This window comes from Triturus cristatus, chromosome 12, assembly GCF_964204655.1.
Source record: "Triturus cristatus chromosome 12, aTriCri1.1, whole genome shotgun sequence".
NCBI lineage: Eukaryota > Metazoa > Chordata > Amphibia > Caudata > Salamandridae > Triturus > Triturus cristatus.
This window is the reverse complement of record NC_140595.1, coordinates 736,265,284-736,399,297: the sequence shown is the minus strand read 5'-3', so window position 1 is coordinate 736,399,297 and position 134,014 is coordinate 736,265,284. Positions and strand designations below refer to the sequence as shown.

General features: G+C 46.4%; 1 protein-coding gene across 1 annotated transcript; it reads right to left on the bottom strand.

The window, feature by feature from the left end:
* Positions 1–19,732: 19,732 nt before the first annotated feature.
* Positions 19,733–100,889, bottom strand: TRAPPC14 (trafficking protein particle complex subunit 14). Its single transcript, XM_085637536.1, has 11 exons — positions 100,427–100,889; positions 88,383–88,478; positions 72,467–72,596; positions 58,753–58,839; positions 58,509–58,629; positions 36,304–36,451; positions 36,002–36,084; positions 32,662–32,825; positions 27,553–27,707; positions 27,229–27,422; positions 19,733–22,863 (listed from the first exon to the last, which is right to left on the bottom strand). Exons 1-11 carry the CDS (start codon positions 100,769–100,771, stop codon positions 22,710–22,712), a joined length of 1,677 nt encoding a protein of 558 aa, XP_085493662.1. The 5' UTR covers positions 100,772–100,889; the 3' UTR covers positions 19,733–22,709.
* Positions 100,890–134,014: the final 33,125 nt, after the last annotated feature.

Sequence of the window (134,014 nt, the reverse complement as noted above, 5' to 3'; positions counted from 1 at the left end):
CGAAGAAGCAAGGATAGGCAACTTCTAAGAATGCTGGTTAGCACAAGTCACAACACAACAAATTGAAACTGTAGAAACTTTTAACCAGTTGATTTTAGAAAAGTTTTTTTTTTTTAATGTGTTATTCTTGTGACCACAAATAAGTATTAGAAGTGCTTTTTCATAGCTGTTTAAATGGCAGGAATTTTTAAAATGGTTGATTACCTTAGCAAAGAAAAGGTTTTTAGTTTTTTTTGCCTCTCTACATTTTAAATGAACGCATCAGAAATGGTCTCTTTTTAGCACTATATGCAATGTCTTTTTTGATTTGTAGCAGTCGCACTTTAACTGTTCCTGATGTGGGATGTGTGTCCCTTGTTTAATCAGCTGTTCTTTTTTGGTAACCATGATGAGATTGGGTCTCTGTTTTGCACTTTAAGTGCTTCGGATGTAGGATGTTAACACCTCATATTCTCCAGCTGCAATGTTAAATGAGTTTCATACGGTTGAGTACCCTTCATTGTTTTTCTTGCTACTATTTTTATTTGTATCAGTTGCTCGTTTTTTAGGTCTCGCCTGAGCCAGCACTTTAGCGCTGCTCTCGCGAGAGCTTTTGTAAAAGGGGGATTTGGAAGTGCAAACCAGTGCTTTCAGGCCGCCAACTACAGTGCATGTGCGCCGGGCGCGCGCACCATTTGGCAGCCTGCGTGATCATTTTGCGGCCGCTTTGATGTTCTGCTCTCACGAGAGCTTTTGTAAAAGGGGGATTTGGAAGTGCAAACCAGTGCTTTCAGGCCGCCAACTATAGTGCATGTGCGCCGGGCACGCGCACCATTTGGCAGCCTGCGTGATCATTTCGCGGCCGCTTTGATGTTCTCAGTGAGCCGCGCGGCCACTGAGAACATCAAAGCGGCCGCGAAAGTGCACACCATTTGCCACCCCCTCCCTTATCCCACTTCCTGCTTGTTATCACATCCTCTCAAACACAGCACCCTTCCTCCCTTGTGCACGCTATTAGTCCTATGCCGCAGACATCGCCAATGAGCCATGCTCTTTCTTTTCTTCTGTCATGTATGCAACAGCACAGGGGTTATTCACTATTTCCTCCCTTGTGCACGCTATTCGCCCTATGCCGCAGACCTCGCCAATGAGTCGTGCTCTTTCTTTTCTTCTGTCATGTATGCAACAGCACAGGGGTTATTCACTATTATTTTTTATGAGCACTGTAAGCAAACCAAAGTATTGTGCCAATTTACTTACCACTAAAAAGGGCTGAGGGCACAGTGTAATATTATGCAGTATCACATGAGCTCCGGCACAATCCTAATGCTTTTCGGCCATAATTCCTTGGTGCTTTGGCCAAAAGGATTCAATGGTGCAGCAGGGGACTACAAAGACCAGAATGCATTAGGTTGTGAAATGAAAACAGAGGACTGGAGACATGATATTCTGTCCAAGAGAGGGCTGAAGGGAAGTTCGCAGGGCAACTGGTGTTTGCTATTTTTACACATCTAGTAATATCCTGATGGCATTTCTACTCTCAATCGGGGTAATCGGCCATGATGTGTTTATTAGCTCACCACCTGATTGGGCAGTTCTGTAGGTCCGTGCAAGTGCAGTCTCCGAAGTTCCCTTCAGTGTCCGTACCCCCTTGTGTCTTGTCCCCTTTAGCACTACCCATATATTCTTGGGTGTATGTGAAGTGGTGGTCTGCTTTCTTGCCCACACCTCAGTACCTTCTGCCACCCTAACGCTGTTCAGGTATTTCATTTTTAGGGAAGCATAAGCAGTGAAAAGCAGCAGTTTTTCTGTGAAATCCCACTTTTCCCCCTAAAATCAAAATGTATCCTTTCTAAAGGAGCGCTATCTTTGAGCAACAGAGACACGCGCAAGAGACAGGGGTGGCAAATGAAGGGTGTGTCCATCCTTAAACTCCTCTTCATCCGACGAACAAGTCGAGTTCCTCCCACATTCTTCGGCAGAATCACCAACAATTTAAAACCTTTGTCATCCTTTAAAACAAGCATTTGCAATGCTATTGACATTGCAAATAACAATGCCTTTTACTTTTGTTTTCGTTTCTAAAACAAATAAAAGGCATTGTCATTTACAATGCCAATAGCTTAAACTCGCGTAAATGCGAGACCTATTGCATTGCAAATGCTTGTAGTGAATTGTGATGATTGGGTCTATGCTAGCATCATTTACCTGCTTCCCTCTGTGCTTTTTGACATGTAGAGTATCTGCTTTGACTGTATTTGTATAGTTTTTTAATCTATTATTTGCAATGATTTTGATTAATCGTGCAAAATAACTAATAAAGGAAATATTATGAACCAACTCAAACATCAATTCAACAGTCTTGGCTTACCTCCAGTATCTGGCCATTTCCAATGTGCAGGCCTGAGCCAGTTGCAGTGTGCTAAAAACTCCTCTATCAAAGGCATGAGTTTTTAAATTAAACACTTTTCCAACTGCAATACAAAAAATGTAATCTATTGCATTAAATGTCCAAGTAATCTTCCTTATATCGGGAAAATAACAAACAGGAGATCTGCAAAAGGATTCTTCAGCATTAATCACACATCAGAGGCGACCTCGAGCATGCTCTTTAGTGGATCGTTATTAGAAAAGGAACATGGACCAGGAGACATGAAATGGTGGGTGATTGCTATTATCAGAACCATAGCTAGGAATAATAATGTTGGTCAAACTTTCACGGTACGAAAATAAATGTATATGTAAAGTACACTGCATCACCAATGGTCTAAGTGTTCCAGTTGAACGGATATCCTTCGCTATGTTATGATACAACTCACTTATCGGACCATTCATCACGTCTACGGCTGTTGTTACTGGATTCCACCATGAGTCAGTTGTCTGAAACTAACAGGAATAACTTTAATCAGCATAGTTTTAGTATTGGATACTATGATGATCAACTGATTGTCTGTAGTCTTACTATTCTTTTTAATACTGCAAAATATGTTTTTAAATGATTTAGTTGCAATTCCTTCGATTTGGATGTAATTTAGTGATATGATTTTTATATGGTTCATTTGGTCCCTTGCATCATGCATACTGCACACTTGCCCTTAAAGACCTTATACCCTTTACTTTTGTCTCCTAACACCAAGGTACTTCAAAATCAACCATCAACTCCAAGAAATCTACCTAAATTTTCTTGCAATGCAAGGGATCCTCATAGTGCTCAAAGAAACCAGCACTGGGAAAGTTAATAGATCTTACTTTTGAGAAAATTGATTCTGCCATTGTCTTTTGTTCATGTTGTACAGCATGGCCGTTGCCTACTTTGGCAGTGATTTGTAGCCATGCTTTATATCAGCTTGGCTGCTGTGCAGCATGGCTTAAAATAATAACAAGCATTTGCAATGCAATAGGTCTCGCATTTGCGAGATTTTGAGCTATTGGCATTGTAAATGACAATGCTTTTTATTTACGTGTTGGTTTTTAAAACAGATAAATAAAAGGCATTTTCCTTGACAATGCCAATAGCTAAAAATCTCGCAAATGCGAGACCTATTGCATTGCAAATGCTTGTTTTTAATGCAATGATCACTTTGTTACTTCCAGTTCATACGTAGCAAGCCTTCTAATATAGCAGTGATCTATTTACCGGCTTCAAGGAGCTGCACGCAAACTGTATATCATGAGGTTAGATCCTTATAGTGATTTTTCTCTCAATTGTTATTCTAAGATTGCAAAGAAGGGTTCTTTGGGAAGTAATAAAGTCTTGTTCGTACCGGCAACCACAATCACTGCGTTAGGTTTTATATCCGGAGTTCTGTTTCTCCAAACATTCGCTCTTAAGAAATAAGGTCTACAAGTATGGATGTTGTGTGATTCTTACAACATGTACCCTTCATTCTTGTATGTAACGTTTCCTGTACATTGATTTACACACTTGTATGATTTGTTTGGTCTCTGTGTGATATAAAGCGCTCTGACACCATGCACTGGGGTCAGTAGTGCTATAAAAGTTTTAAATATAAATAAATGTGCCATTTAAATCAATAGCTGTGTATCTACTCATACAGACACATACATGTTGCATCCTCGCAGTGCGTGCACATCTCTTACACAGGGAGTTGAACACAGTTAAGAACCTGCCTTCTTAGCTTCTCTTAAGCACACGTGAAGTGCATGTGTGATCACATGCTGTGCGCCTTGGTTTCCTTCCATTGTATTGGCATTCAAGTGTTGGGCTCCAGATGGCTCCCAGTCAGGATGACACTTAAAGAGGAGGGCTGATGGCCCTTAAATTCAGGACTTCTTTGGGACCCAGTTGGAATTCAACTCAGAGAGCCCCCCTCGCCGCCAGCACCGACCGGAATAAATTGAGGGGAGGGCAGAGTTTGCCCTATGAGTGAGAGAAGAGACACGGCTGCCCCTACAAACGCAATGAAATATTTCCCCGAAAATGTGGATTACGCAACCGGTCTGTTCTCCGAGCCGCTTACTGGAACTGCCTAGCCGGCCCTTAAGGGGCTGAAACGCAACATCTTACAGCGACCAGCTGTGGCGGATCAGATAAGGGCAGACTCCGCGCGTCGTTTCTAGTGCCGGAAAGATCAATCACAGCTGGATTTCGATAAAAAAAAAACAAGCTCAGATTAGGAACATTCTGTTAGCAGAACAGAAAAAGAAATTTAAACAGATTCTCTCCCCTTTCACAAAGCAGCCATTTATGCCGGAGAAATCGTGCTGCAGGCAGCACGAGCACTTCACAGAAGAAGGTAGAACAGCAGGCTAATGTGCCTGCTGCGTTGGTATGTGTGTAACTGGAAGTTTGTGGCGGTGGGGGGGAGGAGGGGTCACTGCTTAATAAGCGGTATATCGAAGAAAGGCTCTATTGATATGTAATTCTTGTGCATCTGAACAGTAGAGAATTGCTCATGGGCCTCGGTACCACTCTACGTGCTGCACCATTGATAGCGACACCCCTATGGATTGGCAGCAAACAATCAGATTATTGGTGTATTGTTTTCACTCTGCTGTGAAGCCTTTAAACGGGAAGCGACTCGAATATTTTTGTATATATATTTTGGTCTCAGAATGAAGAATTTCGGGCTTCGTTTGTTGAATGTTCTTTCCGCGGTTAAATATATATGTTTCATAGTTTGAAATAATGCAAATAAAGTAATAAATGTAAAGCATACATGTTGTCTGATATTTAAGATGCTCTCGGAATAAAAAAAAAAGACAAGACAAGCCCGGCGGAGCGTGGCGCGCGCGCTTGGCGGGGGCAGGGGGAGCGCATTCCAGGCGGGGGAGCGTACCCTTTGAAGTGCGATGCCAAACGGATTGCATGGCGGCACGATGCGCGCGATTGTGTGCGTGCTCGCCATGCAATCCGCTTTTCGGAGCACTTTTGGGAGCCCCTTACAATAGTCTCGCTTTGCGATCGCAAGGCAAGACCTAAAAATGGACTATGATGCATCCAGCGCTAATGCACTTTTATTTATAAAAAAAAAAATGCATTAGCTCTGGCTGTGCTCTAGCACTTTAAATATTAGTTTTAGCTACACTGCAAAGCATCCGCGCTACGTATAGCATACCTACAAAACATTGCCATAGCCAATAGCTCTACTAGGTGAGTCCTATTGGCTTTGCCAATGCTTGTTTCTGAAAGAAGGTGGAGGGGGAAGCAACATGGGTGTAATCCACACAGGGATGTGGGTAAAGGCCGGAAGCATCACAGGGTTCGATGGACGTAAGCAACAAGGGGGAACAGGTGGGTTTTTAAAGCAGGGTACGGAAAGTAAGACGAGCTGATGGGGATGGAAGCCACACAGGTAAGGGAGTGGAAGTTACACGGAGGTGCAGGTGGGGACTAAACAGGCTATAGACCGCAATGTGGGGGAGGCAGGTAGAAAGCACATAGGTGAGAAGGCAATACAGGGAGTAGAAGGGAAGCACACAGCTGAGACGCAGGAACAAGGTGTGTGGTGGGGGAGAGGAGCAAACAAGGGAGACAGCGAGAAAACATCTGCACTCTCGTAGAGAGCTTATAAGCAAAAGGAAAAAAGTTGAACCTGTAAAAGAAGCAGTTGAAGGATCCAGTAATGCATCTACAAACACAGAGGAGGAAGAAAAGCCCACACAGCCAATGAATAAGAAGCAAAGAAATGAGAGTGACAATGAAACCAACCATTGGTAAATAATAGACTGTCTCTAAGCCAATCATTGGTAAATATTAGGCGGGCTCCAAGCCATCCATTGGTAAATATTAGGCGGGCTCCAAGCCATCCATTGGTAAATATTAGGCGGGCTCCAAGCCATCCATTGGTAAATAATAGGCGGGCTCCAAGCCATCCATTGGTAAATAATAGGCGGGCTCCAAGCCATCCATTGGTAAATAATAGGCGGGCTCTAAGCCATTCATTGGTAAATAATAGGCGGACTCCAAGCCATCCATTGGTAAATAATAGGCGGGCTCTAAGCCATTCATTGGTAAATAATAGGCGGGCTAAAAGCCATTCATTGGTAAATAATAGGCGGGCTCCAAGCCATCCATTGGTAAATAATAGGCGGGCTCTAAGCCGACTGTAAGATGACAACATGTCGCGCAACAGACAGCACATGCACTGCCTTAGGTGGGATCTAAAAAGGGCAAGCTTTGCCAGCAAGGGTAAAGGACAGCATTTCCATGTTAGCGTCTGTAAAGCATTGAATGGGTATCACCTTCAGGGGGCAGCAGTAACGCTTCACAAAGGGTACTCTGCCAAAGCTTATCAGTTTCCACTCTGAATGTGCAGGCTGCAGACATTGGGATTGGCCTACACATATAGGGTTACATTCACACGGTCTCCCAGGGAGACTTTGAAAGGCAAGGCGAGCTAGAAACCCCCCCACCAAATGGGAGTTCAGTTTATGTGTGGAGGATCTGGCGAGCCAAAGCCCATCAGGGGTGTTGCAATCACTCTGGGACATGGACATCATCGGAGGACTTTGTTGAAGTCTTTGTGGAGGGGACAGGGCTTTGAGCAGGGCGAGTCCCTCTGGGTGGCAGCTATGAACAGTAACCCCTCCGCCAAACTCTAAATCGGGCCCTTACTCTGAAATGGGTCCCTACTGGGCCCTATCTTCAGGAAAAACACAGATCCATTTCTCAATAATCTTAACAAAGAATATAAAATGATAAAGGTAATCCATGTCGGTGAGGTAGTTCCCGTTTACATTTCACATCTTTTGCTAAATTTATCGCCCTAAGATTTGCTTTTTTTCCAGGCTACTGTTTTTCTGTTTTTTTCGTGCATCACATTAATCTTGTATTATGCCTACTGTGAACTGGGTCATCTGTAGGCAACTGAGCGAACTCAGGTTGGGAGTGAGCGTTTTTAATGGGATACGATTGAGAACTCTGGAGTTGAGGCTGAAGGCAGTGCAAGGTTCTCAGTGTCTGCCAGCAGGTCAAAAAGGTGTGCTGAATACATACTCATCCAAGTCTTGGCCCCGCTGCAGAACACACAGAGCAATGGTTAGATGCCATATGGAAATGGGATTTTATGAGAAAAGTGTAAAAGAGGCACTGAGCTATTGATATATTGACAGGGCAAAAGTAAAAATAATTAACTGCTTAAAGGTGAATGTGTGTAGGGGATGCATGGAAGCACACGTAGAAGGTAAGAGTTAACAGAGGGTGCAAAATATACAGATGGAGCATTTTAAATAGACAAGGGGAGAAAAAAGATGTAAGTGCCTCCCAGAAAGGCGGTAGAGGAAAGTGATGTGAAGGAGAGAACAGGAGTGATTATCACACTAAACCACTACACTTTCGACAGACCTCCTTAATGTTTAATTCTGTGTTATATTTTCAGAATTGAAACATTTTCAATTCAAATTTTTAAAGCCAATGGGCCTGGCTCATTTTAAGTGCAGTTCTGTTATCGTGCGATGGCTGGATGCAATATAAACAAGCATCTACAATGCAATAGGTCTCGCATTTATGCAAGTTTGAGCTATTGGCATTGTAAATGACAATGGCCTTTTATTTATGTTTTGATTTTTAAAACAAATTAAAGGCATTGTCATTTACAATGCCAATAGCTTCAACTCTCGCAAATGCGAGACTTCGCTGAGTTGCCCCCTTCTGTCTCTCCTGGCCCCTGAAGAGTTTCCTGTTTGCTACGAGTTAAATAAACAAGTCGGTGGTCACAAATGCGCATGAGAGATCCTCCTGCAGTAAGAGAAACTCATTAAAGAAAATAGTGCTTACAGACTAAAGAAGACGTACCGTGTACCAACGAAGTAAAAGGGCCAGTCCTCATAGGAGGTTACAAATGAAGACAAGGCGGTACTGAGGAGGGACTAACAAGCCTAATCACGAATCAGAAGCCAGCATTTACGAAGGACAATGACAAATATGGGTGGAGCGTGGGCGGGGCTTCAAATATATACTCCAATACAGCATGGCTTGCAGCGCATGCGCTGCCCAGTCTCGGCCTAAAAAGCTGAGAGGTGTAGTAGGGTGATACACTGTGTGAAGCACAGGGGATTGTAGTTTACATGTTTTAAGTCACAGCCTTCATTACAAAGGCCACATCTCTTGGAAAGTAGTCTTAGTTATGCTTTTTTGCCATGACCCTTTTAGAGAACTCCCCTCCACATTTGTCATCCTACTAAAAGCCCTGGGGGGTGAACAGTGTCTGTTTAGGTAGTGCCAGGCTCTAAGCACGGCCCCCCTCACTGGTCCCTTTCCCTCAAATGCCCCATTTCCCAAGACAGGTGAGGCAGTAATAGGCTCAAAGTTCTGAACCTCTCCTGACCTCACCTCATCCAAGACCCCTCCTTCTCCTCTTACCCAGCGAAAACTTTTGATAGGTTGGCAGGTCGCCACCGCATGTACCTCGGGATGTCACATTCACAATGCACTGCGGCATTGTGATCACTATCCATATAAGGGACAGGTTCGCAATGCATGTTGCCAATGTTAAGATGGAGGTTTGCTATCAAATGCAGGCCATCCAAGCATTTTCTAAGGTGTCACAATCCAGTACCTGTCACAATAATATTCATGTAGCAGGCCGCTTGCAAATTCTTGTAAAAAACTGTTTATTGTGTAAAAGGTTTGCACTTCCCTGGCACTGCAAAGGGCATTGCTGTTTGCAGTGTAATGTGAAAATTACACTGCAACAAGTCACTTTTGTGCATCAGGCTGTTAGACTTGGGGATCTCTGGTTGGCGCAAGGTTGCCCTTGTGTCAAGCAGGAACCCTCTCCTCTACGTCAGGGCGCAGGATAACCCCCTGTGAATGACCCTTGCTCACCCTCTAGGTGCGTGGCGTGAGCAGCCAAGGCGATTCCTCAGGCGTTGTTGGTTAAGCACTTACAATCACACACACAGTAAATACATCAATCCCCCCAGAAACGGACACCAGACTTGGATATGTAGAAAAATACGCTTCTTTATGTAAAAATAGGTATATATATCTCAGCAGACTTATCACAAGACCAATAACGTTTTCGCTATGCCACCAGGTTGTAAAGCAGGCATATGTTCTTTGTTCGTAGTTTCAAATGGATACTTTGTAGTCTCTCGCAAATGTTACTTGTGGTTCCAGTACTTACAGAGATCGGCTCCTGCGAACAGGGAAATAAGGCGTTGCGGGCCCCGAGCCCGATACTGGAATTCTTAAGAACGTGTAGTTGCTTTTGGGAGTCGGCACGGGAGGGTGCGACTCAGCAGCGATGGGGCACCTTTGGATCCTCTTGAGCAGGTGCGTGTCGTCAGGCAGGCGCGGCCCACGACCCTCAGCACGGCGGTGCGGGGGTCTCCTCAGCGGGGGCGGCGCGGCCTGATCTCAGGGCGAGATCGCGAAGCGGGGTCACAGGGCACGGTCCGTGCAGCTGGGGACCCGGCGGGGATCACGATCGTCGGACAAGAATTCCGGCGGGAGGGGTGATAGCGCTTCAGCGCGCTCCAATAGCAGGCGGTGGCAGAGGTGCCGGCGGCCTAGCCCGGGTTAGAGAGCGACTCCGGTCGGAGCGAGGCTCTCAAGGGGGGGCAAAGGCAGGCAGGCTCCCGAGTGTCACAGCCCTAGGAGGGGCGATGAGGGGCGCAGTCTTCCTCTAGCGGGATACACACACGGCTCGAGTTTCAGGACGAGCAAAGGCACAAAGAACCCACTGGTCCTGGGGTTCTGTTCAGGGGGCATGCTCAGATCAAGCCCTTGGAGAATGTTTAAAGCACAAAGCAGCAAAGTCTTTTCAGTAAGTCTCTTCCTCTCCTTTCTCAGCAAGGCAAGCAGCAGGCCAGCTCCTCCAGCGTCTTCTTCTCCTTCTAGTCGGGCAGAGGTTCTTTGTGGTAAAACAGGATTCTGATTTCTTAGGAACCAGGCTCCTACTTTTATACAGTGATTCTTTTGTTCTTTAGCGCCAGGGGGCCTGGGCCTGGCTCAGTCCAGTTCTGGAGCACTTTGTTATGGTGACTCTGCTCTTTCCTTTCAGCAGCAGGGCAGAGACATCAGCCGCTCCGCAGGGGGCGGCGCCGGCTTTGTGGTGGCAGAGCACAGGTCTATTCAAGAGTCAAGGTGTACTCCTCCCACCCATCCTGGTGTCATCTCTTTACCCACCACCTGGCAGCCAACCTGTCTCTGGGGATTCCCCAACCCGGCTCCTTACTGTTGCTAGGCAGAACACACACACACAGCAGAGGCGGACTGAAATGGCCAGGTCAGTAAATACTAACTTTCTAAAAGTAGCATTTACAAACCCAGGATATTAAAATAAACTTGACTACAAGAAGTATTTTATTATTCTGAGTTCAGGCATACTAAACTCGACATTCTACCATGCTCTCTGAGTCCACTGGGGTCACAGCGTGTAGTGACTCCAGCAGCCCATTCTGGCCTATGGAGAGCAGGTAGCCTTCAATAGTGAAAAACGAAAAGGGCTGTAATTCACTACTAGGACATGCCACACACATCAGGGCATATCCTACCTTATGCCTACAATGCACCCTGCCCTTGGGCCTACCAGAGGGGTGGCTAATATGTAGGTAAGGGAAGGTTTAGGGACTGGCAAGTGGGGGCACTTGCGCAGTCAGCGCGACAGTCCCAGACTGCACGCAGGGTCGGCGGTGGCAGACCCTAGACACATTTTTCAAGGCCGCTTTCTGTGGGTGGTGCAACCAGCGCTGCAAGCCCACCAGCAGCATTGGCATTCACAAGCCCTGGCACCCCTGGTGCACTTTACTGGGGACTGACAGTAAATCCAATAAACCAATCATGAACATCAATTACAGGTACACTTTACCTAGGGAGCACTTGCACTGCGGCACGGATTAGCCGTGGCGCAGTGCCCTGAGCGGACAACACCAGCAAAACAATCGAGGCACACCATTAAAAAAGTGGAAGGGAAACTCACGCCAAGGTGCCAGGTCTAACACAGGCTATATGTTCAGGACTTGCTGGTTCATGAGCCCTTACAAAGGGGCATACGCCATAAAAACTAGACTAAGCCCCAAATAGATTAGAAGGAACTATTTAAAACAAGTACTGGCAAAGCCAGTAGGTTTCGCCTATGCGAGATGTATTGGCTTGGGCAATTTTTTTTTAAAATGTTGCACAGCGGTGCAAGCTGCTGTGCTACATAAATTAAAGTATAAAAAAAGAGATATGGCATAACCAGACTGTCGTACAGCTTATTTTGTCTTATTTTACTTTAAGCTGTGCACGTACAAGTTAAACTTGATATTTTCCTTATACTTAATATGCAGTTAATATTCTTGAACAAATGTCCATTGCAATTACCAGTGTGTCAAAGTGTAGCTTCCTGGACCACTGAGCATGGAGAGGCTGTGGCTTGTATCTCCCTGTACCTGTGAAAATTAAGGTGGCCCTGTGTAATGTAACTGGCACCCAAGAAAAGTCCTTCCAGGTCGACTTTCCCATATAAAACAAGCTATACAGGGTGGGGAAGGGGCATGAAGTGAATGGAGTGAGGTGGTGGTAAGGACGGGCACACAACAAACTGAATGCAGACACTGGGAAGTCAAAAAAAAAAAAAACTGCACTTTCAAACAGGTTAAAATTTTTATTTTCACTAGACTGAATATGCAATTTACATTTTTTAACAAATGCCCGTTGCAGTTACCAGCTTGTCAAAGTGTAGCTAGCTGGAACACTGAGCATGGAGAGGCAGTGGCTTTATGGCCAGAGCTGCTAACTTTGGAGCTGGGGAACCAGGTTCCTGTCTTGGCGCAGGCTCAACATCTTGTGATTCTGGGCAAATCCCTTAATCTCCCTGTGCCTGTAAAAATGTGTGTTTTTGTGTAATGTAACTCGCACTCCTGTAAAGCGATCCAAGTCCCACCAGTCTACTTCGCTCTGTGGGGAAGAAGCATGCAGTAATGGGAGCGAGGGTGGTAGGGGCAGGCCAGTAACATGCGGGGAAGGGGCATGAAGCGACGCAAGTGAGGTGGTGGTAGTGACAGGCAAGCAATGAACAGGATGCTGGAAAGTAACAAAAATTAAATATGTTACTAGTGTGTGACCAGTGGAAGGGTATTGGTCGCCGGAAGCAGTACTTAGTCCAAGCTCCACAGCAAGCACAAAGACATGAAGCCGAGGAGGAAGCTGAAGGTAGTAGGAGGTGCTGACCAACTGGTAGAAAGGAAAGAGGATGACGTGGGAGTCAACCAATGGTAAGTAAAAGTAAGTAATGGGTGGGCTCCAAGCCCCTCGTTGGTTGTTAGGTCGAGCTTAGGCAGTGTGCATGCGCTGTCATGGACACATGCTGTATTTGCTATGTGGGCTTTCAATCCGCCCCTCGCTGCAGATTGGTTAATGTGCAAGTCGTTCTGAATAGCTTGCTTCTATGTGGTTTGTTTTAAGGTATGACCCTCTTTCTCGTGGCTAGTTCCCTACCCTGGAGTATTGGCCAATTACTAGTCTCCTTTCTCTGTAGTCTTTTTCCCTTTGGGTTTGCTCACTTTAATGTTTTCATTAAACTTGTGCATGTTTTTGTGAAGCTTGTGCACGATGCGTTCTACGGTTTTATTTCTATAATGTGCTAACTTGTTTGGATTGTCCACGTGACACGTGCCATAAAGGCTCCACGTAAACACTACTTTGTTCCTGACCGCCGCACTTGATCATTGTAGCCGCAGCTCCCGCTTGGTTTTTTGTTTCTGTTGGCATATATTACGTTTTTGCTCTTATGGATTGTCTTTACAGCATGCCATCTAACATACAGCCAGCTACACCCATACGTTAGCAATCAGGCACAATATTGCAGTTTATTTTTACAGTAAGTTTCCCATTTACTGCAGCGTCCACCGCCATATCGCTCGTTACTGTTTTTCCTTTCTCCTCCATCCCCAAACACTGATGCCCCATAAATTTAGCTTTTAACAATCTGACTTCAGCCACCTCATGCCCCAGCTCACCCCCAACAAAAACTGATCTTACATCAATGTGAAGCTGCAGGCACTCCTTCAGTTTCTCACCCTTTTTACCTGACTTATGATCGGACCCTCACTGAAGCCGGGTGACCTGACGCCAACCATCCTCCAACACGGATGCCTCTTCATTGTGCCCGATGGTTCCACTGCCTCCTGTAACACCCCAAGCTCCTTCACCAAATCAGTGTCCACAGGCATTTCAGTGTTTTGAAGGTTTCGGTGCTCGGCACCAGCACTTAATTGTCAACACCGGCGCTTGTGACAGTCTGCCGCAAAGTGCTGCTGTCTGGCTAATTTACAGATGACCACAACAACAGTTGTTTATTAATTCAATATACATTAGACATGACTATTGGCTGCGTTCAAACCATTCTTATAGCTTTGAGAGCCTGGAATAAGCTGATTTGTCACAATTGTAGGAGTGTGATGGGTAGTTGTGTTAGTACTGCCAATGGCAGCACTGGAAGGGGCAATGTGTGGTGCAAGCAGCAGTGGCCTCCTGACGAGGGCCCTGGCACTTATTTATTTACAAATTAAGCACTGCCTTAACCAGCCACTAAAGTCCACCGACGCCATTAGTCATCCCCCTAACCCTGCCGTTCGGTTAATGTGCTTTTCCTTCCACCCTTCTGCTTCAACCCCAGTACTACCTGTCTGGCCACCTGCCCAGGCAACTTCTTTACCTGCCAACCCACTTTGAGGCTGCATCTCTCCACCCTTTCCCCATTTCTGCCCCCTTCTCTACCCGACCACACTATTACTGCTCTCTATTGGCACTCAGGTCCACTTCCATGTATTCATTCACCTGCCAAAGACTCCCCATTGAGACCCAAGATTGTCTTGCGCTCATCTGAGGCTGCATTGTCTTTAATTAGTTCCATGGGAGGAAAAAGGGACAGTTTACAGATAATGCACTGCAGAACACTTGTGAAAGGCATTAGTGAAAGGTGGAACAGCGCTTGTAGCAGCCGCTCCGTCTCTCACAGTGGAGGCAAAACCTAGCCTTCTTTAGATAGGGGGACAAAGATTCCCCCTGCAGGTAGTGCAGTGAGTGACCACAGAACTCCCTTTAAGAGGACGCTCTCTGGGGGCTTTAACACTGTGCGCTGGGCACAAACAGGGAGGCAGCACATTAGTGAAAGGCAGAGTGGTTCTTTGAAGCTCTGCCTTTCACAACACAGGTGGCTCTCAATTTGCACTTCTGAAGAGACAACGGTCCCACTGTAAGGGGGATGCTTGGGTATTGGTCCACTCTTTTTTCCCATTTTTGGAGGGCACGCTAGTGGGGTGACCTTACTGCGCACCACCGTTTTCTAATGCACTGCCTGGAGGCCTCTTAATCTCTGTGCCCGTGTCCTTAACATGGAGTGGGCACATAGGCAAAGTGTTTCTCACAATTTACATGTAGACATGTCTCTATGCAAATAGAGTGCCCATTTGAGATAGTGCTGGCGCTATAAGTATGATGGCACTGACTGCATTACTGAGAGAGCTGCACAAGTGTCTGCAGCCCCTTCTGTAATACTACAGTGCACCGGGGGTGCAGAAATGGGCGCGCACACGCTCCTCGCGTCCCCAGGGCACTGTATGTTATACAGCCTCAGGTGTTTCCCAGCTACCCTCTATGACGAGTGCGTCCCCCCTGTGACCTGCCTCACTTTGTCAAAGTGATTTTATTTATTTATTTATTTCGCGATTTGTATAGCGCCTGGTGACCCAAGGGCATCCCCGCGCTGTAAGAAGGTTGTTATCCATTGAGGGAAGGGAAGGGAGGAGGGACATTTATTTCGGGAATAGGTGCGTTTTCAGTTTTTTGCGAAAAACCAGGTAACTGGATTCCAGTCTGAGGGTGCGTGGGAGGGAGTTCCATCTCGTGGCCGCTTAAACCGAGAATCGTCGTCCTCCTGTGCGTGTCCTTTTGAATTTGGGGATGTTGGCTAAGTGCTCATTCTCCGAACGGAGGGATCTGGATGCTTTGTAGGGGGTGACCAAGCTGCTGAGGATCAAAGGGCCAGATCCGTTGATCAGTTTGTGTGTCGTTTTTCCACGCCTTTCTGGCTCCTCGGTCAGTGGTGCCCTTCTAAAGACACCCATGCTCTTCCACTGTACCCAGTGGTTTCAGTGTCTCACCACTCCTCCCCTCTGCCAAGTACTGCTCTCTCCTGCCCCCCCGGGGTTCCTCTGGTGTCACAAGCGACCCAGTGCAGCTTCTCTCCCAGTGCTCCGCCTGTGCCTACGGCTGCTTCTACCACATCTTGGGCCCACTGTCCCTTCGTGTCACCACTGCACTCTTGTGCCAGGTGCAGTTATTCTCCTCTCCCATCCTTTCTTCTTTTTTAATCATACATATATTAACAGAATATCTATGACACCTCTGCATGTTATCCAACCTTACTGAGCATATGGTTTTCTTTTGAACAAGCGTAAAATTAATTTGATTTTAGAAATCTTGGGATACTAGTGTACAGTTGAAGGTACCCAGCCAAAACGTGACTATTTGTCACTTATGGAATCATTAGTATCCTCTACCATTCCTGTGGTTGATGGAACCACTCTAGATAGTGCTCAACACTCCTGAACACCAACAAGTAGTTGCCGACTGTGCCAACAGTATGAGCAAACCATGGCTCACTTGGTTTGCATATGCCACTGTTTAGCACAGGCACGCCGCACTTTACTAAAACCATTGTTTCTAAAATATGGAACATGTACATGCCAAGATGCGATGGAACTTCTCTTTAACTTGGACATTCCAACGGAACTGGCAAGATTTGCGAAATTTGCACACAAGGTGAAAGAACTTTTAGCTAATGCCTCGCACATTGCACTTTAATTGAATTCCTCACGGCTAAAGCACCGAATACGTACCTGCACAGTCATCATGGAAACTTTTCTAGGTCCCACAAAGATGAGCGAAAGTCTGCACTTCAATGAAAAAACCCTAAATCATCGCCTAATCAGGGATTGTAACTAATTCAAGGCATTGACATCTGACTATTTACACGGTTTTACTTATTTTAGCGTCAAATGTAATATTTTAAATCTATTTTATTCATGTGGTATTTATTATTGGTTGAATAGATACCGACCATAACTGAATTAATTAAGTGCTGGAATATCTCCGCTGGTTCGCCATTGTAACAATTTTAATTAATTGAAACAATAACATTTATCAATTTATCAACTAACCAGACAACCACCCTTGCTTAGAAAGATCTCTGAGAAAGCGATCACCACTTGATTGCCAAAATGAATCAAAGACAACTCCTTTCTGACTACCAGTCAGGCTTCAAAAGAGACTGCAGCACTGAGACACCACCTTTCCAAGGTATCCATGACCCCATTATCATGACAGAAAACAACAAACTGCACTTTCTGGATATGTTTGGTCGCTCAGCGAGCTTCAACACTCTCAACCTCAAACATCAGACCCTATTCAACCCCTTGAAGACAGTCATGAGAACCATCACTCTATTAGCCTCCTCATTCCTCTCCAAATTTCAACTCGTACAGAGGAGGCTGGCAAATCCAAGCAATGATCAGTGAGATGCAGGGTATCACATGGTTCCATCTTTTCACCTTAGGTGGTTACTCTCTTTATGGAACCTGTAGGATCCTCCTGCCAGCCATTTAATGAAGATTTTAACTGAAGGAGGGCATTTTTCCAGCCTCCTGGAAGCAACCCTTCTCAGTGCTGCTATTGAAGAAGCTGAACGCTGATCCAGCAGTACTAAGTAATTTTTGTCCAATCTCACTTCTCCCAGCACCAGCTGAGATGCTGGAGAAGCTAGCCCAGCGACAGCTAGCAGATTTCATCGAGACAAACGGCCTCCTACATGCCACTCAATCAGGCTTTTGTTCTGGATATAGTACGGAAACAGCATTGATTGAAGTGGCCGAGTCAGTGAGGATGTCTGTTGATAGTGGCACCTCTGCTATGCTACTGTTGTTAGACCGGTCGGCAGCATTCGACACAGTCTCACACTCAATTTTGCAGGATAGACTTCATCAGGCCAGTATTCAAGGAACGGCTCTTGCCTGGATCCAATCGTATCTTGAGGATCGTGCACAACAGGTGTTCTTGCTCCCTGTTCATTCTACACAAAATCTGTTCGTATGGGGAGTGCCTCAAGGCTCGGCTCCGAGTCCGCTGTTTTTTTAATTTATACTTGGCACCTTTGTCAGCGCTCATCGTAGAAAGTGGGGTGGAAATGGTTTCCTACCCTGACGATACCCAACTGGTGTTCTTTTTCAAAGAACACTCCGCTGACGCCTTTCGTAACCTTAAGGAATGCCTGGCAAATCTCTCCAGCTGGATGAATAATAACTGCCTGAAATTAAATGCAAATAAGAAGGAGGTGCTGCTGTTTGGTGAACTACCCCCTCCTGCAGCTTGCCTCTGGTGGCCCACTGAGATGCGTCCTCCGCCGATTCCAACAGAGTCAGCCAAAAACCTTAGTATTAAGTGGGATACGGATTATCATTTTGTGCCCAAATACGTCCGATATCGTCAACATGCGTGGGAAGCTACGTTACATTAGACAATTTCTCCACCTGCTCCATGAGGAGAGCCGCAGCAGAATAGTCCATGCGTTAGTGACTTCCCAGTTGGACTATGCCAACAGCTTGTATTTGGGGCTACCTGCCTATCTAATACATAGATTAGATGGTTCAAAACGCCGCAGCTAGCTTAATTCGCCAAGTCCCTTTTTGGCAGCAAATATTCCCCCATCTGAAACACTTAAATTCAATTCTCCTGGCTACTGGGAGCCAATGTAAGACATTGATCTTGGCCTTTCGAGCAAGGGATGACAGAGGTCCTGACTACCTTAAGCACCAGCTCAGGCCACATCAACAGGAATGGTTGCTGAGATCTAACCACCAGCAGCTGCTTTGCGTCTCTCAATACGCTAAAGAATGCCAGGTGGTAGATCCTTCTTGGTGAGGACCACAAGACTGTGGAACGCTCTACCAGCATACTTGCACCAACTTGACTCGGAACTCGAGTTCAGGAAGGCCTTAAAAACGTTGCTTTTCAAGCAGGGATTATGCATATATCAGCTGTATGCTCGCTGCTGTAGTCTGTGCAGAGCCGGGAAACCTCTGTTTGAGGTTGCTGTGCGCTTTAGAAATGCTTTATTTTTATTATTCGCTATCAACATACCAACAAACCTCAACTATTTAAATGTCTCCTCAAATGTTGACAAACTTAACACAAGAGTCAATGAATATCCACAGCATACTTCCACATTTAAAATCACCAGCAACAACTCCAAAAAGCGAACAAATCCAGAACTAGTCTCCAACAACAAACTGGAGGAAAATACTCTCCAATTCACCCAACACAAAAAGAAATGGACAGGCTTGTGTCAACTTTCTTGTGAAAAACGAAACCTTTTCCCCTCAACAAAGCTGGCTTCCTTGCCACTGACCAAGTCCTGTTCCTTTTGCATCCAGTAACACTAGACACACACATGGCCCCAATGAAGTTTGTTCTGTAAGCTGCTGCCCACCTCATTAAACTTCACTTTAACCAGGCAAGAAAATGCAGTGGCCATTCAGCTTCCAAACCTGCGTCAAAGTAGTAACCACATTCTTCACAGCCTCATTTTAAGAGGCCAACACAACTCAAGAAACCATGACATCGACAAATTGGAAATCAATAAAAATAAAAAAAAGACTGCCCAGGAAAAAGCCTTTCTGAAAGTATGCACCAAGAATTAAGAGCGACTTAGGCTCACTTGTCCTCTTCTGAAGATAGCTGAAACATCTCTTCAGAAGGCATCTTCATTACCAGTGCAGGACCTCAAGCTCCTCCATGCCTGAAACCAAAAATCCTCTCCCCAAGTCTACGTGGCCCTGAATCACCCACCACTGCTCCCACCTATAGCTCTCTGCTGCTTGCCTTACTTGTTTGTGCGTAACACTTTCCATCACATACACTAGGTACATTTTGCCAATGTTTTCACAGACGCAGCTACGGTAAAATATCCTTAATATAAAAATGTTAATAGCAATGGTCTGCATCTTTCGACTGTAGGTGTATCATGAGTATGCAAACATATAATCTTGGTTTCCGTATGGTTTTCGCCTTCTAGGATTTAGATTCACCACTGAACTTGCAAATGACTAAGTTATTTGAAAATGTTTGTTTTAAAGAATACTTTTGTATGATATTTTTGCAACTTGTGATGAGCTTATCTGAGGATTTGGACCAATAAAGAATAAAGCGTTAAAAACCTCTGTGATTAAGCACACAGGAGTGAATATGAAGTACAGTGAACAAACAAATACAAAGTTCAAGAAACAAGTAGAGTCGCAGACAGAGTGCCTCCAGTGCATTTTAATCATGAAACATGATCGCCTTTGGGCCAGAATTTCTTTTCCCAGCCCGCAGGAACAAGTTATAAATAAATTAACAATTAAACTTAAATAAAGTGCGTTAACTCAACTGAGCAATCTAAAACGGGAACTCTAAGACAATGATGTAAGACTTAAGCGCCCAGCACACATCCTCAAAAGGGTTCAGGTCTCCAGTGTAGGAAAAATAAATAACTCTGGGTGGTGACTAGGAATGTTCCCTTCTCCATAGGCATGCTACCCATAAAGCTTCAGCAGGAATCGAAAGGCTTTCCAGAGTTACAGACACCGCACCATGCATGGGCTAGTGCAGGTTGTTCAGGACTTAGTGCTTTAACATGCAATTTAGGCACTTCTTTTAATTAAGTGGCTTTGTTGTGAAATGCCTATTGGATACCAGGAAGTGGGGCAGTGAACATTGTACAGCTTCCCTGCAATTACACAATCAGGAATGTATTAAGAAAGGTTGGACTAACGTGGCACGAGACATACCACAAAACCGCTTGCTTTTCAAGGAGGATCTGGCATTCAAGTGACATACAGGTTTTCCATTGGCAGCATGCCCAACACACAAACTACACCCAATGGCATTTCAAGATAAGTCAACTGTGGGTGCAGACTGTAAACATAGGGCACTGGGCCAAACTATCCCAAACTTCTGCACAGACCTACTTCAACAGTGGTAGGTGCCTGGCTATAAATGATTTATAATAATCAGAACAATTTAAACACACAGTGGCTCTCTCAATTCAACCCAGAACATTAGGATGCAATCCTGTGGGTGTCTGGATAAATAAATGTTATCATTACCCCATCATTGCACAGCTACATGTAACTGTCCAATGGTAGCCTGACCTTCTGAGAACATCCCTAATGCAGCCCTGTGTGAAGGCCAGAAGTAATGGAGCAATGGGAAGAATGAATGAGCAGCTGTATGGGGGGCTCATTGCCTGTTCAGCTGTTTAGCTTACCACTGAAACGCAGTTTCCCACCACAGCCGCAAAAAACACTACTAACATATGTGAGAAAATATATTAAAGTACCACAGAATATAGTCGATTTGTAAACTTCCGGAAAAATAAAATCACAGAACTTCTAAAAGATTAGGCAGACATACAGGGCGCAACCAAGGCTACCTGTGGTCCATGACGGAGTCATTCACAATGGGTAGGGTGGCCATGCTACTGATATGTCAAAGCCTAATGTGTGCTTCTACACCAAGACCTCAACTTCATGTACTTCAACCCTAATGCACAAGGTGGGAAGAGAACATATCGGCATTTAAAAAAACAAAAGAACATTTAACATTAAAAAGAAAAACTCATTAGAAACACTTCTGTAAACTCTTGTAAAATTATGAGAGAGAGAAACACACTCAAGAATGTGGATGAGGAACAACAGTAAAGATGCTAGTTTATCTCAGGGTAGAATTGACTGTCAACCCAAAAACCTTGCTAGTGCTTAGAGATTCCACACAGCCGACTGGCGGAGTTCTTCCAGTGTCTGTGGCAAGGCAGGTTTTCAGTCCACTCACAGGGGGCTTCCTGAAGCGGGAACTTTTCTTCGAGCTAAACCTAAATATGACTATACCAAGCGCTCTCCACACCCTAACATAGCATGTGCCTCAGAGGTATAGTTATCGATGGCTCAGGCGAAGATTTCCCCAAAACCAAGCACAACATAGGGACTGTTAAACCAGTTCCGAACATAACATTTTATGATGTGGCAGTAAAGACTCTTGTTTCATCCTGTCCTACAATACCCAATGAGGGTAGCATGAAATCAGAATTGGATTGGCAAAATAGCATGCAAGTCGCCTTCGTGGCAGAAACCCTCTGAAGCTCGCTAGTGGTGCGAGCGGCTTGTAACCAGTATGAATGGGCATTTGTTCCCTGAACACACAAACTGCGGCAGAGAAAGGTAGGGATTAAAAGCGGACAACCCTAAATGGAAGGTTCCACAGTTTGCGCCTCTGTCCTCCGCTCAATCCACCACTCTCAAAACACAATGTTGGGTGCTGGAAATCATTAGTGCAACATTAAAACATAAGAGAAGAGTGTCCAGAAATCTTGAATGCTGCCCAGACATCAGCAGAATCGAGGAGGCCTGGAGTGGAGACTGCACAAGCAAAGGGAGCTGGCAGGAGCACCACCATCAGGCCCTGCCTTAGTGGAGGGCATGAAGCAGCCCCTGTATGACACAGGCCCATGAGGTCTGCGTGCAAAAAACATCCCCTGGGAAGGGATTTGATGAGTGCTGCCCTGCTTCATGCCAAGGGGGAAAGGGCAGAAACACTCTTCATGACCCTACTCCAAGTCTCTACTCATGGCTGATAATAGCCCACATTTCTGAACAGCATCATACCCAGGAATCAAGGGACCATGTGATCACACACCCTTTTCGATTTCATTGTGCTCTGGTCAATCAAAAACGAAGACTTCAGCAACAAATGTGACAAATCTGCAAAAATACAGCCCTACCTGCCTGCTCCACACTGTCGTGCCTTTGCAAGCACTGAGAGTATTTAGAAGAACATTCATCACATACGTTTGGTCCTTATTGTAAACACGTGTTCTAGATCCATGCACCCACACCCACTGGCAGAACCTTCTGCAGCCATGTCTAAATATTATGGCATTAGTTGTGGGGCTTTGTACCAGCAAGAGCAAGGAGAGGAAACTTAAAATTGCTTTGAAAAATAAAAGCAAAATGTTAAAACATGAAGAGGAATGATGGTTTGTCCCATCGCGCTTCAGTGTGTACCTTAGGGAGCTACATCAATGCCTAAAACAAATCTGTACAGCAGCTGGCGGCAGGCGCAGTCCAGTCTTGCAATCACTACAACTATACAGGATAGTGGACAAGGAGGGCTTGTCCTTGGCATCTTCTGGACGTCCCATGTATCGAGACCACCGCAGAAAGAGGAAACATCTGGACGTAAGATGCTACTTCACTGGCTCCACTACCAGCACCTTGCACTCCCTCTTGGCGATCTTATCCAGTGACAACACAGCCCTTTCCGGGGGCAGGTAGAGGGGGCGTCCAACAGGTGACCCCACGGGAGGCGTGATGGCTCGCCGCTCCATCACACTGCCAGTCCTACGAAGAGAGAGAAAAAAGTTGAGCAAGATAGAGAAGTGCAGTAATGCGTGCCCTTGTTTTGATGTAGGCCTTTAATATTTAGAATGGTCTTACATCTTAGTTCTGATACAATCTTTGTACAGCATAGATTCTTACTTTGTCAGTTAACCTGCGCCTGGCGAGTGGAGCATCACATTTCATCTGGCTTAAAGGTTTCTCTATCTCTCTATTATTAAAACCATAGTACCGAATTGAAGGGGCAGAGTTTGGACCGATCTTCAAAGCCATTCAGGGCTAGAAGGAAATGGCTCCAATAATCTCTGTGATGATCCTCCCAGGCTACCCGGCCCTAGAGGTGACAGGCTCGGTTCTCACTGCCAGTACCTAAAACCACACAGAGCTATAGGAGATAAGCTCTGCATCTCTGTCAATTCCCCCAAAGAATACAGTCCCAAATGCAACACCCTCTTTATCCTTCTGTTAGTCACTCACGTCACTCTCAGTATTTGAGGGGGGGGGGGGGGGGGGGGGGGGAGGGAGCTGTACCCAAGTCCCAACTTGCCAACCACACTCTACAGGTAACCGGCTCAGCATCTGTGTCAGTCTCGGACAAATTCGGTCCTAGAAGTGACTGACTATGTACCCTGTGCCAATTTCTAGCCCTCGAGGGGAAAGTCTCCACTCTCTCCAGAAATATTCTGTGGCACAATCAGCCCCGAGGAAAGAGACTATGTAACCTGTGCCAATGTCCAAGACGGTCTATAATTATTCTCTCACTGCGTGTAAGAGACATCTCACTCATAGTATTGCATTTTATATAGCATTTTCCTGACTAGCGAGGACTAAACAGTTTTTGCTGTAGTCCAATTGCATTATTTATATAGTGCTTGAGACTCCTCATGAGGTCATAAAGCGTTTGGATTTGCACCTGGTTATGGATTCCATGGTGAAAAGGGTGTTCCATGTGGCCTGTCTAGGACATCTTAAGTGTGATGCATGAGAATTGACAGCGTGGTGGAGTCCAGATGCTTTGAATGTCGCTTTGCATATTTTGGTGTGTTGAGGTGTGTGTTAAGAATAGACGCAGTCTCACACGCAGGTACTTACCATCTTTAGGGATGAAAAGTATTATATGCTGATATCTCCGTAGATTCCAACATCTGGGAATCTATGCAAAATTGGCTTCGGGAGAGATGCCTCGAGTGGAACATAATAAAAGCGTATTCCATGCAGATGCAGACCATTGGAGGGCACTGCCCTTAATGACCTTGGGAATGGCGGCTATGTTTAAGATGGTCACCCTCCCAAAGTTTCTATACGCCCTATAAAATACTTACTATAAGATCCCTGATGAGTTATTCATTAAAATAGACAACAAATTCAGGGATTTGCTATGGAATAAGAGCATCACAGAGTGACCCTCAAGACACTGCAGCAAAATCAGTACAATGGAGATACTGCTCTTCCTGATATCAGACCCTTTTTTAGGGCGTCCCATCTGATTGCCTTAAATGATTGGGGCTACATGTCTGGAGATCCTCCCCACCTATGCACTAGAAAAGGCCAAATTTCAAAGCGTCCCTTCCAGCATTATCTTTATGGGGGAGAGGGACGGGACAATTCTTACCAATGACTCGGGTGGCGTTTGAGACATGGTTCAAAATGAACAAGTATATAGGATGGGCACGTAGAGTTACTCGGGAGACCCTGTTATGATTTGAACGCGCTTCAAGGAACTGGGAAAACTTTGGGGTTTGAAGTAGGAGATCTCATTGAGGAAGGGGGGTCTTGTATCCTTCCAATTGCTTCAGAAGGACTATCAACTCCATGGTACACAACGATTCAAATATCTACCGCTTAGACATGCATGGGCGTCGACACAGACCTCCCTGAACATGCATATCTAAAAGTGCAGGCTCTTAATGGGAGAGAGAATGGAAAACACGGTCTCCTCTTAATAATAATGTACCAGACACCTTGAAGAAGTTGAGGGCTAAATGGGAAACTAAGGTGGGTGAGTTAGACGATTTGGATTGGAAGGCAGCCTTGATGCACCCGAAAGAAGAGGCGATTAAATCTAGACTGAAGCACATCCAATTCAAAATCCTCCATTGGGTATATTTTGACCGATCATGCTTACACAGAATTGGGAGAGTGGTGTCCCTGGAATGTCTGAGGTGTAGAGGGCCAAGGGGGGATTTCTGTCAAACCCTGCGGACACGCCCAGCCATACAAACATATTGGATAAAGATAGTACCTGAGCTGGGTAAAGTGGTAGAAGCAACACTACCTGCTGAACTCAAATATGTCCTTCTTGCTATACCCACTGATGTGGATGTCCCACAGGCGAAGTTACTCCCTGTAACTTGGGATTTGTGTTGGCAAGATGTGAGTGTGCGGTGTGTCATGTTGGGTGTTGTGTTTGCGGTGTAGTGTTCATATGTGGTGGGGATGTTGCAAGTGGGAAGCGGAATGATGAGTGCTTAGTTTTACCGACATTTCAACCAGAGGATTTGGACATCAGGAGAACTGGGACAGCTTCCTCCAAGAGAAATTTCATAACCAGTTTAATATGCCTGGAAACACTCCACATAGTGAATCACAAGCTTAGATTTCCTGTAACGCTGAAACATTGCACCATTTCTTGTACATTTTTAGGTCTGGTACTAGCCAAGACATTTTGTTTTTAATAAAACTACAAATCCTTCTTATATAAAAAAAGACTTTCTATTGCTGCTCTTCTTTCATTGGTCTGCGGTAGTGTCATTCAGATTTTGCTTCCACCTATCAAAGTATACAGCACGGGGCGAAGGTTCAGCCCACATCAGCCACTGGTTTACCGGACTATTAGTGACAGCATTCTGTTATTACACAATGTGCACATCCCCACAATAAGTAATCCCATTCAGTATCAGGTACTACTGGAGCAATGCGTGGTTTATGTTGAAAAACAAAACTGGCTTTTAGACATTGCTTCCTTTACTTAGGTGGGGACTAGCAACTTCCCCAACTCTGCTACCGGGCCCACTTGTGTGTCACTTGTCTTCAGGCAAAAATATTCACAAATAAAATAAGGAATGGCAAAGCAAATAGGTGAGCAGCCAACATAAGACCTATTGGGTATGCCAACATTTGTTACTTTGTGTGCCAACTGTCAGAACTTATCGTCATATTGTGTAAAAAGCATTTTAGCATAAGGGACATGTTTGGTAATTTTCTTCAATAATGTAATTACTTCACCATTGTTTCTTTCTGTGGGAAGCCTGGGCAAACTACCCCGTTGTAAGGGAACTGATAAAATAATGGTCTTAAAAATCTCTGCAAGTGCTACGTATGTCGGCACAATAGGCCAGTAACACTAGAACCACGAGAGCAGTATTTCAATTACTTTATTAGTGGAGGGTTAAAATAAATCGACTGTCAGAAGCTACCTCTTACAATTGACATTAGAAAATAACTCCTGCACACTAAATCAGCAGCAAGTAAGTCCATACGCCCAGCTGTAGCATGCAAAACAGTACCTGCAATCAATTTTGTGAAGGCAGGACTAACAAAGTTCTGGTTTTGCTCTTGGGGAGGCAGCTTGCCTCTTCTCCCCCAACGCCCATCTAGACCACTGTCACAGCAGGAGTCTCCAAGCTTTTTAGAAATAAGATCTACTTATGTTTACAAACAAAATCATCCCAACCTAATAATATTATTTGTGTTTCTCACATCAGACAAGCCTGCGTTAGTGGTTACTGTATGCAAGATTACCAGCCATGATCACTTCAGTGTGGGATTGCCAGCAGTCGTGTAAAAATAGGCTTTGCCAACTTGAAATACTTCTACAAGGATAATACAAAACAGCGATACCTGCAATGCTCCTGGTACCCAGGCAATAATGTTAATAACAACTCTCCCAATGCTGCACGATTTAACATTCAAATATCAGCTTTAAATATATTTCAGATGTTACGGATTTTGGAAATACACACATTTTCATCTCGAATACACACTTTTTTATTTTGGTATGCATATACTAATTCAACCAAGCAAAAGCTTCTAATTTAGTAGGCTGGGCTGTACACAGAAGAGCTACTCACGGGTAGCTGTAGTGCTACCAGTAGCACACGAGCTACTCCTTGAAGAAGCCTGTGCTAAACAGACTTCTCAGTACTTACAGCTCTGGTGACGTCATGCTAGGTCACCCCTTTGAAAAATAACTGACTCTCTGCTTCAGGGGGCTCGACAGTACGAGAACAGATATGCTCTGTTCCTCTCAATGTGACTGTGGGTACCAGGGGGGATATGCTGCTTGTCAGAGGGGGCTGTATAAGAGGCAGGTCATACCCCTTATGTTATAGTTTGACTGGGGATTCCAAGAGAAGTCACAGCCCCTACCTCATGAGGTGACTGCGCGACGGCTGTTGGTGCGAAAAGGACTGTGAGCGCCCCAGGTTGGCTTGGTTCCTCTCCACTAGATCACGCATGGCTGGGCTGCTTGGACTGCTTTTGCGTGACACGGGCCGAGCATCTGGTGGCGGATTGGAGACGCTGGCTGTAAACTGGAGTTTAAGCTTCATGTGCTGACTGAGCTAGTTGACCAAGAAAGAATAGAATGCAGATAAACGGGCCAGTGAACCAAAGCAAAACAATTGAAGGCAGTCTTTAAAAAAAACAAGGAAAAAACCCAGAAAAAACAGAAAACCATCAATCAACCCTTACCTCAAACAGCCCGGTTCGCAGGATCTGAAAGCCTACACTGAAGGTGCGCGAGCTCCCTTTTCTGCAGTAGCCGAGGTTGTTTAGTGGAGTGTGGCACACAACGGAATCCAGAGCAGCCTGCATGGCCCGTTTCTCCTCCTCCGACAGCTTTTTGCCTAACAAAAGATGGAAACGGGGAAATTAAAATTACGTGAAAAAAACAAAGTTATTAACCTGTGACAGTACTTTTGAAGCTTAGCTATTTCCTAGATTCACACGCGGTGTACAGAGCCGGTAAAAGTAAGCTTTTATTAATGATGCAAATTAAATATTTAGATCTGCATTTTAAATTCTATGGTACTACAGTGGCCCAGCAAGTGCTGAACTGAAAAATGGAATTAACTCAATTTTTTGCAAATTATCTAACTGTAGTTTTAAACTCTAGTTTATGCAGAGCACGAGCACATCCGGAGAGCTTTCCTAAGATTTGTATATCTCAATGGCTCGACCAAGATTCATAAATAGCAATTCGCAAACTTCGTTCATTGCACCTAATGGGACTAAGTGCTTTGCCGCCTAGAAAGTGTGACGCACTTTTAATTTCATGAAACGTGTTTGACGGAAGACCCTGGTATGTGTGGAACAGGCGATCCAAGGAACGGGATAGATGACATCAGCTGAGCGACTAAAGGTATTTAATGCACTTAAACTTCATTATATGTACAGTCTGACTATATGTTAAATACAAACAGGCCTCCTATGAAGCCTGCATTAGGATCAATGCATACCTTTTACAACTGAATGAACACGGATTCATTTATTTGGAAAACACCCCCAGCAGAGGTTTACCAAGGGTTAAATCATTTCATCACTGCAGCCACCGCAAGCAGATTACCAAGGGAATTGATTTTACACTGTTTTACTTACTTTCTCTGCAACTTAGTTCTCAAACTACACCGCGTTGGAGACAGGACACCCATTTCTGGGTAGCTTTTGTGTTCTACAAATACCAGTATTACAACAAACTTTGTATGCAAAGGACAATCATAGATTTGTAACTTAGTTCATACAAGTAGGACTGGGTCACTTAACCTCATACCGGATTTACAGCAGAGAAAGTGAGAGCCCCTCCTGTATTACACCACAGCACCAAACTACATAGAAAGGGGACTGTCCTAGCTGCTGTTGGGAAGCAGTTTGCTGTAGTCGGTAAAGGTTCCCCAAAGAACCACACTGGTGCTAGATGTGCACTGTTCTGCCATTTAATGGGTGGAGTCGGAAAAGTAATTAGAACAGAGTTTTTTGGCATGAACTGTAGGCAGAGTATGAATTTAACGATGGTGGCGTCTACCTCCAGCTTAAACTATCCTACAATATATACATCATCTCCACATTTCTGATCCCCTGTTGGCTTGTTGTGAGGAGTAGAATTTAAAAGTGATTCATTACAGCATTTTGCAACATTGTTCTTGACTGGAGAGGCCCAAGGATGTCCTGTGAATGTCAAAATGTTGCAAGGAGCAAAACTGGAGTTACAGAGAAGAACTTTCCTTTTGCAGCGTGAAATGATTATAGATTTACATTCTGTGAATGATTAGAGTGCGGTGTTCCATCTAGGGTCGGGGAACTGAAGCAGAAGAAGTAGCAAACTGGTGTTTAATATGGTCTGTAATATTACGGTTTACTTGTCTTGCTCGAAAATCCACACTGTAATGATTGTGTGAACAAATGACTAGGTAGCACACATTGTTTTCTCCTGGAAAGTACTTAGGATTTGACAGTACCCAGTCCTGAATCCCATATTGCCAAATGGTTTGAGCAAGCCATGATCATAGAACAAACTTCACCCCCTACCAACTGTGGTACAACAGTGTTCTGGTGTTGTGTCTGTGAATCCTGGAACAACCCGAATCTACAAGCGAGCACTAGAACACCATCATAGAAAGCCCCACTATCTGCTGCTCTAGGACATGGACAGGTTCTGTCCGAGACCACAGATCTTGGACTGTGCTTAGAATGATAATAATAGGAACACATTTTGTGGTGTCCACCATTGCAGACTCTTTGCCATCTTCTGCTACACTCGATTACTCCAGAACGTGAGACCATGCACTCATGAGCCTCTCCTGAAGCGCATTCATGCACAGAGGTGAGTGCAATATTAGGTGAGTGCAGGCTGCCGTTATTTCTAGACTGTTGTCTCTTTTAGAGCCTGTGACATTTGGGAAAAGGGGAATTGTGTTTATTTTGTATTTAATTGCTCTTTATTGAAATTGTTACATGTTAAAAACACAAAACTCACAGATACCATCGCAGGTGCAACACAAACAGGGCAAGCCTGGCTTCGTACCATAGCTCGACGAAGGGGAATTGTGTTTATTAATGGCAGTAGTATCTCGCTTTTGAGGAACCACCAGTTCCAGTCTTGATATCCTTCCCGCAGATATTATTCTATCACCTGGAGATCAGAGATGATTTCTGCATGCGGGCTGAGAAGTCCAGCAGGTACAAAACTTAAATGATGTGGTTAGTGCTTCTGATGCATTGCTCTGACCTGCACCAACAAATCGTCCATGTGAAGGCACACATGCATCGTCTGATGTTGAAGATGTGCTGCAACAACCAACCAACATTTTGTGATCACCCCTGGTGCTGAGGTTATTTTGAATGGAAGTAAAAGGAATGGATGTTTGCCACCTACCTCAAGATTGTGATGCGTCTGGTACATTGGGATGTGGACGTACAAACTTTACATAAGTACGTGGAGAGAATTTCCCAAAATGCTAGGACATGTTGCAAAAGTGCCATCTTTCATTTTTTGTCAATATGTAGCTATTCAGTGGATCTTCTAGTGCACTCCCTAACTTTGCTCATGTATTGGTACTTCCTCTGTGGCAACGTTCGCAGAAGTATCACTTCTAAGTCTAGCAAGGAAGGCATGTGATCTGGTCAAAATGTCTCTTCTCCATATTGTGGCTGCTAGGTTTAGTGGAAAACTGAATCTATTATCCATTGTGAACAACCTGCAGACTATATTGATCCAATGTTATCTCTTTCCAGAGCTCTGTGAAGAGCCTCAGATGTTTTCCACAAGGGTGCGATTGTCACAGGGAATTAAGGAGTTTAACAACTGGAGCTTTTGGCTTCTTCCATAAATTTAAAATGACTACCAGAGTCATGTAGTTCATGCGTTTCCTATCTATTGCTGGCTGTTCTATGTGGCGAAAATGGATGTAGTGGATACCTCTGGTTGATGAAGCGTGGCCTGCCCTGCAGTCTGTATTGTGATATCTGTCCCCTGAAAAAAGTGTCTCTTTACAGGAAGGAACCCACAGCTTTAGCGGTTTCAATGTAATTTGTACTCGGTTTCAGTAGTTCAACAATTCTGCAGCTAGAAGAATCCATCAGAAATGCCTTCACCCTCAGGGTTCAACCTTGAAATGTGCAACCATGAGCAATGTTGCAGGACTACACACACGGATAGCGGTCTGCTATCAGTATCCACTGCATCTAATGTTCTTTAATATGAATCAAGTGCCAGCTTCCACACGTGGATAACTGACGCCTTCTGTTTTCACATTCATCAGGCAAGTGCTGTATCAGTGCCTCAAAGGCATCCCATTGCCGAGGAGCAAAGTGCTTAAGCAATGCTTTGGAATGGAACACATCTGTCACAATCTGTGACTCACTTGGCAGCAGTGGCAAATACGGGCCTTTGCGCTATAATTCACAATGTTTCTAAAAGGAAGACTAGATTCCCCTGCACCAATACAGTGAAAAAGTGATGCAAGAGAAGTTTTAGAAGAAAGGAATACTTGTAAAACAGCTGTTCAAGTGCCCATCTCTGCGTCACCCAGATGTTGCTCTCCACGATCCCAAGTTCAAAAGTCTCTTCCTGATGTCACAGGAGGGCACACAACATTGTGATATTGATACTATGGGTCCTTCCACCGATCACCACCACAAGCATTTTTCAAAAGTAATAAAATGGTAGCAATTAAAAAAATCTAAGTGAAACTGTTTAGAAATAACACAGATGAGAGGCTAATTAAGTAGCCCATAGTTACAATCTCAAAAAAATGCTTGAATAATTCCTTTACTTCTAGAATAACATTGCTCTGAGAATAGTTGCTAGTTTTCAATCCCTGAAGAAGTTTCTGCTGAGTCCAAAAATGATCTACTCAGACACAAAAGCCTGGCTATACTAGGCCCTCCTGATAGGGAAAAGGAAAAAAAAAAAAAAAAAAAAGAACTTCACAATTGGTCCTTCTCATTATTTCTTCATACATTACCAAGAGTCGGTTGTGATAATCCAAATTTGTTTCCTTAGCAGAGGGACTTCGTTTTCCATCCAGGATAGAAGAAAATCAAATGTATTTTTGCCAACACTAAGCAACAAACAGGTTTACTTTGTTTCTTTTTGTGTGTAGAACGAAAGGGAACTGTGTCAACTTTGACTGCTGTCTGCATACATAGATAATAGATATATACATAGATTAGATTATATATATTAGTCTAGCTTCTTTACATAGATATTAATATTTAGATTCAGTTCATCCAAAAAACGATGACAGAGAATTGTGTTGTTACGAGCGCTGTAATGTGTAGGTTGTGATTTTAGCTGCATGTTGCTTGTACTCCTGGGCATATTTTGTTTGTAATACAGTGAGCAACAAATTGCCTGGAGAGGTTTTGCATTTAGTCACAGATTGAAATCTATATGGTATAGGCACATTTTTGAAATATTTCTAAATTACAGCAGAATTCCGATTGCATAGGAAGAAACGGTCCTTTTTGTAGTGTTAGGATACCATGTACCTCAAGGTTTGAGGAGATGTAATTGTTAGTTGTTAATGATAGCAATACCTGCACCTCTTCTGTGTCAGATGTCTTCCTAGTAAAACATCCAGGAGGCATGTGCAGTATAAATCCCCCTACATTTTTTGTAAAATCATTCGGCTCAACATACAGTATCAGGACTGTTATCTCCTTCCCACCTGAGATTCTCCTTTGTCATTCCCTCTGGTCAATGTACTCCTTACGTTAGCTTGATGTACATGTTCTAGGGTTCTCTGACCAGATCTCTTCTTTAACACGGGAAACCCCCCACCCATGCTCCATCGTGCTCACCTGCTCCTGCATTCTCCGGAGTCCACACGAGCCGCACAGCCAGGAAGTCCTGCAGGTCATTCAGCAATGTATAGGTCACGTTGAAGCGTTTATGCACTTCCACAGGAGACTCGCACGAGGCAGTCATGACGAAGCGAGGGCGGTCCAAGCGAATGTTTGGCAACCTATGGAAGAGCAAACGAAAATGAGCATTGTACATGAATAGCTTCGCATAGCCGTACAGACACATGCACACAGTGAGATCAAATGTTATTGCACTAGTGAGAGTTCAGCCCCTTATTAACACGCCAAAAGCGGTCCAGGAAGTTTCTAACTGCTAAAAAAACTTCAGAGGCACCTTGGTAACCATACACCTGCTATACAGACCCCAGAGGCACCTTAGTAACCATACACCTGCTATACAGACCCAAGAGGCACCTTAGTAACCATACACCTGCTATACAGACCCAAGAGGCACCTTAGTAACCATACACCTGCTATACAGACCCAAGAGGCACCTTGGTAACCATACACCTGCTATACAGACCCAAGAGGCTGTGCAGACAGAATTTAACTACCTGAACTCGAAAGCTGCTCAGTGAGAAGCCATCTCCTCAAACACAGAAGCTATTACAAATTGAGAAGCTGTGAAGTAAGGATCCTGCTTGGATATCTTTCAGTAATTGGCAGCTCCCATTTAAACAACCCAAAGCAATGCTGCGGTGGTAGGTACTACTGCTTAAACAGGCTAGGCAATGCCAGCCCTAACTCAATAGCTGTAGCTCCCTGGTCCTGCTCAACAAACATGCAGAAGAAGCTATCACAGGAGGACACAGGCCTTAGGAGCTGCCACTAAAGGACCATTCACATTTTCAGATACTCAGTGGCAATCCCACCCTTCACAGTGAACCCAAACCCTGCATGGTGGTCTCCTGAACCCCTGCACAGACCAATAGAGCTACTCATCAATGATACTAGTAACTGTATAGCGCCCACACATTTCTTAGTAATAGATCAAGCACATGTACAGGCTACTAGGAGCTCAATCTTAAAGGTTAGAAATTAAGAAGAATAAAAACAGGGTTGAATTTTAATTAGATGGTCACGTTAGTGTTTTATGTGTTTCCGACGAAATGCATACTTGGTTAAAACGAATTTGTTTGATCAAACCCCTTTTGACTGGTTTTTCTTTAACAATGGTTTTACCCAATAAGACAAAAAACGGAGGGTTAAGGGTGGAGACAAAGTTAAGTCAATGCTAGAGTCAGTGTTAGGATCAAAACAGAGTACAGTTTGGCATTCACTAGTTTTGCGGTTAAGGTCAGAGCACGTTTAGGTCAGATTTAGTATCTGGGTTAATGTTAGGCTTAGGACCAGGTATGAAGTCAATGGCAGGGTTCTAGGCGGAAGTCAGTATCACGGAGCTATGTATCGAATGAGTTAGGAGTCAGGGTTATAATTTATGGTGAAAAAGTAGTATTTTCAAATTTACATTTTCTAGCCAATAGGAATATACATTTTTATAGCATGTTTGAGATTATGCTTCCAAACTACAATTGTTTTAAACTGTAATCTACGATCTTGTTTTGATCTTTCGTATTTTTAAATATGAAGCTACTTCTTCGTTGTGGCCACAGAAGCTGCTAAGTGATGGCTCCGAATGGTCTTACAAACACAACAAGCATCGGCTACGCCTATAGGTCTCAGCTTTGGGACAACTTGGCTTTGTCAATCATAGGGTGAGACCTATCGCACAAGAAATTGCAAGGCGTCCACTACTGTGTTGGCGACGTCTGTGGGCAACAAACGAGCTGGCGGAGTACAGAGCAGAATTACAAGAGGTACTCAGCCTATCTGGGGCAGGGAAGCTTCCTTTGCTTATGCATATGAAGAAAAGCTTAAATGAGATCGGCTGTCCCGAGCTATGGGCAAGTCCTCTAATTGCCCACACCAGGGTCACGCGGACATATTTATCCACCATGTACTGGAAGGCGAAAATTGATAAGATCTCAGAGGACCCCAAGATTGGGTCTGTAACTCGCCAGTTCCTGGATATAAAAGCCATTTACCAACTAGAGCCGTGCTTGGACTTTATACGTCCAACCATTGCCAGGAAACTATTTGCAGTTTCGTCATGGTTGTCTCCCCCTTCATTCATTTGTTAACCCCTTCCCCGCTCATGACGGAACCGTTCCGTCATGAGCCACGGTTGCCGTGTGCTCATGACGGAACGGTTCCGTCATGACACTCCCGTTGGCGGCCGCTCCGCCTGCGCGGCGCTGTTTCCCCGCCTGTGCGAGGCGACAACGCAAATGGGCGGAGTCATGACGGAACCGTTCCGTCATGAGCACAGCTCAACTGTGGCTCATGACGGAACCGTTCCGTCATGAGCACAGGCCCACCGCGCTGCCCCCCTGCCCCCCCCAGCGCTGCAGCGGAATGTCCGCAGCAGCGAAGGGGTTAATAAATGGTCTAAGGATGTTCCCATGGCCTGCCCTGCCTGTGGTCTAGCTGAGGAAACAGAACTGCATGTTTTTTTTGTTTGCCCAGGCTACTCTAAGATCAGAAGAAGAGAATTACAGCAATTATGTAAGAATCTAGGTGCTATCTATTGCATAGATGTGTTTAGGCTTTTAAAACATGACACCAGCATGCATATAGTATTTGCTACCTCACAATTTCTTGCTGCAATGTGGTGGGCTCGTCTGCAATTTTTTAAACCTTAATGAAATGTATTTTTTTATCTGTGGTCATTGACAAACTGCGAAAGATTTTTCTTTTATCAATGTATTTTACTCTTTTAAATATTCCTGCCAAAATCTTTTTTTAATCGTTGACATGAAATGCTGTCTTTTATGGTTTCATAACCGAAATAAAGATTTTCTACTACAATCATTTTTAGCCATGCTGCACAGCATCAAGCAGCATGACTAAAGAATATGAAGAGAAAAAAAAGCTTTTGACTGAGGTGAAAATAGAAAACAAAAAGTGGTTGTGTCATTTTGAATGCATGCACACCAGGCATGTACAGGCCTACAAGCAATTTATGGGCTCAAAGCCCAATGCAAGCAAAAAAAACGTCCTGCAACAGACCACGAATATCCTTTCTAGTAGGAGAGATATAAAAAGCGGATTGGTGATGAGATAACCACCTCTATGAATCCAAGAATATGTACATTGATCATCCAACAGCTTGCAGGGACTAATGTCTATCCCCTCATACATATTCTTAAACTGTTAACGACTTAGAACGCTGGGCAGCAATTGACCTGCCAGTTGCACATCCTCAGTACGAAGTCAGTGCCAATGTGACTTCTGATAATGTTACCATCCACTGCTGCGACCAGACAGCAGATCTCACCTGTAGTGAGTGTAGATGCTGGAAGTGAACGGTAGCTTTGGCGTTGACCACTGGACTATGGCAACTAAGGGTACTTCCAGACCCTAAGAAGAGAAGCAAAGAGATCAGCTCAAATTAGAAAATCAATAGCAACATCTCTAAAAGCAGAGAATATTTGTATACAAGTATCACTAGGGACCAATCAGGCAGGCCAGTGTCCATCAAGTGAAAGGTTTCTTTGTCATATTTAGGAATTACCAAAAACACAATGCTCCATAGATTCAAGAGAAGACTCACCCAAGTGGACTCTGTTTACTTCTCACCTCTTTTGTGTCCTCCTGCGGTCGCTCAACCACCTGCAACTGGAACAGGTAGTTCTGTTCTTCAAGGGCACTCAGCATGCTGGGAAGGCAGGAGGAGACACTATCCACGCGGTAGAAGGATGCCATGGACACATCGCCAGACTGGTGACTGCAAAATGAAAACAGAGATGAATAGTGAACTAAAAGATTAGGCCCCAAAAATGGCCAAGGTCTCAACTTAGCCTCTATGACATAGGCACACTTTGGAGACCATCTTAAATGTTAAGTCATTTAATTGTGGGTATCTATCTTTCTTCTTTCTCCGATTAGCAGGGACCCAGTACTCTACGGTCAAAGTTGCATTAAAAGCCAGGCAAAAAGTGTGGGGGTGGGGAGGGTACTAGAACAAAAACCTACTTTCTTACATTCTGGGTACGTGTGACCAGTGTGAAGAGTAGAATGAGCATATGTTTATTCAGTCTGGTTTGGAAAAAGTGGATGCAGGAGCCATTGTGAACCTTCATCTTTAGAAGGATCATGCATCTCTTTGAAACCTGCCTAGTTAACCTCCTTAAAGTTGATAAAGATCTGCTCACTCTCGGTGGCAGGCGGGAATGTCTGCCCATGAAACCAGCCTCTGATATTGGAGGCAACGATCAAGGACTGCATTTGCCTCTCTGTAATGTATATTTGGGCCCAAAGAGCTACCTTGCAGACAGGGAACCAGACTAAGCGAGAGCTTGGCTAACACAGGTGGGCGGAATTTGCGTAGGCTCGCTCCGCAAAGCTCCGCAAAACGCTCAGTGAAAACATGCATATTAAGAGCTGGAGATAGCCTACATTCAGGTAACATTGAGCCTTGATTTTGAAATCCTTAGTTAGATGTTGAGAAAGCTAAAACAACTTTTTCTGTTCCGATTGGGGAGAGACTGGAACCAATACAGCCTCACCCACCCAAACATCCTGCCGTTACACAACATAGAAGTAAGGGATGCAGTAACTAAATGAATGTCCTATCCAGCAACACCAGGTTTGCTTGGATTAATTAAATGAATACTGAATGTAAATTTGACGATGGAACCGCGATAAAAAAAAGGCTTTGCAACAGGCAGGTTTGGGTGGGTTATTGAGGTTATAAAGGCAGACCTGCCAAATCCCCCCCACACCCCCAACATAATTCCTAGCTCAGCATGTTAATATAAATTAAAAAAATGTAAAAAAAAAAAAAAACTTACATCCCAACTCCAACGGTCCTAGTTCAAAGGAGGGGGGAGAGAGGGAGCCAAAATTAGCGCTAGAGAGTGTTTAATGCCAGAGCTATATTTCACTAATTAAGAAGGCACGTTGAGCAAAATCTTCTCTGGGGGGGTCTGCTGGGGGCATGGTGGGATTCTCCCATAAGACAAAGGCTACCAATAGCCACTGATATTAACAAGAGCTAAGCCAACCAGCTCTCTACAGCAGGAAATCATAAAGGTGCTCATTATATGCTGCTACCTCAGGCTGCTTTGAGGGTTGGATAGGTACATTTGCCTTCAGATCTCAGGTGTGCAGAGCTGGCCCCCCCAGAGACCTGGGGGCCCCAGAGCCATACCCCGGGCCCCCAGAACTGGGCACCAGAGACCATGGGCCCAAGACCTTGGGTCCCAGACACCTCAGGCCCCCAGATACCATGGGGCCACAGAGAGCTCCGACCCCCAGAAACCATGGGTCCCCAGAGAGTTCGGGCTCCAGAGTTCATGGGACCCAGAGAGCTCAGACCCCCAGAGATCATGGGGCCCCTATGCGCTTGGCCCCAAAGACCTTGGGCCCCCCCAGAGACATGCCGGGCCCCAGAGACACCAGGCACCCAGAGACCTCAGGCTCTAGATACCTCAGGCCCACCACCTAGAGACTAGGGGGCTCTCAGAGCTGGGACCCAGACCTCTGGCACCCAGAGCTGGGACCCAGACCTCTGGGACCCAGAGCCGGGACGCCAGAGATCTCTGGGGCCCCAAGGTCTCTGGGTGACCGGCTCTGGGTGCCAGAGATCTCGGGGGCCCAAAGACCTCAGACCCACGACCCAGAGACCTCGGGCCCCCAGAGATGTGCCCCAGAGAACTCTGGCCCCTTGAGCCGGGATTCAGATCTCTGGAACCCAGAGACCTTGGGCCCCAGAGACCTCAGACCCCCCAATGAGACAATGGAGCTGCAGAGACCTTGGACCCCCAGAGCCGGGACTCAGACCTCTGGCACCCAGAGTCGGGCCCCCTGAGACCTTGGGCCCTGGATCTCCTGGCCCCAATACCTCAGGCCCAGGAGCTGCCAGGTCCCCAGAGACCTTGGTGCCCCAGAACTGCCACGCACCCAAAGACCTCGGGCCCAAAGAGCCAGCACCCAGAGACCTTGGGCTCCCAGAATTGGGACCCAGGCCTCAGGCACACAGAGCCGGACCCTCAGAGACCTTGAAGACCCAGAGAACTTGGGGACCCAGAGACCTGGGGCCCCAGAGCTGGGACCCAGAGACTTTGGGGACCCAGAGCAGGGAGTCAGACTTCGGGTACCCAGACTATTGGGCCCCAGAGACGCAGGGCCCCCGAGACCTAAGGCGCTCAGAGACCTCGGGAGCCAGTGCTGCCAGGCTCTCCTGAGACCTCGGGGCTCCAGAGCTGTCAGGCCCCAGGAGACCTTGGACCTCCAGAGCTGCCGGGCCCCGAGAAACCTCAGGGACTCAGAAACCCCAGGAACCCAGACCTCTGGCACCCAGATCCGGTACTCAGACCTATGGCACCGAGAGCCAGAACTCAGACCTCTGGCACCAGAGCCGGGACCACAGAGACGTCGGACCCAGAGACCTCAGGGGCCCCCAGAACCATGGGGGCCCCAAATACCAGAGAGATCTTGGGACCCCAGAGCTGCTGGGCCCCCACAGACCTCGGGCCCCAGAACTGCCCCCAGAGCCAACCCAAAGAGACGTCGCGCCCCCAGAGACCTGGGGCCCCCAGAGACCCGGGGACACCAGAGCTGCCGGGCCCTCAGGGACCTCGGGCCGCTGAGCTACCGGGCCCCAGAGATCTGGGGATCCAGAGCTGCCGGGCCCCAAGACACCTTAGGCCCCAGAGCCGGGGACCAGACCTCTGGCCCCCAAAGCCAGGACCCAGACCTCTGACCCCCAGAGCAGAGACCCAGACCTCTGGCCCCCAGAGCAGAGACCCAGACCTCGGGCCCTCAGAGCAGAGACCCAGACCTCGGGCCCCCAGAGCAGAGACCCAGACGTCGGGCCCCTAGAGAACTTGGGGGGGGCCCCAGAGACCTGGGGCCCCAATGATACCAGGCCCCCAGAGACCTCGGGGGCCCAGAGCTGCCTAGACCCTTGGCACTCAGAGCTGCTGGGCCCCAGAGCTGCCGGGCCCCCCAGACACCTCAGTGCCCCTTAGCTGCCTGGAACCAGACCTCTGGCACCCATAGCTGGGCCACCAGTGACCTTGGGCCCCAGAGACCACAAGGGCCCCCAGAGCCACCCCAAAGAGACCTGGGGATCCCAGAGCTGCCGGGCCCCAGACCTCTGGCCCCCAGAGCAGAGATCCAGACCTCTGGCCCCCAGAGCAGAGATCCAGACCTCTGGCCCCCAGAGCAGAGATCCGGACCTCTGGCCCCCAGAGCAGAGACCCGGACCTCTGGCCCCCAGAGCCGAGACCCGGACCTCTGGCCCCCAGAGCCGAGACCCGGACCTCTGGCCCCCAGAGCCGAGACCCGGACCTCTGGCCCCCAGAGCCGAGACCCGGACCTCTGGCCCCCAGAGCCGAGACCCGGACCTCTGGCCCCCAGAGCCGAGACCCGGACCTCTGGCCCCCAGAGCCGAGACCCGGACCTCTGGCCCCCAGAGCCGAGACCCGGACCTCTGGCCCCCAGAGCCGAGACCCGGACCTCTGGCCCCCAGAGCCGAGACCCGGACCTCTGGCCCCCAGAGTCGAGACCCGGACCTCTGGCCCCCAGAGTCGAGACCCGGACCTCTGGCCCCCAGAGTCGAGACCCGGACCTCTGGCCCCCAGAGCCGAGACCCGGACCTCTGGCCCCCAGAACCGAGACCCGGACCTCTGGCCCCCAGAGCCGAGACCCGGACCTCTGGCCCCCAGAGCCGAGACCCGGACCTCTGGCCCCCAGAGCCGAGACCCGGACCTCTGGCCCCCAGAGCCGAGACCCAGACGTCTGGCCCCCAGAGCCGAGACCCGGACCTCTGGCCCCCAGAGCCGAGACCCAGACGTCTGGCCCCCAGAGCCGAGACCCAGACGTCTGGCCCCCAGAGCAGAGACCCAGACCTCTGGCCCCTAGAGAACTCTGGGGGCCCCTAGAGAACTCTGGGGGCCCCTAGAGAACTCGGGGGGGCCCCCGGAGACCTGGGGCCCCAATGATACCAGGCCCCCAGAGACCTCGGGGGTCCAGAGCTTTCTAGACCCTTGGCACCCAGAGCTGCTGGGCCCCAGAGCTGCCGGGCCCCCCAGAGACCACAGGGTCCCAGAGCTGCCTGGAACCAGACCTCTGGCACCCAGAGCTGGGCCACCAGTGACCTCGGGCCCCAGAGAACACATGGGCCCCCAGAGCTGCCGGGCCCCCAGAAACTTCAGGGGCCCCCCAGAGACTTCAGGGCCCCCCTAGAGACTTCAGGGGCCCACAGCCAGAACTCAAGACATCTGGTGCCCAGAGCCGGGACCACAGAGACCTCCAGATACCTCAAGGGACCAGAGCTACCGGGCCCAGAAAGATCTTGGCACCCCAGAGCTGCTGGGCCCTCATAAACCTCGGGCCCCCAGAAATCTGGGGACCCTGGAGCTGTCAGCCCCCCAGAGGCCATTGGGCCCCCAGAGACCTAGGGAACCCAGAGACCTAGGGGCCCTGGAGCTGCCAGGATACCTTGGGGCCCCGTAGTCCTCAGAGACTTCAAGACCCCAGAGCTGCCAGGCCCCCAGACACCTCCGGTCACCCAGATACCTGCCGGGCCCCTGGAATCGGCACCCAGTGACCTCAGGCCCCCAGAGCTGGCCCCCAGCCCTCTGGCCCCCAAAGCCGGGACCCAGACCTCTGGCCCCCAGAGCAGAGACCCAGACCTCTGGCCCCCAGAGCAGAGACCCAGACCTCTGGCCCCCAGAGCAGAGACCCAGACCTCTGGCCCCTAGAGAACTCGGGGGGGCCCACAGAGACCTGGGGTCCCAATGATACCACACCCCCAGAGACCTCGGGGGCCCAGAGCTGCCTAGACCCTTGGCACCCAGAGCTGCTGGGCCCCAGAGCTGTCGGGCCCCCCAGAGACCTCAGAGCCCGGAGCTGCCGGGCCCCCCAGAGACCTCAGGGCCCAGAGCTGCCTGGAACCAGACCTCTGGCACCCAGAGCTGGGCCACCAGTGACCTTGGGCCCCAGAGACCACATGGGCCCCCAGAGCCACCCCAAAGAGACCTGGGGCCCCCACAGACCTGGGGACCCCAGAGCTGCCGGGCCCTCAGGCCGCTGAGCTGCCTGGCCCCAGATATCTGGGGGTCCAGAGCTGCCAGGCCCCAAGACACCTTAGGTCCCAGAGCCGGGCCCCAGACCTCTGGCCCCCAGAGCAGAGGCCCCAGACCTCTGGCCCCCAGAGCAGAGGCCCCAGACCTCTGGCCCCCAGAGCAGAGGCCCATAACCTCAGGCCCCCAGAGCAGAGGCCCCAGACCTCAGGCCCCCAGAGCAGAGGCCCCAGACCTCAGGCCCCCAGAGCAGAGGCCCCAGACCTCTGGCCCCTAGAGCAGAGACCCATACCTCTGGCCCCCAGAGCAGAGACCCAGACCTCTGGCCCCCAGAGCAGAGACCCAGACCTCTGGCCCCCAGAGCAGAGACCCAGACCTCTGGCCCCCAGAGCCGAGACCCAGACCTCTGGCCCCCAGAGCCGAGACCCAGACCTCTGGCCCCCAGAGCCGAGACTCAGACCTTTGGCCCCCAGAGCCGAGACCCAGACCTCTGGCCCCCAGAGCCGAGACCCAGACCTCTGGCCCCCAGAGCAGAGACCCAGACCTCTGGCACCAGAGCAGAGACCCAGACCTCTGGCCCCCAGAGCAGAGACCCAGACCTCTGGCCCCCAGAGCAGAGACCCAGACCTCTGGCCCCCAGAGCAGAGACCCAGACCTCTGGCCCCCAGAGCAGAGACCCAGACCTCTGGCCCCCAGAGCAGAGACCCAGACCTCTGGCCCCTAGAGAACTCGGGGGGAGCCCCAGAGACCTGGGGCCCCAATGATACCAGGCCCCCAGAGACCTCGGGGCCCAGAGCTGCCTAGACCCTTGGCACTCAGAGCTGCCGGTCCCCCAAGAGACCTCCAGGCCCCAGAGCTGCCTGGAACGAGACCTCTGGCACCCCGAGCTGGGCCACCAGTGACCTTGGGCCCCATAAACCACATGGGCCCCCAGAAACTTCAGGGGCCCCACAGAGACTTGAGGGGCACCCCCAGAGACTTCAGGGGCCCCCCAGAGACTTCAGGGACCCAGAGCCGGAACTCAAGACATCTGGTGCCCAGAGCTGGGACCCCAGAGACCTTGCGGGCCCAGAGCTGCCAAGCTCCCAGAGACCTCGGGTCCCAGGGACCTCAGGGTTCCAGAGCTACCTAGACCCTTGGCACCCAGAACTGCCGGGCTCCCAGAGACCTCATGGGCCCCCAGAGCTGCAGGGCCCCCAGGGCTGCCAGGCACCCAGAGACCTCAGGGACCCCCAGGGCCTTCCGGGCCCTCAGAGACCTAAGAGGCTGGAGCTGCCAGGATACTTTGAAGCCCTGGAGTCCTCAGAGACATCAAGGCCCCAGAACTGCCAGGTCCCCAGGTCTCCCAGAGACTGGGACCCAGACCTCTTGGCACCCAGAGCCAGGACCCAAGAGACCTCAGGCCTCCAAAAGCCAGGCCCCCAGAGACCTTGGGCCTTCAAAAGCCAGGCCCCAGAGACCTAAGGGACCCAGAGAAATTGGGCATCCAGAGCCGTGGCCCCAGAGACCTCATGGGCCCCCAGAGCTGCAGGGCCCCCAGGGCTGCCAGGCACCCAGAGACCTCAGGGACCCCCAGGGCCTTCCGGGCCCTCAGAGACCTAAGAGGCTGGAGCTGCCAGGATACTTTGAAGCCCCGGAGTCCTCAGAGACATCAAGGCCCCAGAACTGCCAGGTCCCCAGGTCTCCCAGAGACTGGGACCCAGACCTCTTGGCACCCAGAGCCAGGACCCAAGAGACCTCAGGCCTCCAAAAGCCAGGCCCCCAGAGACCTTGGGCCTTCAAAAGCCGGGCCCCAGAGACCTAAGGGACCCAGAGAAATTGGGCATCCAGAGCCGTGGCCCCAGAGAGCTCAGGGGGCCCTAGAGACTTCAGGGGGGCCCAGAGACTTCAGGGGGGCCCAGAGACTTCAGGGGGGCCCAGAGACTTCAGGGGGGCCCAGAGACTTCAGGGGGGCCCAGAGACTTCAGGGGGGCCCAGAGACTTCAGGGGGGCCCAGAGACTTCAGGGGGGCCCAGAGACTTCAGGGGGGCCCAGAGACTTCAGGGGGGGCCCAGAGACTTCAGGGGGGGCCCAGAGACTTCAGGGGGGGCCCAGAGACTTCAGGGGGGGCCCAGAGACTTCAGGGGGGCCCAGAGACTTCAGGGGGGCCCAGAGACTTCAGGGGGGCCCAGAGACTTCAGGGGGGCCCAGAGACTTCAGGGGGGGCCAGTGACTTCAGGGGGGGCCAGTGACTTCAGGGGGGGCCAGTGACTTCAGGGGGGGCCAGTGACTTCAGGGGGGGCCAGTGACTTCAGGGGGGGCCAGTGACTTCAGGGGGGGCCAGTGACTTCAGGGGGGGCCAGTGACTTCAGGGGGGGCCAGTGACTTCAGGGGGGCCCAGTGACCATGGGGCCCCAGAGAGCTGGGCCCCAGAGACCTCAGGCCCTCAGAGCCAGGACCCAGAGACCTCGGGCCCCAGAGACCTTGGGCCGGAATTCAGACCTCTGGAACCTGGAGACCTTGGGCCCCCGAGGTGGGACTCAGTCCTCTGGCACCCAGAGCCGGGCCCCCAGAGACCTCGGGCCACTGAGCCAGAACCCAGAGACCTCGGACCCCCCAGAGACCTGGGGACCAGACACCTGGGGACCAGAGAGCTATTGGGCCCCAGAGACCTTGTGCCCTGGAGTTGCAGGGCCCCGTGAGCTGCCAGGCCCCCCAGAGTCGGCACCCAGAGACCTCAGGCACCCAGAGCTGGGCCCCCATATACCTTGGAGCCCCAGAGAACTTGGGAACCGAGAGACCTCGGGGACGCAGACCTCTGGCACACAGAGCAGGTTCTCCGACTTCGGGCACCCAGACCATGGGGCCCCCAGAAACCTCAGGCCCCAGGAGCTGCCAGCCCCCCCCCCCTCCCCCCAAGACCATGGACCCTAGAACTGCTGGGCCCCCAGAGACCCAAGGCCCTGGAGCTGCTGGGCCCCAATGACCTCGGGCCCCAGAGACCTCAGGGCGCCAGAGCTGCCAGGCCCCCCTGAGACCTTGGGGCGCCAGAGCTGATGGGCCCCCAGAGACCTTGGGCCTCCAGAGCTGATGGGCCCCCAGAAACCTCAGGGACCCAGAGCCGGAATTAGACTCAGACCTATGGCACCCAGAGCCGGAATTAGACCTCTGGCGTCCAGAGCCAGGATCCCAAAGACTTGGGGCCCTAGAGACCTCTGTGGGCCTCCAGATACCTTGGTGTCCCCAAAATACCAGCAAGATCTTGGGGCCCCAGAATTCTATGGGGGCCCCGAAATACTAGAGAGATCTTGTGGCCCAAGAGACCTCAGGGGCCCCAGAGCCCTCAGGCTCCAGAGCAGCTGGGCCCCCTGATACCTTGGGGGAACAGAGCTGCCAGGCCCCAGAGACACTGGGGTCCTAGAACCGAGACCCAACCTTCTGGCCCCCAGACCTCAGGCCCCAGAGACGCTGGGGCCTCAGATCAGAGACCAAGACTTCTGGTCTCCAGAGCCAAGACCCAGACCTCTGGCCCGAAGATTCCAGGCCAACAGAGCTGCCAGGCCCCCAGAGACCTCAGGGCCCCAGAGCTGCCGGGCCCCCAGAGACCTCAGGGCCACAGAGCTACCGGGCCCCCAGAGACCTCAGAGCCCCAGAGCAGCCGGGCCCACAGAGACCTCAGGGCCCCAGAGACCTCAAAGCCCCAGAGCTGCCAGGCCCCCAGAGACCTCGGGCCCCAGAGCTGCCAGGCTCCCAGACCTCTGGCACCCATGTGAGAAGTTGGCCTGGTATATGCGGTCTACTAGTTAGAGTGGGCACCTTGTACCGGTCCAAACAACCCTTATTGATGATAGGTTTAAAGACAACCGTTATTGAAAGCTATCCTAGTGGTAGCTATGGAGAGCAGCCTTCAGGCCAAGTCTTGAAGGAGTGTAAAGCAGCTTGGTTTAACAGATTATAACCTCTTGAATTACTAAATGAAAGGAGATCCACCCAAGGTATATATAAAATATATCTATTTATTTCTAAACACTCACTACTAATCTCTTTATGAGATTAGAGTCCAAGATACACAATAATACAGTTCTAAAACGACAGTAAATAGCACAATATACAATGGGCCCTAGGGGCGGACCAAACCATATATAAAGAAAGTGGTATAAGAACCACAAATTGACTAGACACAGTGCCTAGAGCACGTAGAATCGCTGGGACCCCGAGGAACCACCCAAGGTAGTGACACAGGAGACCCACGGGGGACGCGTGCAGTGTGAGAACACAGGCGCGAGCCCCGTACTAATCTATGGGAAAGTTGCTGTTGGAATTTTAGAACTTAAGGACACTTAGGAGAGGACTTTGAGCAAACCCCTTTAGACTTAGGGGGGTTCTAGGGCCAGAACCCACGGCAGCACTGAAGTACTCAAGTTACCTCACCCAGGGAAGCCGGGTGCATAGGTGTCGGGGATAGTCGTTGATTTCTATGGCGATCTGCTGCAAAGTGCTGCTGCCGGGAAGAAGAAAAGTGTCCGGTGTGATCCAAGCCTGGATCGAAGATCAGAAGAACCTGAAAGCAGAGGGGACTGAGTCTGGGTCACTTGCCAGTGACCAGGGGCACGATAGACAAATGCCCACCGATGTCGGGTGTTTCAGGTACGAAGAGGTCAAGCTTGACTCTGCAGCCACAAGGACCAGGAGGCGTCGACGACGACCAGGACCTGGATTCGAGCTGTCCCTCGAAGGATGTCGAGTGCTGCGGTGTCGGTGCCCTGATTGGACCCAACAAGCCTTGGCAACAGCAACCCACGCAGGAAGAAAAAAGATGCTTTGGTGCGGACCAGCAAGGTCCTGGGGACTCCCCAAGCGATGGAGAGTCAGGGCACGTCTGGAGCAACCAGGTAAGCCCAATTAGAAGTAAAGTTGCCTTCACAGGGACCCACAAGTCGACGGACTAGGGATCGCGAAGGGACCTCGAGAGAAAACCCAAAGGGCCAGCTCACGGAACGCTCGTGGAGTGGAGGCGAGCAATCTTCGGTGCAAATGCTGTTCAGGGTCAGGGCTACAAGTAACCCAAAGCTCAGCTGTAGGAGTTGTTGGAAAGCTGATGCTTCTGCAAAGTGACGCGGTGTCCAGGGGTTTGGGTTGCACGGTCGCCAAGAGGGATATGGGCCTCAGACTTGCTGTGGGCACTGATCGACCTCTAGGACCACGGAAACCCACCTCCTGTGTTGCAAAATTCTTCAGAGTCCGGCGGGATCTTCGGAGATGCAAACCGGTCAGATGCGTCTTTGGTGCCTGCCTTGCAGAGGAGTAACTCCTTTCCTCCAAGGGAGTTTCTTCAGTCATCTAGCGCCTTGTAGATCATCGAAGTTCCAGGATTATGAATCAGAGTTTCGTCAGGTAAATCTAAAATCCTGTAGTCAGGGGTTCCTACATTATACCCAAGGAAGGGGTGGGACAAACTCTAGGGACACACCTATGGGAGGGTCAGGAAAGAGGGGTGGCTACACCCATTTCCTTTGTCCAGTTTCGCACCAGAGCAGGGGCTGGTAGCCCCTGCAACCAGTTTGAGCTGGACTATGCACAGGGACCCCAAATGTGCCCCCAGTGCTGAACTTCAAAGCACTCTTGGAGTGCACCCACCCAGCCCCAATACACTAAAGCCTGTCTGGGAGGCGGTGACACCTCCCTGTGACAGGAAACCTATTGTCCAGGCCTCCCCTGCCGGAGTTTCGTCCAGCAGCAGGAGGGCAGACTCGTGTCTGTGGCTGGCAGCATCCATTTTGTGATGCCATGCCAGGGTCTGTTAAGCTGGTACCGGGTGTACCGGTGCTGTCATGTTTCTCCCTCTAGCAGGGTGGGATCATACTCCCACACCAGTTACTGGTGTGGGGGTATGATTCCAAGGTGTTTGACACCAAACACGACATGTTTCCATGCAGCCATTCCAAAGTTAGCATTTACTGCAAGGTTATAATGCACTTAAGAGTATATCGTTTGGCTGCATCACAAACAACCCCGGAATAAAGGTTCCGAAAGCTGCAGGGGGGCTCTGCTCATGTATGGCCTCCCTCGCACATGAAACCCAGCACCCTGCCTTCAGGATTGTTAAGGCCTGCCATAGGGTGACGGATAGGTTTACATGTGCAGTGATATGGAGAGATATAGTGAACCTATATCTCAGTAAGGGGTTGTTAGACCCGTCAGCCCTAGGGTGGTCTTACCCCGCATTTGTTTCCCTTTTGCGCCTCATTTTTGCCACCATCTTTTTGTTGGACCTAGGCCTCTGGGCGCCTTACCACTGCCAAACAGTGCTGAGGTGCAGGTGCTCTCTCCTAATAACACGGCTGCCACAGGCCCCTGCTACTGAGGAGTGGCCATGGAATACACGCACTAGTAGTTAGGAGCAGGCTGGGACATCCTGATACTGTATCTTTGCCGTCCTGCCTTTTTGTCCCATAGACAGACATGTAGAAGCTCCTGGAACCTTCCAGCCCAGGGAGGAGTTATGCTTTGCCGCCTTTACAGGAGGGTCACCTGACCTAGAGGTATAAGAGGAAAGGAGGGAAACCTGACTAGTTAGTTGGGGCACCACTGGACCTGGGGGAACCTCTGCCGGAGTATAGGTGGTTGGGCCTGGGGGAGGAACCTACACTACTGGGACTGACTGAGCTTAGGCCCTGCTGCACCCAAGTTAGATGAGGGACTCTGCCAGCCTGCTGATCTTGCCCAGTGATGGGGAAACCCAGGGGACCAACTCCAGTGTGCTGCAGGGAACCATCCTGCCCTTTCATGCGCATGCCAACTCAACCCCTACTCTCCCCCCAAGAACCTGCAACTGAGACCTGCCATCCACTCCCCCCAAGATAAGCGCTGTGCCAACCAGGCGCTGTAAGGAAGTGGACTGCCTGCTGTGAGCGCTGCTGACAGGGATCACGAGGTAACGAGCGCTGTGCCTGCTGAATGATAAGCTACCAGGTTCCTGCAACTGTCCCCAAGAGCTGTGTAGCCTCTGAGCGCTATTTTGGCAAAAAATCACCGCTGCAGCCAGGACCGGGCCCAACTGCTGCTGTGCCCCCCTGCCTGTTATAACTTTCAAGCGCTAGTGCCGAGAAGCGCTGTGGGCCCAGGACCAGAACGTGCCACCTGGCGCTGCAACAGCCCGCACCCTGTGCCCCAGATCACCGGGTTTCCCCCCCCCTGCGCCACAGAGAGGAGAAGCGCGGGCGTGGGAGACTCACCGCCCCTGGCCGGGCATCCGCCTGCAAGTGCTGTGACAAGGAGAAGCGCTGTGCCCAAGTTCACCGCCGCGGCCCAGGCGCCGCAAGACAGACGCGCTGCGTGTCCCAAGCACCGCTACAGCCCGGGTGCCGAGGGGAAGGAGGTGCCGCTGAAGATCTCCGCTGCGGCCCCCGAAGCCTGGAAGGGCCGCCGCGGTAGTAGGGAAGGCCGCGCTAGGCCCCGGAGCGTTCCCTCGGGGGTGACGTCACCGGCCGTGTCTAGTGGCAGCCGCGACCCCACTGGCTCCTGTGCCGAGGAGAGACCCGGAAGGCCCGGAGCCGAATCTGAACACCGACAAGGGGGCTCCAAGGAGAGCGGGAGCCCCCGACCTCCCCCCAGGCCAGGGCAGAGCAGAGCGGGCCTACTGAGGCCGGAAACACCAAGGTAACCCCCCTCGGGGAGGGCAGAGATAGCAGAGGATAGCGGGGGTGCCGAGGAGCCTCGCAAAATCAGAGTGGCAGCCCCGTGACCGCCCCTCCCCTCAGGGGACTGCAACCGGGGCCTGAAGGCCCCATCTAATCCTTTATTGAGGAGCTGTTGAGCCGGACTGGGCATAGGACTGCTCTGGTTATGAACGTTCTGTATCCTGAATTAGCCCTTGTTCTATGTTCTGTTTAGAGTGCCCCTACATAGGAAGTGGTGCCTGATGCTTATATGACACTCTAGTCTAGGAAGTGTCACCTAAATGATTCCCATGCATAGGAATTGTACCCGAGTTTACCCTACATAGGGACTGTCCTACTTAGAGAGTGAACCTGCAGAGGAAATGTTACTGAGATGTGGTGATGTCTTATGCATTCTCTTGAAGTGTGACCTTGATGACCATGTTTGCAGGAAATGTTGCCTAGAATGTCCCTGAATAACTAAGAGCTATTCTTATTGAATTGATCACAGAAATGTTGTTGCCTATGATGCCCCTAATTACTGAGAGCATTACTGTTATGTGCATGAAGGTTTGAGAGATGTTTACTCTAGCTGCATAAGTATATAAGAAGAGTTACCTACCTGCACTAAAGAGTCTTGAATTGAACAGCACCCTGGTGTGGTGTCAATTTATTGCGTGTGCATTCTTGAGTCAGTGTGAGTGTGTGCTGCACCACTGCTGTGCACATTGCCTTCGGGTGCCTTCCTACATCGTGGAAAGCTACAGTGTCGGAATTGGTGACCCCAGTTCTAACAGGGGTGCATACAGCACCTTGCCCAGGCTGCAGTAGGAGACCAGTGGAGTCATTTTGGAAGGCTTCCCAGGGGTGGCATGCTGCAGCCCCTGGTAGGCCTCTGGGGTACCTATGCCCTGGGTACATAGTACACCATATACTAGGGACTTATAAGGGTACCCCAGAATCCAATCTGGAGTGTACCTAAGGTACATAGCATCACTTTTAGGGAGAAAGCAGATAGTCTGGCTGGGAGCCTGCTATTCTGGACCCCAGCCTAAGTCGAAAACCAGCAAAACACCAGGAAAAAAGTGGGGGCAACCATGCAGTCAGATTCCACCTTCCTACACCCACAGCTGGGACCCAGGGACCTCGGGCCCCCACAGCCGGGACCCGGAGACCTCGGGCACCCACAGCCGGGATCCGGAGACCTCGGGCCCCCACAGCCGGGACCCGGAGACCACGGGGACCCCAGAAACCTCAGGCCTTCAGGGCCAGCCCCCAGAAACGTTGGGCTCCTTGAGCCACACTTTGCATTATTAACATCTGTTCTACTTCCAAACACCAACTTGGCCTAAGTGACGTTACAGAGCATTTAAATAAATCAAAAAGCATGAATTTATTTAAATCATAGTTTGCACTACACAGAGTATCAACTAAGTTTAACCTTGCAGCTGCTTCTCCTGTGATATGGAGGTCACAGGCTCAAATCTTGGCAAAGCTAACTTCACTTTCCGAGGTAGTGACTTGAGTAACAATAATTTGTGCACTACTGATATCCACTTTTACAGCACTTAGAAAGAGCAGATGACATTAGTAATGCTTGCTGCCCATAGAAGCTCTCTCACTGTCAGGTGTGGAATAGAAAAGGATGCTGCGCGGTATGAGATGCATTGGCAGAGCTCCAGGTGACGGTCCGTTGTGGAACAGGAAAGGATGCTGCGTGGTGTGAGAGATGCATTGGCAGAGCATGTTAGAAAAGCAAGGGTACAGCAGGCCACGACTGGCGGGTATGGGCACAGCTGGGAAAGGTGTTAGTACAAGAATAGGAGGAGCTGTGAGAGGACCCCACTACTGTACTACCAGGGGTGTTAGGGAGTGCATCAAGAGCTGTGTATGTGGGGCGTGTATTGGAAAAGCAGCGGGAAGTACATGGGAACAGTTAGAAGGATTAGTTACTTACCTGTAATCCTAGTTCTCTTCCAGGGGTATCCTCATCAAAGTCATAAGCATTAGAATATTCCCGCCCATGTGCGGGATCCCGGAAACAGTATATTATATGTGCCCCACATATATATATCCATACATATATACCTATATGTATACACAAGCAATTGCAGCCCCTAACACCCTAGAGCTGAACCATGCTGTAAGGAATTTCCACTACATATAAGAAAATAGCATTATAAACATGAGAAACAACATTATAACTTGTTTGGAAACTGTTTTAATGCTTAGAAAACAGCAGAAATTCTTAGAAAACACTGAAAGCATAGGAAGCTCCCAGGCTGCATTGCAAATACCCAGTCTAAAAAGACTGAAAAGCTAACTCATAGCTACATAGCAAAAACTGACACCGTGCCTTTAAGGCACACCTGACCCCCACCTTCCCATCATGCCTCAGGGGTGGCAGTTAGGTCAGTTGTTCTTTGCGGAGACTGAAAAGTCATGGCACAAAGAAAAATAACAACCTCTGAAAATTATTACACCTTTGCCCGGGGAGGCGGGAGGGTTGCTTATGACTTTGATGAGGATACCCCTGGAAGAGAACTAGGATTACAGGTAAGTAACTAATCCTTCTCTTCCAGGGGATCCTCATCAATAGTCATAAGCATTAGAATAGAATAGCGAGCCTCACCTCATCCCCCTGCGGGCAAAGGAAAGAAAATAAACAGAGAAGGAACAGTATGCTCAGATAGCTCAGCTACCCAAACAGGTTCCTCAAGGAGGCTTGGCCTACTTGGGCATCCGCCCTGGAATCGGATTCGAGGCAGTAGTGCCTGGTAAAGGTATGGACCGATTTCCAAGTGGCCGCCTTGCAGATCTCTGCCATTGGAACGTCATGCAAGAAAGCTACTGTGGCCGCTTTCCCCCTAGTAGAATGAGCCTTAGGGGCCAAAGGTAAGGGCCTTTTCGCCAGCTGGTAGGCTAGGGTAATGCAGGAAACAATCCATCTGGAAATGGATCGTTTAGCCGCTGGGAAGCCTGTTCTCATGGCGCCATAGTTGACAAACAGCTGGTCCGTCTTCCTAATGCCTCTGGTACTTGCCAGGTAGAATTTAAGTACCCTCTTGAGGTCTAAGGAGTGGAGCGACCGCTCAGCCGGGGTCGCTGGATTCGGGAAGAAGGATGGCAGAGAAATGGACTGATTAATATGAAAATCAGACACTACCTTAGGGAGAAAGGATGGATGTGCCCTTAAGACCACTTTGTGCTGGTGAAAAACTGTGTACGGTTCTTTAGTACACAGAGCCTGGATTTCGCTTACTCTGCGTGCCGATGTAATGGCTACCAGAAAAGAGGCCTTCCACGACAGATGCTGTAAAGAAGCTTTGTGGATCGGCTCAAAAGGTGGGCCCATCAACTTGGATAACACTAAGTTCAACTCCCACGGAGGCGAAGGGTTTCAAACAGGGGGGTAAACTTTTTTCAACCCCTGCAAGAAGTCCTTGACCACCTGCATCTGGAAAAAAGAAGGTTGACTGGGAGACCTCCTGTAAGCTGTAATGGCAGACAAATGGACCCTGATGGATGCATACTTCAAGCCTGATCTAGCTAAGTGAAGGAGGTACGGAAGGATGACGTCCTCCTGCCCCTTTGTAGGATCATGGTGATGCTCCCTACACCAAATGAAGAACCTCTTCCACTTAAACGCATAAGACGCTCTTGTGGAGGGTCGCTTCGCTTCCTTGAGAATATGCATGCAGTCAGGTGGTAGACCTAAATGTCCGTATTGCAGGACCTCAGGAGCCATGCTGTTAAGTTCAGTGAGGGAAGGTTGGGATGCAGAATCCTCCCGCCCATCTTGGACAGCAAGTCCGGCCTGCAAGGCAGCCGCCTGTGAGGTTGAACTGAGAGATGAAGAAGGTCCGGGTACCACCACTGGCGCGGCCAGTCCGGAGCTATGAGGATCATCTTCATGTCGGATCTGAGCAGCTTGGATACCACCTTCGGAATCAGAGGCAGGGGCGGAAAGGCGTAGGCAAATGTCCCTGACCAGTCCATCAAAAGAGCATTCCCCCTGGTCCCTGGACGGTGGAATCTGGACGCGAAGGCGTGGCATTTTGACTTTTCGTCGTCTGCAAACAGATCGATGTCTGGACGACCCCACCAACGGAACAGGTCCGCCACCACGTCGTCGTGCAGCACCCAGTCGGGCTGATCTTCGAAGTGCCTGCTGAGTGCGTCTGCCTTGATATTCAACTCCCCTGGAAGGTGTACTGCCACCACCGAGAGGTTCCGGGCGAGCAGCCAGTGCCAGATCGCCTGCGCCTCCAGGGAGAGGGGGCGTGACCGAGTCCCGCCCTGTTTGTTCAGGTAAAACATGGTCGTGGTGTTGTCGGTCTGCACCAGGACTGAGTCGGTCTCGATTGCTGGGAGGAACGCCTTTAGAGCAAGATGGACTGCTCGAAGCTCTAGCATATTTATGTGGTAGCCCTGTTCTTTTGCAGACCACTGACCTTGTATCTGGAGGCACCCCATGTGGGCCCCCCATCCTTGTAGCGACGCGTCTGTTACCACTGTTTGCACCGGAAGTGGCTGGTGAAACGGGACTCCCACCAACAGATTGTTCTGACGAGTCCACCATGCTAGGGAAGATTTCGCCACCTGGGAGAGAGAGATTCGATCTCCCCAACGGCCTGTGGACTGATCCCATTGGTCCTCCAGAGCTTGCTGCAAAGGTCTCATTCGCAGCCTGGCGTGGGGAATTAGAAAAATGCAGGACGCCATGGAACCCAGCAGAGATGCTACCTGCCGAACTGACGGCCTCCGCATCTGCTGCATAAGCCTGCATTTTCTCTTCATTGAAGACAGTCTCTCCTCCGAAGGATACGCTCTTCCCACGCTTGTGTCCAGAACGGAGCCAAGGTAGTGGATGGACTGAGTGGGCTGCTGCACGGACTTCGCCATGTTGACGTGAAGGCCGAGAGCGTGCAACTGTCTCAGACAGATTTGGAAGTCTTTCTTCACCTGCTGTTGGGTTGGAGCCTTCAGTAACCAGTCGTCCAGGTACGGGTAGACGAAGAGACCCTGCTTGTGTAGGCAGGCCGCCACCACTGCCATACATTTGGTGAAGACTCGCGGGGCCGACTTGAGTCCGAATGGGAGCACTTTGTACTGGTAGTGCTTGCCTCCAACCACAAACCGTAGGTACCTGCGGTGATGTTTCGCTATTGGAATGTGAAAGTACGCATCTTGGAGGGCCACCGAACACATCCAATCTCCGACTTGTAGATGTGGACATATTTGGTGAAGCGCCAACATACGGAACTTCTCCTTGACGATGACTTTGTTTAGGAGACGAAGGTCCAGAATCGGCCGAAACTTGTGCTCTTGATCTTTCTTGGGCACCAGGAAGTACCGGGAGTACACTCCTTTTCCGACCTGCGAAGGAGGAACCCTTTCTATGGCTTGCTTTTTCAGAAGGGACCTCACCTCCTGCTTGAGCAGGTTGAGGTGGTGAGGACGGGACCTCTTTGGCGGGATGTCTCTGGGACGCGCTCGAAAACGTAGCGCATATCCATGACGCAGTATATTCAGCACCCAGCGATCTTTTGTGATGCTGTCCCACTCTGCTAGATGTTGTGATGCACTTCCTCCCACTGGAGTGGGCAACGGCCGTAGAGGAAGCCACAGCTCATGACTTTCCTCCTCTTGTGGTAGTGGAGGACTGTTGCTGGTGTCCACCTCTGCCCCTGCCAGACTTTCCGCCTCGAAACTGGGTTTTCCCTTGGGGTTTGCTCTGAGACCACTGAGGGGTTTGAACCCTCTGTTGAGGCCCCTTGCGTTGGGTGGGTCGAAAACGGCGCTTGAATTCCTTTTTCTTCTCCAAGCCCACGGCTTTGAGGGTGTCCAGCTCCGTTTTCATGCGCCCCATCTCCTCATCCGTGTGAGTGCCGAAGAGGGAGTTGCCAGAGAACGGGAGGTTTAAAATCCGTTGCTGTGTGTCTGGCTTGAGCCCTGTCAGACGTAACCAGGACGACCTCCTGGCGCAGACGCCGTGTGTGTAAGAGTGGGCTGAGATTAGCGCACCATCCGCCGCTGTGCTAATCGACTGATTAGCCACCAGTGCCCCTTCCGTAACAATCTCCTCAAAGTCCTTTTGGTCCTCTTTGGGGAGCTTGGATTTGAAACGCTCCATCGAGTCCCAGAGGGCCCTGTCGTACCTGCCCAGAAGCGCCGCCGCGCTGGAGATCTTGAGGGCCGCTGCCGCAGAAGAGCAGGCCCTGCGTCCCCATGAGTCCTGGGTTCTGCTCTCCTTATCTGGAGGGACGGAAGAGGAGGCCGACGCCGTCTGACCCTTCCTTGCCGCTGCCACTATGACAGAGTCCGCAGGTGGGTCTATCTTCACAAAGACGGGGTCAGAGGTAGCTGGCTTGTATTTTTTCAGGATACGAGCCGGAACGGCTTTGACAGTCGCCGGGGTGAGAAAAGTGTCCATGACTGGTTCCATGATTCCTGGGACCAAAGGCAGCAGCGGGCGAGAGGCAGACTTTTGGTGAAGTGTTTCAAAAATCACCGAGGTGGTGACTTGGGGGACTGACATCTCAATCCCCAGCTTCTGTGCTCCCCGCTGCAACACCTCCTGGTAGGTGTTGATGTCGTCTACGGGCGAGACCCTGGACACTGGGCTGCCCGAGAGCGCGGGAGAATAGTCTCTGATGGAGGACCTGGAGGACGAGGAAGAGGACGATGATGGAGTCCTTCTGCGCTTCCGGCGATGATCACGAGCCCGTGAACCAGGTGAACGCTCCTCCCGTCTGGGGGAGCGCGATCTGCGTCGCCTGTCGTCCGGAGACCTCTGACGTGCTGGCCTGGGGGGACTAGCTCTGTCCACAGCCGCCACCAGCCGTTGCAGCGGAGAATCATGCACTGGACTGATGTATTCCCGCATCCTCTTTGTAGGCCCTGAGTCCTGCCAATGATGTGCTGGCAGTAGCCATCTGGGCGACAGATTAATGGTCTGAGTCTGAGGAGAAGACCTACGGGGTTGAACCGCAGGTTCTCGTGGATTTGCCGGTCGTGGAGAGGCCCCTGAGTGGGAGGAGGAATGGCGAGACGCCGACTCTGTCACCAGGACCACCGACCTGTCCGAGGCCCGTCTCGACGTCGAGCGCGGTCTTGACGTCGATCCGTGGTGTCGTCTCTTTTCTCGCCGGGACTCTCTCGACGTCGAACGCCGTCTCGATGTGGACCGGCGGCCATGTTCAGTGGGCGAAGCCTGCCGCCTCGACGTCGAGCGGCGATGTGAAGCCGACGACGGAGGCCTTCTCTCCCTCGACGCCGAACGCCGCGGGGACGCCGGCGGAGATGCTGCCACTCTCGACGTCGAGACGGATGCCAACCTCGACGCCGAACGTCGCTTGGATGACGACGGCGGAGGATCCTGTTGCCTCGACGTCGAACGCCGATGGAGCCTCGACGACGGAGGGGATGGTGCCCTCGACGACGGAGGGGTGACACTCCTCGACGCCGGTCGTCGCCTGGTTGACGACGGCGGAGGGTCCATGCTCCTCGACGCCGATCGACGTTGAGATGTCGTCGACGGCGGAGGGTCCCTGCTCCTCGACGCCGAACGCCGCTGGGTTGGCGACGGCGGAGGCTCTCTGCTCCTCGACGCCGATCGTCGCCTGGTTGACAACGGCGGAGGTTCCCTGCTCCTCGACGCCGATCGCCGCCGGGTTGACGACGGCGGAGGGGTGGTGTCTCTCGACGCCGAACGTCGCCGGGTTGACGACGGCGGAGAGGCTCTGGATCTCGACGCCGATCGTCGCCGAGTTGACGATGGCGGTCTGGACTTCGACGTCGACGTCGTACCTGCTCTCGACGGCGAGCCCGCTGTCGAGAACCTCTTTTTCGAAACACGACCTACCGGAACATCTTTTCTCAGCGCCGAGCCCGACGCTGAGGCGGAAGGACGAGAGGACTTGCTTCTAGATGAATCTTTATGCCTCTTGGAGCCCTTCCTCACCGGAGATCGGCCTCTGGATGGTTGTGCCAGGCCATAAGCGCGACTTCGCTCTCTGTCCTTCAAAGTTCTTTTGGACAGGCCCTGGCAGTGAGGACATGTGCTGGTATCATGATCCTCCGGTAGACACAGGATACAGACCCTATGAGAGTCAGTCCTGGCCTTTTTCTTGCCACATGCAGGGCAAGAATCGAAAAGAGAGGGCATTTTAAGATGGAAAAAATGCCCAAAAATGCCTAAAAAAGGCAGCCTCTTACTGACTTAGATGAAAAACGTCGAAGTAAGGGAAAAAACAGTTGAAAAACAGATAATATTTTCTGAGAAACTCAGAAAAAAGTGGAGCTCTGTTGCCAGGATCCTTCCAGAAGGAGCCGGAAAGAACAACTGACCTAACTGCCACCCCTGAGGCATGATGGGAAGGTGGGGGTCAGGTGTGCCTTAAAGGCACGGTGTCAGTTTTTGCTATGTAGCTATGAGTTAGCTTTTCAGTCTTTTTAGACTGGGTATTTGCAATGCAGCCTGGGAGCTTCCTATGCTTTCAGTGTTTTCTAAGAATTTCTGCTGTTTTCTAAGCATTAAAACAGTTTCCAAACAAGTTATAATGTTGTTTCTCATGTTTATAATGCTATTTTCTTATATGTAGTGGAAATTCCTTACAGCATGGTTCAGCTCTAGGGTGTTAGGGGCTGCAATTGCTTGTGTATACATATAGGTATATATGTATGGATATATATATGTGGGGCACATATAATATACTGTTTCCTGGATCCCGCACATGGGCGGGAATATTCTAATGCTTATGACTATTGATGAGGATCCCCTGGAAGAGAACTACCAGGAACAAATCAGAAGATACAAAATGGAGTACATAAAAAGGGGCAAATTGTGAGATTATGAAACAGGAAGCAAGTGAGTAGAAAATCAAGACACCCACCACTGCACTACTTTAAAGGGGAAATCCACAGTCTTTACAAATGATTGAAGCTCCCTTTAATACCCCATTGACACACACTGTGGGACAGCACCTGAATACAAGCACACAGGGCTGCAGGGAGTGCTGGCACATAAGTAGAGCCTCCAGCTATACAACGGATCAGAAGGCGCTTGCTGCCCATACTGGCCACTCTCCCTTCAACCTCCCTTTACACTCACCAGACATTGTCCACTAGCAGCACAGAGCCGTCGGGCATCATGGGGAGGTAACTGGCATTGAAGTTTGGCAAAATACGAATGTCCCAGACAGAGATTTCTTCCTGGCTCGAACTGTTTAACACTGCAAGGAAAGCAGGCAAGAACATGAGGCCAAAACCAAACCAGGCAGCCTGCCCGGAGACGAACCAGTCTGCAGGCAGGGCAGCGCCGGACTCACCTGGGGTAAAAGGACTGCAACACTTACCTTTTAAGGCTGTGAGATACTTTCCGGAGACGGTGATCTGGCGGCATTTCAGCGCAGGCGGAGGAAGCACCGTTAACAGGGTGCTCACTGCAGAGAAAGAAAGGGACTCATTTGAGTGTGGTGCCCCAGGGCCAGGCTTCTGGTCACTCTTTAGTTTCAAACCAGGACCCTTTAGGAAGCTATGGACAGGCCACATTAGGGTTTCAGTCGCACTGGGTAATCCATTCATTATTTCTCAGAATTGACATAACTTACTTTTTTATATAATCCTTCCTACTGCACTCTTGTCGCTTCCCATGGCCAGGTGGTCCATAGATGACCTGAAATATTCTACCCCATGAACTTCCATATCATCTTTATAAAAACGATAGCCCTAATTTGTCCCATTAAAAGCCCTGCTTGCAAATTGGGCACACTCTTTACACTGAGTTTTACTTTTTATTATTTTGAACTGTGTCAGTGCTTCTGGAAATCAGCATGTGTGCTACATACATGGTCACTTGTTCCTAAAAGGTTTTCCATCCCTCGTTTCTTTAAAGCCTTCAGTGGGCTAGAACTTGAGGCTAGAGGGAATTCATATTGACCGCCTCTTGGAGAGATTCAGGGAGTCATTTGTGGAAGAAAATCAATTTCTGGCCAATGTTACTTTAAAGTTAACTGCACTGACATGTGAAGAGAGCGGTTCATTGCTGATGTTTTTTGCTCCATCAGTGATGCCCCACAACCTGTACCTGTGGTCTCAGACTGCAAACAATATGCAATACATTTCATATGCACGATGCACAAAACAGTCCATTACAATACCGTTTTGTTTAGCTTTTAAAGATGCCGTTTTTAGGTCTCGCCTGACCCAGCGCATGCGCTGCTCTGGCGAGACATTTAGTAAGAGGGGTTTTGAAAGTGCTACCCCATGCTTTTGATGGCCTAGCGCTTGCATGCATGTGCGCGTACACGCGCGTAGCCGCCAGCTTTCACCATCCAAGGCGCCATCTGTACCGCGATCAGTTTCACTTTTGCGCACGCACTCCTGTTAACGGCCGCACGTCTTGTTTTATTTCCTTTTTGCACGCACACCCACAACTCCCGCTTCTCCCTCTCCCCCACCACATATCGCGGCCAATGCTTGTTTAGTTTTGATGTAATGGTGATCTAGCTCCAGCATGGGCAAACAAATGCGTTAATATTACAAGAATGGGGGCGGAAGGTGACAAAATGCCTCATATAGTGGAACCTTCTTCAAACAAGAGTATCCATTTGATTGCATCGCGACACTGCACATGCTGTGAGCAGGGTGCATTGGTCCTTTTTATAGAAACGAGGTTTCACTAAAAAGGTGCCTGTCATAATGGAAGAGAAGCCACAAGCACCCCTCAAAAGCACAAACAATTCTAGCACGATTATCCTCATTATTTGTCATTGATCCCACTGCTTCATTTTCCAAATCACATAAGGGATGGGGGAACATTCAAATACTTTGCGTTATAACATTGCTGTAAGACACGGAAGCCAAAACCCCATTTCTGACTCGCGATCAGAGCTAGATAGGGGCTGATCCTCCGCGGCAGTGCTATCCACTACATTTATTAAAAAACAATTAAATGAGTGCAATGTAATTCCAAGCCATTGTTTAATAATATACTCACATTTGGAAAAGGGTGTATGTACATCATTCTGCTTTCATTAGGAGCATGGAAGGAAAAGGCACCAATATTAATTCCTTGATAGGTCAATGGCTACATGGCTTCGAGAGGTGATCAGAAGGAACATTCGTCTATTTTGTACTGGAAGATGGCGAATGAAAAAGCACACCACAAGAAGGCGTGTGTGTGTTATTGAGTGGTTTTAGATACAATACATATATCAACCACAAAATGGATATGATCGATCAAACTAATTACTTTAGTCAGACATTTGGACCACCGTAATATGGTTGTGCCTGACCAGAATGACAGAGATCCTGAATTCTGCACCTGGATAGCCCCATAGATGTGCTTTCTTAAACTCATAAACGCAAAATCGTATATGTGCCCTGGGTAGGAAAGAGAAGGGGCAAGTGACTGTCAGAGGAGTGCCCACTGATTTCCTGGTAAATATGTCCTACCTCTTCCCCCAAAACTCTATAGTGACCCACTCAGTGTTTAGGATTTGTTCCCACTGGTAGTGTTGATCAGTAACATCATTAATTCTCAACCTGTTATAATCCATCAATTTTGGTAATATTAATTAATTAGTTAGAGTTTTATAGAGTGAAGATTTCTCGTTTAGAGCACCACCCGCAGCCAGAAAGGGAGAAGGTAAATGATATATATTTAAGTTACACTGGAGTTGGCGTTGCACAAGTTGGTTACTCTGTTAGAGCCGACTCTCAGCAGTAAGTTCGACCTCAGATACGACAGTGACGGCGTTGAAGATTATTCATCTTTGAATACAGTGACCCGGTGATAGTCTGTTTCACATCCGGTGGCACTTGTTGCTGTTTCTGGGGATGTTGAATGTCGGCAATAAGAGTGCCTGAACAGTCCAGAGGTCAGTATCTGTCAAAAGGGTAGATAGTCGGCTGCACCTTCTTGGTTAGTGAAAAAGCATACTATGTCCTGAATCTAATCCTATAACTGAAATCACTATCATCACGTTGGTTAAGACACAGGTTTCTTGTTTCAGAGAGGTGACTCAAGAGGAGTCAAAGAGAACATGAAGTAAAGCCATTCTATTCTGCACAGCTAGAGGCAGCTCCGAGGATCCATGGGGCAATGTTTTGACAAGACATGTTATCACCCTTCACACCTTTTTTTCTCTTATTCAGCAAAAGCAATGTGCAAGCCTGCACTGGACGCGATACAAGAAGTTTGGTTTTCACGTTACATTTAAAGCACTGCTCACTGCACACCTGGCTAAATCCCTAATCGCCCAGAATGACAAGTGCTGCTCGGCATGGATTGAACGCCACCAAATCCCACAAGCTGCCTCTGTTTTTTAACACCCGGAGGATTAACCTTTCCTCCTGTGCAGACTGACTTTGATTATGCATATAGATTTCATTTTTGCAGATGTATTGGTTTGTGCCAATGCAATAGTTTTATGAAGTAGGACTAGTTATGCAGAATAATGGAGTCTTTGCCCCAGCAGTGTAGGGGTGCCCCCTCCATCAACAATAAGGAATGAATAGTGTAAGTGGGAAGGTCTCACTCGAGTTCCATGTCAATTCCTAATTTCTGCCAGAGATTCATCCTGATGTTTCTGCTACTTTCAGGAGCCATAGGGGCTCACTTACAAAGGCATTTAGGAGTATTTAAAGTAGTACTTGTGTCGTACTTGTTTACTTACCCATCTATGTGAATTCACCCCAAAACATTACATGGGAATAAAATGTGAATATTCACATACAATTGGTACAAACAGAAAGAACAGCGCGCTCTTTTACAAATACTTGGCTGTTTTGGGTCGATTCTCGGAGGCGCGCAAGAGTACATAAAAAGTGCTCCTTTTATACTACTTCCCCGGCTCTTAGATACTTTCGTAATGCAGCCCCACAATTTCAACTTTATTTGAGCGTGTTAATTATTTTGTCTGCTCTTTTGTTTCATTACCCTCTGCTGGGGGGAGCGGAGTAAAGCCTGTAAAGCCTGTAAATATGAAGCTAATGTAAAACGTGTGTTGCAGTGCATGCAAATATGCACTTTTTTAAAAGTCTGCCTGACTCCAAGCGGTGGTGTTGCAATAATTGGGGTGTGGCATGTAGCAAAGCTGCTCTGAAACATGTACAGAACAAGCATTGACGTAGCCAATAGGTCTCGCCTTTGGGACCTTATAAGTGTTTAGCCATGCAACAGTTGATGTTGTTGCACCAAGGATATTGTTCTGGATAACTAAATACTTATAAGGTCCCAAAAGCGAGACCTATTGGCTATGCCAATGCTTGTTTCCATTTCTAAGTGATGTATTCCACGAGTCCTTGGAAGCATTAGTGATGTCAAAAATCCTGGTAAAGAAAAAGTTGGCATCTTCCAGTTAAGGATATCCTCTGGGTTACTTGCCCACAAAGCTTGCAAGAGAAATAGAAGTCTGCTACCAATAGGTTGTCTGCATCTCGGAGGAGGGATGCGGTTCTCTTTATGTAGGACCACTGATGTTCTGCTTTTTTGTTTAAAAAAGCAAATAAATTCAGATGGGCTGCCTACTGTCGCCAATGCACGGTGTTAGTATTAATGCAGACGGAGTGACTAGTTCGGAAATAATTGCAGAGCATGTACACTAGGTTTAATTAATATTTTATTAGTTTCTCCTGTTGAGATACATTAAATGCGGATACTTTAAAGACCTGGGCTTTTATTCCATTAAAATAAGCACAATACCGGAGGCATTCAACTATTATTCAAATCTAATACTGTAAATATTTGCTATTGATTGTTAGCTTAAATTGTTTTCAGAAAAACACATCAGCTGTTTTCCTAAGACATGTAGTTTTAAAACGTAATTTAAAAATGTATATCAGAACAATGGAATGCTGAGAAACTCCACTGAAGACAACGAAGAGGCACAGAGCCAATAATAGCCGGTCCAGCCCTTCTGCTCTATCATTCCAATGTTAGCCGTTCTGTGTCTCCTCTTTTAAAGTTTAACATTCCAGGGCTGGGGGTGAAATGTTCTAACAGCCGTTAAATGCCCTGACTCTGGTTAGAGTAATAGGACTTTGAGTGGAGGCCTTGAACAACAGTTATTGCCCTCGTAGCATGCTAGAACACTTAAATATTCTTTATAACTATGCTCTGATAAAGACTGGTCGATTGTCCTTTTTAAGAACGCTAAATAATGTAATTTCAGTTACTCAGTTCAGGACTTCTCAATTTATCGACCACAGACGGCTAAATGGCTGAGCTGATGTTGCCAAGATGTACATTTAGGACCTGCATATCAGAGGCATTAGCGACACGTGCTTACCTCGCTGAGCCACTTCACTGGCATGCATAACCTCCTGCATCCCAGCACAAGAGCCTATGTAAGCAATGCTACTCAGCAACAAAAGCTGCTCGTCACCCAATCCCAAAAGGTTTGCAGTGGACTCGGGAACAACATCGTCAACATCTTTCCATTTTCGTGCAGTTGGATGCTGTGAAGAGACAGTCATGTTTTCTTGCCAGTCAGCAGGGTTTGCTGCAGGAACTGAATATTGTGAGGGGAGATGGAAACCTTGCAGGTCAGAGGGCAAACCTCGGAAACTCAATGATCATTTCTGGCTGACTGGGTATGGATTACAGATGCCCGGACAGGGGTCTCCAGCCTTTTCACCAAGAGCTACTTATGTTCAATGAAAATCATCCTGCGCTACTGATATTATTACAGCTGAACACATCAGACAAGATTACATTAGAGGCCCCTCTATGCAAGGGCTACCAACCGTGGTCACCTCGTTGCAGGATTGCTAGCAGTCACATGCAAAAGAGGCCTAGTCGATTTGGAATGACTCTAAGAAGGGCAATACGCAAAAGCCACAGCTGCAATGCCCCCTGGCACCAGGGTAATAACATTAGTAATAAGTCTCCCAATTGTACTGTATTATAATTTCATTTATATAGCGCTTACTACTCCTGACAAGGCGTCAAAGCGCTTTTTCGGCAAGTAGTATGCTACTCCTGAACCCAAGAAGGATTAGTGTTGAATTAGTATAGTGAAATATGGAAGTAATTTGAGGGGTGGATGGGTTAGTCAGTTATTTTGGAATCAGGAGAATAGCGGAGGGATAGAAGAGGGGAAAAAGGTTTGCATTTATAAAGGACTTCTTGCTCCTGGTGGGGCGTTGAAGGGCCCGAATGATGCAAGTGTATCAAATACCAGCTTTAAATATTTGGGGAAAGTTATTTTTTTTTTTTTTTTTTTTTTAAGTTTCAAAACCCTTTATTGACAATATAGGAGAAACATAGGGCAGTAGCCGACCGCAAACTATACAAAAGCCAGGAGTTGCCAAACGGGCAGGTCCCCTCAAGAGTAATAACACAGCCATTCAGCCGACATCCCGGAGGACCGGCGGCGTCTTGAACACCCAACCCATGACAAATGCGCGACCACGAGCCTGACTGCGTACTGCAGCTACGCTACATCTAGCCTACGTAATAGTCTGCATATGACTCAGGCAGTCGTAGGCCGTCAGTCTGTATCGGCGAACCCAACCACACTCTCAGGAACTCCAAACATAACCCCAACCCCCTACCCTCCCTCCCACCCCACGCACGCACATCGTCTTGTCTGGTCAGGCGTCCTTGCCTAAGTGTGTCCGCTGCCACAGCAGCCCACATCAGCCAGGCGCAGCACTCCACCACTATCAGACCGTCCGCCTCACTGCCCCGCGCCACTACTCTCATAGGACTCCCGCTCCCCGGACCCCCTGGGGCAAACTGTAGGCCCTCCCGCATGCTCCCCAGACAATCGGCCCCTCCAATTCACCATACCGCACCCCACAACCACACTTTCACCCTGAGAACGTATCAGAAGCAGATGCGCACTCAGCAAGAGCACGCGCATCAATGACCTCCCCCCGCGAGTCACCACCATCAGTTGGCGCCGGAGCTTCAGGGGTGAGGTACGTTCTGTATAATCCCCAGAAATTCTTAGGGCGACTCCTCAGCGGCAGCAACTCACTGTATATCTCAGCCTGTGTGCTGCAGTACAGCATGTCCCTAGCCCACCGTTTCATGGTGGGGAGGGGCCCTCTCATCCAACATATTGCGACAACTCTTATAGCAATAAGCAACGCCATGTCAACCAAGCGTCGCTGAGCCACCGGAAGAGGCCTTGAGTACCCCAGCAACGCCAGAGCGGGGTTGGGGGAAATCTCAGTGCCCAAGATCCGGCTTAACTCTGCAAAGACCTCCATCCAGAACTTTGCCGTTCCCGGGCAGAGCCAAGCCATGTGCATAAAGTCCGCCACAAGACAATGGCAGCGCTCGCACTCCGCCGACGGCCTGAGCCCATACCTATGCAGCCGTTCCGGGGTATAGTACACCCTCTGCAGAAACTTAAAGTGCACTAACCTGTGCCGGCCGTTGAGCGATATCTTCTTGGTGCTAACACAGCAATATCTCCACATCTCGTCCGTGAGTTCTAATTGTAGGTCCTCTTGCCAGGCTAGCCGCGCCACATCGTACTGACGAGCCAACTGCCGGTCTCCTATTCTTTTAAAATTCGAAATCAATTTTGGCGGAGCTACCGTTTTGATAACATAGGTGAGTTCCGGAACCACCGAGGGCTCTACCATGCCCGGACTCAGGGCAACCGACAGCGCCCGATGGACCCTATGGAACTGAAAACGCTGCAGGAGCGTGGGGGTGGACTGAGCCAGCTCAAGCTGGTCCCACGTCCTGGCAACCCCACCCAAAAATAAATCTTCCATCCGCTCAATGCCCAGCGCATTCAATGCCTGGATCACTCCCCTCTCCCTCAGAGGTGGGAGCCAAGTTGCCCATTCCACCGGTAGCAGAGGTGAGTACAGCAATGTACAGCCGTGCGCCCTCCTCAACTCCTGCCATGCATGTGTCGTGGCTTTGAGGGAGTCCAGGCGCCCAATCGAGCGGCCCGCAGGCTGGAAGACGACCGCAGGTAATGGGAGCGGGTCCGCAAACAGACGTTCCAGAATAACATGAGGGACATCCGCGCTGGAATGTATCCACGTGTGGAGGTGCGCCGCCTGCGCGACCCTGTAATATCTTTCCATGTCCGGAGCACCCAGCCCCCCCCATGTCATACGGAAGGGCTAACACCTTCCACTGTACTCTAGGCTGTTTGCCCCCCCAGGCCAATTTAATCAGGGTGCGAGTCAGCTGCTTAAAAAAGGCCTTAGACAGTACTATGGGGATGTTGGTAAAGAGGAACAAAAATCTCGGTAAGATGACCATCTTCATTATGGCTATTCTGCCCAGCAGGGATAACGGCAGTCGATTCCACGACTCAACATCGTCTACCAATTTAGCGTAGGCTACACCATAGTTTTCTCTGAGAAGTACCTCAGGGTCTTTATGTAACTGTATCCCTAAGTATCTGACCGAGTCCGTTGTCCATTGCAGTGGGAATTCCATCGGGAATTGGGTCGTTACCGGCGTCAGCGGGAACGCCAGCGACTTGTTCCAATTCACTCTAAGGCCAGACAGCTCTCCGAACCTGACCACTTCACGTAAGATTGACGAAAGGTTCTCCTCCGGGTCGCGGACATAAAGCAGCGTATCGTCTGCGTATGCAGAAATCCCAATTTGGTATGTAGGGAAATTAATGCCCTCGTACCGGTGGTACTCCCTGATCGCGCACGCTAATGGTTCCGCCACCAGGGCATAAAGGAGAGGGGAGAGAGGGCAGCCTTGCCTTGTCCCTCTGCTGATCCCAAAGGCCTCTGTTACCCGATCGCCCATGCGAAGCCTGGCTGTAGGCTGGTGATATAGTGCTCCAAGCATCTGCAGGAAGGGCTCACCCAATCCAATCTTGCGTAGCACACGTACCATTAAGGGCCACTCCACCGAGTCGAAGGCTTTTTCCATATCTAGGAAAATGGCCAAGGCCTTGGTGTCCGGACGCACATGTTGCATTGTCCCCAGTACTGTGCGGATGTTATATGTAAGGTTTCTGGCCGGTATAAATCCCGCCTGTTCCGGCGCAACAAGTTCCGGCACCAGCAATGCCAAACACGTGGCCAGCACCTTGGCGTATAACTTCACGACCACATTGAGAAGTGAGAGCGGCCGGTATGATCCGCACACGTTAGGGGGCTTCCCTGGCTTCAGGATAGTAACTAGCAGCGCCTCGCGCATAGTGTCCGGCATGTAGCCCTCCTGGCATAGTGCATCAAACAGGGCGATCAGATGGGGGAGGAGCTTATCTTTGAAGGCTTTATAAAATGCCACCGTCAGCCCATCAGCCCCAGGGGCGCTGCCCGCCCTCATTCCCTCTAGTGCTTCCAAGATCTCGTCCTGCTGAATGGGGAGCGACAGAAACTCCCTCTGGGAGTCGGATAAGAAGGGCATTTTGATGTAACTGAGGTAATCCTCAATTTCCTCCTCCATCTGGGTAGACCTGGCCGCGTATAGCCCCGCGTAGTAGTTCTTAAACTCGGCGTTAATCGCCTCCACCCCGGAAACCACTGTACCATCCACAGTAATCAACTCGTCGATGACCAAGGGTTTCCTGCTGTTTCTCAGTATTCTGGCTAGCAGCGATCCCGGACGCTCGCTCTCCCCATATGCACGGGCCGTAGCATACTTGCCCATATGCCGTACCTCCCTGTCCGCCTCCTCGTGATATTCCGAGACTAGCGCTTGAATCTGGGACTCCACAGCAGTATCGACAGACGACTGTCGTCTCTCTTCCAGCTGCACCAGCTGTGCCTCTATCTCCTTAAGTCTCCCCCGTATAGATTTGAGAACACCGGAATGCTTGGCCATGGCCATGCCTCTGATGTATGCTTTAAACGAGTCCCAGATCGTGTGGAAACTTTGAACCGAGCCCAAATTGGTGGCGAAGAAGGTCTCTATGTCCTCCGCCAGTTCACCCCGGAAGACCTCATCTAATAGCGAATACGGCGGAAATCTCCAAGTAAATGGAGGGATACGTTTAACCGGGGTGTCCAATATGAGGAGCAGCGGGGAGTGATCCGAAAGCGTACGCAGGAGGACCGCACAACTCTTGACCAACTCAAATATCGACTGCGACGTTAGCCAATAATCAATTCTGGTGTGGACATCGTGGTAAGCAGAGTAGTGCGTATACCCCCCTTTACCCGGGTGTCCTTGCCTCCAGACGTCCACCAAGTCTAGTCTGGTGAGCTCCGCCTGCATGAGTAAAGCCGCTGCCGCCGGACGACGCGTCGGACCGGAGGAACGATCCAAAGCTGGGTCAAACGTAAAGTTAAAGTCACCCCCCCACACCATGCGGGCGTTAGCGTAGCGGCGACAACTGACGGCCAATGCTGCATAGAACTCGGGGTTGTCGTAGTTGGGACCGTACACGTTTACTACTATGAGGTCATGACCTTTCCCAGCGCATCGGGCGATCAAATAACGCCCGTCCGAGTCAGCCTCCAGTACTGTCAACACCAACTTGGAACGGGGGTTCACCCAGGTGATCACCCCTCTGGAGTGCGAGGTAAAGCCGGCCGCCACGCTGGTTCCCGCCAAGCCCCTCGCATTAAGTATATGGCTCGCTAGTGGGAGGTGCGTCTCCTGCAAGAGCGCCAGATCTATATGATGTCTATGCAAGTAACTCAGCACTTTCCTCAATTTGCGGAAATCATTCAGTCCCCTCACATTCCATGTCAGCGCCCTCAGGGAAGCATTGTCATTATCACCAGTCAAATCCCTAGGGTCTCCCATTGCAGGAACCTCGCGCTTCAGCAATCATATCCCAATCGATCCAGTGAGACGCGCCACCCATCAATAATAACCAGACACATCGATCCAAAGACAAAGCCAGGAAACAAACGGCCTGCCATACCACAGCACGTGCGATCCCCCAACCCCCAACTCCAACCCGCCCCCCCACCCACCCACAGCCGACCTCCCCCAACCTGGCCAGACAGTTCCCCTAAACTCCCTCCCCCTCCCCTAACACAAGCACTCCTCACAAACATCCCGCCAATCATACCCCACCTCTTCCTACTAGACAACTGCGCTGGGGCCAAGGTCGCCAGGCGTTTCGAAAGTCTCAATCAGGCAACAGTTCAGCCCTAAGCGCGCCTCCGCCGCCCCGCCCCCGGATAACCTAGCTGCGTGGTGAGCTACTTTCCAATCTCTCTCCAAGATATCAGTGGACCCCCCACGGTCTTCTCCAGCAGCCGACTCCACTCGCCACAGGGACAACTCAGTCTGCCTCAGCCCGCCCACTTCCCGGAGACACCCCCACTCAGGGTCACCCAACGACAGATCCCAACAGCCAACCCTCCCACTCGGGCCCAATGAGGGCTCCCTCTATTCCACGCCCAACGTGTAGGCCAGCCGGCAGCCTGCCACCTCCCAGCGTCTAGTCTCCTATAGATCAGTGACCTGTGTAATTTATGGGAACATCATCGTTTTTGTGGCAATAACAAAAGAGTCATCAGGAGGGGTGCCCCGTAGAACTTAAGTGCCAGTGCGTCGAACGGCAATTAGAGAGTCAGACACGGGTATCCCCGGACATCTTGCCACCCCCAAGCGGCATGCGCGGCAAAGCAGACCATTTGCAAACCGTGTCAGGCCTCCCATCCGCACCTAGTCCTGCCCTTCCAGGCCCGAGGCCCCCTCCAAAGCGTCCCCTTGACCTCTGGGGCTGTTCCGCCGCTCCCTAGACCATACCTTCAGGGATCTCTGGAGTTCTCTCGGGTCCGTAAAGAAGTGGGAATGACCTTGCCTGTTAATCCGAAGCCTAGCCGGATAGAGCATGGCATAGTCCAGGCCAAGGTCCCGAAGCGGTTGTTTATACGGTGCAAACTGTCGTCTCTCCTCCTGAACTTTCGCCGTGAAGTCTGGGAAAATCGAGATGTCCATGCCCTCATATTGCAGCTTGCCTTTCTCCCTGGCCACCCGGAGAGCCACATCCCTGTCCCTGTAATTCAGGAGCTTCGCGATGATCGGCCGCGCCGGTGCTCCCGGCCGGGGGCGCTGGCCCAACGATCTGTGAGCCCGCTCGACCACAAACATGGGCGAGAACACATCGTCTCCCAGCAAAGCGTGCAAAAGTTTTTCGACGAAAAGCTCCATCTTACCAGTCGGGGTCAACTCCGCAACTCCCGTTATGCGAATGTTCGACCGTCTTGACCTGGCCTACAAGTCCTCGGACTTGTCTTGGATAACCTGTAGAAGCTTGCTGAGCTGCTTGCGGTCCGCGTCCCACTCTGTTTGGGCCTCTTCCACCTTCATGATTCTGCTCTCGGCCGTGTCCAACCTCTCCGCGTTCTTGTCAACGCGCTCCGACATACGGTCCATGCGATAGGTGAGCGCATCCAATTTTGCGTCAATGGCGGTCAGGCTACCCTGCAGGCCCTTCTCCATCGCCACCAGCATCTCCCTGATGTCCGTGCCTGCCGAGGTCTCCGCTCCTGCCCCGCCCGCAGGAGCCTCCTGCCCCGCGCCAGTGCCTGCGACTCCCTTTGGCTTGCGCGGCTCAAACGAGAGTTTGGGCTGCGTTTTATCGCCTTTCACCATGGCTATGTCTCTTAGTCTCCACACCACCAGGCCTGCAATCCTCAGTCAGGGCGACGCTGCTGAATCCAGGATCTTCAAATGGATCAGGTATGGAAGGAAACTCCCGGGGAGGGCCACCAATCCCTCGTCTAGGCCAACTTCACAGGGCACTCCTGCGACCAGGTTCACGCCGCCACAGAGATCCCACTCAAGAGCGCGATCTCGCTGCGGGTCACTCCAAGCGGCCACCAGAATCACCACACTCCGCTTTTCGGGGCTCCCCGGCTCCGCTATTAAACGCTAGGGCGTCCCGCCCCTGGGGGCAATCAAGCTGGTGACACCTCACCCTGTACACGGCTTGGTTCCGCTCACCCAGTCTCCCCCTCCAGATCACTTCAGGTACCTGGGGGACTCACCGACGGGAACCACCTGCGCGGCCGTGGGGGTCCACTCTGCTCCTCCGGAGCCCAGTCGCCGCTCACGAGGTCTCCGGCAGAGAGCCCCGCCGCTCGATGTTGTCCGCGCCTCAAGGGCCGCACGTCGCCGATGTCTCCCGGGCTCCCAGTCTGGTGCGGACGGCTCCGCTAGCGCCAATCTCCACAAGGCCAGGGGCAGGGGGCCACGATTACACTCCAGAGCGTGTGGGGGCTCCTCGATGTCGTCTCTACCTCCGCCGATCCCAGCAGCCGCCCCTCCGCAAGGCCCTCAGAGAGACCGGGTCCGCGTCCCACAGCACTGCCGCACGCCAGAGCACGCAGCACGGGCCTCCGCCCACTACAGGCCGAGGACTGAGGCCCAGCTCAGCGCGCCTCTCTCCACTTCCTTCGCGCGCTCCCGTCATCTTCTCCGAGGACAGCCGGGATCCGCTACTTCAGTCGCCAGCACCCGTAGGGGTTCCCAAAGTCACAGCGCTGTGTAGCTCGGCAGCAGAGGATAATTAAATGGATTTTGTGAGGAACGAGGCAGGGAGCGCTGCGCTCACCCGTCCGCCATCAATGCCGGCAAGCTCCGCCCCCCATATTTGGGGAAAGTTATGGCTCTGAAAACACACACACTTTCATATCAAATACACACTTTTCAATTTTGGTATACATATATTAATTCAACCAAACCTTCTAATGGAGTAGGCTGCGCTGCACACAGGAGAGCTACTCACAAGTAGGAGTGGAGCTACCAGTAGCCAAGGAGCTACTCGCCGGAGAAGCCTCTGCTAAAAGTAGGACTTGGCCTTTGTGGAGCTGGGAGACTGACACTAAGCGTGGGACACACACACTGCTTTCATTCCACCTGCTGGTGTGGCAAACTTCAACGTGGCCAGTGTGAGGGAGAAAGGGGATAAATTATTACTGTGAGGGGGAGCAAAGTGAGAGCCGGAGACCTAGCATATTACAAGGATGCAGCAGGCGTGAAATATGAGCAGATGACCCAAGCCTGGTGAAACGTACCTGCTGTCAATTTCTATGCATATTTAAAAAAAAAAAAAAAGGCTCCATGATCACTTTCCCCTCACATCTCAAGTCAGTCACACCTTGTCCCACCTCTCCTACCTCCAAAGCTCACCATTCTCCAGGCTCCTCACCTACCCTGGGCTTTGAAGGTGTTCTGCTCTTCCCGGAAGATCTGCGTGGGGGAGCGGTTCTGCAGGATCGCAAGGTAGCCACACTCCCGCACCTCTGCCTTCTCGGAATCCCGCTTCCAGACAGTGACGATGATCTGCAGAGAGATGATCGAAAGGCAGCAGATCAGAGCAGCTGAAAACTCAAGCAGTGGGTCTGATTACAAAGATGTATAAACGTTAGACGAGGTGCCAAGACCAGAGGTCTGCTTTGCCATCCAGTGACAGAAGAAAGGTGTGTAGCTCCCCAGGCTATGAATGAAGCACAGGGGGGCTCAGAGCACCACACACCTTTCCAGCAGTGAGGATGATGGACCATTCTAATGTTCCAGCTCTCACACTTCAGGCTGCCACGCTCCTGGCCACATACTTCTGTCAATAGCTTTCTGTAAATACCATTAAAAATGGCGTGCAGAAGTAGAAAGATGGCCGTCAGATCTCGACTATAGGCTTATGGAGCACTTAAACGTCATCTAATGGTTAAGCCAGGTCTGCCATGGTATGGTATTCTTTGTGGACAGCGCCTGCAGAGTAGTAGTGCAAGAAGCAGGTTCAGTACCCTCACCACCCAAAAAAAATGTTTGCGTCTTTGCAGCTTTCTTATTCGCCCCTTCTGACAGAGCAGCTCACTAATGGGAGATATGTAGCTGACCACAGGCCCAAGACACCTATTTGCAATGGAACATACACCAAAACAGAATCATGGTAATATTAAACAAGCATTTGCAATGCAGTAGGTCTCGCATTTACGCGAGTTTGAGCTATTGACATAGCAAACAACGATGCCTTTTATTTTATTATTAAAACATAAATAAAAGGCTTTGTCCTTTACAATGCCAATGGCTTATACTCGCATAAATGCGAGACCTACTGCATTGCAAATGCTTGTCGTTTTTGCTCACAGTTTATTCTATTCATGGAGTAAGTGTAAAAAATACACAGATTCAGGGTAGGGTTTGTAATATATACCCATTTCAATAATTCCATTACGGCCTTGTTAACGATGTGTAACAGTCGCGAACAAGTAGTTTTTTTGGTTGTTGTTTTTTTTAAGTCGCTGATTACTTTTACCCTGTGGTGTTGATGTTTGTTGTCGGTCTTTCGTGATCTGCTAAGCAGGGCGCAACGCGCGCTAGCATCACTTTGTGCTTCCATTTTGCACCGACACAAACAATCGTTCTTCGGAAACTCGGCAGATGTTCGCAGACTCAACCGGTCCTGAGAAGGGTAGTAATACGGTAGGGTGTTTTATTACGAGTGTCACGGGAACGGCATGAAAAATCAATAGCAACGGGCAGTAAGCTGCTGCAGGTCCATAATGCTCACTGAGACATTGTGCGGACAATCAACAGCGAGGCCCGAGGCCTGGGAGCGCCGCAAACCGCTGAAGGGCAAATCAATACAGGCATGAGAAGGACACTGCCCCGCTTGACTCCCTAACACACCACTCACTGCCTCCCCAGCAAAGGGCCCGAATTCACGCCGCCTCTACTGGCGGCTTCACCCGGTCTATGCCCTCTGCCAACCCTAAAATCCTGTTTTCAGGGCTCCTTAAATCCTGTTTTCAGGGCTAGTTGTCTCCATACATGCAGGGCGTCCGCCCCTAAGAAGCACAACAACTAATCAGTATGGGGGAAATATAGAGGGAATACACTTTAAGACACAAAAGACGGACTTCTGAATGGTGTTTGGGCAGAGGAAGTGAGGGGCTCATCATCTCTTATCAGGCATCAAATGCTATTTGTCTATTGATCGACAGCAGCTCTAAATACGAAACGGACCAACGTCTGCATGCGGAAAGGTTACTGTGAATCACACATGTTAAGTATATTTCTACACCGGGAAGACAGTATTGTTTAATTATGGCCTGGAAATTAATAGAGGTGACAGGATAAATGGCAGCATTTTATCACCGCGTTTTCAAGGTATTCAACCTTCTTTAAAGGTCGGCATTTGAAAAACAAGAGTCCTCGGCAGAACAAAAATACTGGGGATCTTCAGAGAGTGGGAGGGTTGATAATATGTAAAGTGACCCAGGATTGGAGCACTGATGCTTTCTCAACCAATCCCAGTGTGTCGCACCAAATTTCGAAGTGCTGATTGGATGTGGAGTCACTGTCTGAGTAGAAGTCTAGACTCCACCAATTTCGGTGCTTGCAGCCCAAATTGGAAAAGGTTCGGACATGGTTGCAGGTGCGGGGCTGGGTGGGGATGTAATGCACAGGGCGACAAAAGTTTATGTCGACTTCGGCAGGCGGGTCAGCAGCTGCCCACTGTTTTGAACGAAAAGAGGGCCGGAGGAGGGAAAATACTGACCCCGGGTGATCAGAGTGAGCCATGGTTAAACCATGTCAATGGGGACCATGTGCCGGTCAGCCTGTGCACAACCTAGAGCACCCCCACGTGGTTGCTCCTCAGATTGCAGGGACTCTGAGAAACGAGTGTGGCCGCGCGGCCACGAAAGTGAAAGCGGCACTGCTCGCTCCCGCAGGCAAAACACCGTGGGATGCGAGGAATGCAGCTGCCCCTGCGCGTCCCTGCTCGCTCCCGACAGCAATACGCTGTGGGAGTGACCAGTAAACAAAGAGGTGGGACATGCACCCGCCTTTGGCCAATTGCGGGCTTTCATTTTTTTGAAAGCCACACGCAAAGGCCAATAGGATTTCACAACCAGACGCACAAGCTTTCTGAAAGCTTTCTGAATGTCTGGAGTTATCACAAGAGGCCCTCTCCTAGAGCAGCGCATGCGCACTACGCTATGCGAGACCTAAAAAGCAATGAAGTAACTCCACACATCTGGCTGACAAGTTCACCATCTCCGGTGGCTCTCTGCACATCCACAGACAGGACATCATCGATCTGGAGGCAAGTGAGTGGAAAAACTAAACATCTATTGGCACAGCTAATAGGTCTTGCCTTTCTGACCTACTGGAATGCCCAATTTACCAATGCTTCTTGCCGATTCTGTGCAGCATCGACAAAAAATACGACTAGTACATGTCCAAGCATCATAATATATGTGCTTGCAAGCATCATCAAGCATGCAATATGATACAAGGCGGCCATTTTACATATATATAGTGATGGGAGGGGCTGGGGTGCTACTGAGGAGCACTTGGGCGAAGCTAAAAAATCAAAAACAAATATTGACAAAGCCAATAGGCCTGGCTTTAATGTACCAATAAAGTAATACAGAGGCATTCACAAATGTCGTTTATTGCATTTTATGCACAAATGTTTTTCACATTATAGCCGATCCTACTTGCCAGTGCTGGGGAAAAAGGAGCAAAAAATTGCTTTCCTTGTTGAATTCAGAAATAAAGGTGAACCAGTATAGCCAAATTTATTTTTCAGGTTTAGAATAATCCCTTGTGTAAAGGGGGAGTGATCCATTTGCAATTGATAGCATGAGGCGTGACTAATATTACCCTAGGTGGAGCAAAGCCAAAGACCACTTTAAGCATCTTTTTAATAATTGATAAAAACATGTCTACAAGACGGCTGCTCTGTCAAGCCAGAACTAAAAAGAGATGCTTACTTTACCTAAATACGCCACTATTACAAAAAGATTCAGAATATTCATGCGCTAATGTTTGCTGTCTGTTATCATCCATGGTCATACTACTTTGGGGGGTCGTTAACAATATGTGGAAAGTTTTTTTCAATCCACTTAACACTATTTTTTAATTAAGAGAAAAAGTATGGCATTCTGTGCCTATTGGTATCAGAGCAAAAGCAAAAAAAGTGTGCTAATTTTACACTAATAATTGCGGGGGGGAAAGTCATGCGATGTCTCTAAATATGTGGTACTGTCATGATAACAGAATATGGTAGCGTTATTACCGAACTGTGGTATAACAAAAAACATCTAACAATCTGTAAATAACTCCAGTGATGGGACGGGCTCATTTCTCTCAACTCAACTGTTCAAACATAGCAGAATGTAGTCCTAAAAGTGCTTCCACTGATGTACTAAAAATCTTCTTCCAACTCTTTGAATAGGCAAGCTTTTCTGTGCTGCTTGATACCACTAAAGGCCTTATAACGGTGTACCTAATAGATCACCCAAACTCCTCCCCAGAGTTCTCAGTACCAAGGGCACTGAAAACTGCGGGGAGGAAGGTGGTGACAGAAGTAACAGGGCTCACAAGTGGGTCCCTGAGAGTCATCTTAGAAATGAGCAATTACAGGGAGAGCCAGTACTTTGATCCCCAATACTACCCAGGATTTCACCCACACGCTCTCCCTGCTCTCAGCAGGCAGAGTCCCTGAATGACCATTACGGGGTAGTAAGGAGTTTTCATGGTTCACGAAAGGGTAGCAATAATGGGTACAGGGGTGTGGAATTTATTAAAATATCTACTTGTCCATGGGGCAGGTTACTTCATATAGATCTACTTGTCCTGTAACAAAATCCACGTGTCACTTTGGTGTCATGTAGTGCGGTGACAAATTATGTCAGCAATCTCATTATATAAGAGCTCTGATTTAGCATCTCTGATTATGCCAGGACTCATACCATAGTAGTGTTTGAATACTTGCAATGCCTTTATGTTGCCACGTTTCTGCAGATCTACATACTGGGGCTGAAGGTAGTGGTAAGCAATAGTTCCAGGGTTAGAATGCCCTTTTAAGTCTGTGCAAACCTACTAACTTGCATTTTTTAAGGTTTTTCAACAACTCTTCTCTAATCTTTTCCCATACTGAGAAATGTTGGCAATTTACTCCTGACAATGGCAGATGCAAGCCTTCTTCCAGAGTTGGGAAAAAAGTGGTTGGATGGAAAGTGAATTTGCAAACACTCAGATTTTCAAATGAGCAAATCTACACATGCCTATTTGCTCATGCTAAAATGCAGTTCACAAATATTTTCTAGGAGTACTATTTCTTGTCCTACTTCTGTAAATTCTTGGGAATTCACAAAAGCCGTATAGCTGCACTTAATGCAAGGACATATACCATGGGTACACTTTTGAGACTTTCTTTAATTGGGCCCCTAATTTAGTTTGGCCATGACCTTTTGCGCTTATTAAAATTCTCTCTGTATCAGCTGGATTCAATGTGAGTGTCAGCATTCTGCTCTTTCACAAGGAGCATATCAGCACACAAAGTAGTTTTGTTCAGTGCCAGTAACTACTGTGGCAGTGTGTGCTTTTTGAGACCAAAAACTATTTTTGCTTTTGCCAATGTTTGTTATAATAATGAAGACCTGGCAGCTCCCACACCAGTAGGGTTTTACACAAAAACTATGCCAAAACAAGTCAAACATTGACAAAACTAAAAAGCTAACCAACAATTTCCGACCTACTGACTTTGCCAATGCTTGTTTATTTTTGTTTCCCATGATCTTATTGAAACTGATTTTCCATTATGAATTTTTGGGGAAATACTAGCATGCACCAACACATATTACTTAAATGATGCTGCAAAGAAAAGGTACCTGGAAGTCTACAGTAGTTTAGCTAAATGTTTTTTTTCCTGCTTTCATTTTTTTAATCAACGTTTTATTTTGAAAGCAAAGAATCATCAATCTTGCTTTCAAGCTTCTGCAAATATATGCATCAAATCAGAGAGCATTCTGGGAGCATTAGATATAGCCTCATATTGCTAAACTTTGAAAATGTGTGTACACATTTTTATACTGAAACCTGTGTCAGTAGTGCAGTCAAGCTTGCAACATTTAGGTAGAGCACCCACCCTAATAATAAAGGCTTTCAATTAATGGACCATATATACAAGTTTGAACAGCAGTCGCCTACGGACAAAAAAATTACCTTAACTGCCAACAGAGTCCTTCCCCGATCCATAATGTGGTACAGCACACTGGCAGCCAAAGGGTTTGTGCTGTAGGGGGATGGCCCTACTTGTCCTAAGGACAAAATGCACATAAAAACCTGTTGTCCTTGACCCCAAACAATATGTCCTGGGCGTCGGGCTATAGGAATTCCACATCCCTGCTGGGTAGTAAGGGCTTTCACACTGTCAGCGAAGGGGTAGTGTGAAGGGGCAGTAAGGAGATTGTACAGTTCAAGGAAAAGTAGAGTTAAGGGGCAGTAAATGTTTTTAGAGTTTAAGAAAGGGTAGTGTTTTCATGGTACTTGGGGTCTCAAAGATGGGTAGCATTAAGAGACAGTAAAGGGCTTTTAGAGTTCAGGGAAGGGTTTAGAGGTAGGCAGCATAAGGGAAAACATGAGCTTTTTAAGGCTTGGGGAAGTATTGCTGTATGGGCTAGTGCACAGTCTTAAGGTTTCAGGGAAGAGCAGCGTTATGAGGAAGCAAGGTTGTTTTAGTTTTTTTACAGGGAATGGTAGAGTTAAAGAGTAGCAGGGAGTTTGAGGGGCTCAGAAAAGGATTGTATTATGGGGTAACTAAGGGGTTTTAGAGTTCAGGGATGAGCAGCATTAAGGGTAGTAAAGGTTCTGCATGGTTCAGAAAAGAATAACAAAGGATTGTAGGGTTCACGCAAGTATAGCATTAAAGGGGGAGGCAGCAGCTTTTAGGATACCGGGAAGGTAGCAAAGAGGGTCTTGGGGTTTGGAAGAGGGTAGCCTAAGGGTTCAGGGATAGTTACATATGGGGCAGTAAGGGGTTTTGAAGGTTCATCAAAGGCTACTGTTAATGGCAGTAAGGGTTATTTTTGGTAGTTCAGGGATAGGTAGCATTAAGGGGTAGTAAGGGTTTGTAGAGTTCAGTGAAGGATAGTGTTAAGTGGTAGCAAGGGTTTTAGGCAGTGCTTAACTTGTTGAAGACGAAGTCATGGTACCCAAAGCTTTGCTCAGAAGCCCACCGCTGCCACAGGCACACAGAAGAATACCAAAGCTGCACAGTCCTTGTGCCTCTTTAATTGACTTCCAGACACTGTCCACCCTTCCCGCCTGCCCATTTATCTCTCTTGCAGGTCCCTGCTTTCTTGTGTATGTTTTTCCATCTTTTTTCTTTCTTTCTCCACTGTGCATTTTCCCTCTCTCACTCTCTATAAATGATGGATGAGGAAAAATAATTGCCAGTAGGCCCCACTGGCACCAGAAATGAGTGCCAGTGGTCCTCGCCGTCAACCACCGGCTAAAATTAGGCACTGGCTTTAGGGTTCAGGCAGTAGCATTAAGGGATAGTAAAGACTTTTCAGGGAAGGGGGAAGATAAGCAGTAGCAAGAGTTTAAGTTTCAATCCCTACTTCCCCTTGCAGCTTGTTGCCTCCCTGACTGCAAGAGTCCACCTCTTGGCCCTGGGTACAAGAGGGAGCAGGTCCAGTCCATCTGGGCTCCTCTCCAAGTCACAGGCAGTATGTTTATTCTGTGTATCTTCTCCAGGTCCAGAAAAGTCCTAGGGGTGTTATATTTATGGATGGCACTAGCCAGTGGGAATGTGGCCCCTGGACACTCTCTAACCAATGGGGCCAAAGATCCCAGGAGCAACCTCCTCTACTTTTGCCACACGTCTCGTTCTCCTAACTGCAAAAACTTACACATTGCTCCTCACTTCTAAAATTCAAGACAGAGAAATCTGTCTGCCTTGTGCAGAGCCTGTGTGCCCACCCAGAGGTGCTGCCAGGGAAGTGGGCAGCCTCCTTCTCCGTGGTCACTCAAACTGGTTCTGGGTGTAGCACCCTTCCCACTGTGTTTGGTGACAGCCTGATTGGGGGGGGGGGGGGGGGAGAGGGACAAAGGGCCGCCTTCGCCGAGTTTCACCTCACATAAACGTGTGAAATGACAGGCCACTTTACGTTAATGAAGTACCTGGATACACCCTAATTTGTGTTCGTACATGGGAAAGAAAAACACCTCCCCACACCTTGGCCATTGTTACTGCTTTGGGATCGTTTTTCACGCCTTATTAAGGTTAAGCACCTGCTGGTCAGTTGCTGGACATCTAAGGCAAATAAGCTTCCAGGATATTCAGTAAGGGCAAAATCATTTCTAAAAGTTGCTTTCTAAACTAGTTATTAAACGTCTGACTTCACCAATGAATTGGGCTTTAAATAAATATAAAAAATAGTATTTGGGTTAATATTTTAGATGGTTCCTAACAAAGGTTATAGATTACAGTTTATAATATGTTCTTTGTCATTTTCTGGGATCCAACTACAACCCCTACCAGTGAAAATAGCTTTTGTGGGTTGGGTCCTGAAGGAACATGTCAACTTTTATTTTGAAAATATTCAATTTTTATGTATCAGGCACCCTGTCTTGTGGGAACAAGGTAGACTCACAGTTGACTTACTAATATGTTTCCTGTATATTGAAAGGGTTTATTTTGACAAAAGTTTTTAGGCTGCTACAGTCAGGCTACAAATAGTAGGAAGGAAGCCGTATTTTATGAGCCAACCCTCAGGATGGCACCATTGGTGCGAAGTCCACAGGTGGTATTTAACGTCTAGGCCCTGGGTGTATTTCTGACACCATGTACTAGGGACCTTTAAGCAAGCTACCTATGTCAATTAGGAGTAAGCCGATTTAACTTAATTTATAGAGGCAGAGCTGGCACGGTACATATTTTTACCTGAAGTAGAGTGCACAGAGTTAAAAAACTGCAAAAAAAAAAAGGTTTAGAAAACGATGAAAACTCTGGAGTGACTATGCGGAAAAAGTGGATTTGCTACAGTAGTGTTAAGGATTTTTAGGGTGCATGGATAAGTAGCGTTAAGGGGTAGTAAAAATGTGTTCAGTAAGGGGGGGAGTGTTAAGGATTATTATGCTGTTTTCAGAGTTCTTGGAAGGGTGGGCCATGAATTTAAGGGTGGCCTTAAATGGCTAGAAATGAGTGAGTTTTTGGGGTTCAGAGATGCTTAGCGTTAAGGGGTACTAAGATTTTCTAGCTGAGGTAAGAGTAGCATTACAGAATGGTATTGGTTTTTAGGGTTCAGGAAAGACTAGCTGTAAGGAATAGGAAGGGGTTTACGGGTTCAGAGATGGATAGCATTAAGCAATGGTAACTTTTTGGGGGGTTCACGGAAGGGTAGCATAAAGGGATATTAAAGGGATTTTTGGGTTTATGGAATGAAGTATTAAGTTGTAAGACGATTTTAGGGTTCATCAAAGGGTAGTTAAATTATAAGGGTTCATCAAAGGGTAGTTTTAAATTATAAGGAGTTAGGGTTCAAAGAAGGGGAGCATTAGCCTGTAACAGAGGGTTTTAGAGCTCATTGGCAGGCAGCATTGATGGATATATAAGAGTTTTATAAGATTCGGGGGGAGGAAAATTAAAAATGACAGTACATTAAATAAGTACATTAATTTAATATATAAAAATATTACATTTGAAGCAAGTCAAATATAAGATTAGTAATAGAATTGCAAATATAAATTACATTTAATAATAAATTACTTTTTGGGAGCCCAGGAGCTTAAAAAAGCTCTCCAGTCCATAAATCTTAAAACTAGGAATGAGACGAGGAAAAAAAAAATTAATTTTCCCCAGAAGTGCCATTTTCAGGTATCTCTGTAGTGGATGATAAGAAGGGAAGTGGCTGGGAGTGCAACACATTCCTCCCGACTACTTTCTTACCATCTGTGTTGCTGTCAGACAAGAACAAACACCATAATTATTTAATTATCTAGGAGCCATATCATTGCAGTGGCATGTGTGACTTAAAGGTCAAGATCTGTTGGGACACAATAGTTTGGCTTCATAAAGAGCTCTGGCTTGATTTGTAGTGATTACAGTTCTTCAAGGGTAAGCGCATTTTAATGGAAGCACATAACTTCTTCCCATCAAAACATGTACTCCAGTATATCAAGATTTGGGCAGAGTTAAAGTCCCTTTCTGTAGTGCTACTGAAAGCTATTTTTTTTAGTTTGATTACATAAGGTGCAGTACCAGCTGCAGTGCCAAGCCAGACCTACAAAAGGCAGGGATGAGTGGGGGGAGCAATGGACGAGTTGAGGGAAGTAGGGAGCAACATGGGGCAGAGGGATTTAAAGGGGGAAGCAGCGCATCAGAGAGACCAAGAGCACACTCATGAACTCGGACGCAGATGCCACTCAGATAGGAATGTCTTTTTAAAAAAATGACATTTTAAGTGTAAAAAGTTGCTTTTTGAGTAGTAGAGCACCTGGCAGAAATGGCAGTTGCCAGGCCCTTCAAAAATATTAGTGCTAAAAAAATGTAAATAGCTGTAAATGGGTGAAAGGGCAATGGAAGAGTGGGTTGGGGCTCTTAGGGGATAGCAAAGGGGATCCCCCTAAGCCATTTATCAGGGAGGATGCAGGAAGCAATGCCAGATAGGGGGTGGGGGGGCATCACATAAAGGAGAGAGCAAGATGGAGTGCAAACGCGCTTTACAGGGAGAGGCGCATACAAGACAAACATGAGTGAGAAAGCTTGAAAACACATGAACTCTCATTGAGTGCTTAACAAAAAATAACAAGCATTTGCAATGCAATAGGTCTCTTATTTGTGAGAGTTAGAGATATAGGCGCTGTCTATGCTCTATCTAAAAAAAAAAATGAAAATGCCCATCTATACCATGTAAAGAAATTGCGTAGAACTGCTGAGGGTAGGTACTGCTGCTGAAAGCTATTAAAGATTAATGCTGTGAAATCGCCATGCTTTATGTTGCTGGAGGAGGGGGATTAAGGATTTTAAAATACCATCACTAAAATGCTAAGGGGTCCAAATTGTGTACCACCTTCTCATAGTCTGTTTAACTAACAATTTGCATTCTGGGATCCGTAATTTGACTTTTGCCATTATACGCATAGTGTCAAAAATCCAATAGATTACTGTTTTGCAAAATATCAGGGCTGCGTAACAGTGCCATTATGCCTTAAAGCCAATGTTCGGCTACATATGGTCTCTTGAGTGTTTTGATAGCAGTATGTATAATGACTGAGCCTGTCTTTAGGCAAAGGGCTTGCAGGCGTGTCGCATAAGGTCCCAGGCATTTCATGTATCCTAGTCGAACACAGATCTTGGGCGCATTTCCTCCTCAGCAATTGGAAACTGGCAGAGATTCAAAAGCGCTCATATTTGTAGATTACGTTTCAGCCTGGCATTACCGTACTTGGCTGCTAGACGGCGCTGTTGTTCCGCGTGCAGTTCTGGACTAGGAAGATGCTAGCAGTGTGGTTATTTCAAATTTGTACAGAACTGGCAATAATTAATTTGATGTTATAGCAAAAATCAGAGTAAGAAACAATATCTGCTATATAGTGTACAATTCCACTGCGCCACGAGACACCTAATTGCAGACTATTTAGGAAAGATGTCAGTCCAAAGTCGCACTAAATTTAGTTTGCGTGGCAACACACATTTAGTCTATAAAAGGGTCACTTGTTTTCGTGATGACCCAGGGGTGTGAAATGACGGCTGCACGCGCGGCGTGGCGTTTTTATGTCACAAAAGGGGTTGCATATTTACTGCTACAAATATGGTGCCAAGCTGGGGATTTTGAAGAGTAATAAATGTTCCCTTCACCCACTCTATGATTTAGAGGCATAGACGACATCACTATAGAAATAGGGACAGGACTTTAGGGGCATGGGATCCGTACCGCATTGATGCGGGCCGGAGACTCTGGCGCGGAGGAGGATTTTCAGAGCTGGTAAAGATTTCGCTGTTGCTTTAATGTTTAGATTCCGGCAAAAGACTCTAAGCAGTGTTGTGGGAGGAGGTGGGTGGGACTGCACAGGGAGCATAGCTGCCAAGGTTTCAGATTGCTTATGTGTGACATGTTTAATTTCAGTGTACTTATGAGTGACATTCAACGACTATGAGTGACATTTTCTCTCAAGCAATAAAGACAAGGGAAACACAAATATTAGAAATGACACCCATTTGAGCAACACGAAATTGCAAGTATATCTTAAAATTACTGCAAATCACCAGAAATGGAAGGGCACTAACCTAGTGTCTAGTTTACTTGTGCTCATGATCATGACGCGTTAAAAGTAAATTAAATAAGGATTGGAGAAGGTACTAGTGACACTTATTCCTCTGTAGCGAGCAGCACATGGCTGGACAGATAAACTAATTAAACACTGCAGTGAGTGTGTTTAATTCTTATATCACCCTGACCATCATAGCTGCCAGGTTTTCAGACTGCTTTTTTGTGATCCTCTGTGAATTTTTGATTTTTATGCACGGTAAAAACCCAGCTTCTGTAATGAACAAGGCCAGACAAATGGAAAACCTTGCAATACAAACAACTCCTCAACGTTTCCCAGATGACAAGTACATGAAGATGTGCCCCTACGTTAGCTGTACCTGATCTAGCCTTCTCGTAAAATGCACCTAAGTTACATATTTTTCTCGCTAGAAAAACCCAGAAGTTCCTGCCACATTGAAATAAATAAAGGGTTCTGCTCAGCGACGGCCCGTATAGGGCGTGGCACCGGGGCGGGGACGTGGGGCAGAGGAGGGGCAGGGTGGGGGGTTGAAAATGCGGCATACGGCCGATTGCAGGTAAGTTACGAAAAGAAACAAAAATCAATTTCGTTGCGCGCGCAGCATCGCAAAATGAGAGGAGGGGGCAGGGTGGGGGGTTGCAAAATGCGGCATACGGCCGATTGCAGGTAAGTTACGGAAAAACGAATTACGTTGCGCGCACAGCATCGCCAAATGCGATGTAGCGCCCGCAACAAAATTCGTTTTCTTTATTTTTTTCGTAATTTACCTGCAATCTGCCGTATGCCGCATTTTGCAACCCCCCACCCTGCCCCTCCTCTGCCCCACGTCACCGCCCCGGTAACACGCCCTATACGGGCCGTCGCTGGTTCTGCTGAAAACAAAACTGCCCACCCGAAGACCTACCAGCTGAGAGGCGCCAGCGCGGATCTCAGCTGCTATGAATCAATAAAGATTAAAAACCATCTGAAGTTTGGTAAAGCTCATCAATCGCTCCTAATAACACATTCAAAGTACCACAACCAACACCCTATCAACCATGCACCCAAAGGGCGCCCAGAAACCTCCTTGTGAGTATAAGCGCTATATAATCGACTAACACGAAGTGGCACCTGTGTACTCAACAATTCAAAAGTGTCTCAATCCTATCATTTGGAACGTGCTACATAAATACTAACAAAGTACTTTTTAAAAAAAAAATCCCGTATAATATCTGCTCCACGTGTTACCGCTTTAATAGGCCGAAATCATGCCTGAACTGGCAGTGCAAAGTTTTAATGTTCCCAACTCTACTGACCCTCCCTCGGACCCCACTTTCGCAATTATATGATGCTGCTCAGAGCATCACTTCAGGCCTCTGTCCCAGGTGGGACCCGGACCGATTCCAAAAAGAATGTGAGGCCCCAACAACACTCTTCTCACTGCCACTTGTGCCTAGTGTTGGCAGGTGGGGCAGCAGAAAAACAAATAAGAGATTTCCAGTCTTTGCCTAGTCACTGGGCAGGCCCGATTCCTGCCGGAATCAAGCAGGAGGGCATCAGTATTCCATAGCCTCTCTCTGTCCACGTGGGATCCGGCCCAATAGGAAGGATGCACGATGCCCAAACACAAAGAAGTTGCAGACCGATCCAGGCGTCTCAGCTGACTCGCACCATATATCAGTCTCACAAGCTGACTTCGAGACTTGCACAGTAATCTCACATACAACGTTGTCTGCTAGTACTGTCAGAAACTAGCTTTTAAATTACCCCCGGATCTTTTGAGATATAAACCTGAAAGATATTAAAGGGGGTCAGAAACACACAGTGGTTCCGAGCCCGGGCCGCGGCCTCTCCAGGGCAGAATTTGTGTGCTACAACATGTTCTGTAACACGGCGGCCCCACTGACTGCAGGCAGCTGCCCAAAGTAAATATTTTCAGTTTATTTGTACAATACAAATAATTTAACACACACACACACACATACACACTTCGGTGGTTGCACTGCACCCCTGTCTCACTCACTGCAACTTCACAACAGGTTTCTTGCTTGCTTGCATTCTGTTATTGCATACCGCAAACCAGCAAGCGCGAAGCCGCACCTTACTCAATACTTCCCGTTTCCTGTCAGCAGGAAGTGACGTCCCCTGTGGCGCAATTAGCAACAACTTGTCTGGTCATTTGACACTACCTTGAATTATGACTGCAGGATGCCAGCCAGCCACGCAATGGGGAATCTGATCTGATCTGAATCCATGGTACGTCTGGCATTATAGTTCAGTTGTTGCTTTCGGTGTGAGACTGCCAGCACTGCGCTCCCAGTGTCAGAGCCAATACCTACGGGAGCACAGCGCACCAGCCACGGGCGGTGCGTTGCCTCTGCATTGGCGCTATCAGTGAAAGCTGAGTCAACACAAAACAGATATGCGTGACAATGCATTTTAGTCCGGTAATGCGGATTACCACACTGAAATGTGTTAGTCTCATGCCCGATGCGTGATACTTGGCAGGACTGAGGGAGAGTAAGTGGATGTCGCAAAACACGTGCAGCCATAATAAAAAGTCCCCTTCTGAACACATAAACAAGCAGTTTTGTGAGGGTGCAGTACCATAGGTTGTCACTAGGTGTACCTTGGGACCTCTTTTGGCCACATATGGTACTGCACCCTGAAACATGGCTAGGGAAAGGATATGGCTCAGCAGTGAGAGCTGCAGACTGGGAAGCTGGGGATATGGTTCAGCGATCAGAGCTACCGACTGGGAAGCAGGGGGGGGATCTGTGTTCGAGCCTGGTGTCGGCTCAACCTTAAATGCATGGATAGGTGCTCTATATAAATTAAAGTGACTAATTAAAAATAACATAAGAATTCAAAGCAGCGATCTCGGGGCGGGCAAGCAGCATCGTGCAAGAGGGTGGGGCTAGACTGCATAGCTTAACCAAACTAGCAAAACAGCAGTGACCTCAGAAAGGGAGTGGGGGCCTGCAAGCAGTGTTGTGTGAGGGGGAGGTACACAGCAAGCAAATGAAATGAACGAAGTTTCAATGCACATGTAAACAGAACTGTTAAGGAGCAAGGAGACAAGCCAACTAAAAAAAAACATATATTTTTTTTTTAAATGAAGGAGTTCTCTTGAAGTATAAATAACCTGGAGAGTAAAAACACATGGAAAAGGGACAGTCCTCATGGGAGGATACAAAATGTCAAAAGGAGGGGCTAAATGTATTCACCAATGTAAAGCCAGCATTTCTAAAGGACAGCAAGAGAAACCAATGAAACAGATTGGCGATTGGCAAATGAAACAGATGGGCTATTTTCAAGCCCATATCCTAGATATAGCGTCTCTCGAAGAGACAGCGCATGCGCTGCCTAGGTGGGACCTAAACAGTAGTTCCCTAAAAGAGAGCAGGATTTGCTTCAGAGAGAGGACAAATGCAAGAAAAGGATGGAAGAGGAAGTAAAATAATAAATTAAAAAAAAGAGTTGAAATAAGCCAACCAAAGGAAGCAACCACCCAACAAAAAGCTGTCTGGTAGGTGAGACCTCAAAATTTGTTTCCAGAGACTGATAAAAAGTCAAACAATGGTAAACAGGGGGTTGGCTGTGGGCAGACTGCGTTTTCTGGATGGCCCACGAGAGGTCTTTCGACAACAGACAGCTAACCTGTAGGGGAAACCTAAAAACAAGGCAACAGGCATTCTGCATCTAGGCCCTCAGGAACTTGATCAATATCCCTCTGTAGTATTAGACCACCCAACCCTTCTCCATTTTAGCAAAGAACTGAAGGCGCACCTCTTTGAAGAACACTGCATCACGATGCTGTAACAGACCACTTGTCTTCAGAATACCACATACATACATGCATAAATAAGAGACATCACTACCACAGACAAAACAAAGGAAATAAGAACACAGGTTTGGAAGAGCATGATACAATGCCGAAGAGAGGCACAGGAGTCAACCCCAGACTTTAAAAAGGCATAGTGCAGTACAATAGAACCTCTGAAAGGCTTTAGAGTAATTGACAAGCAACTCCCTAAAGTTCTCCACCATATTAATTACCTTAGCTTTGAGAGTTCCAGGAGGCAGCCTGTCCAGTGAGATGGTTAGTGGGAAAATGACCTCATCGCTGGAGACAATGGGATCCTCATCAGACACCTGGGAATAGGAAAGAAGTTGAATGAACAATGCTGAGTCTGTGCACCACGCATGCTTTAGAAGCAAACGTCTTAGTGTCAAACACTGACTGAGTGACAAATGGTGACACAAATCAATGTGATGTGCCACATACATTCCTATTATTGACTTGTATGCCCTGGATTCTCTTCTTCAACAACATGATTTCACCTTGTTAGTATGGATTACTCACCAGTGGCCAATCCATTTAAACCATTGTATTTTCGCTTGGAGGGTTAAGGTAACATATTGTGTCTTGCACATGCACATGGGCAATATATTGAAGCAGTTTGGCATGCACAAAATATCTGCGATACAAACGATGACTTTACAGCTTCCCAACAGACAATTCAGCTATCGGAACAATGTGCGACATTCCGAGCTGCCATCATATGTATAATATTGTACTGTTAAAAAAAAAAAAAAACATCGCCAATATTATAATTTGCTGCCGTTCACGAAGGAAATCTATTGAACTGATACTCCTAGAGTGGGGCCGAAGAGAAGAAGTTATAAGAGTTTTAACATTTGCTCCCTACTCCCAGAGTGCCTCCGAGGCTGCTGTGGTACAAGGCACTGCTGATGCACACTGCTGCCGCACTGATCACATTTCATGCAAATCAGTACTTAACAGGAAACGGGCATTTTTGTACCATAAAAATGAATCGAGCTAAGATCCAAGTGCAAATGTTCTTCGTCATTCTCCTGAAATATATTACAGCGCCAAGGAATACTGCATTTGCTAATGCGATTTTTTTTCGTAATTACACTGTAGAAAAGCACAGATGTTTAAGCCACGGAGTGACTAAAAGCTGGAGGGAGAGGAAATTTGTTTACTGCCAGCGGTAGGTTAGTGGCTATGAAATAAGGACAGAGGTCGGTAACCCAATGCCTTTCAAACATCTTCAAAACAACGCTTTCATAAACCGGCTTAAATTTTCCCTTATATGGGAAACATTTTTTAGAATTCTGCTGCTTAATGCTGCACTTCTACAGTAACTAAGGGACGCTTGCACTGCTGTTAGGGAGATAACCAGTACAGCATTGACTCTAACCGCAGTGCAAGTGTCCCTTACACAGTGCAGTGTCCCTTAGGGAGATAACCAGTACAGCATTGACTCTAAGGGACTCTGCACTGTGTAAGGGACGCTTGCACTGCTGTTAGAGTCTATGTGCTGTACTGGTTATCTATATTTTTGTTGGAGTATTTAAAAGCAGGAATCATTCCATAAGGACTACGAGTTCGAAATATTCCAGGACTTTTTGTCCATTATAAACTATTTTTAGAAAAAAGTGGAGCATGATTGCAAACAGATGCTCTAGGGACTTAATGATATTAATAATAGAAACTGCCAAAAAACTAGCTGCTACAATGAAAACTGAACTTGATGAATTAGAAGACAAAATTAGAAAATCAAACAGTGTAGAGGAAGCAACAAAAAAATTAGAAGCAGCAAGTAAAGAAATGGCTTCTTATGCCGAATATCTAAATAAAAGAAAGTCAGATAAATTAAGCAAAGATAGGAGATTTTATACCTTAGAAAGAACATACCCATATCTAAGTCAAAATTTCTATCAACAAAATCATTATCCCAATGAAAGTAATTCTAAACAACAGAAAGTCACCACATTCTCGGATACATCCGACTGATGGAGAGGGAAGTTCCCATTTTTATGACTCCGAAGGCCCTTATAATACATCCAACAGCAACAGAAATACACGCCAACCTTTTTTAGGACAACGTGGAACACGCAGAGGTCGCCAAAGAGTAAGATTTCAACCTCAAGCCAGGGACAATGACCAAAATCACCATTATCAATCAGATCCCCAACATTTCTTGGAAACCAGGAACAGACAGTATTGGAAACACGGGAATTAATCCCCATTTTCAACCTGTCATCTCACATTCTAGATAAAGCAAGCATATCTCTACTATCAAAAGGCTTATCATTTATTCCTCACGCCCCTGCCAATAAATTTGAGCTATTTCAAGACATACATTCTTTTTTTCGCAAAATCAGATTGCAAAAATATTTTGAAAATGAAGACACAATGGATAATCAAGCCCTGGTCAACCACATAGTATCTCTACCTTCCACCTTCACTCCAAACCTTGAACAAGTAGGACCAGAAGTGGCTATTTTTGAAAGAGTAGTTTTAAATCGCCTTGACCAAGCCCTTCACTTCATTCCAGAACCTCTATATAATCTCAACAAAGAAGAATTTATGTCATTAAATGCATTTACTCAGAATCAATCGCTAACAGTCAAGAGCTGTGATAAAGGTGGAGGTATCGTAGTAATTAACTCTTTAGACTACGAATATAAAATGCAAATATTTTATTCTAAAAGTACATTTTAATCCTATCCTTAAAATAATAATAAAGAATCGTAATCTTACAAAACAAGCTCTACATACAGGCAATATCACTGTGAAAGAATACGAATACTTGAATACGTCCAATAATAAAACATCTTGCATTTATGGAGTTCCAAAAATACATAAAAGCATAGAGGATCCTCCATATCAACCAATAGTCGATACTATCGGCACTCCCACAGAACCTGAATCAAAATATATAGATAAAATTCTGAGACCTTTTATTCCGCTAACTAACTCCTATATTAAAGATACAGGAGACATGATTCCGCAAGTAGAAAATTTGAAATTTAATCCACACATAGACCTATTAATGACTCTAGACATAGAGTCACTATATAGGAACATCCCACAGAAAGAAGTCTTAGAAGTGGTGGAATGGTTTATAGATAAATACAACATTCCTTGCTCAAAGTCATTTATTTTAGCAGGATTGCATCTTATCCTGACTGAAAATATATTTGAAATTGGACAACAATGTTATCGCCAAACAAAAGGCGTTAGCATGGGTGCCTCAGTAGCGCCATCTATAACAAACATCTATATGGCCCACCATGAACATAAATATATCTATAATGAGGTAGCACCCTTCTTTGAGTCTGTTTCCCATTGGTCCAGATATATAGACGACATCTTTTTTATCTGGACTAATGGGGAACAGACCCTACGGGAATTTCTAGCATGGTTGAACCTCACAGATGATAATTTGAAATTTACTGCTAATATCAGTTCAGATAAAGTTGAATTCTTAGACATAGTGATAAAACACAATTTAGGTAAACTGGAAGTTGATCTATTTGTAAAACCTACGGCAAGAAACATATTGCTACATTTTAAAAGTAACCATCCACGATGCCAAAAGCAAAGCATCCATTATCCCAATTTCAGAGAGTGAGATGTAATTGTACAAACCTTTCAGATTTTGATGTTCAAGCAGTGGCTATGAAAAATAAATTTCTAGCTAGAGGCTACCCTCACCGGCTGGTGAGGGAGTCATAAGAGAGCACGTTTCTTTGACAGAGATCATCTTTTTAATACAAATAAGATCAAAACAGACTGCAAATTAGTATGTATCACCAAACATTCCACCTTAAACTCCAAAGTCAAACAGATTATAAATTCAAACTGGCATCTCCTAAATAGCGATCCTGATCAAAAAAAAAAATTGCAAAACCTGTATTTGCATATCGACGGAATCTAAATATTAAAGATCTGATAGTACACTCTAGATTCACCCCCAAAACAGCAGAACCCCTTTTTGTACAAAAAAAACATCGATGGAAGCAATCCCATAAAAGGAACAATGCGATGCTCTACATGTAAATCATGCAGTAATATACCAGAAGGTGAAAACGTGACTTTAAATAATTTCAATATAAAAGCACAAGGATTATTGAACTGTAAAACACACAATCTCATCTATCCCCTTCTCTGTCCCTGTGGCTTACGCTACGTAGGGGAAACATCTAGAACAAATCAGACCAGACTCACTGAGCATCGGTCAGCCATTAAAACCTCTAAAACTATGGCACCTTTAGTTAAACATTATATGGAGTTCAATCACAAATCAGACGATATACGGTGGCGAATATTAGAAAGAAATCAAAACACCAGACAAAGGCGGGTTACAAATCCGCAAAAAAAGAGAAGTCTACTGGATTTTTTCACTAAATACGTTCAAATGTGGGTTGAATAATGATCTACCTTGGGAAAATGCAATTATTTACGATTCTCATAGGGATCATATTCGGCCCCCAACTGATACGCTTAGCCCACAACTGATAGTCTACATCATGATTCTGAATATATTCCAGTATAGTACAACACAACTATAGATTGCACTCTTTCATTGTCTAATTATATTAAATATAAATAGATCTAAAAATAATATATGTCAGTTATGGAAATATGTTGTCACTAAAATATGTTTATGATAACACTTACTATATTTTTTAACCATCCTCAATGGTGTTGACAGTCTGATTGAGCCCCACTTTCCATTAACGAGTATTATAGTAACAACATAAAAATTATTTCGTACATTCATATTTTTGCATCCATTAATACACTTATAAACCAACTATTCGTTGAATACTATGTCTGTATTGTGTCCAAATTCTTTATAAACACCACTAGCTAATGTAGATACTTACAACAGCTATCTATTAATCATTGCTAAATTTGTGACTTTAAAATTTACTCTCATGGTATTTACCTTTCTATTAAATACTGACTACAATTTATGGTAACATTGGGTCCAACCTGCACCTTTCTGGAATTTACCTGGTGCTCACACCCGATGTTACATTTACCAAAATAATACATATAACACAAATTAATATAAATAAACTACATTCAAGTCTTTTTTCGCTTTCCATATTCACGTTAACAATAGACCAATAGTTAACGCGGACATGTTTTCAGTTACGTGTCTTCCGTAAACAAAACATGTGACTTCATGAACCAATTATCTGTTTCTATATAAACAGATTAGTTACACTTCCGGGTTGTCTACGCTACATCCACGTATTCCAAACCTAGGACCCATTGCCACCGAGATACTCATTACAAATTTTATCCGGTAAGCCCAGTCGCGTCCGTATTCATTTAAGCTTCCGATATCCCCGACATCTATTATATTGATCTTTTTTCTTTTCCCGCACTAGACTTACAAGGTTATTAATACGAAGCCTGCCCTCGTAACTTGTTCTTATAAAAAGTACGGCAATCTTGCACCCATTTTATTCACGAAGGTAAACCGTGATATTTACATCGCTATTAAGGCTATGATCAGTCTTAGCAAGGTTTTCCCTCTACCATGATACAATTGAAGACCTTTTTTTATAAAACATTATTAGTGCTGCTCTCTATTAGTCTTTAACACAAGAAATTAGATCTTCCAAAAACAATCTTAGTCTGTCATTCTTTTTGCCTTTAATAATATACATAGACTAAAGACACTCCAAAATTTCAGTATAGTGTTTTTTGGTATATATGGTATTCAGGCCCCCCCCCCCCCCTTTTTATTAAAAAAAATTCAAGAAAAAACTTTTGTATTTTACAGATTTTAACCTAACAAAGACATCTCTGAAAGAGAAGTTCCTTCCTTCAGTCTCTTTATCAAATCCCAATTTTGCTTCGCACAAGTAGGTTATGTTGCATTAATATCGAGTGTTTAAATGCAAAAAAGATAACATATAACAAAATCTCTCACTGAGTCAATTACCATGTTATGTTTACATCCCATAGAACATGATTCATTCTTTACATCTTTAAGTTTTTAACCAGAAGATCACGTCCACATATATAACAAGGGACAAGTAAGCGTTATGTGTCTCACTCTTATGAAATAAATCTTTTTTTAAACGCACTGGTGACTCAGGAGAATATAATTCTTTTTTTTTTAAAGAACATACATCGTTATATAAAAATCGAACTAAGGAACTTGGCCTATCTCTGCACATTTCTACTCATCTACTTCACTATCTCTGCACTTTCTCTAAAATGTCCGATCAAATGTAAAGATATTATGTAAATGTTAGACCTAGAAATATGTATTTGAATGTTTACTAATTTTTAGCAGACAGTAACACAGATTTTTGATTTAAATGTAACGAGATTTATTGTCACAATTACAGGAAAGAGTTTTCAATATTGTTTTAATTAAATTGTAGGTGTACTGTGGCTCCTCCTGACGAAGGCACTCACGTGCCGAAACGCGCGAAGAATCTAATTCTGCCACCTCTGTATTTTAATAGATCCTTTGATGTCATTAGAAGACTATCTCTGCCACCGTTATATTCTAAATAGATCTTTTGGTGACATTAGATAATGTATTTATAACAATATGTCAATGTATATGTTCTCAATTAAAATTTGTGAAATTTTTTATCATTGTTTGTTCTACTCATTTCCTGTATTATATCAGTAATTTGATGACCTCACGTTGCCCGGGAACTATATTTTCCATTCTGTACTGGTTATCTACCTGAAGGACACTGCACTGTGTAAGGGAAGCTTGCACTGCTGTTAGAGTCTATGCTGTACTGGTTATGTGCCTGAAGGACACTTGCTCTTCTGCTACTCATGCCATATCTGTTCTGTGCAAGGGAAGCTTTCACTGCTGCAAAAAGCACTTCTCATTGCGCAATACTGAAGGATAAGAAAACGTTTCACACACAATTACCAAGGCTACTAACTTTGTCAATGCTTGTTTAGCAAGCAGCTGCACAAACTTTTAACTCTAAGAACATCCACATTATATTAGAGACTAGGCATTTTACTTCCTTTTGAGTTTGTTTATACATAGTGACATTTCTAGGGTTCTGTCTTTTTGGCAAACATATTTGCTTCTTTCTTGCTTGTATGGTGAATCTTTTCACTGCTGGTAACTGAGAACCGGAAGGCAGCCGTTCATCTGCCTGCAAATCATTGAAGGATTTCCAGTTTGACATTGGTGCACGTTCAGAGTCCATCTCCGGCTCTCTGTGTTCTAAAGGTTTAACCAGGTCACAAGACCCATTCGCACTCGTGGAGCCCAAACATACGCCAATCTCACTCAATGTTCGCCTGCTCTACACCTCACTCAGGGGTACAGAGTCTGTTATTCTACATGCCCATCAGACTTGACATGGGTGTGGAGTTACATTTCGGCGCCGCTCAGTATAAAAGCATAGTGAGCCATTACCAGTTAAACCACAGAGGCAGAACGGATAAATGTAACAACGTTCTGTGTTAAAGTCTAAAAAACACACACAGCAGCCAGAATTCAGATAACCTCCCACATGGAATCAGCAGGGGCGCAGAGTGGGACCGTCCTGTCTCACAGACCAATGGCAGACAGGCACATTAAAATTTCACATCTAGACAGCTGTCTCGCAAACACTGACAAGTAGCTTATAAATCTGTTTATTACTTGACTACATCTGAATTGCCAGGTGGTCTTTATTCTAGCATTCATGGAATTTTGTCATTCAGATGAGTTACGACTTTAAATTGCTGTACAATTATGGGGAATGTATGTTAATTTAAAAAAAAAAAAAAAATGATATATATATATATACACACACACACACACACACACACACAAGCATTGACAAAGTCAACATGTCTGTCTTTCACAACCGTGTGCGATTTTTTTTTATTGCAAGTTTAACCCACAAAATAAAGGGGAAATAAAACATGCAGCCACCTAACCACAACCACCACATGCTTGCAATAAAAAAAAAATTAAAACTTCAACTGCTGTGGCCCTTTAACTAGTATTTTTTTTTTTAAATAGCATGCCTCTCAGGTGCGCCATGCGTTTTATAATCATTATTTGTGAAGGCGAGAAGAACAAATCACTGCATAATCAAGCACTCAAACTGCAGGCAGCTACAATGTGACATTGTTACTTATATACTTTATGATAGCAAAGTTCAGAAGAAGGTGGAAAATAAATCACCATCTAGATGGGCACCCAAAGTTCAGGTGAAAATAAATGCTGGTATTTAAAGTTAATATAAAAAAAACTAAATACAACACACTTTGAGCCAGATGTGTCAGTGAAGGCAAATGAATTGTTTTAAGTGGATGTGGACAATGTGCACAAGCGTTATGCAATAACTCAAAGTGATGGGAGTAACTGGTTAGAATGGACTGACCCATGCTGCAGGTGGAACCAAAATGTGAATGACAATTTGACAGACCAAGATGAAGACTGCGGACCAAAAGCTCCTCTATTTACGTACATTATTTGTTTAATTTTTGGTTATTAAAACAAAGTCTGGTGAGAAAGCTAAAGCGATCTTAAAAGGTCTGACCTAAAAATATCCAAATTATTTCTGTGGAGCCTGAATAAAAACAATACAAGAGCCCGTTTTTCTGGAATCGCGTATCCGCCTGATGTTTCACAGTGGCCTATGCCTCTACACACAATGAAATGCAACCCGCCTGCTTTCAGACTTTACGGGTTTTATGTGCTTTGTTTTAAAGGCTCTTACTGGACAGTAACGTTAACTTTCAGATCATGTTTACCAGCCTGCTGAGCATCAGAGTCAAAACACAAATCAACAGGACGGCCTCTTCCTCTTTATCTCTGCGCCTCTCAACCAAAGAAGAAGTTGCCCAGTACACAACAGAAGATATCACACATCCTGTACCAAAGGCCCCTCTCACCCACAAACGCCCAGGAAGTTGTGGCCTGGGTTCACATGTCCAGCAGAGATGCATTCTGCACCCCATTTTGAGAACATCACAGAGCTGGGTAAGAAAAATGGATCTCAGAGGGCCTCCATCAACCACACAAGCTAACATGTGTGATCACATCTCAGACATATCAAGATGCCCTCATAGAATGCGTGTTACACATAAGCTGTAAAGTTTCACTTCTTGTGTGGAAGACTCACATGCTGACCTACAGTTTCCCTTTTTAGGCAGGTGTGTTACAACATTTAGCACTGAGTGCCGACATGGATGTGAACCTAATCTCGTGGAACTATTTGATGCACTGGGAGTTGAGTCGCACACCACGTCTCATATTCTCCCTCAGCGGGTCGGAGTATCATACTATGGAGCTCAGTTACGCTCCAGAGAGTGGGAGTCTAACGCCTCAGCCGTCAGTACTATCCATTAGGAATGAGACTCATCTTGGAGCAGTCTTAGTCAATGTAAGGGGAACTCCTTCGAGCTATGTCATTCACTGGCTTTAAAGCACACGCACTGAATCAAAGTCATACTTGTTAGCCAAAATCTCATACCATGGAGCACAGTCTCCTTCGGGTTAAAGTCTAATATCACGCCTGTAGTCTTAGTCACTGAAACATCTCATTTTTTAGTATCAATTTCACTGACTGTGGAGCTTCGCCTCACTCATTGAGAGTTACACTCATTTATTCACATTCTCAGTTCAGCTCAAGTTGTGCGGCAGGTCTTGGACTCCATAATGCCTAGAGCGTACTAAGTGGACACTTATCCATATACCACCCCCAACAATCACTCTCCGCCTCAAACCACCAACCCCTGGATTGTGCCATCTCCTGACAACCTAAATGCCATATTGACCTTCTTATCTGAGGAACAAGTGGTCAATTTTGCAGAGGGCCAGAGTCACCAAGTTGTCACAGCTGTGACCACAAACATGCACTGTTTGTAGCTAAAGCAGGTTTGTGTCCCATTTTAAGGAATGGGGCAGCCCACAGAGCAGAAAGCCAGATGGGATGATTACTGTCACTGCTGCAAGTGCCCAACCATGCTATAGCCCCTCCGCATACGGGCCTCTGATCTCCCTCTGCATTCTGACTCAGAGCATCTTTCATATCCTAGCCTAGCGTGTATTATCATAGACATCTGGTTCTCCTGCAAGCATAAGGTTGAGAAACAGCTTGAATCGTCTTCATTACCGTTTTGAGTTCAAGAGTAGGTGATTACGATTTTGGTCAGCTATGGGTAATAACTAGACACTTCATCACAACTAGTAGATCTTTGAGCAGGAGTGTGTCTAAAATTCACAGAATGCCTAGAGACATTTTATCTTCGATTCCACGAGAGTAGACTTATTTGCAGGCCTGGGCAGTGAACTTTGCTCCGTTTGCGGAGGCTACCGCACTCTGTGAAGCACACAGAGTTCCGGAGTGGAGTTTTTTCCTCACTCGCCAACGTTGAGTTGGCGAGCGGGAGCAAAGAAAATCCAACGCTAGAACACCTCCCAGCGATATTTCTCAATGCGGATGGTAGCGACTGCTCACGATCAGAAACCTTCCATTCACACTGAGGAAGCTGCTGCTCGAGTAGAACATCTACTCGAGCGGCACAAAGAAGCAGCGCCCTCTTATACAGTGGCATGGTGCCGATTTTCCAGTGCGTGATAAACACCCAGCTCTAAAAATCAGCACGAATGGCACAACCTAATGCACTCCGCTGCTTGTGAAACTCCTCATAGCATGGCGGAGTTTTTGGGTCACTTCACGGAGTTCCGCCCAGGCCTACTTATTTGTAGATTAGATAATCATGAAGCACACAGCATTGCAAAAAGCCTTGGGAACAACATGTCTGCATACACATGGACAACAGGAGGATAGGTTAGTTTGAATACTGGGTGAACAAATCATAATAATTAAGACCGCTCCTTGAAATATTCATAAATACATATCAAATAATTGATATAAAAAAATGCAATAAATATCAAATTGAATGGAGTTTAGCCAAATGCATATCAGACTTCACTGTTGCATGGATGCATGTGTACCTAGGGCACAATACACTTGTTTTGCAAGGACCATGCATCTGAGCACTTTAGATGGTGCACCCATAATTTCACAAAAACAGTGAAAATGACGTTTGTTTTAAATCAGAATGCAGATAAGGTATGTAGACATATCTCTATGCATACCTTATTCAGACCACAGTTGCGCTTCAAAGAGTGAGAGTATAGCTCCTTGCCCCACTGCACCTTGCCCCTTTACATCCGAAGCCTTCATATCACCAACCTCAAACCCTCCATTTCAGACCCACGTTTCCTTCCCACCAAAATACCTGACCAAGCCGTTCACCAAGATCCTAACTCTGCATATCCCAGCAACGCCTACTGCCCACTCCTCTGCATTCTGGGCCTGCACTTTAAAGATGCAGTGCAAACTACGACGTTCACAATTCCTACTGTTTGGCAGAAGTGTCTCTAAAAATTATTAAAGGGGTTGTTTACAGAACAGAGGAAAGCAGATAAAATGGTGAATCCATTAGAAACAGCGTGAAGTGTAAGCATACAAAAATATTAACCCCAACCACCTAACAACAGTCAGAGCCTACTGATATGGTTAAACCACAAAGAGTTGACAAATGTGATTGCTTAAAAAAAATTATGTAGCTAGTTTCAGTACACTTTGTACCTAGTCTTTTATTTAATTAAACCTTAGTTAGAACGTTTTCAATCAAAAATGGCAAAATACAGTTATTAATGGTGCCTGTTTCAATATGGTGCTTTTCAGAGTTAATGTGAAAGCAGTGAGGGTGGGAAAGTGCTCCACTGGAAGGAACATGAAAACAGTTTGCACTAGTATTCAGAGATTCTAAATACTTACGTCTACCTACTGTGAGGAAGGTATAGAATAAACACAGACGGATGACAAATTGTATTTTTTTGAATAACCGAACGAATTCCGTTGTACTTTGTGTTTTACGAACTGTTAAGAATAAATAATAAAACGTTTGAGTTTAAAAAGAAAAAGGCGTGCGAAAACGGGGGCAATGAGTTGATGTTGAGTCTCCCAACACCTGCTCCTTCTCGAAATAACGCCAGAACAAATATTACAGGGCAGATTGTGAAGTGAAACTAAAAAGCTATCCGGCAACACTGCAAAGGATTCTATTCATCAACAGTCAGCTGCAGAGATAGGGCAGAGGGAGAAGGCACCTGGGTCACAGGACACTCGGTGCAAGTCTGCTGCCAAATGTATGGTACCAGGTGTGAACTACTTCACCTACATGGCTATAACCAGGCTAAAACCTGCAGGAACCCCGTTAAACATGATGCATTTGCATCACCAGTGACCAGAGTGAGGGCTGCACTTACCTCTGCTCCAGGTGCCACGGCGCTACCAGGGGACCGGTGATGGGTCAGCAGCGGGCGGCACTCCCGGTAGCCCTCCGGTGCAGGGGTCTCCGGGTCTTCTGCCGCGGGCTCCTCCTCGGGGCCCCCAGCACTAACGCTGGCCCGGGCGCACAGCGCCCCTCCCAGGGCTCCCCAGCCTCCCTCCCCGGGCCCCACCCGCAGCACCAGCAGGAAGCGCACCGTCTCGCCCAGGTAAAGGTGGTTGCGACGCGGGAGCGTCCGGTACCGGCCCGGCGCCTGCGCCAGATCCCGCCGCACGAAAGGCACGGCAGGGAAGTACATGGAGTACTCGCACTGAGCCTCCATGGCTGGGCTGCAGAGGAGCCCAGGCGCGCTGGCCGAGTGCAGAGCCAGCGAGCCCGCAGCCGACAAGCGCAGGCTCGCGAGACTCGCTAGCCGAGCCCAGAGCAGCCGAGCCCATCTTCTAACTGTTTAAGTCCCCCGTCTATCCATGCCTCCCGGAAGTGGAAGGGAAGCTTAGAAAAACTGCTGCATCCCGTTGGCACCTATATGTTCTATGCCTTCCCGAAACAGATGACTTGGAAGGCGAAAAGGGGCACAGGAATGCTGTTTCAGGCAATATGGTGAATTGTGTTGGCTCTTCCGTTTCCCTGAATCAGCTAAGTAATGTAGGACATTTGTGCATTTAAATATTGCTGTAAGTATGTTTTAAAAGCCATTGAGCACTCTTAAAGCACATCAGAGACATAGAAAAGTAAGTAATTCATCTTTTCATCGTGGAAATGTGACATCTGTAGCACTGAAAAAACAAGAGGTCCTGAAGCACCCCGATGTTAAATTATTATATAAGCTGGTGTACAACAAGCTTTGTGTTTTTTTCTGTGCATAATAGCAAGGAAGGCAATTCTTGCAGGTTTGCTGTAACACTTGCCAATGAAATATGCCATAATCTGCTGACAAATTCGAATCCAGCAGGGCGCAATCAGCCTATCATTCCGCCAAGGTAGCTAAATTGAGTGCCAATAAATTTGGTAGCTTAGAAACTGCATAAGTGCATTAGTAAGTGCTACCTCGAGATGAGAGGCGACGTGGCATAATGGCCAGCGTGTCTGACTTTGGAACTGGAGTACCAGGTTAAAAATCACTGACGGGGCTATTCATAAAGGTAAATTACAATTGTGAGTAATTTACTCTTACACTTTTGAGTAGCTACTACTTTTGACTACTGGCAAAATGTGAGTGTGAAGTTACTCAAAAGTGTAGACTTACACATCTCTGCTCCATGAAAAAGGGGGCAGGGTATATTCAAAGTTACAAGTGTAAGTCAATACTGCCAAACAAGCATTGCAAAGCCAATAGGTTTTGCCTATGCAAGATCTATTGGCTTTGACAGTTTTTTTAGACATGGTGCACAGCAGCGCAGACTGATGTACAACATGGCGTAAAGTTAAAAAATAAGTGTTATAATGTGGCCATCATTGACTGCGTCATAGCACTTTTTTTCTTTAAGCCATGCTGCACAGCAGCCCGAGTTGCTGTGCAGTGTGTCTAAATAACATTATTCAAAGGCACGCACCATTCACAGTCGTGATAACTATTTTGTTGCAGCACAATACCAGCTGGATTAGCAAACCAAGAAGCAAATAAAAAGTAAAGCAGTGATCGTAATAATGAAAGGGGTGGCACAACCTCACTGATACTACATGCAAGTGATCCAAAACAACTGTAATTTCATTCTGTGGCATACAATGGCAGTCCCCCAAAAGTGAATGTTTTTCAATTGTTAGATTAGCATTGTGAACATTTTATTACATAGTACTACTTCCTTAGCATTAAGATGGCTTTATGCCCCGTTCCTGATTGGTTAATGTAGATCCTTGAACAGGGTCCATCCCAAGAGAGCAATTTCAAAGCTTCTCCGTCCAGCTAAACCATACACTGAAGCAGGATGTGTTAAAAATTTAGACTGCATAGTTCACACATTGTTCATTTCACTTTTCAGACACTTAAACCAAATAGCAGGCATAGTCATTTATATTGCATGGGTTTATGTTACCTAAATCAACAAAGCTCTATTGCTAGCATTCCATGTTAGGATTATTTTGAAGTGAGAGTTACACGCTTACCAATGATTTTACTATTTCTTCTCCCTATCTATTAATATTGAGCCAGCACTTGTAGGGGACGGGGATTAGGAGGAGGCAATGGGAACTGTGGAAGGTCAGCAACACAATGGTTATTGAGTTGAGGGCGGAGGACAAGCAATATGAGAGAGGTGTCGGAGAGGAGAGAGGGAGCAGTAACACAATGGCGGGCAGGGGATTGCGGAGGGCAAGCAATGCAAGGAAGGTGTGGGGAGGAGAGAGGGAGAAGAAACACAGCTGAGTGCCAGGGGAGTAAATTAGTTCTAATTACCTCTATGCATCACTTTGAATTATTATTAATGGGTAATAAAAAAATTACTTTTGGTGGGAATTTATTTTTTACATGTAAAAATCTAGAAACATTTTTTTTATTAAATGTAATATATTTTAATTATTTCATTTAAAATTACGTTAATAGTGCTGTGGCATTTTTTCTTTTGATCTACATTTAAAATTAAAATAAATTTCTTTTAAATTCATACTTTACCACAAAAATATTGTTAGTATTTATTTAAAATTAAATAAGCTTTTTACTTTTACCTATGCTTTACTGTACAGAGATCTCTGCCCTGCCTGTGGAGTCTCCCTATCATAAAGTAAGGGGAAAGTAATACAGTTTATTTACAGAAAAAATAGAAAGAATAATGTTATTTTAAATGTTCATGTTAGTACATTTTATATGTTTATTTTAAAAGTGGAAAAAAAAGAATGCTATAGCACTATTAACTTAATTTTGAATAAACTCTTTAGTTTGTATATATTAAATTAGATAAACAAATATTTTGCTGGACATTTAAATCAAGAATGAATGAATGAAAAAACCTGTATTAATAATTATTAACACTGATGTAAGAAATGTATTAAAGTAATGTCATTATATGTTTATAAAAATTATGTTAAATTAATGTATACATTAAAAAGGGTTATTACAATGTTTTATAACTAAATATGTATTATTTTTAATTTGTGTAACCTTAAATTATATTTACTTATATTTCTAACCCTTTTAAATAATGTAGTTTAATTTAAAATTATTTTCAACTGTGTTTTATTTTAAATCCCTATCTCCATTACTGTCTATGGGAGGATATTGTAGTCCAAGTGGTTGACCATGTGTAGTGCTGGACTTACCCCAACTCTGAGCTATGTTATGTTATGGCAATATGTAGAGCACGCTAATCATCCGTGACTGTACCAGGCGCATTATAGTAATTAACTACTGTTTTGAGTCCCTTTTTGACCATAGTAACTTTAGAAGTGTGGTTTGTGAATAGCAATGGCCTTACTCTTTTGCGGGTGGGTGAATGCCCCTCTCTAAACTGTTTCTTACTCCTCTCTGAGGCCCTCCCAATTATAAATAGGTAAGCACCTTTAACAAACCACTCTCCATGGTCCCTACCACATTTACTACTAAGGTGAAAATTCCGATCCGGGTCAGAAAGCACTCCGACCGAGCCGGATCCGGAGTGTTTTCCGACCGAGCCGGAGTCCTGCAGTCCGACCAAGGGAGTATGATGCGGCCATATGCTGCCAGACTCGGTTCGGTCGGATTCTTATAGAAGTCAATGGGAGCCGGTCGTACGACGCGTACATGGGCTTCCATTGACTGAATGGGTACGTCGCGGAAAAGGGCTCCCCCTACAGTGGGTACGCATCAGTGCCATCCGCACCGTACATGCCTGTGTTGGGGGGACCCTTGGGTCTCCCCCTGTGTCCGAGTCATAGGGCTGCGGGTGACATGCGGTCCGACGCGGACCCCCAAAGGCAACCACCTGGACATTTTGCGAGCCGGACACTCCGGCTCGCATAAGCTGTCAGATGCGTGCATCGTACTGACTCGGTCATAAATCGCATCCATTGCACGCCACGGTTAGCTTACGACCGAGACGTACGGAGCGGTTCCGACCCGGAAACGACTCGGTCTGTGAATTTCACGTAGCTTGCATCGCACTTGAGCGCTCGTACAGCTACGAGTCGGGCGGAAAACACGCGTACGGCTCTTAGTTTTTCCGGCCAGATCGCGTTCGGTGCCCTTCCGACCCGGATCGGAATCGGCCCCTTAATAGTAAATTTACACATGTAAAGATTTCCCCATAGAAAAGGTAGGAGAGGTGGAGATTTATACTAGCAGGTTTGTGTATAAATAACCCTTTGTCGTGCTTTAGTAGTGCTATTATAGAACTACTGAATGTATTGCAAAATACAGTTTGTAAATAAGTATCTTAATCTTACTGTCCCAAAAACAACCCCCCCCCACAAAAAAACCCAACATATTTCAGTTTTTAATGCAATCTGGTGCTCATGAAAAACAATCTAATGCCTTTGGGGCCTAGTGAGCACTATATGAAACAACAACAAAAATCCTATTCTTAAGACTGCAAAAGCTGTAGCATACAAAGCACTATTCTATTGAACATTCATGCATGGGTGCACAGGGTGGTAGAAATTGTGTTGATCCCTGCAAATTCCAGAATGTTCTTTCACAGAAATATTATGAAAGAGCATACGTTATCCCTGCTCTGACATATTGACCTAAGAGATCCAAGCAATTTGTGGATTTAAGGGATGGATAGCAATCTTGAAAAGAGATGAGATGGACTGTAACTTGGTTGTGGATGTGGCAGGAATATCAATTTAGGGAAATCATTATTACCAGATTGTGAGGTGAGGCGTAAGCTTATGTTGATTCATGGTGTGTAATTTGTGTGAAGTTGAAACAGGTTAACTAGTGGGTACAATCTGATTTGGAGAGAATGAGAGGGATCGGTAAATGACTACTAATTTATTTAAGATGTATATCTTTTATTTCTATTTGTAAATACTAATATAAGTGGGTTTTTTTGCAACTTTAAAATAATTATTTTATGGGATTTTAGAAGAATTATCAATGTAAATAATCGACTGCAGTGGGGAGTTTTTACATTAGTGAAGCAATGACATTTAATTTTCTGACTGCTTTGCATTCCACTTAGTGTTGAATATATGAAAATTACTAGAATTATAATGTGGTGGATAAATACATATATAATATTTGGTTTTGAATTATCGTAAAAGGCCATTCAGCAACTAATTTGTAATGTAATGACTTGAAATGAACATAAAATAATAAGAGGATTAAGTGTATATATAGGACACCAATGTTTTCAAATGGGAATAATAAACGTAGCCATGTAATCGGGATAATGAGTGGTTATTTAAAGTGTTTTAGTTATGTATTGTTTAAAGTAATCAGAATGAACTTTATATTCAAGATGATATTCGAAATGGCTGGGTGCTATAATGATATATACAGGAGGTGTTGATGAACATCACAGTGGAAACATCACAATATAGCATCTATTGATCACGGAGTACGTGTTTTCTTTCAGGCCAAAGAAGCGCTTGGGTATACCACAAAACACGTGTTGGCTGAGGCTGATTATGTGCATAAGGCTGTAATTGTTCTGATGACTTTGGTTTTAACTAAATCCGTATATGTACTGAGAACAGTACAAATCAAGAGTAGCATTTCAATGTTAAACAATACTCGTTTTGGATATAATCATGTTCAGGAATGAGAAGATGAGGGCGTTATAATAGGCTGTGTCCATATCTTTAATATTTGTATTTTTTCTAAATAAGAGTTTGAGCAAAAACTGGATGTATATAGATAGAGAGAGCTTCCTGCACTCTTTAACTTGTTTGAGGTTTAACTTATGAGTCTGATAGGGCTTGACTCAGCAGGTAGGAGAAAGTGCAGGGCCTTTGCAATCCCAATACCCAAATTAGATAGGTAACACCTCACCTGCCTGCATGGATTGAGGCTGTCTGATACCGCTTGTGTCCGGTTGGGCTGACCGGTGACCCGACAGTGATGAGACCAGCACCACATGACACATCGCAAGGGACACCATCTCTGCTCCGCTCCAGATCAATGGTCTTGCAGCAATGAGAAGCAGTATACTACTGGCCCTAAAAGGCCTCTGCCTGCCGCAGTCAGTGTGACGCTGCCAGCACTAAGGACCGCAGCAGCATCAGGCCACAGTTTAGGCCACAGCAGGCAGGTGTTGCCAGGACTCTCTGCCTGGACGTCGGCCATCGACTTGCTGTGCAGCACTGAGTGAGCCCCTCAGTGAGACCCTCTGCCTGCCAATTTCAGCAGCAGGACATCAGCATCAGCAGCAATTAAGCCGAAATGTAGCAGAGCGGAGCACAGCTGTGGTAAATGGCCAGTGCACTCCAGTAACTAGTTTTGAAGTAATACAACAGAGGGTATAATCATGGCAGTGGCGGCTCCTCCGCTATGGCGGTGGAGCATGCCCACTGCTCAAAAGGAAAAATAAAATGCTAATAGCGTATATCGTTAGTATCATTTTTTTTTCCTATTGAAGTCACTTGCTCTTGGGGCGGGACGGGGCTGGCCAGAGCAGGGAGAGGAGTGGTTTGCACTCCTTATGTAACCATGCCCGACCTTGCATCTTCCCCACCAGGCTTGCTGTACACAGCCTGGTGAGGAACATGCAAAGCCTCCCAGTCCCCATCTAAGCGCCGTGGTTCAGCACTCAGGCCAACCATAGCGCTGCATTGCAGTGTTGTGATTGGTTCTGGGGAGTCTGGGAGGCCGGGTGCTGGATGTTGCTTCCTGCTGCCGATGGAGACAGGAAAAAGAGGACGGAGGAGAGCCGGCAGCGGGCCGGCCCAGGTAAGTGCCATTGTTTTTTTAAATTTCATTTCCTTCCTGCCCACCACTCCTGATCGGTAGCAGCCGCTACTGTATGATGGTGGTGGGAAGGAGGCCTTAAGTTACTCATGAGCTGACATTTGTGTCAGAGGGTTACTCTCAGTGTCAGATGGCAGCAAGAACTTATCAGCTAACAAAAGGGTAGTAGGTTAGTTGACTGTCCGTTTAAAGTTCTTTGTAGCAGTTTGATGTCATTTTTATTAGAGCTTTTTGTTGCTCAAAACAGTGTAATTTCTGAAATTCTCTTTCTCTGGACTTCATTTGTTGGTTTCACTTGCAAGAAAGTGTCACTTTAAGTATCACACATTTGGTTGTTGAATCTCACTCATAAGTACACTGAAACCATGGAAATGTCACACATAAGCAACCTAAAAACTTGGCTGCTATGCTGACACCACTTGTGTCCGGCTGCACTGACCTGCGACTGGACAGAGATGAGCACAGCACCAAATGGCACATTGCAATGAAATCCATCTCAGCTCTGCTCTAGATCAATGGACCAGCAGGACTAAGAAGCAGTTCACTACTAGCCCGAAGAGAGCCTCTGCCTGTCCAACTTCAGCAGTGCGACTGCAGCAGCATTTGTGGCAAAATTCAGCAGATATGAGCACAGATGTGGTAAGTGGGCCAGCTCTGTTCAGGAGATTGCTTTGAAGTGGTGCAGCAAGGTTTATAATCCAAAGTACCAGTCCCGCTCTGCTCTCACTGAGCTTCTTTTTATTGTGTGTGTGTGTGTGTGTGTGTGTGTGTGTGGTGGTGGTGGTGGTGGTGGTGGGGGGGGGGGGGTGATAAGTGCAGACTTAGCACCATTCCTGCAGCATTTGGTTTCCTCGGTTGCTTGGCAGTCTAGGCCTGGTCTGGAGGTACTGAGTATAGTAATTGTATAATAATTGTGGTGTAGTAATTGTGGTGGAGAAAAGTGTTAACTATAAACACAGAGCACTTAGCTACCCAAGTTGGTAGTGTGTCCAATCCAGCCCTGAAGCTGGTTATCATAATGGTAGCAAGGAGACCTGTTGGCTGGGTAGTACGCTCTCTTCACCTTCGGAGCATATAAAGAAGTCACAGGAACTGTTTAATCAGTAAAAATAGAATTTATTCTCAGAGGAAAGAACCCACGACATATCCCAACAAGATCCAGTCTTCATCTGCCTTTCCACAGAGATTCTAGATCCCCAGTAACATTCTACCTACAGCTTACCTAGATACATTCCATAAAGATACACAACACATTTGCTAATACAATATAATCTACTTACTACACACCCTCCCCTTTATACATAACAGAAATTTAAATAATTCACAAACATTACAGAAGATACATAAAAGAAATAAAAAACAACAAAAATAAAATAACTCAAGTCATGACATAATCACGAAAGCGAAAAGGTGCAGAACGTAATCTTGAACCACCAATATTTCTACCACTACCCTCACCTTCTCCCCTTTCAGGAATTACACGAGGAGAAACTGGACATGGAACAATCTCCCTAGAATCACCCTGACACAAATCAGAACGAGAATGAAGGGAGGAACCTGAACGAGTACCAATATTGTCACAAACACCAAACCAATCCTGATTTGAAATATCTGTGACAACAGGAGTATTCTTACTTTCCAAAATGATAGCTGCTTGTTTATCAGTGATTTTTATAAGTGCATTCTTATTCCACCAACCTCTATCTTGCAGCATAGCAGACCCCCGAGAAACAGCAACCACTTGAACAGGAGATGAAAACTTTGAGTGACCCTTAGAAACTTTAATGGGTTTCCGAATCAAAACCCAATCACCAACAAACAAAGGTTTCTCAACAACATGAAACCTTTTGTCATAGTTTCGTTTGTAACTACATTGTTTTTTCATCACACAATCTCTAATTTTACTCAAATCAAGAGGAACTTGAGATTGTTTTTCAAGCAACCATGAAGGATTAAGTTTGGAAGTTGGTATTCTGCCCCTTAATAATGTGAAAGGTGAAACACCAGTGGTAGAGTGTGGAGTAGTATTGTAATTCCAAATTCTCTGAAATAAGAAAGAAGGAATATTTAACCCATTGCTGACTGCAGTTTGTACTGCATCTTTCAACACTCTGTTGGCACGCTCAACCAACCCATTTGTAGAGGGACTATATAAAGGAGCAAGAGTGTGTTTGACATCTAACTTTTTTAGAAACAATTCAAAATCATGGCTAACAAAATGAGATCCATTGTCAGTTACAATATCATCAGGTGTACCTTCAGTGTAAAACAAATGTTGCAAAAATAAAATAGCAGTGTCAGAATCTGCATTTTTGACAATAGAAAAATAAATCCACTTAGAAAAGTAATCAACAGCTACAATAAGATATTTCTTTTCTGAATTGAAAACTGAAAACGGACCAGAATAATCCAAGCCAATTTTCTTCCATGCTGCAGAGGGCCATTCAACAGGACATAACGGAGAATTAGATGACTTCCAATGTTTGTCAGAGCACAAACACTGAGCACACTGATTCACATGAGTTTTCACTTGATTGTCAATGCCAGGCCACCAATATGACATTTTAATTTTGTTAACTGTAGCCGTAGAACCAGGATGTCCCTCATGAGCAAGCAAAATAATTTTATCCCTGATACCTCTAGGAGGAACAAATTTATCTTGTTGCATTAAAATATCATTACAACAAGATAACTCTGAGGCAACTTGTGCAAAATTCTTCTCTTCTAATGATAAACTCCGATCCAGTGGCCAACCCTTAACAAGAAACTTTTTGACATTTTGTAAACAATCATCTTGTTGGAAACATTGCACCCAGTCATCATGCGTGATTTTGTGAGTTTGTATGACATCCTCTACCGAGAACACACACTCAAACTCATCATCCGCATGAAAGGTTTCTTGAGTATGAGGAAGCGGAATACGCGAAAGGCAATCCGCACGAACATTTTTGCCACCAGGAAGATATTTAATGTCAAAGTTAAACTCTTGGAGTCTAGCTAACAACCTGACTAGACGAGAAGATGCTTTATTGGAAGAACTATCCGCAAGCATATACATCAAAGGTTTATGATCAGTGTAGAGCTGAAATCGAGTCCCCCAGATATATGTGCAAAATTTCTCTACAGACCAAGAACACGCTAAAGCTTCTCGCTCTATGGTACTATAATTGATCTCAGCACTAGTTAGAGTACGAGAAGCAAAGGCTATTGTACACTCTTGACCATTGATTATCTGACTCAACACAGCACCTAAACCTTTCGCACTGGCATCAACCGTAATTATGCTTTGAACACCATAAGTAAATGGCTTAATTGCAGGAGCACAGACTATTAATTGTTTAACTGATTTAAATGCCTCCTCAACCTCCACAGACCACTCAAACTTAGCATGTTTTTTTAACAAGTTGCGAAGAGGTTGTACCACCAGAGCATACCCCTGAACAAAGCGAGCATAGTACTCACTTAACCCAAGGAATGCCCTTAGTGAGTCCTTATCCAGTGGGGCTGGTGCATTTTTGATAGCATCCAGTAAAGAATTCTTTGGTTTAATACCTTCCTTAGATAAATTGTGACCTAAATAGTCAACATCTTGTGTCAAGAATTTACATTTGTCGATATTCACTGTCATACCATTATCTTGCAATTTACATAAAACTTCTTCAAGACGAGTGTAATGCTGTTCCAACGTTTCAGAATGTACCAAGATATCATCCTGAAAGGCTTGAATACCATCACAATTATCAAACATTTTATCCATTAACCTCTGGAATATACTGGCAGCAGACGCTAAACCAAAAGGAAGTCGCTTGTACATAAAAACACCAAATGGTGTAACAAACGTAGTCAAAGGTTGAGACTTAACAGAAAGTGGAATTTGATGATACGCCGAGCGTAAGTCGATGGTGGAAAAGAATTTGCTGCGACCTAATTTGGCAAGCATATCATGAATCTTGGGTAAGGGGTGGGCATCTACAACAATATTGCGGTTCAGCATCCTCAAATCCGCACATAGACGAATATCGCCAGAGGGTTTACGAGCTACCACTGCAGCAGAAACCCACTCTGAAGATTCTACGGGACAAATGATATTTTGTGCACACAATTGATCTAAGTGTTTTTTTTAGATCATCCCTTACAGAGAGTGGAACGGGACGAACTTTCTGAACAACAGGGAAAACTTTCTCTTTAAGTTTGATGGTATGTTCAAAATTCTTAACCAACCCAATTTCATTGCTGAACACCATTTTATATTTGTTAAACAATTTGTCCAGAACAGGGTCATGTGAATTATCGCCATTGACTAATAGAACTGGAAAGTCACCCAGAACCACAGGCTCCGGATGACCCGGTTTCAAGAAAATACCCAAACTGGCCTGGTCACGCCAACCCAAAATGTCTCTGCCATCCAAAGCCACGTAAATTTTAGTATTGATCACCCTACCTTTAAAATTAATAGTGTCATTGAAATACCCTCTCATTACTATGTCATACTCTCCGAAGGCTTTTGGATTAACATCAGTAGGTAACAGTTCTATGTTTGTCCATAGCCTGTAAAATGTTTTTTCATCTAAAATCGTAATGGGCGAACCTGAATCAGCCATTACTTCCATTTCAACTTGACCAATTAACACAGAACAATTAGGCCCTTTAATCTTATTCCCTTCAAGAGAATTAATATGAATTGATAATGAAGACACATTTAACGCATCACATATTTCGTCCTCATTGTAAATATAGTTCACCTTACTTTTGTCTTTTGGCAACCTACACATAGTAAAGAAATGACCAATTCTTTTACAATTATTGCACCTTTTTCCTTGAGCCGGACATTTTGGATTGTTACCAACATGAAACTTGGAACCACACCTGTAACAAAAAATGTTATTTTTACGTTCAAATACTTTTGTGTTCTTTAAACGATTTGCAACCACATTGACTTCTATTTGGTTACTTTGATCCATATCTACATTAATGACCTTAGGGTTACAAGAAGCGTTAGAAGTCTCTGCTAAAATCTTGGATGACGTGACAGAACATTCAATACTCTTAGCAATAGTAATCACTTCGTCTAAAGTAGGATTTTTGCAAGTTAGTATGCGTTCCTGTATTTTTTTGTTGTAACAATTAAAAACAAGTTGGTCTCGAAGCGCTGTCTCTAAATAGGACCCAAATTCACACTTTGTAGCCAACACCCTCAAAGTAGCTAAATAATCTTCAATGGATTCTTCTGCAGACTGTTTTTGTTTAAAAAAAACATGTCTTTCGATCATTATTGAGGGCTCATCTTTATATTGTTTACCCAAACGAGCTAAAGCTTCTGAGTAAACATTCCAAGAATCGTCAGCTGAAGGATTCGTGACAGTAGGAAGACTATCAAACACTTGTTGACCAGCATCACCAAGATGATTAAATAATATGGCTCTTTTCCTAGAAGCAGAATATTCAAGTGCATCAATGGCTTCCAAATAGTTCGTAAAAACTCTTAACCACTTTGGCCAAGGAATGGGTGGCTTACCCACAACCTTTAAAAAACACGGAGGAGCCACAATACTTTCATTAGATCTTGCCATAGTGCAGAATTCAAAATACAGAAAGAAAAAAAAAAAAAAACTTGAAGACAAAAACACACCTGAGAGTTAATTCGTTTTGTGGCCAATGCTGATAGTGATGACGAGAGAAATAATTAATTTTAAAAAAAAAAGAGAAAAAAACGATGTTTTGATGAAATACACGAACCGAATAACGTGGCCGTAATGATTTGCAAGGCAAACGATCCCAACCTTACAAAATGGCCGCCGAAACGTGATGATGCAATCGCGCATAGACGTCACTTCTTTGTTGCCGCTTCCGATTGAGCTGTCAGCAGTTGAAACACGAGCGCGGACCTCCAAAAGAATCAACGCGCTGTTTGAATGATGCTGAGGCGTAACGGGTAAGGCATCCGGCAAAACCAACCAAAATAGATATTGTCGATGTACTCACAGCCTCGCATGCGAATTTTAAGCAGGATATCAGCGTCGGTGGGTTTTTCCTTTCCAGCTGTGCCCAACAGCCACTTTTCCACAGTTCAAAACAGATGAAAATCTTACGAAGTTACACAGATCCCATCCAGTGCGTCGCCAAAATATGTAGTACGCTCTCTTCACCTTCGGAGCATATAAAGAAGTCACAGGAACTGTTTAATCAGTAAAAATAGAATTTATTCTCAGAGGAAAGAACCCACGACATATCCCAACAAGATCCAGTCTTCATCTGCCTTTCCACAGAGATTCTAGATCCCCAGTAACATTCTACCTACAGCTTACCTAGATACATTCCATAAAGATACACAACACATTTGCTAATACAATATAATCTACTTACTACAGTAACGTTTTAAATAGTGAAGTCTCTGGACCCATGGACCCAGTGCAGTTCTGTTTCTTTATTAGACCGTTCTTCAACTCTAGTATAGAATTGTATCGCAAACTCCAAAGAGAAACTAGTCGCTCTCTAATCGTATCCTGCACTCCTGGTGCAGGGTGCTTGGTGGGTTTCTCTTGTCAGGAACGTTATTCTCTCTTTCTATTTCTCTCTCCTACTATGAAGAAATCCTGTTCGAAGTCCCCTTAAAAGAAAACAAAACCCAGGTAAGTAAATTGCGTTCTCTTTCTTTTCTATCCTTTCCTGATTTTATCTGAACAGGAAGTTTCCCTTTTCTGAGAAGGAATAGTTTTAACTTTGCTCTTGCTTGTCAATATATCCGCAAGCATTGGCTGCTATCGTTCTACGCCGTTTGTATAGGTATTTCCCCAATTAATGGTTTATAACCAAAAGGTCTGAATTAAAAAAAAAAAGTATTTCCACTATTATGGGTCTAGGTATCTCCCTGTTTATGGATACAGATAGTCCTTTTCACCGGAGTCCGTCTCAGGTCCTGTGGTTTCTTTTCTCTAATTTAGATGCTTGGTTTCTTTTTCTCGACAATATATATATTGCCAATATCACATCTTTTGTTTACACAGACCCTGGTGTGCGAGTCATTTTCTTGGTGGGGAAGAGCTCACAGAATTTTCGAATATATATATATATATATATATATATATATTAGGATTGCGGGGAGAGGTAGAACAGAAACAATTTCACTGTTTGGTGCATCAGGTTCAATGTTCTAGTATCTTCAGTTTCTTTTGCCACCCTGTACCCGCCACCCCCGTATATTGGCGATCACCTGGGGACCGAGGGCCTCTCCGGAGGTTTCCCTCTACAGCAGGCTTTTCGAGGTGTACATTGGTCTTCTGAGTCAACGGAGCTGCTTGGGTCCCCGCAGGGTACCTTCAGGTAGTATCGCGTCAGTTTCCTCCTTCTTCCTCATCCTTGGTTGTTCTCCCAACGTCCTTCTCCTTGAATCTCCCTGCATTCTTTTCTCGACCCCCTTGCAACGCCCCCACCCTTGGCATTTGTCCTTTCTCAATATCTAGCCCTGTCTGCTCTTCCTGTTGGGATGATAAAAGTCTGTTTCCGATTTTGTTTTCTCGTGTTTGTTCTCTTCCCCTGCTGATTACTATTTTTTCTGTTTCAGATGCTGGAGCGGTGACCCTCCATAGAGAGTTTTCAGGTCAAACCACGAATGCTCCTTAACCACAAATTCCTTTACCAGGCAATTTCATGGTTTAGGGATGAATGGTAAAGGGGTATATGTGACTAAGGTCACCACTACCCTGACCCCCCTACAGCCCCTGACTGGTCCCCACCCTGTGCTGTTCCTAAAATCCTGCCCCTTTACTAACACTACTCCGATCTCCCCACCCTAGCGCTGACTCTACCTATTCCCCTCCCCCTGCCCAAAAGTCTAAATCCCTGCCCCTTTACTTGCACTACCCCAACCCCAGTGCCCCGAAACCTACCCTGACACCCAGCCCTAAAAACTACCCCGACTACCCATTCCCCCCACTTCCCTAAAGTCTAAAACCCTGCCCCTATACTTACACTACCCTGAACCCCCACCCCCATGTTGTCCCTTACACTACCCCAATCCCTTCCACTGACCTGAAACCTATCCCGACGACCCCCAAGCCCCACTCACCTCACTGTGGCATCTTTCTGTTTCCATCTTCACTGTTTTCCATCTGTCCAGCAGCTAGACCGCGCCTTGCCTTAACCATGCATATGTGTGGCTTAGGCATATGCATAGCTAAGACAGGCGTGATTGCGCTTGCGCAGTCGGAACACCTGTGGTTATGACTGCGGTGTTCCAACTGTTCCCCATCCTCCTCTCTACTTAGTGGTTTAGTTGTCTGTGTCCCACAGCCTTAAGTTACTCATGAGATACTTTTTTGTGCCAGATGGTGGCTCTGAGCGTCACATGGCACCAAGTACAGATCAACGTACTAAAAGATAGTATGTTAGAGACTGTGACGGTCTTCTTAAAAAAAAAATACCACAAAAAGATTTGATTGATCCAAGAAAAGGGTTTATTGCAGGGCATGAAAAAACTCCAGCCACAGTCAAGCTACAGACCCTTAAACTGAACTCTCGTTGTGTCTATGAACTAATACATTCCAATACAGCAGTGGAGGGTGGTGACATTTGAAAGTGGTGGGCGTAAAAGTAGCGGTGAGTGCACTGTGGTGAGCGACCGTAGTGAGCATAGCAAGCGAGCCTGACCGGCAAAAGGAGAGGTTCGGGGGGATTCTCCCCCTGAGAATAAAATTTAAAAAAAGGGTGGACAAATTGTGCATTTTAAAGCAAATTTGAGAAAGCAAGAAGGTTACTAAAGCAATTGTGAATGTGTAGTTATTCTAACAATATGAGGGAGGTACCCTGATGCTAGGAAAAGGGACGGGTCCATGAAACACAAAGAAAAAGAATTCTCTTTTCAAAGAGATCAAATATAAACAAAATGGATATGCAAGTAGATGTTAAAACCCACCCAAGGTTTGGATCATGTGGTATAAGTACTTGTGGTATCACAGGCCAAAAACAACTAATATTGTCACTAAAGAGAGAAATGACAAAATCTTTTAGATGAAATTACAAGTTGCTGCGATGTGTAACAATAATTACTCAATGATCAATAATGTACTCAAGTTTCAATTATTTATTTAAAACCCTTATAAAAACACAATCAAAAACCAGATTGTCTCGAAATCCTACAAGTGCAGTTTTATAAATTCGTATATTTCAAAACAGTGATTTTCTTAACAAATTGGTATCATTTTGTATATTCACTTAATTATTTTGAACAAATAAAAAATACAGATTTAAAAAAAGTCACATTAAAAAACAGATAAATTGTCAACGCAGCGAAAATTTCTCTGACTATACGCAAATAGGTGTGGCTTATGGGAATCACGCTGCACTAGTTTGTCTTTTGTGCGTTCGCATGGTGATGTGAGAAGGAGATCAGCCAGTTCAACCGCTAGTAATAGAGTTTAACAGAAGCAGGTACAGAGGGCAGTTATGGGCATGAGAATATGAGGCCGCTAAGGGGGCTCTATTTTGTGCACAATTGGTGGTGGGAAGTTGTGCAGGGGGTGGTTTTGGTTGACGTTGTTTGTAATGGTTTTCATTCATAATGTGGAGGAAGTTAACGGTTGGGTTTGATTAGTTATGGGAGTCTACATATTGTGTTTTTAGCACCTTGCATGCATGGACTACAGTTTGCAAAATTGGTTTGTAGATCATTGATTAAGTTGCATGTCTGAATATCACAAATATTAAAAGTGGTTTTAATTAACATTTAGAGCTACCCCTGATGAAGGGCTGACCAGCCCGAAATGCATTGGGTCATAGTGAACATAGCTGTCCAGGATGAATTGTGTACACCCACGTGAAACAGAAAGAGGCCTGGATCAGCAGCATTTGGAAAAATTGGGAAACATACAGCTTTTTATATGATTCGAAAGAGCAATGAGGAATTGTTGTAACAGAATAAAAGTTGAATCAAAATGGATTAAAATTGATGGTCAAAATGATAATGACGTCTTTTGAACAAAACTTGATTGGCTGTGTGCAGGTGGATGGAACGTAATGTTGCTCCACATAAGTTGAAAGATTTCATTTACGCTGTTGGGGCAGGGCACAGCGCGGCACCTGTCTGCAAGCATACCGTGTTGCCTTCGCGCATTTGGGAAAGGCGGATTGGTAAATATGAAGGTGTGCATCCTGTCACTTTCACACTGATAGTTTGTAGTGTATCCCACATAATATGCTACTTGGGTTATGTGACAAAACGTTGCTGCAAACTCTGGAACACATGCCCATTAGCGGACGTTTATTTATTAAATAGCATACAGTCCATTTTAAAAGGTGAATTGAAAAGGCAACTTACAAATTATAGCCAATTACAAATGTATGACCTTTTTTCAAGCATTGCCCTTAATGTGCCAGAAGATCACAAATAAGATATTGGCTCACGCAAAAGATAAGACCGGGGGGCTGTCTTCGACTGCCATTTAATTTGTGATATGAAGAGTGTAAAATAGTTATGTTTCATTGATGATAGGGTTAACAACCAATTTTTATACATCGAAGTGGTTCATAGCGATAGAAAATGTGAAAAGACCCTCGCCTTTCTTCCAAGATTTATGAACCCCAGGTCCATTTTAAGTGAAGAAAGTGCACACTGTTATTGTTGTGATGGTCGCTCTGCACCCTTTTCCTGTATGCACGATTAAGGGCCTCTGATCCAATTTAGTGCGTAATTCATACCTACAATAGCCAAATATTACCTTCAACCCTCGCCAATGCAGGGCTTCGCAACAAGCAATGCTTATAAAACGGGGAGATTCATATAAACGAATTTTAGAGGGGGTAGGGGGAGATTAATAGATGCAAAAAATCTGCTTTTACACTTTCAAAGCGCATGCCCAACTGGCCCACAACACACTTTGAAAACTGTGCGCTAGTCAAGAAATTGCATCTTTGCATGAAGCACAGATAGTCTTGCGTTTCTCAAAGCACTCTTAAAAATTAAAGATGGATTTAAAGACGCACCAGGCCATAGAACTTGCCAAAGATGAGAGGTGTGAGCTGAAAGTACATATCCTTTTCCTGGGCAAGTTGTGTGTCGTCCACTGGCAGAAGTTGGGTGGTGCGAGGATGAGCTGTTACAGTGAGTGTCTGTTTTGACATCTGGTGAAGACTCACTGCAAAGTTACAATTAAACAACACGTGTGTGTGCGTGCGCACGCGCTGCAGCAGATCCAGCTTTAAATGTGAATGATGTCACTATAAATTGCAACTGACATCATTAAACAAACAAATATTCTATAGTAGTATTGATTACTGTTGGAGAATTGAGCAAAGAAAATGCCCCCCCCCCACCCCTATACTGGCTGCTTTTGCTTCCCCTTTCGTTGTCAGCCGTATTGCATTGAACAGCAGCCACCGCTGCTCTCAACATGTATGAAGCTATGTGTGCCATGGAACATGAACCAGGCTGTCTGCAAACCACCTAAAACGAACATCCCCATTAAGGATTGGAGCATCAAGTAATGTACAGTACCGACTGATGATTGTTCAGCCCGCTGAAACGCACCAGTGAAGCACTCATTTTTCATAGCCTTTCAGGACGTTTATTGGAAATAGTTCCTTTCATAGCCCAAGGCCCCTCCCCCGCATGCATTAGCCTTCACTAGATGCCCTTGTCTAAATCTAAGGATTCAGAATTGTTGTAAGGGTGATGATGGGCCATTGAGTACTCTTACTCACCGGTGGCCGTAGTATTATTAAACCCTGCACGCATGGTGAGGTCAACGATTGAGTCGCAGCCAGGCACACACACATCACAAACACAAGTATTGGCATTGCTCTTCGAGCTACCACTACACGTACACCCACTGGCCTTCTTCATTGCCCCTTCCGCAGTAATAATTCAAATTATTTTGTGGCATGGTGCATCATCACCATCTCTAGACATCGTCATGGGTATCTCCACAGGCGGCAGTGCTTTAAATGGAAAAAAATAAGTGCAGATACTCTTAAAATGAGCTATGAGTGTAGCAAGGGGGCGGAGCTAGGGGCGGGGCTAAGGACAAGACATATAAGACACTTCTACTATGTGGCCGAATACTTATATATTCTTGAGTGCCCACTCACAGAAACAAGCAGCAATGCTCACGCAAAGCATTCCAAGAATGTCCTTTAAAATACCTCCCTAGTGTCTGGATTCTCTCACTCTTTCACTCTCTTTTCTCACACACACAAACATGCACACACAAGCAGGCAAACACCCAGACACAAGCAGACAGACACTCAGACAAAAGACTCAGCTGGGATAAAGGCCATTTTACACTCCTTATCTCCCGCAGCTTTCTTAATTGCTGCTATTGCTGCTGTCAGCGGGATGCCTGGATTCCAATGTGTGCACAAATGCACACCATGGTGGGAATGTGATTGACAGCACAGGGCCTGAATGGACCCTGCTCTGTCAAACACAGCAAGTGGTGGTGAACACCGTACATTATGCAAATGAGCCCTACTGAATTGTTTAGAGGTGGCTCCGCTTGGGCTAGAGTCGCTTTGGCTGTCAGACAGCCTCGTTCGTGCTCGTGAGCACTAGCAACAATGAGCCTCCTTGGCAGCAGAGAAGTGCCGGTACTCAGAGCGATAAAAATGAGAAGTGCCGGTACTCAGTCCCGGTGAGTACCGGCCCATTTAAAGCACTGTCCACAGGGAATTTTCGTGACGGGTGTCGGACGGTGAAGATGATCAAGGCTCGGAGTGAGCACAGAGCAGGTCCGGACAAATGTGACCCGAGCCTGGCCACAACCACACAAGGCTAGTTGTGGTCTGCCTCGTCACGCTCCCCGAGAGGGAGAGGGAGGGACAGACAGGCTGGCGGAATAGCCCAGCAACAGAAATGGCCAATTCCTGCATGGGTTGTAAGTACAGTGATTAGTCATACTCCATTGGGGTAGAGCCTTTCACCCCCGCGGTGGCGCTCACGTGCACAAAGTTGCACGAGAGATCTATACTAGGCGTTGGAACCAGTTTCTCCGCAAATCCAGACACTGCTTGCTTGCTATAGCAGCAGAGCATGCTAGCAGCACCAGTATTGGCTTGAGCAGGGGAACTCGCCGCTCATTAGGAGACCAGGGTTTGCAGCTTTGATCAACCCCTGTTTTCCTAATATGCAGCCACTGTCAGTCAGAGCGAAACCTCTAGTGCGTATGTCGGGCTGGCCAGAGAAATTCTCCGTCCAAACCAACACGCTTACTTGTGCTGTGGGCGCACTGTCACCCACACCACTACTATGTATCTGATTTTCAATACAGCCCACGCCCTTCAGAGCTGCTGATGCCACTGCTGACGGCTTGCTGCCATGCGTGCAGCCAATAATGTAGATATATATTATTGATGTGAGCGACGCGTGTTGTGTTTGTTTACATCGGTTGTGTGATATAATAGAGGGGCCAGAATATTACTGCGGCAACGCCATAGCACCCTAAGGCAGAAACCGCCACTGCAATACATAACACTTACACAGAATGTACCATAAACCTAACAGGGGAGTGAAAAATAAACAAGGAATATACCTATGCATAAAATATATACAGATGCAAGAATAAAATACCACAGAGACCTTCCATTTCTAGTTTTTTGCAGCAGTTCCAAGATCTTTTTAGAGTTTCTTATTGCTCAAAATAGTGTAAATTCGGATATTTATCTCTTTTTGTAGAATTCACTGCTTGGTTTTAATCACGAGGCGTTGTCACTCCAAGGGTCACACATTTGAGCGTTGAATGTCACTTATAGGTACACTGAAACCATGGAATTGTCATACATAAGCCATCTGAAAACGTGGCAGCTATATTACAGATATTTATCAAACCCAATACCAGTACACAAATATGTTTACATGGATTTGACAATGTTTATAGGCTACTGACAAAGGGATTGAGTGTTTTAACAGCTAAAAAGCAGCTTTTACAGGTTTCAGTACAAAGAACGTTAGAACCAGTTTTCACAAAGTTATTTCAAGAGGATGACCCTTTTTGCAAGTTGTTTTAAAATCTCTTCTGTGAAATAACATGGAGCTCAGGATATGGTTTCAATTCCAGACCCCCCTCTCTGACTGTTGAGCAAAGGTACGTGTTCAGTCTGCTCATCAGGACGTGGCAACATATGGCTGTTTGAGCCTGCACACATGTAAATATAGAATAATGAGTTTAGTTAATTAACACGCTTGAGTTCAGCATGTGTGACTTGCAAGTAGTGGGCTTTGATTGCTGAATTATCTTCATTTCCTCTAGAGATTGAATGAGGCGCTACGAATCAGTCTGCAATATCGCTGCCTGTTGATTACTGTGACAGGAATCTGTGCTATCCTAAATTAAAATAAAATAGGTATTGTTAGACCCCCCAAAAAAGCAGCTGTCAAATCAGATGACAAAACCACATCCATGCATGAGGCTGACAGGCAAAAAAGTAGTTGCCTTGAAATAACTTTGCGGCGAATAGTGGCCTAGCTTCCAAAGAGTACAAGTATTCCTTCAAGCTCGAGAACAGATTGTGTGGCTGATGTGCAATGTCCTGCAAAGAGGTCACTCAGGAACAGAAATCATGCCTCTTTGTATCGAATGCTATGAAAACAAAAAGCATTCAGTTCTTTTCTAAAGCCCGAGCACATAAAGTGTCAAATACACTAAAATATCAATGTTGTTTTTAAATCCTGCAGGGCAAATGTGCATTATAAAGTGCAACATTTGTTACACATTTCTCCAAAATTCCTTTTGAGAAAAATGCCCATATTCTTATTTTTGTTCCCAAATGTATATATTAAAGGGAGAACTTCCATGAGACCCAAGGTGGACACAAGGGGCCCTATTACACATATGGGGCATTGTGCCGGTTTGCGCCATTGTGCACCTTAAAACAGGTGCCCTGGGTGCACACATGGAAAGTGAGCCCTATTACATTGAATGCTCTGCCCTGGGGGCAGCGCATTCAAGTGAAAAAAAGAGCTACTTTGAAGCAGGACCTCTGTGTTTCACTGTGCAGGCTGCAACCCATCTGCACTTTTAAAGAGGGGAGAGAGATCCCCTTGCAGGCGGATGTAGTGAGCGACTGCACCTTTCTAAAAGGGGATGCCTTGGGGCTCCATTGGACCCTCTTTCTCTCCTCCTGAGGGCTGCCATCTTGGGCCGCACACTGGCAGTGTGCCTCCTGACAGTTTTTTGCCTCTGCGCCCACATCTACAATACGGCATGGGCACAGAGGTAAATGGATATCCTCATTTCCATGGAGCCACGCCCCCATGCAAATGGGTAAAAACCCTCTGGTGATAGCGCTGTATATGGGACAGGGCTCTCTGTATTCTAGAAAGGGCCACACAAGCGTCTATGGCCTTTTCTGGAATACCAAAGTGCCCGGGGGGCGTGCCAAGTGGGTGCACATCCTGTTGCTCTCCCGGTACACTTTCCATAATACGGCTCCAGGCAGACAATACGGTTTTAATCAAACCAAGGTATCACACCTAGAATGGAGACAGTTGGGCTACAATCTAGACTCCCGGGGCACCAACCGCTCAAGCACACAAAAGGAAGCAATTCCTTTTTGTTAAATAACTCTCACACTCTCTAGTAGTGTCATGCTTCATCATCGGGTTCCCCTTGACTCGTAAAGGTCAGGGGGGGCTCGACCATATTTCAGGGAGCGCTTAATAGAAGGAAGCCAGGGGGTTGAAAGATTAAAAGTCCTTCTACGACTCCAGGTTTCCCTTTATTTGTGGAATCGTAGGGGAAATTACAAGTAAGACAAGCATTGGCATAGCCAGTAGGTCTCGCTTTTGAGACCTTATAAGTATTTAGTTATGCAGCACAATATCCTTGGTGCAACAACATTAACTGTTGCATGGTTAAACACTTATAAGGCCCCAAAGGCGAGACCTATTGGCTATGCAAATGCTTTATTTTTTATTTTTTAAAGGACAAGCAGTGCTATCAGGCTCCGGCTGCCACTTAGAGGTAAAGAGAGGTGTGTAGAGAGAGAGAGAGAGAGGTGTGTAGAGAGAGAGAGAGGTGTGTAGAGAGAGAGAGAGAGGTGTGTAGAGAGAGAGAGAGAGAGAGAGAGAGAGATGTGTAGAGAGAGAGAGGTGTGTAGAGAGAGAGGGGTAGAGAGAGAGGGGTAGAGAGGTGTGTAGAGAGAGGTGTGTAGAGAGGTGTGTAGAGAGAGGTGTAGAGAGAGGTGTAGAGAGGTAGAGAGAGATATAGAGGCAGGGAGAGGGGTAGAGAGTTAGAGAGAGGTAGAGAGCGGTAGAGAGAGGTAGAGAGGTAGAGAACAGTAGAGAGAGAGTGGTAGAGAGAGAGTGGTAGAGAGAGGTAGAGAGAGAGAGGTAGAGAGAGGTAGAGGTAGAGAGAGAGAGGTAGAGAGAGAGAGAGTTAGAGAGAGAGGTAGAGAGAGAGGTAGAGCGGTAGAGAGAGAGGTAGAGCGGTAGAGAGGTTGAGAAAGAGAGGTAGAGAGGTTGAGGAAGAGAGGTAGATAGTTAGAGAGGTAGAGGTAGAGAGAGAGGTATCACTGCCAAAATGCATTTACTGAAGTTCTGGTGACATTTCAGAAACATAATGACGGTAAGATCCGTTTTAAGCTTTTATTGTTTTGTCGTGAGTGGATTTTACTCTTACAGATCACGTTCCCATGCAAGGCAATTAGTTTAAGTAGATTTACGCATTCGTTGTCATCCACTCCGTGCAGGATGACCAATTTTCTCACTAACCGAATTCCCGTTTTATGACAAGGACGAGGGCCAGCGCTAATGTTTCCCACATGCTGCCAGGTTTTATTCTGTCAATGAAAAGTCTTTTAAGGTACTGTAGTTTATCGGCAGATCGTGCTTAGCTTCGCCATAATTGTTTTTGAATGCGCAACTACGGCGGAACATATGAAAAGTGGTTCTTCTGAGTAAGGTAACACCAGATTTCTAAAATGAAAGGCTTTGAGAGGCCGTGTGGTGCACTGAGCGGTTAACCCCGCTTCTCCTTAATTAGGGGCCTTTGCTGCGATTCCACAGCTGCAGAAGAAGAGTAAATAGCTACTGCTCGCTGCCTTATTGCCAAAATACATATCCTGATTGCAGGGTGCAAAGCAGAGAATGTTCCAGAAATTATTCCGTGCACAGCCATCGTGCTTTGATGTAATAACAATTCCATTTCGTCTTTCTGAAGGCTTGATTGTGCGGTGCTCTTTCAAGTTGTGAAGATGAATTATTAAAAAAAAAAGACTGGCACGCTCTTGAGATTGCTCTGTAGTATTTTAAATACGACCTCAGAGAGAGAAAAGGGGGCACGAATGTAACTGTGTCGCTCAATGGTAATGGAAACATTTTTTTTGCTGTTCATCGATGTGCATAAACAAAGCGAGGGCATGTTAAATACTAGTGTTGCACATGCCATCATAGGCCTGCGACATCTGTGTAAACGTGATGGTCATAAGTTCAAAGTCTGGCAGCACTGAGTAGCCTTTCATCCCTTTGAAGACGTTAAGATCTGTAGTCGTGCAAACAGGGCACTGTATAATCAAGCAGCCGAGCAATTTGATGTCTTCAGACACAAGACACTGGGAAAGAAGACTGGGAAAGCAGATGGAGTGTGGGCAGCCTATGGATTGATTTTAGTGATAGGATTGTCCTTGTGACGGGGTCGTGCGAGTGATATCAAGTTACAAAAGGCCACCGTATTAAAGGGGGGAGTGGGGAGTGCATGCTCGCACACACAGGAGACCACTCTTTTAGCTGGACTTGAAGAAGTAAACAAGTGGGAGGGGTGGGGGAGTGCACGCACGCGCGCGCTAAGCAGCGAAAGGAAATATGAAAGGGGGGGTCGGAGGAAACGACGAAATAGAATTAGTTGTGGAATAACATGTGAGGATAAGCGAGGATTGGCCCAAAAAGGGACTAAATGATGGGCAAGATAGGAAAACAAATGACGGGAGGCCGGTAAGAGAGTAACAAGCCCAAGTCCGCGAGTGGTGCGAGCAGCAAAAGGAAATTTTAAAAAAAAGCATGCGAGTGGTGTGCGCGCGCAGCAGGAGCAGCGGCAAAAGTGAAAGTGATCGCGCTCCAGATGGCGCCTCGGGCACTGAAAGCTGGCGGCTGCGTGCGTGCACGTGCGGCAACCGCAAGCGCTAGGCCGGCAAAAGCCTGTGGTAGCACTTTTAAAAGCCCACTTACTAAATGTCTCGCAGAGCAACGCATGCGCTGGCTCAGGCGAGACCTAAAAGAAAGGGGGTCAAAAGGAATTTATGGTCCTATGACCCTAATGTCAACATGTATTAGTCCTCAAAAAAGGCCCGAGCGGTCCTGGACTTTCTTCAGGGTAAAAATGTGACCCTCCCTAGTGTTATTATCTTGGAGTATGTCCTATATTTTTGACAGAGGGCAGAAAGCTGCACTCATACGAACAGGTAAGTAGATAACTTATCTCTCATCCAGTTCCATTGTGTTTCGTATCCATTTGTAAAAGAAACACACATGGGTATAGTTATACATATACTCATCCATTCCACGCTGCATTTATGTCACACATACATACCTTTCAGGATGGGTGCTATAGTGTGTTCATAATCCAACATGCTTTCTGTGGTTTACGATCAAAACGAGCCACCAGGGTATATTGTCAGCCCTGGGCGTCATCAATGTGAGGTGGTGATGCCATTTACATCTTACCTCCTAAAACGTGGAATCAATAAAATCGTGTAATCTTTACATATCTTAACGTAACATGCATCCTGCATCTCAATGCTCATACGCATACTTCTGATTGTGGTGCTCGTGATTCGTCACTTTCCATTTCGAGAACAATCATTATGTAAACAATAATCTTACCCTATTCTGGAGGTTATAAAACGTCTCAAGAGACGGTTAGAGGGGAGTAGCCTTGTAGTCAGACTCTATGATTATACGAGTCCACATGAAGGAGGAGAAAAAACCACAGAGATACTCGCTTCATTAGAAAATGCGGCTCAAGTCTCACATGTACAGGCCTCGGCAGCTCCCTCAGGTGAGTCAGGTATAATGTATGCAGGGTGGGTGTTCCCACGCAGGAAAGCCTCATAGAAGTGATGCAGTGAAATATACAAGATTTCAATGCGCCACTTCTAGGACACCAATGCGTCAAAACATTACGCCTGCTTGGAGCAGGCGAAAGGAGTGACACAGCACAATAAGTATAGGCCTACCCATGCACTGCTGGAGTTGCGTCGTGCTTGCGACACGACTCCAGCATTGCGTGACTTTTGCGCCAAAAAATGCATCAGAATTTCTGACACATCTGTCAATCCTTGCACTATGATGCGCCGTATTGTAAATACGACGCATTTATGGTGATGCAAGGGTTTTGCACGCAGGCACATGGAAACTTATGCATCTCTAATCTAACACAGAGATGCGTCAGTTTCTTATGAATCTGCACCTATATGTTCAAGTTTCACATAGCTGAGCTATCTCTCTGTCTACCTATAGGTCAGGTACCAGATCTATCCCTCAGGTGACAATACTCCATCAGCAAAGGACAAGAGCCACAACCCATCATTTCTGCTCGATTTCTTCAACAATTGCTACGGGTACTGTGTTTGTAAGTGTAATTGGATTTATATTGCGCTTACTACCCCTGACATGGCGTTGAAGCGATTTACAGTGAGTAGTAGGCTACTCCGAAACCCACGGTTTGTGGTTAATCTGGTGGATATTGTTGTTATAGCGATTAGTCTTGTGCTCGCAAGAAAACATTGCATGCATTTACTCCAGTTACTTTGTGATAGCTTATATACTACCAGTTAAATGTGATCATTAGTGGGGTTGTGTGTATTGAGGTGAGTGGGTGGTGAGATAGACTGGCAAAGATTAGGTAATGTGAGATTACAGGATTAGGGACAGAGGAGAAGTTGGGGTCTTTGAAATGAGGTATTAGCCAATTGCAGAATTACAATTAAAAGCGTTGAGGCAGACGTGAGACTGAGAGGAGGCTATACTCTGCTATAGAAGAGATGCAGAGGATGGAAGAGGTCACTACGAAGAAAGAAAGTATGTCAAGGTAAATATTTCATGTAGGGTTTTAAGAGTATAATTGGAGAAGACTTTTTGAGATAGCACAATATTGGAGAATGTAAGAAACAGTGTAGAAAGAAACAACATTATACATAGTTCTCTATATCCGGGGCAGACAGCTTAAACATGTGATTCCGAGTATACCAATCATTTATCAAATTAAATCACACAAGTGCAGGCAAACTAAAAAGGAGTTATTTAAAGATAAATAAATAAAGGCTCATTTTGAATCAGCTTTTTAACTGAAAAAGAAAGGGACTATTTTTAGGTGGATGTGAACATTGTTTCTCAAAGACCAGTACTAAAAAGATATCCATGCATAGAGTACATACAACCCATTGTAGAGAATTAAGTAGTAGTTATCATGTCTGATTTACCTTCACTTATTTAGGGCGAACACAGAGGCAAACTTGTCAACCATCCATAATACTGTCGTACAAGACCTCACCATGCAGACAATAACATTTTTCCCTTCTGTGTTTCTATATAAATTGTTTAGGATTTATTTGTAATATTGTTTTTCTGCTTCTTAGATGGTACAGTCTATTCCCAGTGGATCTGGTCTTTAACACTCTAGAACTTTAGACAATAGACCTTACTGTCAGAGGAGGACAGATTTCTGGGGAATCCACCCACTTGAGTATTTCTTTGAAATCTCACATCTCTGTCCTTTTATAAACTGTGATCTCAGCACTCGGACTCAAATATATTTCCTTTTTCGAATTTTTGAGCAGATATCTGGCTCAACAGAGTGGTATCTGAACAAAACATTGAGTTGTAAATGTCGGGAGACAGAAATATTGGAACAAAATATAGTGATTGGAAAATATTGTGATGCAGAAATATCGTTGTCAAGAATGTTGTTTTTTCAGGTAAGTAATATCGTGGTTCAGAATATTGTTAATATTGTTTTCAATAATATAGTTGTAAAGAATATTGTTTTAAAATTATTATAATGTGTTTTAGTTCATATATAAATTGTATGTGTTACTATTGTTTGTATAATTGTTATTAATATTTTTAAATATAGTTTGTAATTGTAAGTGATTTCGAAAGTTTTAATTTAATTTCCAATAGTAATTTAGTGTTATAGCGGGTTGTTGGGTGTGTAGGGGGATAGGATGGGAATTTCCTTAAGTAATAATTAACAATTAATTATTAATTGATTAGTAATTGATTAATAACTATGTAAATTGTGTAATAATCATATATTTTAGGTATGGGTTGCTACATTTGTTGGGGTATAGGTTGTGAAGTTAATTAAGTAATAATTAATTAAGTAATTCATAATTTATTATTAATTATTTAAGTGATTAATAATTCTGTAAATTGTGTAATATATTTTAGTTATATTTTAGGTGTGGACTGCGGGGTTTGTAGGGGCATGGGGAAGGTTAATTGATAATTAGCAATTTTTAATGTATTATTAATTGTTGAATTGATGATTAATTATGTATGTTATGTAATTCTGATTTATTCAGCAGAGGTTTCTTCGATACGGTGCTGTGGCTCCACTCACTCTATTTGCATGCGCGTGGATCATGCCGGTAACCTCTATTTGCAATTTGCCATTATGGTAATTGCAAATAACAATTACCAGCATGCACATTTCTTTCAGAATGCTAAGTAACACCAGTGGTGATGTTACCTTGCGTCAATGCTGCTGCCTCGATCTGAGTCCTGCTCTGCTGCCTGCCTGGTGGATGACTCTCAGACAAAGGCGTCGGGCAGGCCAGGCAGTCAGGCAGGTTTCTTGTGACACTTGCGCTAGTGCGCATGTGTCACATAATTACTAGAGCTCCTCTTGAAATGTGGGCTGACATGGCGCCAGCCCTGCAATGCAATAGTAGGAGGCCTTTGGAGACCCCCACATGTCATTTTTCAAAGCAGCCCTGGGCGGGTACAGTATAACCCAGTACCTCACAAAGCTGCTTGTTTCTTAGGCTGCAATGATGACCCGCCCTTTTCCAAGTCGTCACTGGATGGGATGGGGTCATTAGGCATAACTCACTCAACCATCCCTGCGACAAGATGGGAAAGGGAGTTTTTTTTTTTTTTTTTTTTAACAGCCTAAGCAACTTACTACAATCATCACAGAACATTGAATTGTGCTGTGATTACTGTAGTAATGCTGCATTTTGTAAAAAGACAGAGTTTTAACTGGTATGATGTGACGTCACAGAGTCATGAGACTGAACTCATGCCCCTGTGACGTCGAGTCACATGCTGCAAACTGTAAACTGAATACACTGTGATTGCTTCTTATCAGTGTATCTGTATATAGTTTAATTCCGTCGAATTAGCAGAGTAGTGCTTCACTTTCACCTCCTCTGTGAACTGTGGCTGGGCATCATTATTGGACACCTCCCTCTACAGGACAGGCACTAACCCTGGCCTCATCTCACCAACCCACAGGACTGACTGGGACAGAGGCTCTCAAACTGCGTGGCAATGTATGTTTAAAACTGTAAATATTTTATTTTAGCTATCCTTTTCTTCATTATTTAAGCAGATTACACATTCAGAATGCAAGCCATACAAAAACATCGGGGCCAATTACAAGTCTGGCGGTCCACAGACCGCCAGATTTATGAAGGCAAGGCAGTGGCGGTCTCCCGACCAGTCTATTATGATTTGGGCAGTCGGACAGCCACAGCTTCATTGCAGCCACCAGGGAACCGCCATTCACTGGTGGTGTTGCCATGGCCTGGAGGTCGCAACATGTTTGGCGGTACCGCCGCGGTCCTGCCAAGCATAATACGAGTGTCCTCTCCGCCAGCGGTGTCATGGAGGTCCTCCTCCATGAACACCGTGGCGAAGAGGAAACAAAGGGTGTCCACAGGGCCCCCTGTGCCTCCTCCACATGTGGATGCACACAGGGGGGTACAACATATACCCCCCTATGTGCATGCACACCAGTTCCTGCATGGCATGCCATTCAGGAACTGTTTCTGGCATACCCATTGCGGTGCCCATTTTTAGGTCACTGCTGTGGGAACATAAAAAAAGCTGCCAGTCAGGAGGAAGCTCTTAATCTGGCATGCAATCTGACCACAGCTATGGTGGAGCGGTGGCGGGGCGGGCCCGGCGATGCACTGCCAAAGTCGTAATCATGCCAATAGTGTGTTTGATTTAATAAACTGTAATGTGGCCATAGGAATCTAGCCCACATAGAGTTCACATGGCAACTGTCTTGCCTCTTAGTGCACGAATGGCACTGTCTCCAGGATGGGGGCAGTGGCAGAATAATTCTAAGCTCATGTTTAAACACTATCACTATTAATTAATGCTTCTCAGTGCTGTGCTAATATGTGATTTGATAATGTCAAAGCTTCTACATGTTACAAAAATACACTGTTGGAAATTTGAAGTGTGTGCACTTTCCACCTTTGCAGTCCTGTCAAGTACCACGCATCAAGGGTCAGGCTAGTGCTGGTGTCTGCATCACCACACTAGAATGCATTATTCATTAAAGCTACAGCAGCCCTGGGCCCTGGCCACCCCAGCGCACTGTATGAGGAGCTGCATTTAAGCAGTGAGTGTGCTGGCAGTAAATGCGCTCTAGAGAGGGTGGAGCTTGTCTTTCTTATATACTTGCCACATGATCAAATTTGGGTGCTGCATGGGAAAATATAATGACCCACCTCTTGCCGAACTGGCGGCTGTCCTGAGTATAAAACACTTTCTTCAGTCAGCTCATGGTGATAAACAAAAACAATTCAGACCCGGTTGCCAGACAGTGCCCCATGTGGATCCAGGTGTGGCGCGTTGCCTGCTGTTGTTTTCTGGCAAGACAAAAGACTATGGGTTGCTTTGAGAGGACAGTGGGCTTGGTGCAGAATGTATTCAGCCTTGGGTTTTGGTTGCTGGGGAATCATCAGTGACTCATCTATTCCCTGGCTTTTCAACCCCCTGAATGTTGCTGTTATGAAACCTAAACTCACCATCCCTCCTCTGGTCACATGAGGCGTTCCCTCGCCTCTGCTCACTATGCCTCCATGGTACTAGAGTTCAGGACTGTGAGAGGCTGGCTCACCATATACTACACCACAAAGGGGTATAGTGTGTAGTGAGTCCAGTGGGTCTCTCTAGAAGTTGTACAGAGGCTAAGTAGATAACACTAATGCTCGTTTTTGTGGTTATGTGCGTGAGCAGTTAGGCTTATCAGAGAGGTGTGTTAATGTATGTATGTATGTATGTATAACACACTTATAAAGCGCTCCTGTCACCCAACGGGCATCCTGGCGCTGTGATCTAACAGATCCTGAAACACAGTCAATACTATATCAGCAAGCTACACTATCCTAGGAAACAGGTGAGTTTTTAGTTCTTTTTTAAAGGAGAAAAGGTCTCCTAAGCATCTGAGCGGCAGTGGCAGATCATTCCACAACTTGGATGCCGTAAAGCCAAAGGACCGGCCACCCATCCGCTTTCTCCGGATCTTGGGGACAACTACCAAGTAGGCTGAAGCAGAGCGGAGAGATCTAGTAGGGATGTACCAAGAGAACATCTCCTGTAGGGGCAACGGTCCCAAGCCATGAAGGGCCCGGAAGACCAAGCATAAAGCTTTGAACTCAACCCGCTGAGAAATGGGCAGCCAGTGCAAGTCTTTAAGTGCTGCGGATGACGAGTCAAGACGTCGGCGGGAAAGTGCTAATTTGGCAGCGAAGTTCTGTACCCGTTGTAGTTTGCCTAATGCAGTGACAGGCGCCCCCAGAAGCAGTGCATTGCAGTAATCGAGTCTGCTTAAGATGATACTGCGCACTACTTCTGGTCTGGCATGGGCGGGAAGCAAAGGGAGAATCTTCCGCAGGGTACGCATCAGCCCCATGCAGGTAGACACTGTTTTATCAATGAAACCATCCAGTTGAAGATTAGGTTCCATTGTCACACCCAGGTTTCGGACCGAGTCTGCCGCTGCTACCGTGCCCTGAAAGGAGGGGGGCCAGAAGTCCTGCGGTAGAGGGCGCGGGACACGGTCCGCTGAGCAATGCAACACCTCCGTCTTGGAGCTGTTGAATTGCAGCGAGTTGTTACTCAGCCATGTTGCCGTGGTGACCATACAATGGTGAAAGGTCTCCTGTGACACCGCATTCTCCCCCTCAAAAGAGAAGATGAGTTGGGTGTCATCAGCATAGTTGGTGACTGCAATGCCAAGAGATTTAATTAGCTTGACCAGGGGGCGGAGGTAGAGATTAAAAAGAATGGGGCTAATGGCCGATCCCTGGGGTACGCCCTGACCAACCCTTCTGATGGTAGACTTGAAGGGAGGCAGGGCAACCACCTGATGTCTATTGGCCAGGTATGAGACAAGCCAATCCCGGGCCAGACCCATCACACCAGCCTCCTCCAATCTCCTGGTCAAGATGGCATGACTGACCGTATCGAACGCTGCCGACATGTCAAGCAGCACTAAAAAGGCTGCTCGTCCATAGTCGGCACACGAACAAAGGTCACTCAAAACAGTCACCAAAGCTGATTCGGTTTCATGCGCTGGCCTGAACCCAAACCGCCGCATCCAGACAGTCATTGACTTCCAAAAAACTGGACAGGTGTTTCGTGACCAGTTTCTCCAAGATCTTAATCGGGAAAGGGAGTAATGAAATGGGTCTGTAATTAGCGGGGCATAAGGGGTCCAGTGATTCTTTCTTCAGCAGCGGAGAAACTACCGCAAGCTTCCAGCTGTCCGGGACCTGGGCGGAACCAAGAGACTGGCAGCAGATTGCGTGGAGAGGAGGGAACAGCTCTTGCATTTGTTGTTCACACAGTGGCAATAAATTAGACACACACTCAATGAATAAACCCGAGACCAATTTATAAAAATAGTACTTTGGTATATTTATTTACTAAGACCTCAAAACTTTCATAAAATCAAGTATGTTTTTAAATAAAAAATACTTTTCAGTTTCAAAAGCGGACACAGTGCAATTATCCATCTTTGCAATGTTCACCTATGGGAGGAAAACAATAATGCAGTTTTGCAGGTAAGTACACAATTTACAGTTCCAGTTTTCGGGGTTTAAGGCCAGCTGGGGGCAAGGTTCAGGTGAGCAGAAACACTGCACCACCAGGGGCACAAGGGCTGCTGGGTGCAGAGGTCAAATCTGGAGCTCAAGCCCAATGTTAACCAATGGAGACTCGGGGGTACTTGAAGACACGCTGCTTGCAGGTAAGTAAAGTGGCTGTTTGGTTCAAGCTTTGAAGGTTTAGGCATGCACGTGGGGACACCAGGCAGCACTAAACATACACCACCAGTGGTACAGGGACGGCCGGGGGCAGAGTGCAAACACTGTGTTGGACGCCCGAAGCAAGTCAATGGGGGAACTTGGTTTTGGAAACAGGCTGCAGGTTTCAAACCAGAGGCTGCACAAAGAACACCAGTGACAGCAGAGGTAAGTTGGGATGCTATGGGTCACAGGGACACAGTTGGTCAAGCTTCTCAAGGCCCAGGGGATTCCGGTGCAGGGATGTCCTTTGACATAAGGATTCTCTTACCATAGCCGGTCGCGGTTGAGAGGAGCCTTTGAATTCACACTGCAGGCGTCATCGTGGAGTCCAGGAGGGGTCAGCCAACGCTGGACTTGGACTCAGGATTAGTGGGGAACCTTTTCATGACTGGTGGGCCACCTGGACTCAGGCCAGAGGCATTGGGCGCAGAGTGGTCAGGGATCTCGGTTCCAGAGGGCACCAGAGTCCTATTTCTTGGTTTTTTGGGGACT

What these genes read in the sequence shown, in the direction of transcription:
- TRAPPC14 (XM_085637536.1), bottom strand. Translation starts at nt 100,771, where the DNA reads ATGGAGGCTCAGTGCGAGTACTCCATGTACTTCCCTGCCGTGCCTTTC. An exon ending in AGCATCTACACTCACTACAG is followed by an intron (nt 32,826 to 36,001) that starts GTGAGATCTGCT and finishes GCTCTTCCATAG; the next exon opens with GTTGCCAAACATTCGCTTGG. An exon ending in TGCGAACCGGGCTGTTTGAG is followed by an intron (nt 27,423 to 27,552) that starts GTAAGGGTTGAT and finishes TTGGTCAACTAG; the next exon opens with CTCAGTCAGCACATGAAGCT.